A 144,179-nucleotide genomic window follows, 5' to 3' on the forward strand; every position below is an offset into this window, starting at 1 on the left:
TAGAGTGGAAGCAAGGAACGTACAGAGGTAATAAGTTATTAGATGAAGTTAAAAGAATAACTTAGATGGAGGGTTGTGGCATCATGACCCTCTCCTCATGGTTAATTAACACCTCCAAAAACTACCTGGGGAGGGGATCCAAGGAAACTGTGTGGCGGGGCGGGCAGGGATCCAAGGAAACTACAAGAAGAGACTAGAGGAACCTAGAATAAGGAGAAATTGGCATTCGTCCCAGTGAGAGACTTGCTGAAGTAGTAAAGCTCTATGCCCTCTCTGGTCACGGGGGTTCTTTGCCAGAGGAGCAAAGAGCGTTAAGAGCTCTTGGGAGAGTGGACGTGTGTCCCCTCCTGTTTAAGGTACACATGGATATAGGACTGGGGGCTGCTTCTCACCTGGGGAATTCCAATGGCTAGAGCAGCCACAGTGACAGAACAAACTGAAAGCAGCCTTCTCTCATTTGGCATGAAAAGATGTTTGAGTTTCCCAGGGCTTAAGAGGACGCTGTGAAAAGTTGCCGGGGTGAAGCTATCGGACAAGCACTTGGCCTGGGGTTGGCCTGCTGGGGCAAGGGCACGCTCTGGCAATAGGTTGGTTGGGGACAAGGAGAACATTAGGGGTAGGGGATGTCTTAAGTTTTCTAGGGCTGCCAGCACCAAGTGCCACGGATTACATGGCTGAAAACAACAGAAATGCACTCTCACCATTCTAAAGGCTCAAAGTCCAAAGTAAAAGTGTTGGCTGAGCCATGCTCCCTCTGAAGCCTCTAGGGGAGGAGCCTTCCTTGCCTCTTCCAGTTTTGGGGCACACTCAGTGTTCGTTGGCCTGTGTCAGAGTCACCCCAATCTCCACCTCTATCTTCACGTGGCCTTCTTCTCTGTCTCTGGGCCCTTTCCTCTTACAAGGATGCCAGCGATTGGGTTTGGGCCTGCCGTGCTCCAGTATGTGCTCAGCTTAACTTGGTTACATCTGCAAAGACCCCATTCCCATATAAGTCACATTCACAAGCTCTGGGGCTTAGAACTTCAACAACTCTTTTTGGGAGGATGCAATGTAACCTAAACCGTGTGTGGTGGTTTAGAGCTGTATGTACTCCAGAAAAACATGCTCTTAAAATTAATCCATTCCTGTGGTGTGAACCCATTGTAAGTAGGACCTTTTGAGGGGTTACTTCAATTAAGAAGGGGTGGCCCAGCTCAATCAGAATGGATCTTAATCCTATACTTGTGTCCTTTATAAGTGGAGTGAAATTTAGACGGAGAGAGAAAGCCACAGAGTGAGCAGCCAGAAGCTGAACATGAAGGGACCCTGGAGGAGAAGGGAGAGGCATGGAGATGTCGCCACGTGCCCTGCCGTGTGATGAGCTGAAAACCAAGGATCGCCGCCAGCCAGCCCCAGGCCACCAGTCTTCAGGAGGAAAGCATCACCTGGATTTGAACTTTATCCCAGGCCCAAACAGTGAGTGAGTAAATTCCCATTGTTTCACCTGGCCCATTTCATGGTATGTGCTTGAGCAGTCTAGGAAACTAAACCCCAGGGGTAAGGGAGCATTTTAAGAGGTAAAGAAACAATTGGCCACCTTTGTCTGGGAACTGTGTAGAGTTTAGTGCCTGGAAACGTCCTCAAGAAATTTCCCATATGCCTCACGAGAGGGCCAGTTTTTGTTTCTCCACCTGGTGAGGTCACTGATGGCTGGTTCATTAACCAACAGAGAACTCCAAGTGCAGAACAATTTAAACAAAGAAATTGCCCATTCTTGCATCCCCTCTTCCTCACTCCTGACTCTGGAAAAGCTAGAAGAGGGAGCAGAAAGACGGGGAAGAAAGTGGAAATAGCAGTTCTGTCTTTCCTCCTGCATGGCAGCTGGGGTAGTAGGGGAGAAGCTGTAATTGAACATGAGATTGAATTTTCTTTGGACTGGACCCTTTTTTTTCTTCCCCTACATGGAAGTCATAATTCATGAAGTACAGCTTATTCATATGCTTGAGAGAATCTGGAGACTAAGATCAGCCTGAAATAAGGACCGAAAAATAGAATTCCAATACAGCATATTTAAAAGCAGTGATTGGAAAAATGAAGTAATTTCCCACTAAGTTCAGGCTGTTTAATACACTCATTACACGTGGACAGATTATGCAGTAAACTTATGTTGTTGACCATAAAAGTGGCTCTTGGGGGATGTTTTGCCCCAGAGCATGAGGTCAAGGAGTTGGTAGGTTAATTCCCTTAAGAATCAATGTTTGGGGTTTGGATATTGGGACTGACCTACTGCGGATATTAAAATCTGTGTGCTTTTTCTTTTTTTTAAACTCATTATTATCTTCATTTGTTATTTCACTCATGCAAGCATTTATTAATTGCCTTTTTCTTGCTCACGCACACACACACAACTCTAATGGAGGAATAGAGTATGGATTAGAGTGGATTTTCTGATAATTCTATTCTGGAACTATTGTGATTAATAATGGAAGTAAATGTAGCACTGAGATGGAGAAAGTGGCCACGGTAGCTGCTGAGGGTGGGGAGTGGGAAGAAGAGGTGTGATGTGGGGGCATTTTCAGGACTTGGAGTTGTCCTGGGTGGTACTTCAGGGACAGCTACTGGACATTGTATGTCCTCCCATGGCCCACTGGGTGGACTGGGGGAGAGTGTAAACTACAATGTGGACCATTGACCATGTGGTGCAGCAGTGCTCAGAGATGTATTCACCAAGTGCGATGAAGGTCCCATGATGATGGAGGAGGTTGTTGTTATGGGAAGAGTGGGGTGAGGGGGGTGGGGGGTTTATGGGGACCTCATATTTTTTTAATGTAACATTAAAAAAAAAATAAAGACAAAGAAAAGAAAAATAAACAACTCTAAGTCAGGAGTCCCTGATCTCAGGGATAAGAATAAATTAACAGTAATTTATATAGCACTTACTATGTGCTAGGCACTTTTCTAGATGCTTTATGCATATTAACCTACTTAATCCAAGAACCTAGTTACTGTTATCTGAATTTTATAGATAAGGAAACTGAGGCAGTAGAGATTAACTTGTCTAAGGTTAGTTAGTAACGTGCCTAAGGTTACATAATTGAGTTCAGTTGAGGCTGTAATTTAAACCCAAGAAATCTGGCTGTAGAGTTTTTGTCAACTGTTATAGTTCTACTTAAAATATAAGAAATTTCTTCTAATATGGATAAAAATAGAGAATCTAAGTTTAAAGATAAGATTATAGGGATTAACATTGCCTGTAAACATTGGATAAAACTGGTAATCATATCACAAATGGTATATATAAATGTTAATTTCAGACCTGGAATGAAAGGATACATTTGTCTAATTTCAGAGATTCACTCTTTTTAATACCTATTACAATATCTTGTTTGGTCTTATCACTGAGCAAACATAGCCTTTAAAATAAAATATATCATAATTCAGGAGAGACTTTCGGGAAGAGGGAGGATTAGTAAGGCAGAGGGATCACTTCTCATCCAGAAAAAACAGCTAGAGGACAGGTGGAGACTGGCTGGAGGGCTGCTCAGGGCTCAGGACACCAGGGGAGGGTGAGACACCATCCAGGAGAGACAGGGGTGAAGGAAAGGAGTCTTGAATGGCTGAGAAATCAGCGAGTGGAGGTGCAGAAGCAGCAGTGGGTGCTCATCCTCCCCACATACAGAGCAAATAGCCTGCAGACTGCAGCAGCTGTGGACTGCAGTGGCTGTGGACTGAGGGTGGTGCAGGGTCCTTTTCCCCAAGAAAGGGGAGAGGGAGGGACACAGCCGACAGCAAATTCAGATTTTGGCTGGTGAACTTGGTCTGCTGCACTGGAGGGGTCGCACACGTTCAGGCTGGGTGGGGCAGTGACATTGTTGGCACTGAGAGCATGTAGGGACTAAAGATAACTTGTCTTCTCAAACAACCTCCCTACTGCCCCTGTGGTTGCTAAAGAGGAAGAGGGAGGGAGGGTGTGGCAGGCCAAGGGTGGAGAACAGACTCTGAGAGAGTTTGTGAGTGAGGCTTGGCCAGCCCTGAGGACATTGCTTCTGTACCACCCACCCACTGAGGAGTCACACTGAATGCATTCCCAGCTAGCACCTGGGGTCTGAGCTGAGAGGGCTGGCAAAGAGTGCCATCTTCTGGGCAGACCAGAGAAGTGCATGAAAAAGGAAAAATAACAACTAGACAAGCAGGTGCTTTTACTGCAACCCTTTCCAAGGTCTTTGGAATCTGGTCTGTACCCCATTACGGGGTCCTTAGCCTTCATCTGAGCAGTTAAATGGGGCAATCTTAAATATCTAGAAGAAGTTGATTCAAGAGTAAAGAACCATGGTAGAACACAGCTACTAAATGGTAAATCCCTAGGCAAGAGAGGGAAACAATATCAGAGTAAACTGAGCATCAGAATCACATGATGCCTAGATATCAGCAAAAAATTACAAGCCATTCAACCAGAAAGGAAGATATGACTCAGGCAAAGGAAGAAATCAGAGCTCCAAAGGAGATATCGGACTTGAAACAGCTAATTGATGTGGTTCATACAAATGTCCTAAATCAAATCATGGAGTTGAAGGACAACATGGCTAAAGAAATAAAAGACATTATGACACTGAGTGAGCACAAAGAAAAATTTGAAATCTTGGATTAAAAAAAAGAAAACAGAGCTTATGGGAACGAAAGACATAATAAGTGAGATGAAAAATGTAGTAAAGGTAAAGGTACACAACAGCAGACATGAAGTCATGGCAGAAAGAATCAGTGCTGTAGAAGAAAGAACTACTGAAATTGAACAGAAAGAACACAGAGAGAAAAGATTGGGGGAAAAATTGAGTAGGGGCTCTGGGAGTTGAATGATAACTCAAAGTGTATCAACATATGTGCTATTATGGGAGTCCCAGAAGGAAATGAGAAGAGAAAGGGGCAGAAAGAGTACTTCAGGAAATAATGACTGAAAATTTCCCAACTCTCATGAAATACATGAATATACTTGTTCAGGCAGCACAGTGTACTACAATTAAAATAAATCCAAATAGAGCTACCCCAAGGAACAAAGTATGCAGAATGCCAAATGCCAAAAATAAAGAGAAAATTCTGAAAGCAGCAAAGGAAAAGCAAAACATCACATACAAATGATGTCCAGTAAGACTTAGTGTGGATTTTTCTTCAGAAACAATGGCGACACAAAGGCAGTAATATAATTATGGTGCCGAAAGAGAAAAACTCCATCCAAGAATTCTATATCTGGCAAAACTGTCAACAAATAAGATGGTGACTTATAATAATCACAGATAAACAGAAACTAAGAGAGTTCATAAACAAGAGAGTTCATAAACAAGAATCTAACTACTCTGCAGGAAACACTAAAGGGAGTCCTGCAGCCAGAAAAGACAAGTGAAAGGCTGGGAGGAGAGTGTAGAAGTGATGACTATCAGGAAGAATAACTAGAAATGTAAAAAGATGGACAAAAATAAGATATGACATGTGAAAGCCAAAGGATAAAATGGCTGAAGTAAGTAATGCCTTTACAATTATAACACTGAGTGCTAATGGATTAAACTCCCCAATCAAAAGACATAAGCTGGAAAGCAGACTTGGTCCAATGGATAGGGCATCCGCCTACCACATGAGAGGTCTGCGGTTCAAACCCTAGGCCTCCTTTACCCATGTGGAGCTGGCCCATCCACAGTGCTGATGCACGCAAGGAGTACCATGCCACGCAGGGGTGTCTCCTGCATAGGGGAGCCCCACATGCGAGGAGTACACCCCATAAGGAGAGCTGCCCAGCATGAAAAAAGTGCAGCCTGCCCAGGAGTGGTGCCACACACATGGCTAGCTGACACAGCAAGATGATGCAACAAAAAGAAACACAGATTCCTGGTGCTGCTGATAAGGATAGAAGCGGTCACAGAAGAACAGACAGCGAATGGACACAGAGAGCAGACAAGTGGGGTGAGGGGAAGGGGAGAGAAATAAATAAAAAATAAATCTTGAAAAAAAAAGACATAGGCTGACAGAATGGATAAGAAAACGAAAGTCACCTATGTGCTGCCGCAGGAAATTCAGCTTAGACCCAAGGATGCAAGTAGACTGAAAGTGAATGGTTGGAAAAAGATATTTCATGCAAAGAGTAACCATAAAAGAGCAGAAGTGGTTATATTGGTGTCAATCAAAATAAACTTTAAATGCAAAAAAGTGGTAAAAGATGCAGAATGCCATTATATATTAATAAAAGGAACAGTCCACCAGGAATAAGTAACAGTCATAAATATCTACGCACCTAACCAGGGTGCCCCAAAATACATGAGACAAACTCTGGCAAACTGAAAGGAGAAACAGACGTCTCTACAACAAATCTTTGGAGAATACTCACATCAGTAGGTAGAACAGCTAGACAGAAGATCAACAAGGAAAGAGGGAACTTGAACAATATGATAAATGAGCTGGACCTGACAGCATCTACAGAACACTGTACCCCAAATCCGCAGGTTATACATTCTTCTGAGGTCCTCATGCCATGGGCCTTTCTCCAGGACAGACCATGTGTTGGGCTAAAAAACAGCTCTCAATAAACTCAAGAAGCACCTTCTCTGATCATAATGGAATGAAGCTATAAATCATGAATTGGTGGGAAAGGGAAAAATTTGCAGACATATGTAGGCTAAACAGCACACTTTTAAATAATCAGTGGATCAAAGAAAGAATTGCAAGAGAAATTAGTAGATAGCTAGAGAAGAATGAAAATTAGAACACAACATATCAAAATTTACAGGGTACAGTGAATGCAGTGCTGAGAGGGCAATTTATAGCCCTAAATGCCTGAATTAAAAAAGAAGAAAGAGCTAAAATCAAAGACCTAACTGAACAACTGGAGAAACCAGAAAAAACAAAAACAAAAACAAAAAAAAAACAGCAAACCAATCCCAAAGCAGGCAGAATGAAAGAAATAAACTAGAGTGGAAATAAATGAAATGGGTAGTAAAAAATATATATATATATATATATTTTGAGAAAATCTATAAAATCAACACATCCTTAGCAAGACAAACAGAAAAAAGAGAAGATGCAAATGAATAAAATCAGGAATGAAAGGGGGGACATTATGCCTGAGCCCACAGAAATAATAAAGAATCATGAAAGGCTATTGTGAGAAACTGTGTGCTTACAAATTAGACAACCTAGATGAAAGAACAAATTCCTAGAAATGCATAAACAACCTACACTGATGCTACAAGAAATATAGTAACTCAAAAAACCAATCACAAGTAAAGAGATTGAATCAGTCATCAAACAATCTTCCAACAAAGAAAAGTCCAGGACCAGATGGCTTCACAGTTGAATTCTGCCAAACATTTCAAGAAGAACACCAATCCTGTTTAAACTCTTCCAAAAAATTAAAAAGGAGGGAAAATTACCCAACACATTTTATGTGCCAACATCACACTAATACCAAAGCCAGATAAAGATACTATAGGAAAAGAAAATTACAGACCAATCTCTCTAAATAGAGATGCAAAAATTCTCAACAAAACACTTGCAGGTGGAATCCAACAGAATAAAATAAATTATATACCACGATCAAGTGGGCTTTATTCCTAGTATGAAAAAGTGGTTCAGCATAAGAAAATCAGTAACGTACTACATTACATTAACAAATTGAAGGGCAAAAACCACATGACCATCTCGATTGATGAAGAAAAGGCATTTGGCAAAATCTAGCATCCTTTCTTGATAAAAAGGATTCAAAAGATAGGTGTAGAAGGAAAGGTCCTTAATATAATAAAGGGCATATAAGAAAATCACACAGCCAACATTGTACTCAATGGGGACAGGTTGAAAGTGTCCCCTCCAATATCAGGGACAAGAATGCCCACTATCATCAGTTATTCAACATCATACTAGAAGTTCCAGCTAGTGCAATTAGGCAAGAAAAAGAAATAAAAGGAATCCAAATTGGAAAAGAGGAAATAAAACTCTTACTATTCACAGATGACAAGATCCCATATTTAGAAAATCCCAAGATACAACAAAGCTATTTGACGTATTTAATAATAAATGAGTTCAGCAAAGTGGCAGGATACAAGATCAATATGCAAAAATGAGTAGTGTTTCTATACACTAGCAATGAGCAAGATGAAGAGGAAATCAAGAAAAAAGTTCTACTTACAATAGCAACAAAAAGACTGAAATATCTAGGAATTAATTTAACCAGGATTAAATTAGTTTTATCTGGATCTGTATTCAGAAAACTACAAGACACTGCTAAAAGAAATAAAAGAAGATGTAAATAAATGGAAGGACATTCTGTGTTCACGGATAGGAAGACTGAACATCACGAAGATTTCAAGTCTACCCAAAGTGATGTATAGATTCAATGTAGTACCAATCAAAATTCCAGCAACCTATTTTACAGAAATAGAAAGGTCAGTTACCAAATTTGTTTGGAAGGGAAAGGGATCCCAAATAGCCAAAAGCATCCTTAAAATGAAGAGCAAAGTCGGAGGACTCATGCTTACTGACCTTGATATGTCAAAACAGCATGGTATTGGCATAAAGACAGACACATTGATCAATGGAATAAAATTGAGAGTTGAGAAATAGACACTCACGTTTATAATCAACTGATTTTCGATAAACCTACCAAGTTCACTGTTCTGGGACAGAACAGTCTCTTCAATAAATGGTGCTGGGAGAACTGGATATCCATAATCAAAAGAATGAAAGAGGACTCCTATCTCAGTCCCTATACAATAATCAACTCAAAATGGATCAAAGACATAAACACAAAAGCCAGGACCATGAAACTCCTAGAACATAGCATAGGGAAACATCTATAAGACCTTGTAGTAGGTGAGGAGTCTCCTAATCTTACACCCAAAGCATGAGCAACAACAACAAAAAAAGATAAATGAGACCTCCTCAACATTAAACACTTCTGCACCTCAAAGGACTTTGTGAAGAGGTTAAAGGGGCAGCCTACTTAATGGGAGAAAATATTTGGAAATCAAACATTTGACAAGGGTCTAATGTGCATGATGTATAAAGAGATCCTAAAACTCAACAATACAAAGACAAATGACTCAATTAAAAAATAGGCAAAAGACTTGAGTATTTTTCTAAACAAGTAATACCAATGGTGAAAAACATTTAAAATGCTATGCACCACTGGCTAGTAGAGAACTGCAAATCAAAGCTACAATGAGATATCATTTCACACCTCCTAGAATGGCCACTATTAACAAAACAGAAAACTACAAATGTTGGCGAGGCTGTGGAGAGAAAGGAACACCTGTTCACTGTTGGTGGGAATGAAGAATGGTATGGCCACTTTGGAAGTCTGTTTGGCGGTTCCTAAGTAATTAGATACAGATCTACAATGTGACCCCACAAAACCGCCACTAGGTATATACCCAGAAGAACTGAGAGCAGTGATACAAACAGACATCTACACATCGATATTCATAACGACATTATTCACAATAGCCAAAAGATGGAAACAATCCAAATGTCCATCATCTGAGAAATGGATAAACCATCTGTGGTATATACACACAATGGAATAATTATTCAGCTGTAAGAAGAAATGAAGTCATGAAGCATATGACTACATGGATGAACATGGAGGATATTATGTTGAATGAACCAAGCCAGGCCCCAAAGGACAAATAATGTATGACTTCAATATTATGCACTAAATATAACGAGCAAACTCATAGAGTCAATAGCTAGAATATGTCACCAGCGAAAAGAACGTTGTTAGAGAATGAAGAGCTGAGGTTTAATCTGTGCAGAGTTGGCGAAAAGTGGTTTGTAAATATTTGGAAATGAACAGAAATGGTGAAGTCACAACAAAGGTTTTGTAATTAATAGCACTAAAATATGGGTATGGGTATCGTAGTTTTTTTTTTTCTCTCTGAGTAATGAAAATGCCCTAATATTGACTGAAGTGATGAATTCACAAATTGGTGATTATACCAAATGTCACTGATTTTACATGTTAGATAAGCGATATGATTTATAAAAAAAAAAAAAATAGGTGGGCTAGGGAAAAATATACCAAATAGAAGATACAGACTATAGTTATACTTTGACAATGCACTCTCATAATTTGTCACCAATGTTTCACAACAGTGCAAGGTATTTGTGCTGGAGTGATGTGTGGGAACCCTGTATATGATGTTACGCATGTTTGTTTTGTAAGTTCACAACTTTTACTGTGGACTTGCTTATGTATGTTCATGCATGAATGATATACTTCAATAAATTGTTTTTAAAATGAAAACATTTATATATAGAGAGAGAACTTACATATTTCTTTGTTTTTATTTTGGAGCAGGCATTATCATTTTATTTAGGCTTTAAGACTTAAGCGATGTCTCTATTTATATCTCTACATCTATATTTTTGAGGGGTCATTGTGGAGTCGTCTTTGTACCCTGGAACCCCGGAAATCTTCTCCAATGCATTCTAGAAAAAGATGATGGGAAAGTCTTTTGAACGCTTTCATGACCCAACTACCCTTTCATGTACCAAGCTGTTTCTTATGCCAGGAAAGATCTTAGCGATGAAAATTTACACACCCAATAAATGGGGTCAACAAACAGAAAGCTGGTGCTGAATGTTATTTGGAATAGTGTTCTCACAAAAAATTGCAGGGAAGGTGCTGAATGCTGGCTTAATGGCTGGCATGTTTATCTAGATATATTTCAGTTGAAAAAAAAGTAAAAAAAAAAAAAAGAAAGCTTTGTAGACAGAAAACAGCATTCTAGATGCTGGGAACTCAGCATTTCTGAGGTGCTAAGATCAGGTATCCTATCCTGCCAGAAATGGTTTTTGAAAGGAATGTCTAGGCTAGCAGCTTTTTAGGGAAGCAGACAGAGTTTTCAGTTAAAGTTGAGCGGCTCATACATAAAGCACAGAATTGGGAGAGCAGGAGCCCAAATTCTAAACCAACTTCTGATAGTAATTGGCTGTATGCTCCTGGGAAAGGCAATTAGCTTTGCTGGGCCTTTAAATCACTTAAAAAATTAAGGACTCTAAACTATCTAGGACGCTTTGCTGGTCTAACATTTGATATGTTTCCCTATTATTCAAAGTATAACCTAAAGAGGCAATTTTATGATATTCCAATATGGCAGTCTGGGTTTTAGGGTAGATAATGAAATATTTAATAACACTTCTCCCATGAGTACATGTGATAAAAACTGATGTGAAAACCTACAAGTAAGGCAGGAAGTTAATTATTTCTCCTGTTTTGTTCTCTGTTATTACATTTTCTTGTTTTCCAGGTTCCTACGTTTTTGTACCCTTCTTAACCAAGTAACAAACTCTCTTCTACACTGAGACCTTTGCTGAAAATGAGGCACAGAGGTTGGCTTAATGACTGTTTTTATGGAGTTCTATGTTAAGGAGCTCAGTGTCATATTATCAGTTTGTGTCCTAAAGCAGAATAATCTGTAAAACCAAACGAAACCCAGACTGGCAAAATTGGACGTACTTTGTCCTTATGGGAGAAGTGAAGGGAACTGGCTTGCAATTCCACCCAAGTTCTAAAAATCTATTTTCTTTCTTTGTTCCTGAAGGTGCCATCTATTTCCTAACGCTTTCAAGGCAAGGATGACGTCGAGAGCTTCCACTGTGAAATAATCAGCTACTTGTCAAATTGTCAAAACTGGAGTGTTAGGTTTCTGTCTGTGGGTCCAACAATTCACGATCTGCCTATTTTTATCTTTCTTTGACTCAGTAGGGGTGTAGGTTACAGTAAAGGTTCAGAAAAAAATTCTATCACACATACAGCCACTTAAATCCCTACCATCTTTTTCAAAAGTTTCTTTTTGGGTTTTATTTATCCCTAAGGTAAATTCTTAAAATACATTAATAATATCTAGATAATCCTTTTGGAATAATTGGAAATGATAGAAAAACACTCTCTATTTTTTACCACTGAGGAAGACGGGTTTCCGAACCATCAAGCCTCTTCTTTATTCATATTTGACATATTTGTAGATATCAACAATATGCTACACTAGGTATTCCCCAGAGGTAAATAAAATGCATATTCATTATTCTTAACTATCAGTGGACAATGGTATTTCCAAGACATTTTTTGAGTGAAAATGTGTAATTTATGTGTAATGTATTTAGGATCATAAGTAGCATGTTTTTACATGATGGTTTAACATATGTTATCTATTGATAGGGTTTCATTATTGATACAAAGAACTTTCTGGTAAGAGAAGGTGTGGGGAAAAGTGATAAAATAAAAATAGTAGTTGATTTCAACAACTGGCTTTGAAATCTGCAAAATGATGATAATGATTCCTCCTTTACCTCTTGGTATTGTATGACATTATTACTTAATCATAATGTTGATAATGATATTAATTTTCATTATCGCCATATCCCCCAGGAAGACAGAGGAGTTCATATTAACATTGATACCTGTATTTCCTAGCTCTTTAGACTACTTGGGTATAATGGTTCTTATCTGGATAGATACCCCTTCCCCCCCCCCCACCCCAGTGTATCACAGCAGTAGCTCTGGGGAGGCCCCACACATGGGTAGGAACAAAATCAGCTAGTTGCTTCTGCTCCATTTTCATTTTTAAGGCCAGTGCCATGAGGACTCAGCTCTCCACTTCTTTGACAGTCCCACTGCTGACTGTTCCCCTTGTCCCTCCAGGACACATCTGCAGTGTCCTTTCATCCCATAAATGGGAAGAGGTCTTCTCCCTCACATTGTTTATTTGCTTTTGCACCTGAATTTTAAAACCACATATCCAGTGTGTGTCTTCACAATGTTCTTCATAAAGACCACTTCAGCTTTTACTTGTGACCGCTCTTCTTATGAGGGGAGCCCACACCATTCTGTTCTCCATTTCCCATCCTCTTCTGTTCCTTCTCCAGGTCCCTCCTTCCTCTTTCAGAAATCAGACCTATATAAACACAAGCAACAAAAACAAAAACAAAACACCGCTCTCCCAAACCATCAACAACTCACGCAAAAAGATGGATGACACCAACAATCACAGCCGACTCCGTCAAACCCAACAGTGACAGAACACTGGTGCACTGGTGAACACTGGTGAACAACAGTCACCACTGGAATTTTATAACCAGGTCTTTAGTGAGTATTTTACAGCCTGTTCTAGAAAAGTCCTATCAAATAGTTAAGAGATGTCTAATGATGGAATAAGCATCCCTCGGAAGCAGTGAGCTGCCGACAGTAAAGGCATTTGAACAGACATTACGTGATCATCTTGAAGGCAAGGTTGTCATTACTGGCTGGAAGATTCTTGAGGGCAAGAGATCACTTGTCTACTTTGCATTTTGCATAACACTGGATTTTCTAAAGCATTTTCATATATATCAAGATATTTTAATTATTGCAAGAGTACTATGAAATAAAGCAGGGACTATGCTCATTTAATAAATAACAGGCTCAGAAAAATCACAGTTTTTTCTAGGTCACAGGCTGGTAGATGGCAGAATTGGACTCTGATCCCAATTGGTTGGCTGGTAATGACTAATGCTTAGGTGAGTTAAGGAAGGGAACCTAAATGAGATTTCTTGATCATCAAAACTTGCCACAAAATTCCAACATGCCTTGGATCACACACACACGAATCAGAAAACCCTCTTGATTTTATTATCTTTCTTCCCTCTCAGCTGAGCTGAAATATCTTGGCATATCAAATGTGCAAACTAAGTGGCAAAAGGTTCTAAGCAACTTGAGGGCAAGAACTTCCACCTCTGTATTCCCTCCTTATGCTACACAGTGCTGGCTTACTTTTTAAAATTATATAACTGAATGATTGGATGGATGGATGCATGGAGGTGACCCAGCCCAGATGTCTGAGGCTCATGGAGCAGGGACAAGGCACAGTTCCTAAAAATTCCTATTGCAGCTTGTGGTTTATGTCTCCTTAACCTTCTAGCTGCTCTTCAACAGGGACACTGTCTTATTGCTTCCCCGGTGGCCTCTACGGTGTCCATATCCACCAGCTTCTTTGACTTGCTCTTCTCTCAAGTCCAGCTTGATGTTAATTTGCTTTCTAAATTTTCCCGGGGTCTGCTTCAAGACAGGCTGGTAGGCAAGTGGGGCTTCTTTTGGAGACTGCATATTCAAGACCTCAGGATAGCAGTGGAGCTGTTTCGTGATTGATGGCTGGAGGGATACACTCTTGTGCACCATGGGTTGATGATGATAAAGTGGATACCGGTGCTTCTGTGGGTTTCCTGCCATCCCCTTCAATAGCCACCACTCAGGAGCATTTAATCAGGTATAAGGTGGTTAGGGGGTAGGGAAACCTTTTCAGGTTATCACTGCACTGTAGAGCCAATTGTGGCCCTCCTCTTCCAATCTTCTAGACAAGTTCAGTATTTCACATTTACATGCATGATTTTGTCTGTCTGCTCATTCCCCACTTGAGCAGATAAAACCTTCTCAGGCAAGAGAATGAAAATCACTGCCCTCTAGTTTTCCCTGGGCTCCAACTCTGACCACCTAGAGAAGGGAAACCCTTAAGGAAGCACCCACCTTTGCCTTCACTGCCCAGACTAAGTCTGCTACAGAGCAGTAGCCCCTGAGAACCAAGGAGGAAATCCACATTTGCTTTGGAAAAAAATGGGACGTGGAAAACCTAAGAGGGAAAATTCATGATGGCGGGGACACTGACTGTTGAATTCAATGCCTGAATGTTTACACATATTGACACTATTATTATGCTGTGGAGACACAAAGTTCATAAATCTAATGTTTATGGCAGTGGTTCTCAAAATGTGGTCCCTGCCAGCAGTGCCCACGGTGCCTGGGAACTTGTGAGAAATGCTAATTCTCGGGCCTTCATGCCAAGCCTACTGAATCAGAAATGCTCGTGGCAGAGCATTATTTTTTGTAATAATAAACTTTATTTTTAGAGAAGTTCTAGAATTACGGAAAAATCACACTGAAAGCATAGGGAATTCCGATAGACTGCACCCCCCCCCCCCCCCCCCCGCCCCCCAGTTTCCTGTTAACATCTTACATTCTGGGTGCTACGCTTGAACCTGTGCTTTCTGATGTACAGGTGATTCTGCTGCAGCTGATGCTGGGAGGATGTTTCTAAGAATGAGGCTGTTTTAGCTTTGTCTTTTAAAAGACAAATTAAACAATGATGCCGACAAATTAAATCTGTCCCTTTTCTGAACAGCATTGACTCAGAACTGAACAATTATTCATATCTTTTCTCAAGCATGTAACTCAGAAATGTCATCTCTGTCCCCTCATTCAAAAGGGAAAACAAAGATAACATCCTTCCAACATAGGGGTATGCTGGTAAATGAGGGCTCTGATAGAAACACGGAAATGTGTGCAAACAAGTCTTAGTATTAAACTGTTCTAAGAAGGCCAGAAAATATCCACAAGAATCACCCCCTAATACCACTTAGCTGGAGAAGACTGGTAGAAAATGCACAAATAGTGTCAAGGCATTTGGAAAGGAGGAAGCTTGTAATCTATCAAAGAAAACCTGCTTTGTAAAGTACTAAGGAGGGGTTTCTATGCATTTAATGACTCTGGAAGCCAGTGCTTTAAAATTTTATTGTTGTATTTATTGCCTAAAATCCCATCCTTCTGTGGCAGTGCTGGGGTAAGGTATGCTCAAGGCATTACAACATCAGTCCATGATTAATCAATCAGCTGACATTTATTGAGTGCTTAATATGTGCCAATAATTGGGTTAAAACAAGAGAAAACAGAAAATAATGTAACTGCATTTGCACAAGGTTACCATCTATTTGGAGAGAGGGGTCTCGAACTCCTGAAACAGGTAAAACCCAGGGCAGTGTGCTGCATGGTACGTGCTCTGAGTGGTCAGGCTTTAAGAAAGGAGGGCTCCTGGGGCCGGTGGACTTCAAAGCGTGCTTAAGATCCTTGGTGGGCTGTTTGCAGAGGTGGCTGCAATTATTCCCCTCCCTGGGTCCCTCTCCTTGAGGATGCAAGTTTTCAGCGACTCCGGTTGGGAGGGGCATCTACTCCAGCCCTGGAATCTGATCTCGCCTTGTAACTGGTGGCAGGGGCGCCCTGTCAGTTCTGAGCCAGGCCTCAAGAGGGCCTGCATCGTCCAGCTGTTCTCTTGGAACACGTTCAGCTGCCACGACCACCCGAAGGGAGACGAGCTGCCTCGGCTGGGTCCATCCGAGAAGGGCCGGCCGCCTGCAGAGCTGTCCACGAGCCCAATCGCGATTTCAGAAGAGTACTCAGCTGAGCCCAGCACAAATCGCCAACCAGAAAAGTCACGGACCGAACGAAGGCTATGGTTGTAGGCCAACAGATTTTGGAATGGTCTGTCAGACCGCAACAGATCACCGATCCAGGGTCTAAAAGGGGGGAGAGGAAGGAAGTGTTCTAGGCTGAAGCTGCAGCTCCAAAAAGATCAAGAGGCCAGGTAAAAGAAAAGAGAAGAGGCCAACAGGGTTAGATGCCTGAACCACTTTCTTTCAATATATAGTGAGAGCTCCAGGTTCAAAAGAACATGTGTGGGGGGAGGAATGGATGTGGCTCAAGCAGTTGGGTGCCTGCCTCCCACATGGGAAGTCCTGGTTTGGTTCTGGTGCAGAGCACAGGACTGCAAACAACAAGGGGGGGGGGGGTAAATAGAACATATGCTGGAGGTCAGCCCTGTACTACTATTGCTATACTGAGATATTTCCTTGAAGCATTCTATCAAGGTGCAAGAAATAGGAATTTCCTCAGTGAGCATCAGGGCTCCACCCTTGCCCTTCCCCCAACAGCTGAATTTTGAGAAAATGAGAGGTTATTTTCTAGTCAACTATATTAGGCCAAGAAAGAAAGTTCTCTGTGGCTAATAAATCCATTTTTACTTTTTAGATTAAAAAATCTACAGCTTATGTAACATACTTCCAAGAAACTGCGAAAGACAACTTGTAGAATCCCAGAATTAAGGATTTCAATAAAGTTAGAGTGCTTTTAATCTTAAATTCTCACAATATGGATCTACTGCACATTGAAAAACTTTGGCTCAGTTACCTTAGGTCATCAAATAGAATTCATCATAAATAAGAAATATCTACCTTTAAAATTTTAAATACGCCCTTTCTGTTGAATGCTAATTGCTTAAAAAGAAGTACCTTGGAGATGATGGATCCTTGTTTTAGAAGTAGCTCTTAAGTTTGGATGAGGGTGGGTGAAATTCAGATGCAACAGTATTTAACCTGCAGCTTCTATATGGCCGAGGATCCTTTAGATCCAGGAACGGAGGCGATTCTTTCGTTTTACCCAATTTTTTTTTTCCCCACTGATTAGTTGATAAAGTGCCACAAACTTTACACAAAATAGCTGTGTTGAGCAACTGCTTTTTGTTTTTTTGTTTTTTTTTCAAACTATGCCCACATCGGCAGGGCCCTACATGTTCGAAACACGGTGAGCCTGCAATTTCAGTCGTTGAAAACCCAGGGGTCATCAAGACCAATATTCTGCAAGAAATGGATCGAGGGGCGTCGTGCCCGAAACGCACACTGCGTTTGCAGGAGAGCGCGCGTGTTAAAAAGTTGTCTTAATTGCGGCTTGCCTCCTAGGAACAACGCCGCTCCCTTTTGACTCTCCAGCAACCGGTTCACGCAAAAGTTTTCGGGAAGGGGGAACCCGCCTCTCCCGCGCGTCCCCCTGCCTCCTCGGCCCGCCACCCACCGGCCTCGGGCATCCGGCGCCCGCGAACAGGTTCGTGGCTCCCGAGGCGTCACCTCCCGCTGCCCGGGGCAGCCTCCGCAGCCCACTCGGACTGCAGCCTGCTCGCCGCCCGTCCTCCCGTTGCAGCAGGGCGGGCGACGGCGGGGGCGCGCGGGCCAGGGGACAGCCGGCGGCACCGGCTCGGGGACCAGGATGGGCCCGGGCGGCGCGAGGCGCGCTCGCAGCGCAGGTAAACAGGCTGGAGAGGCGCCGGGCGCCGCCGCCGCCACCCCGCGATCTCCAGGCACGCACCCCCGCGCGCAGGGCTCCCCGCCTCGCGCCCTCGCCCTCGGCCCCGGCCGCCGCCGCAGCATCCCTCCACACAAAGGACTGTCACCCGCCGAGCAGCTCTTCCACCGCCGCGTCCTCCTCCGGTGACAGCAGCCCCGACAGCTCGGGCTCCGCGGCGGCGCCCATCGCTCCCCGCACCCGAGGCGGCGGCTGCAGCTCTCCCCGATCTGGCTTTAATTCGCCCTTTTTTTTTTTTTTTTGCGCCCTCAACCTCTACGCCTTTGGGTGGTTCCACCCACCTCTTCCTCCTCCTCCTCCTCTTCCTCCCATAAACAACTCCGACACCCTCCCCCCTCCCCCAAATAAATAAATAAAAGGAGGAGGGTGGGGGGGGGAGGAGTGCTGCGGGGGGGGGGGGGGGGGAGGAGAGAGGAAAAGGGAGGCAGCGCCGGAGAGCCGGGCAGAGTCCGAACCGACAGCCAGCAGCCCGCACGCACCTCGCACCATGAGATGGCGACGCGCCCCGCGCCGCTCCGGGAGTGCGGGTCCCCGGGCCCCCGCCCGCGGCCGCCGCCGCCGCCGCCGCTGCTGCTGCTGCTGCTCCTGGGGCCCGCGGCCCTGGCTCCGGGGGCGGCCGCCGGCGACCAGGCGGCTCCCGCGGGGGCCTCGGTGTGCTACTCGTCCCCGCCCAGCGTGGGCTCGGTGCAAGAGCTGGCTCAGCGCGCCGCGGTGGTGATCGAGGGGAAGGTGCAGCCGCCGCGGCGGCAGCAGGGGGCACTCGAAAGGAAGGCGGTGGGCGCGGCAGGGGCGCGGGGAGGCGAGCCCGCCGAGGCGCCGCTGCCCACCGCCCGCGGGACCGTGCCCCCCGGGCCCACCGGCGCGCCCGGGGCGGAGGCGCCCTACCTGGTGCGGGTGCACCAGGTGTGGGCGGTGAAAGCCGGGGGGCTGAAGAAGGACGCGCTGCTCACCGTGCGCCTGGGCGCCGCGGGCCACCCCGCCTACCCGTCCTGCGGGCGCCTCAAGGAGGACAGCAGGTACATCTTCTTCATGGAGCCCGAGGCCAACAGCAGCGCGCCCGCCGCCTTCCGCGCCTCTTTCCCTCCTCTCGAGACCGGCCGGAACCTCAAGAGGGAGGTCAGCCGGGTGCTGTGCAAGCGGTGCGGTAAGTCCCTCGCCCTGCCCGGGGCGGGCCGGCGCTGCGCGGGCGCGCTGCGGGGGCGCGCGGGCTCCCCCGGGGGGCTTCGACGGCTGCGGGGCGGGGCGCGAGTTCCAGGAGCCCCGGCGAGCCTCGGGCCGGGAGGCTTCGCCCCAGGCTGCACCTTCCCCAGTTGGCAGTGCCCTAGGGCTTTGCCGTGGGTGAAAAGCCCGAGTTTGTTCCTCGGTGGGGGCCGCCGAAAACTTTTTCGCCCTTTGGGGTTTGGTTCGCCGGCTGCTTTCTGGCCTGTGGCTTATCTGGCTTGACTTTGGTTGGAGCTGTTGATCCTGGGCGCCTTGTGGGGTTTTTTTTTTTTTCCCCCTTGAAGGAGGGAGTGTGACGCCGACGGGATTGGAAGACCTTCCTTTTACTTCCAGTCCCGAGCGTGGGGATGAGCTCAGGTTTGTCTGGGGAGAGCCCAGACAGGGAAGTGACAGGGGCTGAGCTTCTCTGGACAGGTGGCAGAGCGTTTGGCGAACGCGCTGTCCAACAGATTGACAGCGGTGTGGACCTTGTGAATATGTGTATGTGAGAAGTACCAAGTGGTTTTGGTTGGGATATATATATATGTTTTTTGGGCGGCGAAGTTGCCTCAAGATTTTTTTGCTTTCACAATATTTGGGATTCGAGTGTGTTTTGGCACTTCAGTGAATCAGAACAGATGAACGTAATTACGGAGCTTTAGCAAGAGGCCCCGAAGACAAATTTCGAAGCGAAGTTTAACAGTCGATTTCCCAGCTCTTTTCCATTTTACCACGGAAAAGTATTCTTCCCAGGGTTCCTTACTGTTGTCAGGTTTGGGAAATTAGGTGAGGATCTAATTATATTTCGAAGGGAGCATTTCATTTTTGCCATTCATAAAATAGTTTCTGGGAGCCGTGTATCTATAATTTCTTGATTACCGTCTAAATCACTAAAACAGCGGGGTTTCTTCTCAAACTATAAATTAACATGATTACGCATCACAAATTCTAATAAGCATGATAACTTTTTCCCTCTGTCTTTGTGTATCCGTCTAAGAGACGGTTGGGTTAATTGAATTTTTACAAAACTCAGCACCATGCCATGTTCAGTCTGCCTGTGCTGCAAAGTGTGTCAGTTCTTTTAAATTTGTTTCTGGCGATGGCTAATTATTTAGATTTCCAGGTGGCACTGAGGTGCTTAGATCTTGGAATTAATTAAGACCCAACCATTTGGTTTTAATGACAGGGAAGAGCGTTGTTCACCCCCCCCCCCCCCCCCCCCCCGTTTCCTGATTTTCACACCGCACTTTGTGCCCCAGAGACCTGTTAAGACTGTACCACTCTGTGGACAGAAGCTGTTCTCGGAGAGAGTGGTGCTGAAGAAAGCTGAGTGACGTTGGGAGTCCCCAGTACTGGCTGGTAGATGTCACTGTAAAACATGGGAGATGCTCTGCTGGGAGCTGCCTTATTAGGGAATGTAAGAGCTTAACACCATTATACTGCAGCGAATATTATTCTGTTATAGACCCTGAAAGAAAATCATTGCAGGCCTTCCATCATCTGCTTTCCACATGTTTTATTCTATGTAATTCAGGAAGGAGTTTGCTTTTACCCCAAACCCTCTGAGTTGTGAATTGTTGACTCGACATGGTGGGAAGCTGATCACAGATCACAGTCATGCCTAGAATTGGGGGGTGCATTACTAGATTCGCATGGTGCTAGTTATGCCTTTTAACTAGAAATAGACTTCAGTGGCAAATTTCTTATTATCATCCAGGGAATGTTGGGGAATGGAAAATGAATGTTGTCTGGAGGAATACGGTTCTATTTTTGTTACTTCTAAGGGGAAAAATCTTCACTGAAGGAAGTATTGCCCTTTTGTTTACCAGGCAAAGGAAATGCATAGTTGTAAGTTGTTGCATGCTAAGCAAAGCAGGTTTTTGAATGAACTGGAACTCTTCCTGCATGTAATTGAGTAGATTAAGAAATCATGAAATTAGTGGCCTGGATTTGTATAATTATTGTGTATGCTTGGTGATTGTAGTGTTACGTACTTTAAAATATTATATCACCTGAAACCTTCAGGGTTTAGCTAAGTACTAAAATAATGCTAAAAGTCTCTCTTGCACTTTTATGAACACAGTAGTTATTGTAATATTGGAGGAAAAAGTAAATATTTTAAACCATGTAAATCCATTCTTGGAACATTGGGTATAAATGTGTGTATGTGTGTATATACTTGTGAATCCACCTAGTTTGGTCTCAATTAATAATGTCATACAGAATCTATGAGGCAAGAGAAAGCAAACAACTGGAAAATTGTTAGGGGCTATTCTGTCCTGGTCGAGCGGCTTCTGTGTGCTTCTAGTGAGGAGATTCCCGGGAGGATGATGAAGAAGGGTCCTTATCAAATGACGTGCTGCCCCTGGGTGCAATGGCTGTGTTTGGGCTTGAGCCACGATCTAGACTGGAGAGGTGAATATAGCAAAGTCATTTTGTGATATTACAGCCAGAGGAACAGTTTCCAGCTCTTATCCTCTCACTTGCAGAGTTGTTTGCTACAAGGTGCTTAGTAATGTAGAACTGCACATTCAACAGATTAGCTTTAGGGTTAAGCTAATAGAAGTCTTCACTGAATTATTATTTTCTCTTTTTTTCTCTCATTTAAGAGAAATTCCTGAGTAGTGCATATGAAAAGACACTCTTTCAAAAATAGACCTTTGAAACAGAAACTGTTTAGTGTATGATAGCAGACAACATGGGGATTCATAGCTTGTTTGCTTTACATTATACTTTGTGTTAGTTATACTTCCTTTACAGTAATTTAACTTGTTCCTACAGTAATTTAACTTTTTCTCTTGCTCACTGAATGACCTAAGAAGTATTTCTAGGTTTTATGTTCATCAGAGTGCAAAATGGTTTGTTGCTCAATTAAATTCCTATTCAAACATATCATTGTTGGCTGTGCTACACATTTAGTTTCAAAGCAGTGCACTTATACTAAGCAGAGACTAGTTTCCAAAAAGGAGTAAAAATACTGATGTTGAAAAACATCTCCAGTTGGGCCATGCAAGATTTGTGCATCAATTTTGTTCTCACATTCCAATCTAAATATTGTATATCATGTGATATTGGAATGAAAATGTATATATATTTTGATTATATAAACATGTTTATCAGATAATATAAACATGTTTATCATGTTTATGATAAATGGCACTTGCTCTTTTTCATGTCCCCAATCACTGCTTAATAAAGTGTACTCATCTTATGATGTTATAAAAATGAAAAAATGCTGCAGGGATTTTCCAGCCAGCATCGAGGAAAATTTTTCTTAATAAAAGCTATATTAAGGAAGTGGCAATAGGAACAGATATAGCCTGACTGCTTGTACTTCATAAATACACATGTAAATTTAATTTCCCAAGTGTTGGTGGCTGCTCTCTTTAAACTGTATCAACCTTGCTGTCAAAAATCTATACTGTATTTGAAAAAAATTTTTTTTCCAGTTAAGCACAGAAGCTGTATATGTGTTTATTTATATTTAGGATAAATAAAAATGAAACCGAGGCAGGTCGTTTGGGGAAGCAACTCCTTAAAATAAAAATATTTAAAAAGTGAATTTAAATAACTGAGTTCAAATAGAATATTTTGCCAGCACTAGGGGATAGTCTTCATCAGTTGTGGGCGAGCTGTAAATCCTCTGAGTCGAGGGAAAGTTTTACCATATGTCCTGATGTGTGAGATTAGACTGGAAAGCTTAAACAACAGTGAGGAGCAAAACAATGAGCTGTGCTTCCACTGGCTTAGATATTTTTAGCAAATGAGAGCAAAAGACAGGATTTGGTAGGTCAATGCCTTTGTCAGCTATAATCTATTCATCGTTCAGGAAATCTCCTTTGCTTTGATGTTTATTTTCTTTGTTATTTTCTTTATTATCAACATACCATATTTTAAAATTTATTTTTAAATTTCAGTGACAATATATGAACTGACAGATATCCAAGGATCTTCAGACTCTCATCTGCCCTTAGTACTCAGCAGTACTTAAGTTTTTGTTTTTGGTATGCTTAAATGATATGAAAAAATTGTCCCTATAAATAGCTCTTAGTGAAGGGGTATTTTGATTAGCTGTATAGAAATAAAAGATAATGCAAAAAGTGTGCAATTAGGATTGCTAGTGATTCAAGCAGTTTGTGACCAGAAATAATAGTGACATGCATTAGGCAAAGTTGTAGGAAAGTAGAAATTCCTTTTTAATGTTTTCATTTTTAAATAATAGAAATGGGCATTGTGCAGTTTTCAGTCCACATATGAGTGCTCTGAACTTGTCCATGTGCTTGTTACACTGTGTCCTTATGATAACATAAAACTTAAGTTAAAACTGAAATCAAAATAACATTATCAAAGAATGTATGACTTCCTTTATACCCCCGTCCCGCCACCTCCACCTGCCCCCACACAAGTATCAGCCACTTCATAATAACACTTGAAAACCTAATTGCTTGGTGACACATCCCATCATACTTTTAAATATAAAGTTAAATTATTTGAGAATTTATAGGATGCCAAATTAAGTCTTACTGAATCGAGGGCTGTACTTGTTAAGATGTTATTTTCATACTGCCTAATTGAGGCAAACCTGTTCCTGAAGGTTTGTGTCTTGGATATTCATCCCCAAATGATTCATACAGGTTGAAGGAGAGAAAATAAAAGAAGTACTGGTGAATTTGAAAGCTAAGAAACTGGTTGACTAATCTCTGCTTGGCTTAGATCCAATTGTTAAAAAAAAAAAAATCCCACAAATACAGACTTGCCACCCAGGCTTCCTAGGGAGAGATGCACAAGGGGTAATTTACCTTAATTTTTTTGGTCTTCCTTAAGAGAAACAAGAAGTTTATCCCATGGAAAATAGTTTGCTAGGAAACTTTCTTAGCCTTATTTCACCCTCTTGGGACCTGGTAAAAATTACACCTTGTTTCTCATATGAAATTTTCAAAAAGGAAACTTAGTTTACCAAGAGCTTGAATGATCCCTGGGAAACAGTCCTACCGCTGCCCAGCTCAGGCCTCATACGTGTTTCCCTTACGATCCCAACACGAGGGCCAGTGGAGGTGGAAGGTGGGCCCGTGAGTGGAGTCTGAGAGCCCCTGAAGTAGAGCATCGTGGGTCGTCATGCAGAGACCAGCCCTCCCTTGACAACTTAGAATTCAGTTGTCTGGGTCCAGGTGTGTAGGAAAACAGGAGTTGTAGATCACAAAGATGCCAAAGGCCCTTCTGTGCCTGGTAGGTCTTTGGCCCGTCCCAGGAGGCCTCCGTTGGTGATGTGCCTCGTCGGTATCTCTAGTTGAGGCCTTGCCCCAAAGCCCAAGGCTCCGGGTGTCGGCCCTGGTGTGCTGGGAACCGTAGGAAAACAGCTCAGAGTGGGGCCTGATTCTGGAGCTGGGAGTCAGCGTACGGAGGTAACCATGGCCCAAGAGAACCCAGAGGAGGGAATTGCTGCTTTCCTTTTTACCCTGCTGTGCCAGCACGTGTGAGCCGAGCCCAGCACCAGGAGATGTGCCTGAGGAAGGAGTGTTGGTCGTGGGTACCCCCAAGTAGAGGGGGCATAGGAAGCACTGGCTGCTTTGCTGAATTGGGAAAGTCCGTATCAGGAATGCGCTCTTCCCAAATGATTGCCTCTACTCTGGGAAGGCAAATGAAGCTAAAAGAATTATTAATAGACACATTGAGGGGCTAGCGAAAGCCACCGCGGGAGTCTTATATCTTTTCTTGCCTCCATGAGAGGTACCTATAGAGCTTGATTTTTTTAATGTGTAAATACTATTATCTAATTAACTAAATGAATAAACGAATGAAGCTCCCCCGTTGGTTGGAGACTGACAGTCACTGTTCTGGGCTAAATTTAGAAAGACCCCCCCCCTTCTCTTTAGATCTCTAATTGGCTGAGACGAGTTCTTGCAGGAAGAAGCATTTAGAGGCAGGACGATTTCCTCCTCTTACCAACCAGAACTTCACCTCTTACTTGATCTTTGGGCTTCAGGGAGAGGTTATTTAATTTCTCTCAGCGTCTTTTTCCTTCATAATTACTGGACAGTATTCATTCTGCATAGTCTATAGCCCCAGGAGGGGGGAAAAGGTATCTGTGTGATAAATACTTGCAAAGGATTAGACTTCAGTGTTTGAAATTCTCTCTTCTCCCCTCACAGGTGTTTTAGCATCTCATTACTAGAAGTTATACCTTATGTTGAAATTCTGTTCTCCTTGTAGGCGAAGATGGAAAAACACTGCTTGTATCTCTGAGAAGTAATCAAAGATCTTAAATGAGTTACATTTCACTTCTTTTTTAAATCATGCCATGTTATCTCTTGGCTAGACTGCAGATGGGACAACACATGTCCATTTGACTTGGGCTCTAAGGAAGAATGAGATCCTTTTCCTTCACTCTCTGTCAGCTTTAGAGGCACCATGGGAGATGATGTGTTATTGGTGCAGCAGCAGATGCAGTGGGGGAATTCTTTTCCAGTGTAGGGTGCATCTGGCTTAGCTCTGCACAGAGGATGGTGGCTCTCTCCAGGGGAGGAAATGAATGGGCATTCCCTTAGTTGGGGTTCTCCAGGGAACCAGAACCATCAGACAGGATATATATATATATATATGTAAATACTATGAGATTTATTACAGGAAATTGGCTCATGCGACCGTGGGTATTGGCAGGCTGGAATTCCACAGGGCAGGCTGCAAACTGGGAACTTGATGAAGGTTTGATGAATTCCCCAGGAGAAGACGGCTGAAGTAGAGATGGAAATTCTTCTTTCTTTCCTGGATTGGTTTTCCCTGAGTTTTTATTTTTCTGTGACCTTTTCTCCAAGGCCTTCAGTAATATGATTTCGGTGTGGCCACAACTTAACTGAAGGATCCTCACCAAAAGGTCCTACTCACAGTGGGTTCCCACCCAAAGGAATAGATTAAGACCACGTTTTTCTGGGCTAAATAACTCCAAGTCTACAGGTGTGTTTGCTTCAAATACGACTTGTGGTTAGGGTTTGCCCTTGGGAGGTGGTTCTGGTGGGTAGGGCTCTTTGGTGGCTGCCAGGATGAAGTGGATGTGCTCAGCGCCCTGTCGTCAGCACAGAAGGGCTGCAGCATTGGAGCTGTCCAGTCTCTGTGCTCCTTTGTAAGCCTGGCCCCCTCTATCGTGCTCCTTTCCTCCATTGCCCCCATTCCTATTTGCCGAGACCAGTCACATCCTTTCCCTAGAAGCACCAGCAAGGGCTCCTGGGAATTGGAATTTTATTTAAAACTCCAGCATTTTGGAATATGGTTGCATTCCATGAGTACTTTTTATGTTGTTTTTTATTCAGAGTTGGTGTCTGTGTTGACACTCTCGTTAATAAGGAACAAAAGTCCTCCAACAGACGTGTTCATCTGTTCAACACTCAAACTACCCAGCACCGAGGCTCCCGAATTTGATGATACCAAATAACAAAATGATAATGGATAACAGCTTAATAAAAGCCCCTGAAAGATTTCAAGGGTAGACCTGGCCTTGAAATCTAAGGAAACAAGTCCTTAAGCAGTCATCACGGGAATCTTCTCTTCTTTCGGTTCCTGATGGGTCTTTTGCCTTCCCAGAGGACTCAGTTGGTAAGAACCTCATACTGCCATCAGCTAATCCAGAAAGGCACTTTATCCTATTTGGATTATCTCATTGATTTTATTTATTTATTAATTTTCCTTTTTTTTTTCCCTCCGATTTCCTTGCCCCTAATCTGTCTACTGTTCCAATCCCCTCCATTAAATACTACTTTGGAGGATGAGTCATTCTAAATTACCACCTTTATTGGGCCTCTTTTCCTACTCAGAAATCTTCAAGGGAAGCACTGTAGTGAACTCTAGAACCCAGCATTCAATGTCCTCTTCATTCTGAACCAAACCTTATCTTTTTCACCTTTATTATATGAACAATTTTATCCAGTCCAACTGTCCCAGGAGCAGGCGATGCTCTTCCCTAACCCTCATGCCTCTCTGTATGCCGTTTCTTCTGCCTCAACCTCCTTCCCTCCAAACTCTGCCTATGGAAATTCTACCTCTGCTCAAACCCCACTGCTTCCATGAAGGTCCCTGCCAGAAACACCCACTCTAGCCTTTGAACACCAAGTGCCTCTTTACAGACCGTGCCATTTGTACAGGAGACTATTTCATATTCCAATTAGGCCTTGCTTTTTTAAACATGGGTCATTTGTTTTCCTGCGTGTGCCTTGCCTTACCCAAGGATCCTTACTCTCCTTGAAGACAAATAACGTGCAGTGTCCTCAGTTATTCTCAAGTGAAAGGTGCCCCAGCCTCAGGGTCGGGAGACCTCCTTTTAACTTCCAGCTTTGTAGTTTAGTAACTGTGTGGTTTGGGGTGAGATCTCTCTGGGTCTCAGTTTTCTGATTTGCAAAATGTAAAGGTAGAGTGAAGATGCTTTTTTTAAGGTCCATCCAAACATTATCTGGTCCTCACTGAGAAATGACCCAAACATACAAGCTGCAGCTGCTCCTGCTGCTTGCTATCTTGTCTCTTCCTCTTCTCCCATTTTGGTGTTCCAAGGATCATAATCATGGAGCCCTTAGGCAATCAGCATGAGAAGTAAAAGAGTTTAATCAGAGGGAAGATTCCCAAGAAAGAATTTCTCCCTCTTCCTCCAAATCCTTTCACCTTCATTGCCTTTTTACCTCACTTTGTTATACTGTAGAAAATATTAAGTTATTTGTACTCATGAGCATAGTCTTTCCAAAAAGCAAATACCATTGTCTCTGCAAGATGTATTCGAAATGATAAAGTATGATTAATAGATTAATCCACAACTGTAAAGTTTTAAAACAAAGTTCAGTTATTTGTTTTGATCAGGTGAAAGAGAAAGATACAAACTGCTTTCCTCTAAAGAATCCTTAGTACTTTTAAAGATATGAATCTGGCACTGTGTTTTGGGTTCCGAAATGGACATGGACAGCCCAGAAAGCAGGGGGATCTTGGTTTTCAGCTAGGTGGCCACCAGCTCTGTGATCGTGGCAGGGAGAGGATTCCTGCAGCGATGTGGAGACCTTCTTTCTTGGCTTATGATTCTTTTGGTTTGGGCAAGGTGTTTTAGTCCCTTTATGAGTAAAATGAGCCATGCAGAAAGAAGATGTCAAACGAAGAAAAATTTAATCTGATCGTTGAAATTACTGCATAAGGAGGCATTGGCAGCACTGCAGAGCCAGGGCAGGCCAGGGCAGGATTCAGCCAAGCTGTGTTCATTTTTGTTTTTTTTTTGGTCCCCTTCTGATTGGCCTCCCTGAGCCCCTGGGAAGTTCATCTACTCCAGCTGATTCAATGCGGCTTAGAAATTGATGGCTCCCTAGCCCAGACCTTTCTTTTGGGCTCCAGATCCTTCTATCAGGGTACTTACCAGATAATCTGCCCAGGTGGCCCACAAACACTTTGTATTAAACATAATTAATAGTGTCTCATCATCTCCCTTGCCAGTCCCTTTGTATGTTAATAATTAAGCTACTAGTATTACTATTACTGGGATTGTTACTCTTACTACCAGTGGCTACCTCGATTAATAGTTTATTCTGTGCCAGAGTAGTAGGTACTAATTCAATGAACCTCATGATAAGGTAGTATAAATGTTTTCTTAGTTACCCCAAGCCAGAAGCCTCTCCTTCTGCCCCACATCGGTTTGGTGTCCAGATCTCATTAATTCTACCTCCTTAACATATCTCGGTTTCTTCCCTTCTACATCATCTCCATTGTTTCTGTCGTAGCTCCAGTTCTAACTGTAGCTGTAATAGCTTCTTATTTTTGCGCATGGATTCCCCCATGCTCAAATCCATTTTCCATGCTGCTGCTAGCGTGATCTTTCTAACACCTAGAAAAGACCACGCTATGCTTTTGCTTAAAGCTCTTCAGCTGCCATCAGGATAGCATTTTTAGACATCAGTAATCCCAACGCCTTGGAATGGCATATAAATCCTTTCAACTATTGCCCTGAGTGTTCTTATCCAGTTCTTTCACCTCCCTGGAATCCTCCTGTCACTGATGGTCGTGCTCCACATATGCAATGCAGTTTTAGAGCTCTGTGCATTTACACATATGTTCCCTTTTCCCAGAATGGCCTGCTTCTCTACCTTTTGCACCTTCTTTCTAGCTTGACTATGTCCTTCAGTGAGCGAATGGTTAAATAAAATGATATAGCTCTGTAATGGATTATTATGTAGTCTTTAAATTGGGAGGAAACTATTATGACTTAGGGATAAGTCCATAGTATATTGTGAAAAAAGTGTATTGTAATAATATATGTGTTTGTTTTTGTTAGCTATCTACCTATCTATGCATTCTATTATCTATCTATCTATCTATCTATCTATCTATCTATCTATCTATATCTGTCTGTCTGTCTGTTTCTCTGTCTATCTATATCTTTCTATCTATCTCTCCATCCACAGAGAAATGAAAGCCTGGAAAACTACAGCAAAATGTTAGTGTTTATCTCTGGGCATAGTGGTTATTGATGTTTAAAATTTTCCTCACTTTATTAGTATTTCCAAACTTTTTATAATGAATGTATATTATTTTTTAAGAAGGAAAAGCAATAAATGCCATTTCTGACACTGGTTTGTAGTAAGGACTATGACTTATTTTTGCACTGCTAGAACTTTATATTCCTTATAGTAGGTATATTAGGCAAGCTGCTGTAACAAATGGTTCCCCAAATTTATATAACAGCTCAAATGCAGTAGTTTACCCATGCCCAGTGAATGAGCAGAACATGAGATGTTCTAGTCTTTTCCTCTGAAAGGAACCTGTGGTAACACCTGAGGCATAACTAAATCTCTCTGCAGACCAAATTGGTTGAAATAGGCAAGGTTCCAAGTCTCAGTGGAATCTGTGATGGTCATTTTATTTTTAATAGCATAGCAATCTTCTGAAAAGAAGACAAATTTGCCTTTTGCCTCATTGCAGTGTAAGAGCCCAATATGTACGTGCAGAGCAGATCATAAAAGCCAAATATGTTTATTGTAAATAAATAGTATATTAACTGCATGCTCTTCCTTGTATTCAACTTACCATTTTATGGGTGAGTTTTGCAATAAATCTTGAAAGTTTAATGCTCACCATGCCTGGTTTCATTTGATTTCACTGAAAATGCAGAGGGTCAGGCCATATCCAATCTATCTTTCACTGGCATGTTAAGATGCCTTTTAGAGCTCCATGTTAAACAAATCATTTTGATATAGAGACTGTGGAGAAATACTCTCAGGCTTTATCACTATTGACTTAATTGGGTTTCACGATGCACATTTCTTCTTAGTATGATAAATTAAAAATGGCTGATAAAACTGCCTGTAAAAGCAAAATTGTTAGGTTAAACCTGCCCAATGTATTAAATGTATTGAGTAATCTTTCTACCATTTTTAATCACTTCTATTAACTTTTCAGCTGTTATATTTCCCGTAACTTGCTAAATAATGGTCATTATGTACTCAGTAATATTTCTCTTTAAAATACTATTGAAAAGTCCATGAATATGATGAAGGTGCTAATATCATCCACCTACTTCCTGTTAGCAAGAATTTCTTGGTGATTTTATGATTATCTGGGCATATGCTTGTACTTCCTTTGTGCAACTTGGGGGAAAGGAAACCAGTTTATAACGGGTGAATAGAAACCATGAATAGTTTTGAAACTGTCTAAAATATTGGTCTTTTGTACTTTGACATCATGCATGTTTATGATTATGCTCCTTAAAAATACTTGTATTAAATATTGAGAAGATAAAAATTAATTATGAAATCTGTGTAAAGTATATTACATTTGTTGTTCATTTTTTCATTTTCATCTTCATCATGGACCATTTAACTTTGTAAGGTCCCTGAGTTCCAAGTGACTAAAGATCAGCTTAAGGCATTGTCTTGCTTGCAGGGGATATATCTGTTCATTAACTAAAATGGATAAGAAATCTGTTGTGAATTTACCTTTCATCTTTTTTTTTTTTAAATCAGTTTGTCTTGCCCCAAAGTCATACTTCTCTCAGATGTAGGTATCCCCACTCTGCAGGGGCCATTCTGAGGACATTGCTTGAATAAATGATGGAAATCATGAAATTCTTGAACAAATGTAGACGACTTATAGAAAAAGAGAAGCAGCGAATCCTCTTTATTAAATAACTAATTCAACTATTCATCTATTATTTGCTGGGCTCTGTACTAATTTCTGTGATCACAGCGGTGAAGACATTAGAACCGGCCATGTCAAAGCTTGTAAGGTAGAAAGACAAAACAATTTCAGGAAGAGTTGTATAATCTATAATTGCAATTGTGTTAAGTTTTATGAGGGAAAAGTACAAGGTGCTGTGAGAACATAGAACAGAAAAATCTATCTTCGTCTGAGAAAGAGACGTTTCTGATACTCTGATAGGGAGAGGAGGAAGAGGGAGAGAGGAGAGGGGGCTAGGAGGGTGCTTTGAGGCAGGGGTGAGGAACTGCAGAGAGGAGGGCCAATGTGCCAGAAAGCAGTGAGCATGAGGTCGGAGAGAGACGGAGAAATCAGACCATGCCGGGCATTGTAAGACACATCTGGAGTTCCGGATTTTATCCTCAAAGCATGAGACTCCACTGGAAAGTGTCTAGGCATGGGTGCGATAGTATCGCATTTTGAAAACATCACAACTGGCTGTTGTGTGGAGGACGAACTCAAGCATATACGGGACCGGAGGTTGGCTTCCATGTGGGCAGGGCATGTGCTTTGACGAGAGTGGGGGCAGCGGAGATGGAGAAGCAAATGAACTGGATATTATTTTGGAAGCATTTTTTCTTCTTGGCTATGGAGTGGGAGTGTTTGCAGAAGGAGGTGCAGGGAATGGCTCCCAGGGTTCCAGCATGAACAATTCTATCCACAGTGGGTACTGAGATGCAGAATATTGTGGGAGACGCATGAGTTTGATGTGTTTTTGATATTTCCAAATGGAAATGCCAAGTAAGCACTTGAATATATGGACCTGGAGGCTCAGAAGAGATGTCTGGGAGTTTGGGCATGGGTATGCCATTTCTAGCTCCTTGAAATAAGAGAATGAGGGTAGAAAGTAGGAAAAGTGAGTACAGAATGAAACCTGAGGAAATCAACCTTTAAAGGTGAGGCAGAGTTGGTGACAGAAACAGAGCAGCCAGAGAAATGAAAGGAAGACCTAAAGAGGATTAAACATAGAAGAAGTGGTCACCTAAGACTAAAGGTCCCTAGACAAATATTTAGGGACGAAAGGGAAAGGGAGAGCATTTCCGGAGTGCTCCTTGCCAACCACTTTTCATAGATTACCTTGTTTGATCCTCGCCACCGGCCTGTGAGGCAGTGAAATCCAGTGAAATGAGGATGAAAAAGTACACATTGCCGTGAGCAACACAGAGTTTACAAAAGCAGATCTGGCCAGGTGCCAGGAGTGGAACACAGATGTGGGCTGAAGTACTGGTGACCAACTTCGGAATTCTTAAGATTGTGTTTTAGCAATATTTTTATTTATTTGCTGCTTTAAACACTCTGAGCCATCTTTAGGGATGGGTTTGGGAGGAATGACTCTGAACTTGAGAGATCTAATGCAGGGGTTCTTAACGAGGGGTCCATGACCTTGAATCGGAATTCAGAAAAACATTCTTGTGGGGACGTGTTGTTGTGGGTGTGATATATTTATTAAATAATACACAGTACAGTGTGGACTTAGTAAGGGGTCTGTGGTTTTCACCTGACTGACAGAGGGGTCCATGGAACAAAAAAGGTTAAAAACCCCTGGTCTAATGGGTAGTTTGTGTAAAGATAGGATGTTTCAGGAAACCCTCAAAATTGATTAATTTATATATAGTGTCACTAAAGTGTTATTGAAGGTTACCCTTCTAGTGTTTTGCTCCTTAGCTAAGAGTTCTTTTCCATGTACCATAGAAGCCACTTTAGTGACAAATTATTGTTCACATTTTTCTTGACACACTGACTTGAACTAACTACTGTCTCTATAGTTAGTACCGGGTCCTATGAGAATTTAATGCATTGTCATATATCTACTTGTAAAGTAATACCTATCAGTCTAATTAAAAAATATTTGAGTCAAAAGGTCCTTGAACCGTGTGTTAGTTTGACCCGGGACCTCCCTTTATCTGAGGCTGTGGCTGGGCATTTCAATGCTGAATGCACTTCTGCCTGCCCATATGCAGCGTTTTTGTTGTCCAGAGGCTGCTGAGCCGATGCATTCACGGCTATTATTTACATAACAAGTTGGAAAATACCATGGGAAGAATGTTTTTGAATTTCCTGTCTTCATTTGTTTACTTTCCCTGCAGTAATAGTGTTTCCACGGGAGGATTTTTCACTTTGGCTTCTCCTAATTTCAACAGTATAAATAAGTGAGGTGTGCTAGTCATGAAAACCACACATTATAAATCAAAGGATGTGGGTCAAGAATGAAAGGGAAATTTCCAAAAGATAGAAAGATAAGCTCTGAAACCGCTGGCTTGCAGCTGCAGGCTCCTCAGTCCAGTTCCCCCAGGAAAACTACAGATGGGTCCCTGGACCTAAGGTTCTGTCTAGGACAGACTCGTGGTTTTCAAAATGATTGCACATGAGAACATGCAGACTCCTGGGCTCGTGTCCTGGAGAGAGTGATTCATTCGGTCCACGGTTTGCCCTGAGAATCTGCATTTTTGAAAAGCTCCCCAGATGATTTTGATGCGCTCTTAGGCTGGGAAACCCTTGGACTCTGTGGTAAGATTTTTTTCAAGCAATGAAGTTAAGTATTTCTTGGAAAATCAGAAGCTGGGTAAAAAAGAGAGACTTAGCGTTTACTGAGTTTCTATTATGTTCTAACTTTCAACCATATTTTGTATCAATTAATCCTTCAAGCAATCTTGCAAAGTGTATCATCTTATTCCAATTTTAACCTGAGGTTCAGCTGGTTTACAGACCTTTACAAGGTTACTCAGCGGCTTAGAGGCAGGTTCTTCATTTGCCTTCAGGTCATTTGGCTTCCTCTGGTGGCATCCTGAAGATGTTCTGAATAAAGCAGTCTCATAGAATTCTGGAGAACTCTTCTCTGTCTTAGTGGGTACCCATTGCTAAAGGTAGACTTTTTTATTTATCTTCAAAGAGTAAATGGGTAGGTAATTGGGTAGGGAGGACTGGATGTGGTTTTCTGTTTTTTTTTTTAAAGATTTATTTATTTATTTCCGCTTCACACCCCCCCCCCCATTGTCTACTCTCTGTTTCCATTCGCTGTGTGTTCTTCTGTGTCCTCTTGCATTCTTGTCAGGGGGCACTGGGAATCTGTCTCCTTTTGTTGCATCATCCACTCCTGGGTGGGCCGCATTTTTCGTGTTGGGCACCTCTCCTTGTGGGGCACACTCCTTGTGTGGGGGGCACCCCTTTGTGGGGCGCACCCCTGCGTGGCACAGCCCTCCTTTGTGGCAGCACTGTGTGCCAGCTCAGCACATGGGCCAGGAGGCCCTGGGTATCGAACCCTGGACCTCCTATATGGTAGGCAGACACTCTATCAGTTGAGCCACATCCGCTTCTCTGGATGTGTTTTGATAGCCAGGCAGTCAGATTCACTTGGACAAAACTGTCTTTCTCAGCCTGCAATGACGTGCTGTATTTACTGTGTCCAGACTGGACATTGCACCTCTAAAAGGTCTCTGCTAACAAGTTTGTTGTCTAAATGAGGAAACATTACATATTGTACATTTTAATATTTCTCCAGGGAGGATATGAGGTGTGATGGGGTCCACTGGGGAAAGTCTGGAGTGGACTGAGCACCCTGTTTAAGGGTGCTAGACTTACCTCTGTCACTCGTGACCTTGGGGGCTTTGCTTGACATTTTTAAGCTTCACTTATAGATTCCTCTTGGTAAAATGAGTATAATATATAATTTTAATAATTTTATCTTATTTTTACTATGTATCTCTTAACAAAGAGGGAGTGTTAGCTGAGAGGATGCATGCACAACACTGAGCCAGACCTGTAGGTCGTCATGAGCGCGTTACCTAGGCTTATTTGAGGGAGGAAAGGGTAGCTACCATGGGAGGTGGTAGTGATAGAGGTAGAAGAGGAACTTCATTTCCTTGATCGCTTAGCTCTCCACCCCCTTCCAGACCAGGGATGCCAGTCAGCCGTATTGTACCATCTGGTGCTCATCAGTGCTAGTCCATGGGTTCCCCCCAGACCGCCTGCTCTCCAGATGCTTCTGGTGCTCACTGAAGTTGAAGAAGCACTGCTTTCACAGGCACAGCCCTCCATGGGACTCGTGTCTTGAGAAGCTGCTTGGTTAGAGAGGAGAGTTTGTCCAGGGTCAGCCTTGCCGACTCTGCAGTGAGTGTTTTCTCCAGTACACTGTTTTTTTTTAAAGATTTATTTATTTATTTATTTCTCTCCCCTCCCCTCCCCCCCCCCAGGTTGTCTGTTCTCTGTGTCTATTTGCTGCATTTTCTTCTTTGTTCGCTTCTGTTGTCAGTGGCATGGGAATCTGTGTTTCTTTTTGTTGTGTCATCTTGTTGTGTTAGCTCTCTGTGTGTGAGGCACCATTCCTGGGCAGGCTGTACTTTCTTTCACGCTGGGCGGCTCTCCTTACAGGGCGCACTCCTTGCGTGTGGGGCTCCCCTACGCGGGGGACACCCCTGCGTGGCACGGCACTCCTTGCGTGCATCAGCACTGCACATGGGCCAGCTCTACCTGGGTCAAGGAGGCCCGGGGTTTCAACCGTGGACCTCCCATGTGGCAGATGGATGCCCTAACCACTTCTTCAGTACACTGTTGATGGCAGGAGCAGCAGCAGGTGCAAAGACTGAGCATGAAAAAAACAGAAAGAAAACGTTACCTAGAATATGATGACATAGGCTTTCCAATGGACTCGGGGACATGGCCCCAAGAATGAAGCATAAGGAAACACCAAGTCAGGATGCTGCTTAGAGGAAAGAGCAGACGGGAACCGTGGAAGAAGGTGCAATGTTGGGAAGGGCGTGAGAGAGCGTGGACAGAGAGGATGGAGGTGGCCACCTCGGAGAACCTGGTGCTGAGCCCTAAGCTGAAGCAGGCACAAGTTGGGGCAGGTGTCCTTGGGGACAGGATGTGAAATGGCCCCATTCCTAGAATGACTTTGGGGGAAACGTCTGGCACACACAGAGAAAAAAACAATCTGTTAGAGGCTGCCTGCCTCACGGGAGTGCAGGGTGGCTGCTCAAACGTTTTGGGCTCAGGGCTTTGGGAAGATTTCCCATCTCGCTGTGTGCTCTGTGGAACCTGGCCGAGAGCAGAATTTTTGCCTTTAGGGGAATTGATGAAAACCAACATATTTCTGGCTACAGAAAGTTGACTTTCTGCTGTTTTCTGTTTTCTCCCTACTAGTGATTTGGGTTTATTCATTATGCTTGCTCTTGGCTAGGCCCTTCCTATCTGTCATCTCACCAAATTGGGATAATAATCCCAAGAGTTTGGTATCATTATATCCATGTTACAGGTGAAAAAACTGTCTCCAGTTGTAGAACTAGCCCAAAGACATGCAGCTTCAGGGCCTGGTGGAACTGGGATTCAGAATCAAGCCAGGCTCGTTCTAAAGTCTCCATATATCCTGCACCGTGGACTCCCTTGAGAAACATGAAATGCAATGTATGTGACAACCGTTTTAAAGAAAATAAGGAGTATAACAGTATTTATTCCTTGCCCTCCTGAATTCAGCAAGTTCCTCTTCCCAGGATGCACTGCGCTTGTTCTGTGCGATAAGAAGTGTGAGGAATTTATAATCCAGCTGCGGAGCAAGGACATGTGCGGGCGCAACCAGAGTGGATCTCAAGTGCCACAGGTGTTCGGACCAAGAAGAAGGTACCTGCTGGGGTACACCAGCGAAATCCATAGGGATATGTGATATTTGAGACCACACTTTGTGGACAGATTGGGCTGTTTTTATGTTTGCAGAGTGTGTCTAAATCATCTGCAGCAGCATGTGGCAAATATTTGTCTTGAGTAGATAAAAAACAATTAGAGCAGGGAGAGTCTTATCAAAGCAAGACATTTTCCTCTTTTTTAGGTTACCTCTGTACTAACAAACTGGCCATACTTGCCATTAGAGATAATCACCCTCTCTCATAAAAGAACCTCACCAGCTAGGGAAAAGTTGTTTCCACTTTCTTTTGGGTGAAAAAACATATATCAACATTGTTGTCTTGGAAGACATGCACTTTCTCTTGAAGTCTTAGAAAATAGAATAACACCCTGACTTAAATTCTGAAATCAGAAGACATACTTTTGTTTTTATCTTGAAGTAAGGTTTTCTTCCTATACTGTGGGGAGCCCACAGTGACAAAGTCATTTTCTACGATATTATTTGGGGTCATTGTTCATTCTTTGAGTTCATGTCTCTGGGCTCATAATTATTTTCGCACATTTTATTACAAACATTTAATAGCAACTGCCCATTAAAAATATTGCAGTAGCCTAAAAAATAGTATAAATTTATCTGACATATTATTGCTCTTGGATTATAAACTGGAAAATAATTAAAATTCTTGTTCCTGTTGTAATGCTAATAGGATGATGATGTAGTATTTCCTTAAACAGTTTATATAATTTGGTCCTTTTCTTCATTTGTATGCTTCTTTATTTGCTAGACAGGCTATTTTAAGAGTTTTATTTAAAAGAAATAAATTCTCCCAGCTGTTGATTTAAGAAATCCTTTTACAATGCCATATTAATCGATTTAGCTTCCAGACATATCTTAGCAGATCAGAGGAATTTCCTGGCCACTCCCAGAGGTCTGACCGGTTTTATCCATCTTAATGAAGGTAATTAAGGTTCCATAGCTTACTCGGATCTGGTCCTGGCCCTAAGCGTTTAGTCTCCACCAGAATCTTGGAAGAGGAGTACAAACCATACTGCATTCATCTCTAAATATTTAGTCTTCTCTTCAGCAGGTGCTGCCTAAGCCAGGTAGTTCCAGTCGTCCAAGGGCAGTCTTAGGTTGGCATACCATAGAGAGGCCAATGTTTTAGGGTAATAGGTGCCTTTGCTTTCAAACCCTGAAGATGATGCAGATTCCTATCACTGATTTCAAGAGGATCTACAACACTTTGTGGACATGTAGGGGTGTGGCAAATGCATCTCATTCACCCAACCAGTCAGCACAGTTCCTGTAGCATTTGATTTCCACTGATAGTTACGTAGCCTATGACTTTATACAAAGTTGTCAATTAAAAATGTGCCCAATGTTTCTAAGCAACAGCCAATAGATGCCCAAAGTTTCAGAACCTCAAAAAAATGTTAGAAGTTAACGAAAAGAAGTCTTCATCATAGCACTGGTGACGATCTCCATGGTCATAGTCATTTAGTAAATGTGCTTTGTGCACTTACTGTGGTCCAGGTATGGTGCTTTGGAGGCAGTGTTCAACGAGAAACTGCCTTAATGATACATATTTGCATTTTCCTTGCTACCTCTGTCATCTCAGCTAGTCTCTCAAAGGCCATCTTACTGAAATTAAAAGTCAAAGGGTCACCTTAGGTTTTAACTTGAGGCCCAGTCTTTGTCTTTTCCTGGCTGCACAATGGGCCTTAGCGAGATGAAGGAGGGAATACTTTGCTTAGAGCAAAACGGCTTTCCATTGCAGAACATAGACTGGCACTTCCAGCAAAAATGAAGCCCCAGAGTTAAGTTGTGCCATTTGGTGAACAGAGACCAGAAGCAAGTTATTTGTGGGCATATGAGAGGCTTGCCAAATTTTCACAGCACTCAGTGACAAGATCTTTAAGTGGCATTCAGGCACTTTGTGCCATAGTTTTTTAAATGAAAAATAAAACACACAGGTTGACAGGGTGCAGCAAACTGAAAATGGCATATCCTTCAGGAAAAACATTTGTCCCCATAAACTAAGACTCTTGATAATGTTAGGAGAAAGCTATAGTGGACTTAATGCAGGGTTTCTACCATTGCTTCAGAAAGACAGGAGAATAAGTGTTGAAGCCTTTGTCTTGTCAGTGCCTCCCAGGTCTGCCTGCTTTCCTGCATTCCTGGGTTCTGCTTTTGTCCACTTCCAGCCCTCATGCAGTCTACCAGTCTGATTGCCTTTGATGTGCCAGGTCCTGTTGATGTGATATAAATAAGTCAAGGTGTCTGTCTTTCAGGCCCTCACCCAGTTCCCTCCTGCCAAGTTTGTACTAGGTGCTGGTGGACTGGCACCTGTGTTTAATCATGTAGGCTACAAGTCTTCTTCAGCTGGACCTCATTCATCAATGGGTTGGAAAAGATTTAGGAATGTCAGAAATACTTTTAGGTCAGTGAAACAAAACCATGAAACACTTGTTGGGATGTGGGAAGAGTAGATAAGGGGAATTTGAACTTCTCTTCCCACCATCCTCCTTACAAGCTTCTCCCCATGATGGGAGAAGTTAAGTCATATGATTGATCCAGGATGTCAGTGATTGGGCCATAGGTCATTTTGGGTTTCATTCCCTATCCATAGCCAATGGCGGAAGGCCTTGCATTCCCAGCAAAGGCTTGCTGCACCCCTTGCCTTCTATTTTTTTTTGTCTTTATTTTTTTAATGTTACATTAAAAAAATATGAGGTCCCCATATACTCCCCACCCCCCTCTCCCCACTCCTCCCCCCATAACAACAACCTCCTCCATCATCATGAGACAGTCATTGCACTTGGTGAATACATCTCTGAGCACTGCTGCACCTCATGGTCAATGGTCCACACCATAGCCTACACTCTCCCACAGTTCACCCAGTAGGCCATGGAAGACATACAGTGTCTGGTAACTGTCCCTGTAGCACCCAGGACAACTCCAACCCCCGAAAATGTCCCCACATCACATCTCTTCCTCCCACTCCCTACCCCCAGCAGCCACCATGGCCACTTTTTCCACACCATTGCCACATTTTCTTCGATTACTAATCACAATAGTTCATGACTAGAATATCAGTAAGTCCACTCTAATCCATACTCTATTCCTCCATCCTGTGGACCTTAGAATGGTTGTGTCCACTCCACATCTATATCAAGAGGGGGCTTAGATTCCACATGGATGCTGGATGCAATTCTCCAGCTTTCAGTTGTAGTCACTCTTGGCTTCTTGGTGTGGTGGTTGACCTTCTTCACCTCCACGTTAGCTGAGCCTTGCCTTCTCTTTGACCCCCATACCTTTGCACAGCAGGCCCTCTGGTTTTCCCTACTCACCATGTGGATGGGACACTTGGGCAATGCTCAAGGGTGTGTGGCCTGTGTCTGTGCTCCATGTGGCTATTTTTGCAAAGGAGCTGTTGGCCTGCCCCCCAGAAGCAGGAGAAATTGGAGTAAGAGGAAAATAGGAAACCTCATATTGACTTTGAGCTAAGCTTTGTATCCAGGTGGCTTTGTTTGCCAAAGGACCGCTGATGCAAAGTACCAGAAATGGGTTGGCTTTTATAGTGGGAATTTCATTAGGGGAAAATGTTACAGTTCTGAGGCAATGACATGTTAAAATCAAGGTGCCATCAGAAATGCTTTCTCACCAAAGTCAGCCACTGGTGATCCTGGGGTCCTGCCAGGTGGTGAAGCGAGATGGCAGGTCATCTGTGCCAAGGGCCTGCCTTCTGCTCCAGGCTCACCATCTCCCAGGGCTCAGCTGCGGGTGAACAGGCTTAGGGCTTGTCTCTTTCTGGGCATCCTCAGTCTCTGCTGTTCCAGTTTCTTCCAGAGTTCAGCTGTGGGTGATGAGGCATATGGCTTGCCTTCTCAGCCTTGGGCTGCTCCGTGGTCCAGCCACTTGGGGGCGTCACGCTTCAGCTTTGGCTGCTAGCGATCCTTGAGTCCTGTCATATGGCTGGATCAAAATGGCAGCTTCCTTTCTCTGTCTGTCTCTGTGTGTCTCTGACTCTTTGTCTCTGTATGTCTCTCTGTCTCTGTCTCTATTTATATAAGAACCAGCAAAAGGGCAGAGATCCAACCCAAGTCACACCTCAATGACATAGTCCAGTCAAAAGGGCCCCACACTCACAGGAATGGATTAGTTCAAGAACATAATCTTTTTCTTTTTGGAATTCATAAAAGAATTTCAAACTCTCATTCCCAGCAAGCACTGTTTACCACAGAAGCTCTGGATTTGGAAGTATTCAAAATGTGTCCAGCCCTTTATAAAAACAATGATGATTGTTCTGTGTTTGTCTCCCTCAGCAGGGAACCCCAAAGAAGAAGGTTGAGATTAGGGTACAGCACCAGTATCACTCCTGGCCCCAGGCCAGCAGCTCTGAGTCAAGTAGAGAGTATTCTTGCCTTAGGATGTATTCGGTGCTCACTGTACTTACAGCTTTGGATGAGGCGTGCATCTGCCTAGTTTACCTGGTTAGGTTATGGTGGGGGAATGGCAGCCATGCTTCTGGGCATTTCTTGCACCACCTAATAGAGGACGCTATCATAAAGCACTAAACTTTTTATTGTTTTCAGATTGGAAAGACTCTTCATAAAGTCTTGTAGAGTTAGGAGCAAGGTTTTAATGTGGCAGAAGGGCAGGTTGTGTTATCTAATACTAGTGGGCAGGTGTAGCAGCTGACACTGCCCTTTTGAGTAGGTGAGGACTCTCCAAACTTCTGCTTCCTCTTGTGGTTAGTTTTCTTCTTCCATTTTTCCATTCTTCTCCATTTTTGGTGTTGGAAATGAGGACAGGAGGGTGATTCAGGCCGAGATGATGGGAAGAAATGGGGAGGAAAGCAAAGAGAACAGATATATGTTGGCAGCTTTGTTTATTTCATTAATACCTCAAGCTCTGATTCATTCATACCTCAAGGTTCTCTGGTTGATTAGTTGAAGGAAAAGAGGGCAGAGAGAATTGCCCTACTCACTTGTTTTATGGCAGACTTTGTCATTTTAAACTGTCTAGCACCTACATTCTCCCTCACTACCACCTTCCTTCTCCAACAGGAGGAGGCAGGCATCAGTAATTCCCTCCACGACTTCACAGTCCTAGAAATTTCCCCAAAGAGAAGGAGCGATCAGTTAGCTAATTAGACTTTTCCTCTCCAATATTTGTTAGGCTTCTTTGAAGAAGGGGGTGATTTGAATGTGTGATGAAGGTATTAACTAGGTCAAGGAAAGAAGAGGTACTCTTGTACCAAGGGGGAGAAAGGTGGAAAATAGGAGAGATTCCTGAGAAGTTGGCAGGGAAGTTATTCAGAGCCAGGTGGAGAAATTGTCCTGCCAGTTCCCTGAGATTTCTTCTTGCAGAAGTCTTCATTATTTGATTCTGTCACTTCTCCTCTTTAATCTTCTAAAAGGGTAACAACTCTATCCTATATTTTAACTCAAGTAGTTTATATAGAAAGAAAAATTAAGAGTCTTTCTAGATTTGTTGCGCTAAGTGGATTCCCAGAAGGAGGGTCTAAATCTGTTGGGAAGGGGGATGGTGGTTGAGCTACAAAGTCACGCGTGGCAATCACTAACCTTATGGAGAGCAAAAAGTAAGCTTCAGTCAACTGAAAAAAAGGCCACATGCTCTGGGCTTGGTTCTGTGGTGGATAAATAGACACATTAGACGTGGTCAGTGACCAGTGAGCTTATGAGTGTCTGAACCTTGGAAAATAACGTTATGACAAGATTATTTTTTGTCAAAATGTCAAATGAACAGGTCATGGATGAAAGATTTAAGTATTCAGAGAAGGTAGAGCTCATACCTGTTGCCAGATTTCCTCTAGGTTCTTGGCTATGTGACATAAAAGAATTTAAGGACATGCCAGTTTAGGTAGGCAAGTCATTTATTAAGGAAATGGGAGAAGAGAATAGAAATAGGAGAAAATAACAGATGCCGGGTCCCAGGTATACTTGCGGACTGGTCCAGGCAGAGCAGGAGAAAAAAGGATTGACTTCTGTGCTTGCTTTTTTAAACCGTTAATTATTCCTCCCACTTGCTGATGTTTGGGGGAGGGGTCCTGATTTTTTGCTCTTTTGATTCATTACCCCACCTGTCAATTCTGGGGTAGGGGGGCAATGATAAGGCCCCTTGAGAATATCTGGGGATTTTCTTGATCCTGGATGATCAAGGAAAATTCCCGCGGGTTCCTCCAGCAGCCTTCTGGTGTGTGTGTGGGGATCTCTTTCTCTTAGGATTTCCAGGTGGGATTCCGAGGCCACGAGGCCACGTGTTTCTCTGCCCTGTGGTTATCTGGTCCCAGATCTTCTTTTTGTTCCCTAAACTAGCCTGCTTCACATCCACCTGGAAGAGTTCCAACACCCTTTATTGAAGGGGGCGGGGCTGCTGAGGTGGAAAGTGCACCCTCAGGGGTGGGTAGGATTTATTTAGCAGGGTGGGGGGTCCTGGGCTGGGTACTTTACATATATACAATGAGTGCCATGGGCCCTCACAACAACGCAAGAAAGCTCTGCAGTCCCTGTTTGATAATAAGGAAACACAGGCTCAGAAGGACTAAATGAGCAACCCAAACTCCCTCAGCCATTAAGAGTCTAAAGTCAGGCCCTTCTGACTCGGGAGCCGGTTTCCCTCCAATGCCAGCTTGCCTTTATGGCATGCTGTACAGAGAGAGATGGTGTGGCAGCATTTTTGCAGTGATGGTGGAAACTATATCATAACATATCATTTTGGTGACAGTGCAGTGTCATTTAGGAAAAAAAATGGGTGACAAGTTTGGTAAGACAGGCTGATTGTACTGGGCAAAAGCAGAGAAAGTATTGCCTACAAAGAAGAAATTCCAGGCCAAGAAGGGAGGCAGACAGGTAGCTCTCAGAAGAAAAGATCTATGGCCAGAAAGATTTCATTGACATGGCAAGAAGGTTTATTTAACTTGTAGCATTTTAAACTTGGTTGCTTTTAGTCTAGACCTGCAGCTGAAAAATCTAGTATATTGCTATAGTCAATCTTTATTAAATCTTTCACGTTATCAGTCAATACAGAGAAAATCATAGATTTCCTTTTCTCCACTTTCTAATTTTTGTTGTTTTGTTTTTTGCTACCTTGCGTTCATCCTGCATGCATTAATGAAGTGGTGTGATATGACCCCGGGCTCCCATCTGTTTAATTTTGCTAATTTGCTCCATTTTCAAATGCGTTTCCTTTGCTGCAGGAGCAGCAGCAGAGCATGAAAGCTGCTGAAAGGAATTTCTGTTACACCGCTGGTGCCCCCTCTGGGGACCTTCAGATAATTTTATCCTCTTTCTGCCGTTTGGGAACACAGCCACGTTGTTTGCAATTGAAATATAGTTTTTAAATGTGCCTCCTACTGTGTTTTTATAGAAAGAGTGCCTCTTCTCCTGGAAAATAAAACACCATTGATTGAACCAAGAGCCCTTCGAAAGGACTTTAATTGCTGCATTAATTGCAAACTTCGGGACAAACCAGGGCCAGTAGTAAGCTATTCAGCCTATCCCTGGGCCCTTTTAAAGAAAATGGGAAGCCTTTTGGTTGTGAGAGGCTGGGATTGAGATAAGGAGGTGGGCCTGTGGGAAGCACTACCTCCCTCCAGGCTATGAGCTTGGCATTTTTTTAATTTAAATTTTTTTTTCATCCCTTCCTGTCTCTGATTTGCATTTCCCGGAAAGTCTCTAATGAGTCTGTGCCTCCAGGCCTCAGCCTTTCCTCCTTGGACCTTGATTAGAAGAAAGAGGAGAGGTCGTTGAAATTTTGTAGTTTAGAATTTCTCTGAAAAATAGGTGGCTGGGAAAATGGAAAGACTCTTGTCGTAGTTCTTTTTATTCTGAAGAAGAAGAAAAGTAATTTCCTTTTCTGGCAGAACCTCCACTTGAAGATTCGTTTCTGAATTCCTTTGTTAGTTGGCTATTGGGCTAACTACCCCAATGTGAGTATAGATTGGGAACTACTGGAAGATTCTATAAGTCAGTTTTATGACATTTACCTTGGTTTCTTTCCCTGGGAAAACCACTAATTAAATACTGAGGCCTCTAGATGGGACTAAATCCCACGCCTCACTGGCTTATTCAGAATGGTGTCTTCCTCTTACCTTCTTTCCATAGGAAATTACTGTAGGTGCCATTTATGGCAGGGCTAGGCGTAGGTTTCAGGTTTTAAAACGACACTGGCAGCCACACAGGTTTTCCTGATTTACAATATTATAATACTTATGTGCCAAGCACTACTGCAAAACTTTAAACATATTACCTCATTTAGTCCTCATAGCAACCTTGTGTGGTATGGATTGTTCTTACCCTCTTCAGCAGCTGAGGAAACTGAGCATTTGAGAGTCCATGGTGGAGAGGTCAGGCTGTTTGGCTCCAGTGTCTGGTTTTGTTTTTTGTTATTTGTTTGTTTGGATGTACTGGGAGTCAGGGACTGAAACTGGGACCTCATATGTGGGAAGCTGGTGCTCAACCATTGAGTCACATCAGCTTCCCTCAGTTGGTTTTTTCATTTGTTTTGCCTGTTGTTTGTTTTTGTTTTTCCAGGAGGCACCAGGAACCGAACTCGGAACCTCCCATGTGGGAGGGGGGATCTCAACCACTTGAGCCACATCCACTCCCATGCATTCTTTTTTTTTTTTTTATGTTTATTTTTATTTTATTTTTAAAGAAGCTTTTGATTACATATCCCATGCGTTCTTAACCATTATGCTAATCTAGTACTCTAGAAGACGTTCATCTCATTTAATACTGTCTTGACTATTCATTGAGGGCTGATGATTGTTCATCTTACCTGCTACCAAAGACTTTGTTTCTCTATCTATCTGATCATCTATCTACCTACCTATCTGTTTAACAAATATTGATTGGACAATATTCTGGGCATAAGTGTATTAGGATGATTCTCTATCCCTACATTTGAGGAGATCCCAATCTAGTATGGAAGAAAGATAAGCAAATAGGGTGCCAGAGGATATGGCCATCTAATGCACACTTGGGAGGCCTCATTCAGTCAATTCATTATTTCAACAAAGTAAAGTACTAGTATGGGCCACCCACTGTGGAAAGTCGAGCTGCTTCCCATCTTCAGTAGACTCAGTCTAGGTGGGGGAATCGAACAAGTAAGCAGCAGATTGCAGTTTGATTGATAATTGCTGCGATTATGCCCAAGTGTAAGGTAGGGGTACTGTATTTATAAACATACAAGGCACAGGTGTAAGAGAGGCATGGCATGTCTAGGGAGCAGCAAGGTTATTTAATGTGGCTGGGGAGGAGAGAGAAGAGGTGAGGCTGGAGAGGTGGGACGGGGCATGGAAGGACAGGGTCTACCATCATCAGGACCCTAGCCTATCTTAAGACAATGGGAAACAGGCCTTCTACCCAGCACTGCAGAACTTTACATCCCTTCCACGCTCTCTGTTAACTTTAATTGAAAAGGAGAACAGCAGAAGTAACTGAAAATTAAACAATGATAGAGGACTGCAATTTTCAAAAGTTTGCATATCATTACTTTTATTTATAGCTTGTAGCTACTTTCTTGTAACAGATTGTGAAGGCGAGGGATCTGTATTTGTGTCTATTTCCGGGATATTGGCTCAGCAATAAAAATGTGGTTAGAAAGGAAAAGAGAAGGATGGGGTTAAAAAAAATCAATGGAGGTAAAATTTCTGATTCTTCTGTTGAGAGTATGATCATATTTCAAGGTCATCATATGGAACAATGAGACTTAGAGAAGTTTCAAATATTCACCCATAAATTATCTATCAGCAAGTAATGAGAATGTTACAAAGCTACCCGATTTTTTTTGTTTTTCCCTACTTTTCCGAATTCAAAGAAATGTAGTGGAATTGGATAATGGCTTGTGGAACCTCTTGTTCTTGGATCATTGGTTTAGATAGATCCCAGACTGGCAGTAACTAAAAGTTATTTCAGTTTTATGTTTGCTCAGCAGCTGAAACGAAGTGGGTTAATAGATGCAGTTTTCCTTTTTTGCGGGGGAATGTTCCAGTCGCAGAAATCCCTAGAGCTAACTGGCTTTCCTTGTATCTCCCCAGATGTTTTTCAAGGATGGGCAGAGGCACCTCTTTGCCGCAGACTTCCTCTTACTGTCTTGGAATGAACCGTGTACCAAAAGTGCTGTTTAGAAGCATGAGTCTGATTTTAGTTTATTGTGAAATTCAGTGGGTCAGAAAGTTCTGTGTCCCCAACCAAAAACAGGGGACGAGAAAATTGCGGACTGGATATTCGGAGCTTCCTAAGGGCCTGGGAAAGGCGTGGGTGGGGCTGGGACCAGCTTTCTGGCAGGTACCCTAGAGCTCTCTTTTAGCTCTTGCCTCAGTGATCTACCTCAGTGGTAAGTATGGACTGTAAGCTATTGTGAAAAGTACAGGCTTTATTCAACTGTATGTTACCAGCCCCTGACCTAATGTGTGGCATAGAGCCGGCATTCAATAATTGTTCCATGAATGAAAGATGTCATCAGTGTTTAAATTTGACATATAACAAAACTATAGAAATGAGGAGTCTTGGCATACACTTGTACGTGATAGGAAGGAAAATTTTAGGTATCGCATAGGTATAGACTTAGAGGAATTTAGGACTAAGACATTTCTATATATCTTGTGCATTTTAATTTTAATTTTCCTACCTCCTTCCTTAGCCCAGCTTTCAGCCTTTTCTCTTAAAGCTCTACAAGGTCATTGAAAGAAATGTCCTGTGTTACTTTTTTAGGACAGTTTGCGAAAAACAATCTAGCATGCCTTGAGTCCTTACTGGGAGAAACCACCACTGCTCTATCCTAATCCTTCTCCTTAGCCTTTGTGTTTGTTCGCTGGTCTCCTCTATAAAATCTGTCCACAACCGCAAGCTCCTGCGATGCAGGCCCTTCTTTTCACTCTTCTTTACACTCCCCTAACCAAACTTGATGCCTTCAATCGAAAATCAGGAACAATCTGAAATCAGGAACATATCAAATGACCATAAATACAGAATGTGATTGTTGAAAGAAATGTGCTGCTGCAAAGGCTGAAGTCACTATTCTTTTTTTATAGATGATGCCTATTTTGGCAGACTTGGCAGATACAGAGCTCCTAAGCCTGGGTTTCATTTGATTATCTATTCAAACCTGTCCCAACTTACTTTTTGTTACTTGGTCTAAGGATAGTATCTCCCAGCCCCTGGAGGACAGTAGTAGCAGTTGGGAACAGTGAGGACAGTGCCACAATAACCTGGAGGACCAGGATCTTAACTTACTTTCATTAGAAATTGAGTTTTAAAAGGTGTTTTCTATTATAAACTTTCCTTTGAACTTCTTATGTCACTTCCTCAGGATAAAATACACTGTGAAAGCTCACTAACCTCTCTTAGAGTAAGAAAAGACAACAGGCTATCAGGGAAAATTTTAGATCAAAACCTTTTTTTTTGTTTTTGCTTGTGCTATATATATATATATATATATATATATATATTTTTTTTTTTTTTTTTGAGTACTTGCTTCCACGTACGTGCGACTGTCCAAAGAAATTAGGTGGGAAAAGCCAACTCTTACAGATCTAGCAATCTGAACAGGGAGAACTGTGTTCATTTTGGCAGCACTTTGTTGACTAGATACATTTGTAAAGGATGAAAATGTATTTTGGTCTTCACTCTGTTTCACAATCATCATAGCTTAAGAAGTGTTTTTGCCCAAGCAGAAACACACCCAAGTCAAGTTTTTGTCCTAACTCATCAACTTAAAATTGAGGTTTTGCTGACTTAAAAAGATTGACGAAAAATTCTTCTAATGCAGTGGTGGCATCATAAAAGGAGCAAAGGGCATAAGAGGCTGATGCCATTTTCGTGGACGAGGAATAAGAATTTCATGAGATGAGGAGTTAGCCTACTCTTCCCCTTACCACATAACACACTGGACTCACTGGGGCAGGGCTATGTACAAGAATATGGCTTCCTGATTTGGGGAACAGTTCTCAATAGCACAAAATAGAGCTGTTCTCAAGACATATGGTAGGTCTCTCACAGTCTATCAGAAATAAACAAAGAGCAGAATAGAGACAAAAGAGAGGAGGAGGGAGAAAAAAGATTGAGATACACTGTCAAGTGTTGCATATAAGAATGTATTGAATGTCACTATTATAAAAGGTTTTACTGTAATTACATTTCCTATCTATTTGGATTAGCTCTTCCTAAATTCTTTTCACTTGTCACTTTGGGAAATGCTTCATGTCTGTGAGGTTTATCCTCCCTGTTAAATATCAGCACAGCATAATTCACCAAAATTGGGTAAGAGAGTACCAAGAATGTTTCCTGCCCCAGCAAACCCAATATATCTTTGATTTTTCGAGGCACATAACTATTTTTTCTTCCCATTTCTACCATTAAAAAGCACCAGATACTAGTTTGGTAGTAGATGGGCCATTAAGTCAATGTTCCAAGAACTGGAGAGTGCTGATATGCACTTGAATTATTTATCCCATTTTTGAAAAATGACAAAATCTTTCAACAAAGATGGAATGCAGGCAATTTCACTGAATCTGTGACTGTGATAAAGGCTATAGACAAAAGAATTCTATGAAGTAACAATCTGGACTGGTTTAAGCATTCATATTTCCAAGGTTCTCTCCCAGAGCTGGAACTGCTAAGGCCATGTTTTAGGGCCATGCACAAGGGAATTGAGGCTGATTAATACAAGAATATGACTTGTAGCGCTGGAGACATGTCTTCAGAGCAAGTGGTGATTTAAGGCTCAGTGATTTGTAAGAATGTTTTTGAATTTATAAGAATGTTTTTGAATTTATGGTTTTGTCAAATAACCTATGCATTTTCTCAAGGAAAGAAGGTATGTGTGTGTGTGTGTGTGTGGATGTATTATAATTAAACTGAACATACCAACAAGGAAAACTAATTTAACTATTATGATGACTCATTTAGTTGGCACCTTTAGGTAATGAGGTGCTCTGGATTAATTTTCCTAAGAGAAGAAACATAGCCCTTTAAATGATTAAGCATTTTATCTTCATCAGTTTTTGAATAAAATATTTCTAAGGTACATTATACATCCCCTGCCTCAGTAAATATGCTTGATAATATACAGGGCTAGAATTATACATTTTTAAAAAGAGAGTTTAGAGAAATAGTGGGAGAGTTTGCAAAATTATTTTTCCCTCTTTGGCCCACAGTGTTGTGATCTACAAAATATGGGGCTTGGATTAGATGATCTTCAAAGTTTCCTTCTATCTCTAAGTCTTTATATTTTAAATTTTAGTGTACATGGAAGTCACATAGGGTATGTGTTGAAAATGCAGATACTCAGGTATCACCCCTGGAAATTCTGATTCAGTAGCTCCGGAGTGAGGCAAGAGAATCTGTACACAAATAAGTGCCTAAGCTTTCCCACCTTGTGTGCCAGCTTTGTGGGTCATTCACAGGGTCCTAGGAAATCTCCTTGCTGCCTTGTCCTCATTGGGGTTGAGTTGTGGGGGCTGGTAAGAGCCCAGGTCGCTGAGCTCGGGTTGTCTTTGTTTCTGATCCCTTCTTCAGTATCATCTGTCTGTTGGTTAATGTTAGGTACTGAGGGAGACCAGACACTCACCCTCATTAAATCAGAAACTGTGTATTTGTACGTATAGTAAGCTAGGAAATGTTAACCTTAGTCCTGGTGGGGAGAGGACTTGCCATTGTTTCCTGCAATGTGGAATACATAAATATTGAAATTGCCATGAGAGTCAAGTTACCTAGGCATCAAGATAAGTGGTGCAGTGCTATAAAACCTCTTAACACTTCTCGGTGAGATTTGTCGATTCATTGTACGTATTTCTTTATTTATAAAATTTTTAACATTTTTTATTTCTTTAAAATTTCAAATAGCTTCTTTAGATGTATAGTCATGTGCCATAAAATTCACCCACTTAAAGTATACAATTCAGGGATTTTAGTAAATTTACAGAGTTGGACAACTATCACCATTGTCTTGTTTTAGGAGGTTTCCATCATCTAAAAAAGAAATCTTGTACACATTTGTAGTCTTTCTTGTTTCCACCACCAGACCCACGCACCTACTACTTGTCTCTCTAGATTTGCCTTTTATGGACATTTCCTATACATGGGATGATACTGTATGCAGTCTTTTTTTTTTTTTTTTAATTTTTATTAGAGAAGGTTTATAGAAAAATCATGCAGAAAATGCAGATTTCCCCCCAACCTCTCTCCCCATTATTAACTCTTTGTTTATTGTGGTACATTTGTTAATTTGTCACAATTGATGAAGCAATATTATAATTATACTATTAGGGCTTATGCTAGGGTTCCCTGTGTTGTACAGTCCTATGGGTTTTAAAAAAAAATTATTCTAGTAACACAACCTAAAATTTCCCAATCACTTGAGCCACCTCTGCTTCCTGTTTGTCTCTCATTGTGTTTCCTTGCTGTGTCTCTTTTTTGTCTCATCTCGCTGCATCATCTTGTTGCATCAGCTCAGCATGCCAGCCCATTGTGTCAGTGTGCTGTCTTACTTGTCATCTTTAGGAAGCACTGGGAACTGAACCTGGACCTCCCATGTGGTAGGCAGGTGCCCAGCTGCTTACGCCACATCTGCTTCCCAGAACTTCATTCACTTTTACCACTCAATAATATTCCATTGTATGTCTATACCACATTTTGTTTATATATTCTCCTGCTGGTGGACACTTGGTTACTTTCATCTTTTGGCACCTGTGAAGAATGCCACTATAAACAGCATTATACAAATACCTGTTCAAGTCCTTGTTTTCAGATCTCTTGGGTATATTCCTAGAAGTGGGATTGCAGGGTCTGTATGGCAATTCTATACTTAATTTTCTGAGGAACTACCAAACTATCTTCTACAGTGGCTGCACCATTTTACCTTCTCATCAACAATAAAATGTTCCTTTTTCTCCACATCCTCTCCAACACTACTTTTTTTTTGATAGTAACCATTCCAGTGGGTGTGAAATGACACTTCTTTGTGATTTTTATTTGAATTTCCCTAATGGCTAATGATGTTGGAAATCTTTTCATGTGTTTTCTGGACATTTGTATATCTTCTTTTAAAAAAAAATTAAAGTTAGACTACTAGTTTATTGGGAAATTGGGGAAAAGAACAGAATTATATATCTAAGGTATAGATGCTAGCGTCTCTAGGCAGAGAGAGTATTTGGGATTATTGGGCTAACTTTATTGAAAAATATGGAGTACTTCATGAATTTATGTGTCACCCTTGTGCAGGGGTCTTGCTAATCTTCTATGTATCCTCTGATTTTAGTCTCTTGTGTCTGGAGTCCTTCCCTTATAATAATGTTTTTGAGGTTTATCCATGTGTTAGCATGTATCATCTTGCCAAATAGAATTCCATTGTATGGATATATACCCCTTTTTATATAGCCATTCACCAGTTGTTGGGCACTTGGATTGTATCCATTTTTTTGGCTATTATGACTAATGTGCTCAAGTCTTTAGGTATGTTTCAGTTTCACTTAGGTAGTAGAAATAGAATTGCTGGGTCATATGGTAAATCTGTGTTCCAAAGTGAATGCACCATATTACATTCCACCAGCCGCGTTGAGGGTTCCAGTTTCTCCTTATCCTCAACAACACTTGTTATTATCTGCTCTTTGAACTATAGCCATTCCAGTGGGTGTGAAGTAGTATCTCATTGTGGTTTTAATTTGCATTTCCCTAATAATTAATGATGTTGAACATCTTTTCATGTGTTTCTTATGGCCGTTCTGTATCTTCTATGGTGAAATGACTATATAAATCTTTTGCCTATTTTTAAAACTGGGATTCTATTTTCTTTTTATTGATTTGTAAGAATTATTTATATATTCTGAACACAAGTCCCTTATTAGATAGATGATTTTCAAATATTTTCCACAGTGGGTAGCTTGTCTTTTCACTTTCTTAGTGGTCTCTTTTGAATTTCAAACATTTTCTTATTTTGATTAAGTCCAATTTATTTTTTTTTCCCCTCCTTCCTTTTGTGCTTTTAGGGTTTTATCTATCGCCTTTTGTGGCTTGTTTAAGGCCTCGTAGGCTTTATTTGGTATGAAATGGCCCCTGGTGCTTAGTGTATAGTGCTTTGCTTAAACAGATACAGGATTAATATTTGTGACCTGAATGTACTCTAATTAAAACCTGGCAGTTATCCTTAAGTCTTGAAGATTACCAAAGCTGTGCTGGGTGCACCCACCCTCATGCAGTGTCCAAGCCCTCCTTGGCATCTTTTCCTCATTTTAGTCCCTGCTATCACCAGAACAAGGACATGGAAGTCTTTAATTTACCTTGTTGTTATATTCCCAGTACATTAAGCTTTCCTTGCATAAGTGTCAATGCCCTGGAGGACCCTAACCTGAGGCTCCACAGCTGTTGGAACACAGCTCTTAAGCTTTCCAGGTTCCAGACTCAGATGTCAGGATAGTCATTCACAACCAGGCAAGGGTCCATTCAAAGGGAAAAAAATACTACCTTTGAATTTTGTTATAAGAACCTGCTGGTTGTAGCCAATGTGTATAAAACTTGGGTCTCAATGAGGGCAGATAGGATTGATCTTTCTTTGAAAGAATGCTGAAAGAATCGTATTCCTTTTAGTTCTAGATTTTCCCCTCGGAGTTCATACTTGGAGAAATGCTATCAAGTCCCAGTTTCAGGACTGCCAGATTTCCACTTGGGACTTCTTTTCTCTGGAGTTTAGAAGGCACCTCTTGTTTATAAATAAGTACTGCGCATCAATATACATCATGAACTTAAATTCAGGACATATCTAGGTACAGCTTGTATAAATCAAACTATTCCTAAGAGCAGTAATAACACCTTACATTTGCAATGGTGAATTAGAGTCAACCACATGCTTCCACAAATATGTTATTCTCCCATCTCTGTGAGGAATTATTATTCCTCTTTCATGGTTGTGTGAAATGAGTTGTCAGAAGTCATTTATTTTCAACATAGGGCTTCTGACATGAATTTGGTACTCTTTCCATAGTGTCATGCTTCCTCTTCAAAGTAATAAAACTGAATTATGTAATTATAAGACATTTAGATATGCCTATATTATTAGACTCACAGCTAATCTATAAGCAATCATTTTCATTTTGAATGAAACCTGTAAACAATATATTCACTTTTTAAGACTTAGTTCCTTTTCTAGCTTTATTTCTGAGTACATTATTAAATGTTTAATAAAAATTTAAAAAATATATTAAATATTAAATGCTATGTTTCCTGTTAAGAGAACTGTAGGCATCAGATTGTAGGTGGGTCAGGTTGGTGGTAGGTGGTTAGGAGGTAGGCTTATCCTTTTTGTTGCTAAATTCCTATTTTTCTCAAAGCTGGTTTAGTTCTAGACCATCTGAGGTACCCAGAGACACTTTGCCACCTGTTTTAGATTCCTAGGTGCTAAAAACAGATACCATATGATATGGGTGAAACAATGGGAGTTTATCATTCCCTGTTTTTGAGGTGAGGAGTTCAAAATTGAGGTGTCAGCAAGGCACAGAAGACTATGGCATTGTGGGACTTGCTGCTGGGGATCCTTGGTTTTTCAGGCACATTACAGTGTGCCTGGTGGCAGCTTCTGCTGTCTCTTCCAGGGTTCGGTTGACTTCCAGACTCAGGTAGCTTCCCCTGGCTTCTCGCTCAGTGACCTTCCCTATAAAACCTTGAGTACTAGGACCAAGACCCTCCTGATGCAGTCTGGCCACACCTTAACGGAAGTCACCTCATCCACAGGCCCTCCTTACAGTGAGTTCACACCCACAGGGCTGGATTTAGATTAAGGACTTGGTTTTCTGGAGTCCAGAGCTCCAAGGCACCTCACCGCTCCAGGGAGGAGAGCAAACCAGAATATTTCCAATGTGGTCATAGATTGGCCTCGTGTAGTGGATACTTCATTCCTATTTTTTTTAACTCCATACCAACTTTCCTGCCCGGGATCCAGAAACCGTTCTTAACTATTGTGTCTTTGTCTTCGGTTGCACCACCTGTGGCATTTTGGCGTCCTCAAGTGTGGTCCCAGACCAGCAGCAGCAGTTTGTCAGGAATGCAAATTTGGGCGCTACCGCAGATCTACTTAAGAAACTTTGGAGGTAGGGCCCAGCAATCTGACCTGTGCTTGGACACACCTCCCAGGGGATTCTGATGCGTGCTTAAGTTTGAGGACCCCTGGAAACTGAGGTCAGCTGCCGGGTTTCACTCACTGCCACCTGCTTACCTACATGATCCCTGGGGAAGTTACTTTCTCTCTCTAAGCTTTAATTTTCTAATTTGTAAGCATGGGGAAGGAAATGGTAATTGCTTCTGTAGGAAGTTGTGAAGATAAACAAGGTAATGCATATAAAGTACCTACCAGGTGTCTGGCACATGGGAGCATCCCTGAAGGGAGCTTTCATGGTTGATGCCGACTCCTTCTGTCGTCATTAATGAGACGATGTTTCCTAATCGTCTACCAGTTTTCCCTGGCAGCTTGGCATTTCACTATTCATTTCTAAACCTGAACGTTTACCATGTACTCCATTTCCAACATTATAAAAATGAGACCAGTTTTCACACTAAGATCCTCTGAACTATTTTTAAAATTTTCATTTATGTCTTCCTTTTGTTTTCTACTACCAAACCAGTTTCCCATTTAGGGCAGAACGTCTTCTGAAAATAATATTTAAAGTCTTTGTTTTAGAAGGTTGTCCAAGACATGTTGAAAGTCTAAATAAACAATATATCCTGCTACAATTTATTACTTAAAAAAACTGAGGCTATCTTATATCTGCCTATGTGTGTCTATATAGAATCTATCGATTCTAATATCTTTGTCTGTTACCATTCTTCTATTAGATTATTCTTGTTTGTGTGAGTTTGTTCTTTTTTTTAGAAATTCCATCCACAAACTCTATACTTCCAACAGATTCATGCTGGTATTCAGATGATTGGATCTTTTCATAGCCTTTAATAGAAGTCAGTCCTTGGACTATTAGAATGACCTTTAATGTAACTTTGTCTACAAAATTTATAGTTGTCCTTAAGATTCTTCAGAACTCTTGGTTGGAATCATTCAGTCCTGGTGATTTATTTTACTTTTATTTGTCAATTAGGCCTGGTACATCCTTGCATTTATCATTCTCAGATTTACCATATTTGGACTGCTCACTTTGGAATAGAATTTGTATCCAAATATCCTCTTCAGTACAATATGTGTCAGAATTTTGATTTATTATTTTTCCTATCTTTTATTCATCCATGTACTCATTTTTGTAAGTTCAGCTGATTCTTTGGCTAGCTTTCTGCCAATGATAAATTAAAATAATAATAAAACTAACAACAACAGCCGGAAGCCCTTTTCATTTGTTTTTTAGTATCCTTTTAAACTCTTCAGACTTTCATATGAATTTCAACTGACTTACCATCATTTAAGTAACCTTTCTCTAAGATCGTTTTGGAGAAAAGTCTGCATACTTACGCATATTTATTTCTATGCCCCTCTGCCTCCCACCCCCTGCCATAGTTTAGTGATTCATTATTCAGAGTAGCATTTTAAAAGACTGAGATGTTCTGAATACCATGCCTCTATTAACTTTATTGACCTATTTTCTGCCAGTAAGTATTAACATCCCATGTACTAATGTTGCATAAAACATCTTTCTGACCTTAGGCTCATTTGTCAATCTTTATATGTTACATGTACTGCTTTTTCCTTTTATTTATTTATTTCCTAACTGGACTTGCTGAATGCTTTTTTTTTCTCTTTTGAATTCTTAACTTTAAAATTTTTGTGCTCTTATTTTGCTTGAACTTTCTGTAACACATTGTGACAGTTTATTCTTTTTTGAAACCCAAAAGATTGTTCTTAAACCCATCTATTCCTGCAGGTGTGGTACCCTTTGATTGCTTTAGATTCTCTTTAGATCTCTTGATTAGATTGCTTTTGCCTGGACTACTTCAGTGAGGTGTGACTCAGGTTGAGTCTCCGCCTTCTTGCTGGGTCTGATATAAATGGAGACAGAGAAACATAGAGAAAGGAAGCTGCCATCTCGACCTGGGCACAGGGGAGAGAGGACTGGAGGATTGCTCACAGCAGAAACCGTTGCACAAAGTCCCCAAGAGGCTGGGCCCGTGGAGTGGCTTAAGGCTGAGGAAAGAGCCCTATGCCTGATCACCCACAGCTAAACCCGGGAAGAAAACAGTCTAGACTGAGAGAAGAGGCCGTAAGAGACTATTACCTTACTCAGAATTTAACTTTGTCTTTTCTAATTTATATCAAAACTTTATAATGCCTTCCAATATTTATCGCATACTGCCTTTGCTCTCACCCTTTCTTCTTCTTGAGGTCTAGTGTCCCAGATTTCCTCATATCTGTTTTCCTCACCTCCGTCAGGTTTCTTTTCAAATGTCATCTCTTCATTGAGACTCTCATCCTTGCTGTTACATTTTAAAATTAGTTCCTCACCCCAGCACTTCCTGTTTCCCGTCTCCTTCATTTTTATCTTCAGCACTTGTCAGTATGTAACATACTATGCATATTTTTTAACCACTGTGCATTTTATTTATGTGCGGTGTTTGCGCTCCCTTAATAGAAGGTAAACTCCATGAGGGCAGGGGCTTTCCTCTGCTGTCTAGGACAGTGTGGCACCTTGTGCATGCTCAATAAATATCGGATTAATGACAAAACATAATAATCTCAATAGGGAAAGAATTTGATGGAATGCACTTTGTATATCTGTTTGTGGTAGAGAATCAGTGAATTATTTTTAGAAGGTATAAACATTAAGGAAAAATCATTTTTAATGGTGAAACTTTGAAAATATTTCTTCTTCGGATCAGAAACAGGAAAAGCACTATAATCAAGGTGAGACAACACTTCTCTTCAACATTATACAAGAAGTTCTAGCTAAAACAGTAAGGGAAGAAAAAGAAATAATTCTTAGCATTGGAGAAAAATAAACAATGTTATCCCTAGTCAGAGAGCACAGTATTGTCTGTATAGAAAACCTAAAAGAATATACAGCTAAATAATTAGAATGAATAAAAGAGGTTAGCAAATATAATGCAAACAAAATTAATATACAAAATTAATTACATTTCTTAACTCTGTTAAGGATATCTAGAAGAATATTTATAGTAGTATCAAAAATATTACCCACTCAGAAGAAAAGGTGTGATTCTACCCAAATAGATTTATAAATGCTATGAAGCTAAAATCAAAATCTCTACCTCTTCCCCCCATGAAATATGAAAGCTGGTTTTTAACTGTAAATGGAAGAGAAAAATGCGGGTCTTCCCCTACCAGATATCAAGACTTAAACGAGTATTAAATGTTAGCATTTAAGACAGTGTGGCACTTAGAAAAAAAGGTGATTGGAAGGGAATAGGGAGTCCAGAAGCAGAGCCACATTTATACAGACTTGGCTCTGAATATAGGTGGGAAAAGGAAAGATTTTTTTAAAGAAATGGTATTGTGATAATTGGTTATCTGAGAAGAAAATGGACCATACCTCAAATCTGCATTAAAAAAATCAATTCAGGATGTATTGAAGACAATGTGTAAGGCAAAGTAAAAAAAATATGTTAGAAGAAAATATATAGGAAAATATTTTCATGACCTCAATAAGGAAGATTTAAAAAATAAGCATAACCCATTAAGGAAAAGAGTTAAATTACTGCCTTAACACTGTCTTCATCAAAACACTCACGTTAAAAAGCATGTCACATCCTGGGAGGAGATAAATATAACTGAAATAGAATGAGTATCCAGAATATAAAACTTCCATGATAAAAAGTCAAATAGCTCCGAACACAATGGCAATGCACTTGAAACGGAACCTCACAAAATAAACAATACCAATGGCCAAAATCTGTGAGAGAAGATCCACTACCTCATTAGTAATTAAGGAAATCTAAATTTAAACCACTGCAACATACATTGGGAGAAGCTAAAGCTGGCAATAATAAAGGCTGGAGAGGCTGTGGAGAAACAGGAATTGTTATATCTTGCTGAGATAAAGTAAGTTGTTATAATCAGTTTGGAAAACACTTTGGTTTTACCTTGTCAAGTTTGGGTAATACGCTGGAGAAACTCGTATCGATGACTATAGTGTTCACAGAATTATTGTTTTTAGTTGGTGAAAATCAGTACTTAGAGGGAATTACTCATATGTTCATTGGCAGAATGATGTAAAAAGTTGAGGGTTGTATCGTAAAATGGCATAAACCTAATCACACACATTGTACCAAAGTCAATTTCCTGATTTTGGTACTGTCCTGTGGTTATATAAGAGGGGGAAACTGGGTAAAGGGCACAGGCGACCACTCTTGTATGATTTTTGCATCTTTCTTTGAATAATTTTTTCATAATATAAGTTAAACAATTTTTGGGAGTTGTTATTAAAGTCATTAAAGTGATGAACTACTGCTGCAAACAACAGGATACACCTGAAAAACATCAGATCAAGTAAAAAAACCCAATTTCATGAAATTGATGTAGCATAAAGCTCACCATGTAAACTAAGTAATATCTAGTTGTATCTAGAGCTACGTAATGATAAAACTATCAAGAAAAGCAAGTGAATGATAAAAACAAAATTAAAGATAATATTTAGGGAAGGGTTTGTGAATAAGGAAAGAGATTCAGGAGTCTTCAAAGGTGACTGTATTGTTTTTCCTTAGGTTTTTATTTTTAGTCACTATTTTAGAAGAGCTCTTTTAAGAAGTCTTACAATTACAAACCTGAGTGAATGTTATGTGGAGTTCAGCAAATAATAAACATCCAAGGGCAGATTTGGTTCTAGTTTAAGTTCTGGTCCCACTCTGACTTTGGGCTAGTTGGCTTTGGTCAGTGATCCTGAAGGCTGGTCCATGGACCAGCAGTGACAGTATCCTCAGGAAAATTGTTAGAAATGCAGATTGTCAGCTTTTTCCCTAGACATACTGAATCAGAAAGTCTGGGAGAGGAGTCAGCAGTCAGTTTAAACATAAGCCTTCCAGGTGATTCTGATGTATGTGAACTTTTGAAAATCACTAGTAAATTGAACTTTCTTGTTTATAAAATCAGTGGATAAAACGAGATAATTTTTTTTCTCCCAGAGTGTGGTGCATAAGCTGCTCATCTTAGGCAAGATACTTTTACATATTTGAGTATTTTTAATTTCACTAAATAGGTATTTTTTAATATTAGAAAAATATAAATAGCTAACCAAGCCTCATATATAGAGAAGTTTAAAAATAAAGAGAAAGAATCAATTTAAACTTCATGTAAATAAAAGAGTAAGCCAAAATAGAGCTAGGAGGCTATCACAAAAATCATGGGGTTTGTTCTCAAATATTGAAACTTCAGAAACCCTGAACTGGATGAATCTATAAAAGATTTTCCATTCTCAATTGAGACCTTATACACCCGTTTCTCTCATAGATTTTCCTCCTTAATTTTACTTTAAAAAATTTAAGCTAATGTATTAAAATTTTATTCCATTATGCTTGGGCAGGGAGGGCAAATCATCTGTCCGTGTGCTTCTGTATTGGAGGATACTTATCTGAGATTCCAAATTTAACCATGGCTAAAGAACATTCAAATCATCAAAATTAAATGTATTAAGGAGAAATCTGTTTTGGAAACTCCATTTAATTTTAGAAGCATTCTTTTTCTTTCTCTACTTGTAGTATTTATAGTGGAATACGCAGATGTTTTTATATAAGAAATGAAATGAGATGTGGAGGAACAGTCACCAAAGTTTTGATAATTAGGGATTTACACTTTGCAAAAGCTACACAAAAGCCTACACAAGTTACATCATCACTTACCATGGGCTTTTTTTAAGCAGCTTTAAGCATAGTTCCCATGTCATACAATTTACCCATTTGAAGTACACAATTCAATGGTTTTTAGTATAGTCATACGATTGTGCAGCCATAACCACAAACAATTTTAGAGTATATTCATTATCCCATAAGGAAATCCCATATCCATTAGCAGTCTTTTCCCTTTCCTCCACCATGCCCCAAGCAACCACAAATCTACTTTTTGTTCCTATGGATTTGCCTATTCTGAAGATTTCACATAAATGTATTCATACAGTCTGTAGTCTTTTGTAACTGGCTTCTTTGACTTAGTATGGTTTTAAGGTTCACTCATGTTGTAGCACGTATCAGTATTTCATTCCTTTTTCTTGCTGAATAATATATTCCATTGTATTGAGAATACCATATTTTGTTTATCCATTCATCCATTGACGTGCATTAGGGTTGTTTCCATTTTTTGATTATATGATAATGCTGAAACTGTTAGGAACATTTAGGTACAAAGTTTACATGGACATATGTTTTTTTTTTTCTCTTGGCTATCCACCTAGGAGTGGAATTGCTGGGTCATATGGTAACTCAATTTAACATTTTGAGGAACTGACTTGATCTAAAAAGGATTCTGTCAGTCAAAGTAAAATTATGACTTTATTTATTGCTAAATATATTTCTATTCTAACTTTTTTCATTTTAAATCAATTTTGATACATATTCATAAAGCCTACAATCCATCCAATGTGAACAATCAATAATATTTGGTATAATCACATCACTTCAGTTATTATTAGAGCATTTTCATTATTCCACAATCTATTCTAATTTTTTAAAAGGTACCTATTTAGTTTGTCAAGGGTTTTGCATAAAATACCTCTGCAAATGGTGTTTGGCAAAAGTCATCACTAAAATGCATGTTTTTGAAAACAGCAGCTTACAAACTGCTATTCTACATCACAATTTATCATCGTTTATCAAAATTGTCACATCCTTCTGTGACACGTTTCTTTCTATGCATATTTTATTGCTGCCTGTGTCATTTAGCTTTTAGGAAAAAAATGGCATGGAATCTGCTTCCTGAATTGATGAAATTCATTTTTTGTTTTGTTGGTTGACTTTTACAAATAAATTATAAGTTGTTAAGAAACTGATGGTAGTTTTCTTTTAAAAATCTCATTTCAACAACACTAAAAACATGGTTCTAAAATGAAAACATAACATTTTGAAGTCTAGCTACTTCTGGAACTTTCTATTCTGTTGTGTTCTCCTCATTAATATTTTCAACTTTTAGGGTCAGATACTTTCTTGTTAATGATATTTTATATTTAGTAAACTGTTACTGTTTGACTTTGTCTTTATCATAACGCTTTCTTAAAGCTTTTGTGCCAAGTTGGCTGTCTTTAAATTCCTTTTTAGGATAGGTCTATAGGATGTTGTCTTTTTATGTCTACTTATGAAATTAGGTTTTAGCATCATGTGGTAAAAAAGAGATATTCTGGAGGGCGGTGGGCTGCGGAATATACTAACTTAAACTAAATGCAGCCAATAACTGGGATAATAGAAAGACAACTAACAGTTTAGGGGAAAAAAATGTCCCCATGAGAGGAGAAAGAAAAAATTTCAGTTAGACTTGAAAGGAGTATATTTATTTATTGACAAAGTGTGGCCTTTCATTGCCACACCAAAGAAAAACCAAAGGAATAGGCAACATGAGGAATCAGTGTCCTTGTAAATAAGCAATACATGTCCTTTGTCTCTGAATGCAGAACTGTATGATTCTACAGGGAGAGCAGTTGACAGGTTCATCCTTGGTCCTACATAGGGATAACCTAGCCTAGACACAGCATAACGTCCAACGGCGTTTATACTGAAGACCCGAAGCTTCACAGTATGGGTCATCTGGGAAGTAGACCCCGATATAAAGTCTAGTGTTCAGGATGCTTGTTAGGGAATGCTTTCGAGTATAAAACTGGGGAAAGGAGGTGACGGACTCAGGATTAGGCAGAAGGAAAGTCAAGGTGTTCCTTCAGCCAACCCCATAGGGAGCGTTAGAGCTGAAATGACCCTTCAGAGTAGTTGTATGTTGGGCCAAAATGACCAACCTCTTTATACCATGTCTATCAGTCTTTGGGTGGGCATGCTCCCCTCTCCTCAAAGTGCGTGATGTTGGGTGAGGCAGTTCTGTGCAGCTGGAGCACTTCCTAAAGGGGTCACAAGTGGGGCTGCACTCTTGACAACACTCCCAGCAGCTGAAGCCAGAAGTTCTTCCTTGGAGAATGGTCCCAGTGATGCTTCTCCACGTCCACCCCACTGTGTCAGCCACCATCTTCTTAACCTTTCCAAAAGCCCCTTAAATACACATGTTTAAAAAAACACAACAGGTTTTTCTGATTATAAAAGTAGTACAATTAGAAACAACCTAAATATTCTTTCAATGTGGGAATGGTTAAGTACATTATTTCACAGCTTTATAATTAAAGACAAAGTAGCATTAAAAATGATGTTATGTTTACGTATATTGACAAGAAAATATGTCCTTAATATTATAGGATGAAAATACCAGGTTGTAGAACTACACATACATTTATGCTATGACCCTATTTTTATTTATAAAAAGCTATACACGTGCATCCAATACACAGACACACATGCAGTCACTAAATCTTTAACCCTCTGAAGATAGGATTGAGGTGACCAAGAAGAGAGCGATGGTGTCTTTTACTTTGTATTTTTATTTTTCTGAATTGTTTCAAAATTTAATGGATGTGGTGTGCTTATGTGCTAAGTAAAGGTATTGGTTTCCTATTACTGCTATAACAAATTACTGTATATTCAGTACCAATTAACAACACAATTTATCTTATTGTCAGAAGTCCAGTTTTGGAGGGTGAAAATCGAGGTGCTGGCAGGGCACCTTCATTTCTGGATGCTCTAGGGCAGAACTCGTTTTCTTGCCTTTCCCAGCCTCTGGGAGCCGTGCCTGCATTCCCTGGACTTGTGACTTCTTTGCCCCTCTCCAGAGCCAGCAATGGCCAAGGGCAGGATAGATCCAGGGGAGACACTATGTGGCCTGGACCAGGGTAATAGCAGTGGAAGTGCTGAGACGTTCTCAGCTTCTGGCTCTGCTGTACTTTGAAGACAGGGCCAGTAAGGTTTGTTGACAGTTTGGATGTGGAATATGTCAAGGATCATTTCAAAGTTTTTGGCCTTAACTGGAAGGATGAAGTTGCCCTCAACCGAGGTAGAGTAGACTGTGGGACGAGCATGTTTGGTGGGCAAGATCTGGAGTTACTTTTGGGCATGTTAAAAATTTGAGATTCCAGTAGACTTCCAAAGGCAGATGATGAGTAGACAATTCCATATATGAATCTGGGGTTCAGGAGAGAAGTCTAATAAGTATAAATGTAGAAGCCATCATCATATAAGTGCTGTTTAAATCAGGAGTCTAAATAAGAACAAGTGAGCAGCTGAGGACTGACTTGAGAAGACAGAGGACTGAGTTCTAGGACATTCCAGTACTTACAGATGGTGGCAGGAGGTGGAACCAGGGACAAGGTCTGAGATGGGACATACCCAGCACACTGCTTGACAGCAGCAGATGATAAATGTTTATTTAGTGCATAAATGAACAAAAAAGAGGTCACATAGCAAAGGAAAATGACAATGATTATTTCTATATAGAGAAGAAATTAAAAGATGAAAAATAGGGTCAATAGTATCTATTCCATCAGTGAATGAATGGGGAGTGAGTATGGGAATTAGTGTAAAAATAGATTAGTTTCTATTTCATAAATACATCAAATAGAAGAAAAATAACCATTCATTTGTATAAGTTAAAGTGTTTTGTTTTTTTTTTTAAATGCAATTACCTTATTTTAATCTTCAAAGTGCTTAATGTACTGGTGTGGCTCATTCTTGGAGAAAATATGTACAAGTGTTCCTTCTGTGTAGAGATAATTCTTTAGATTGATTATTCCTTTTGCTTTCTGAGTATTCTTTAGAGTAGCAATACTAAGTAGTTGAAATTCATTTTAGAAACTATCCCATATAGGTATCCGTATTCTTCATATGGAATTATAGAAGAATTTCTAAAATCATTGATGATTTTCTTTCATGGGATTTTGTTTCCATGTCTTTGAAAATTTATAGAATTTTCAACATTCATCATGGTCATAATTGGTATTCAGGGTAATTTGGAAATTGTCTTGAGCATGTGTCTTGCTAGGGTATAGAGGACACCAACCTTGTCTTCAAACATTTTCTAGCTATACACTCAAAATTATGTAAATGTACATATAGTTTAGTAGGAGAAACATAAAATGATGCAATTGCAGCTCTTACTTCCCTCTTACTACCTTTGTTGGGAGGGGGTTTATTGAAGAATAGACTTATGAAAGTTGCAGAATCTATAAGCTGGAGAATAGAAGAAAAATAGAAAATTAAATTCAGAAACTTGGCAACCTTGATATGAAGTTTCAAGGAATAGGATACATACTATAGCTGAGTAGTAAGTAGTTTGCTGATCTTTTAAAATGAGTTAAGTTTTGGATATATTGGGCCTACCCTCTCAATGAGAAGGAAGTAATTGGTTCATTGTGGGGATGTGGGTAAGTTTCTTCAGGACAGAAGAAGGCCTGAGGTGACCTAAGTAAAAAGAGAAGCATTCATCACGTGTTGCCATGCGAATAGGAAACATCATTTTGACAATGCTTTTCTGTAACAGCCTTTTCTTAAACCAGAAGTCTCAGTTGTCTATGAGTGTTTTAAAATTTCCTGAAGGTATAACCTGGGTTGGACAGTCACGCATGATCTATTATATATTTAGCCTCAGAGACATTACAGGAAGTGTGTCCTTGTTTTTGTCTGGTTTGGGTACAGGCTTCCAGGCAGCCTGCCTCCAGCCTTCGCTGATGTCTAGGTCAGAGCCTGTGGTTGTGACTGCTCCATGTGGCATCTCCATCCCTGTGTGTTTCTTCGCTCCGTTCCGGGACTTTGTTGTCCACCTATTCTCCTACTCCAGTGCTCCTGGAAGATAGGAAGTTTCTCATCCTCTGCTGTGAGCCGGAGGTCCCTGATTTATGATACACGAATTTTATAACCTTTGAGCCTTGGACGGAGATGGGAAGTACAAAAATCGTCCGTGGTAATGAATTTGTCCCAGACCATCTCGAGAAAGCACAAAAGGCATAAAAATTTGCATTTTCAATTAAAGCGTAGGGAAACCATTTACAACAAGGGTACAGAAGTTGATGTTGTTTATTGTGTTCTGTGCTGGTTATAGACCCTCATTTTACAGTTCTGTCTCTGAAATGCAGTAAAAAAGGAATGCCTAGCACCATAGCAACCCCCATGAAATGAGGCATATGCTGTTTCTAAGACTCACAATATGTTTTTCTGATACTGTGTTTGCTCATAAACATGTTTATTGTAGGTGCTGTGTGTGGCAGGGGCTGTTTCCCTATAGAAATCCTCCCTTGAACATACAAGTTTCTGGCTCCCCTTGATGGAGAATGAGGGTCTTATTGGTTATCTTGGAGAATTCATGTTTTTAGGCATGATCAGTAGCTGATACATGTCTTATGACCATCCTATCATAAAGGGACCCATTTTCATGGAACATTACTCTGTATTTTGAGGTATGTGTGGGGTGAGGTGTAGTGAAATAGATATTCCGTGTACTGTGGTGATAGCTCAATTATAAAAAACCTTTCTCTCTCTCCTAAAGTTATTGTCTATACCAGAAGCATCACTGAATGTGAAGTCAGACTAGGCTCCAGATTCCTGTTTTGTCACCAAAAGCTTTAAGAGTTTGGTTGCAACACCTCTCTGAGCCCTGAGAGATGTTAAATTGCTAAATTAAACCAAATCTAGGAGATCTTTTTGATGTCACAGAATATAGTATCTGCTGAGTGCCCAAATAGCTATACATTCCTTTAGCAGAGAAGAGCTCTTGATAAAGGAGAGCCTGGTTTTGGAGAGGGGATGAGCAAGAGTGGATGGTAAATTTGGGAGTATATATTCTAAGGAAAGCCTATGAGGAGTGCAGTCATTCTGTAAAACCTGAATTTGTGACCTAGCAAAGCCTTTTTTTGTTGTTATTACAGGAGGTCAGTGTGGCGCATTTACAAATGGGTTGTAAAAAATAATGACTTGGAACCAATGGAGCCTGGTGACACTTGCTGCATCATACCCTAGTCTTTTCCTCTTAGGGTTCCAGGCCAGGGGGCTGCCATTATCTTCTGAAAGATACTAGGCATGATTATCTCGATGCTCTTAAAGCAAAATAGTGCAAGTTTTGTTGTAGGGAAATGATTGCCTCCATATTTTTGACACTACTCTTGTTTGTTCATTTAGCTCTTTATTTTGGGGAAAGTGTATGAAAATTCAGGCTGCTGAAATTGCTTGAGAGAATTTAAGAATAAGCAAATTTAGATAGTTTCTGTGTATATGTGAGAATGAAGTTTTCTTAGAAATGGACCATTCTATTTTTTAAGTTCAAATATATTATTTTCCTTAAAGATAGGAGAGAAGAAAGTAGCGGTTTGAAGATCTTAGTATTATTAAATGTCAATACACACTAAATGTGAGTAAGACATATTATTTAGGAAGAGTTATATGAAAGATAAACTTTTGAAAGCTATGACAATCTTGGACAATCTTGAGATTGTGGGGTTAGAGGGGATCGACCACTTGATTTTATAAATACTATTTATCTTATTATTCAGTTCCCTTAACTATAAAATGATAAAAATATTACTTGATCCACAGAGTTATTACAAGGATGAGAAAATAATTTATCTTTCCACAAATATTTATCAAAATTGATTGATTCTTACTGTGTGCCAAACTCTGTGTTTGTTCAGAAGAGATGACTGTATACTAGAAAGAAGAAGAGATAGATCTTAATGGATTTTACAGTGTAGGAGGGAAGATGGCAAGTGGGACGAGTATACCCAAAACCCTCGCTGCTGTGGGGTGTCAGACCTCACAGAGCACCGGATGCTCGGGTGGAATTGCAGTGGAACTGTGTGCTTCAGGTGCCTGTTACCACTCTTTATGCAGAGCACCTTGCAATATTTCATTTAAATCCAGTCACAACCCTAATACGCGAGGTCTAAGTTTTCCCCTTTTACAACTGCTCAGTTATATTCTTATTGGTCTCTGTTCAAATAATCTTTATTAGGTAAACCCAGAGCAGTCATGGTGTTTGACCAGGGTGTCCTCAGCAAGGTAGTGGCAGAGCTGGGACTGGAACTGCTCCCCAAGTCTAGCTCAGGCCTCCTTCCATGGACCACAGGTCCTCAGTGAGCACTTAGGCATGTATATGCGTGGGGGAGAGGAAAGCAGCACAGTTTCATATATTCCACCCTCACCAATGTGAAAATCATTTCGCGTAATACAAATCATCTAGTAATAGTGTAGACTGTGCTCCTAGGGTAATCGATTTTAATTCCTGTCACTAGTTATAGGTAATGTTTAATTATCCAGATAGGTTGACTTTGAGTTGTGAATTTAAGGCATTAAGTAACAGAATCCAACAATGTGACGTTTCCTCTGGCAAACTATTGGCTGTGAAGCAAATTCAAGCCAAAATTCAAGGACATTTATCCAAAAGTTAAGGTGTTCTGAAATAGAAGGTCATCTTGTTTAATGTGTGGATTGTGTGGAGATTTTTCTTTGCAAATTAAGCCATTGGAGACCAGTGCTCCTATAATTGCATTTGAAATCCTGCAGCAGGTGAACCTTTGGTAGTTTCAATGTCCTTCTCAAAGAAAACATCTGTTACAGGTATTTGTAGTCTAGTTGTGTGTTGGGTTACTTATCTTAATTAGTAAAGCTATAATGACTATCTTGTGATTTTGCAGACACTGTAGTAATAACTAAAAGTGAATTATTTCCGATCCTTCTAGTCATCCCATAATCAGTTCCAAATCAGTTTCTTGCCTGCACTATCTATTCACCAACTATTAACTGTTGTGAAAAAATATATGTATATATTTTTAAAAATTGGGAATTGCTCTGAGTGAAAGGGCCTCTTTTGATTGGAAAGGAAGCTGGGTCAGGAAAGGAGAGGCATTTGTTTTGGGGAGCTCTTCTGTGCTTCAGCTATTTGCAGTTCTTTGCAATGTTTTGAAATTGAAATGAGACTCCCCAAGTCTTCCTGGGTTTTCAGGAGGCACTTGAGGTGAGCACTAATTAATAGTACCTAGGTCCCTTCTGAAATTTTACTGGACTCTGAAAATTGATGTGATGTATCTAGTAGAGAAAACCAAGGTATGTTGTGCCTGTATTTTTTTTTTAAAGTCAACCTGAAGCCCATTTCTTTCCAATCTGCAATGGTCTACCCCATAGTTAGGGTTTTAAGACTTTCTGGTGCAGAAAATGGATGTACCCCAAAGCAATATATATATAATATGCAGTACTATGCTAGTGCTTTGGGTTTATGTTTTCATCAGATATAGATAAACCTCTTGAATGGTGCTCAGGAAGCGCAATCTTACCTTGTCTTCCAGTCGGGCTCTACTGATATAGAATGGTATAATGTGTTTATAATTGTCATTCCCCAGTATTTCCTTGACTCTCTATAGCACTATTTCTTTCCCAAACACTTAAATGTAGACTGTTTGATTTTACCCTTGCAGCTGTATTATAAGGCAGACAAGCTCAAGCTGATACACAGTTTCTCTCATGACAAGGACCAATTGTGATTTATGACCATTTGCAGGATTCTAGTGATGTGGGGGAGGGGCCACTTTAGCTAACAAGGTTAGATCCTTTCGCTTGGCCGTAAAGAACATGGTAAAATTCTGGTTCAGGGTCAAAAGGAGGATCCAACATTGCACTTTTTTTCCTTTTCCCTTCTTGCAGTGAAGAGCCCTTAGGCTAACTTTCTGTAATGTTCAGCTAATGTGTTTATATGTTCGAATCACTTTAGAAAATATTTATTGAGTGCTTGCCTCTTGAAGGTATTGTGCTGGGTGTTGTGAAAATTTTCATGAGAATCCTGATGGATAGGGAAGTAACAAAAATAAAATATGGTGTGTTGGTATGGATCTCTGTTTTAGTCTAATAGAAACTGTTATGAAGCAATGCACTGTTTTCACCAAAAATTTGGTAAATAGCATATGCAAAGAATGTACAGAAACATTTATTCACCTTTAATATTAACATAAATGCCCAATTTTCACCAGACATCCTAAAATCCTTGATTGTTAATATATCACAGCAAAGTCCTAGGTTTCACTTGTAGGACCAGGAATAAAAGGTTTGTGGGCATAATAGATTCTGTGAACTAAATCCTGAATGCCCTATAGTCATCCCAACAACTGTCTTTAATTTGGAAGGACCAGTCTTCTCTTTGGTTAGGATCTAGTGACCCCATCCTTGTAACTCTGCAATAGAAACTGTAGAGTATGGGGCTTTAGTTTCCTAGCTGCTAAAACAATTACCATACACTGGGTTGACTGAACAACAGGAGGTTATTAGTTCATGTTTTCAAAGGGTAGACAGCTTGCTTCCTCATGGGGTACATCTCTTTGAGGTTTCTTGGCTTTTCCTCACATGGTAATGTACATGGTGATGTCCTCTTTCTCCAGGTTTCATTGGCTTCTGGCTGCTCCCCATGGTCTCTCTCTGCTTTCACTGCTTTTAAAGGGCTCCAGTAATAGGATTAAGGCCCATCATGATGGAGGTGGGTCACACCTTAACTGAAGTAGCCTCAATACCCTACTTAAAATGGGTTCAGACCCATAGGAATGGATTAAGATGAAGAACTTGTTTTTCTGGTGTACATATCTGCAAGGGACCACAACTGGTGAGAAACTGTTTATTATTATTGACAAGATTATTTCTCATTTTTTGCATTTGCGAAAAACTGGCATTGATAATTGACTGGAAGGGAGTGCAGAGTTAATACAACTTCTTTTTCTATTACCAGAGTTCTCAGAATAAGTCAAGGTCTAATCAAACATCTTCCTTTAAGTTGGACCTCTTTACAGAGCCTTTTTTGAAGTTCTTGTATCATTTAATCTTATAAATATTTGGCCAAAGTACGGTCAGATGACTATACCTGCATGCAAGGAAACTGGGAAATGTAGGTTTTTAGGCTGGCACTTGAATTCAATTCAGGGTTCTGATATTAAGAAAAAGGCTACACTTGGCTGCCCAAGTTTTGTTGTTTTCTTCTTTTTTTTCCTTTTTCCTCCCTGTTTCTTCCCAATACTTAAAATCTCTGGCTATTTTCTTTTTCTTGACTTCTGTAGAGCGTAATGTTTACATTTTGTGCCTACCGTTTCTTCTGGAGAAGAGGATCTTTCAAAGTTTTTTGCAGCTTTCAAGATCATTAGCACTGTAGGGGTATCTTTGAAGAAAAATACGAAAAGGGTATTTCATGCTTCTCTTTTCTTTCATTTTTTTTTTCTTGATTTCAGATTTTAATTACCAATTTTAATTCAATTTTAATTATCTGTACAAATTGGTCTATATGGAAACATAAAATTCTCAAAGGAAAAAGAACCGTGGAACTCAAGACTTGGGTCCATTAGCTGAGGCAGATGTGATTCCCAAATAGATATTGTGGCTCTTGCCAGAAGGAGGTGTATGCAGATGTGGATGCTGGCAAAGCAAATGACAGGTATCCATTTCTGAAAGATTTCTGTGACTATTTTATTTATTTTTTATTATTATTGTATTTGTTGAAGATATATAGATCACAAAAAATCTTTGACTCTTTAGAAATAAACAAAACATTTCCTCTAGTTTCCTGTTCCTATTCTTCTTTTAAACACATATATTGTAAGCATCCAACATAGTTGACATAGGCAGTTCTTTTCATAGAAATGCCCTGAATTCTTCATTTATCAAAGAATGAGGCCCAGGCAGGTACTCTCACAGATGTTTATAATGAAATGACCAAGGTTTTTTCCAAAAAGAGAGCTTCTGATTTGCCCCTAAGAAAAATTCTCCAGAATGTGGAGGGAATGAGAGTGAGTAAGGCCCCTCACTTGCCATGTGGGTTACAGACTTGTTGGAGGCAGCTTCAGTCCTCTGGATTGTATACTAATCCCTGATAACCTATGGATGGAGATCCTGATTTCAGTGTCTGGGTTGTATTTGGGAAGGACTTTTGGTTGGATACGTTAGGATGGATGTGCACATGAATAAGCCGTGCCACATTTCCCTAATGTCTGGGCACCCCAGAGTACTTAGGTCTGACCTGGATTTTGGACGTTCATGTGGAACTTCTGGAACTGCAGCTCTTTGGCCCTGCCAAGATTGCTGCTTCCCCTTTGCTGCCCATCAGCTATTTCTTTGGCTTTCCAAAAGCATGGATACCCCTTATGCTCAGACACTGAGATATGTAAACATTCATTTTGAAAGAAATGACATGAAGGAGGCCAAGTGAATTGCTTCCAGGCAAAAAAATCAGTGTTAGAACTTTGGTTCAGTGCTGTGCATTCAGTATTCCTTTCCAGTGTCCTAAATTTCTCAGAAAAAAATGAGACTAAGCATGGTCTCATTCTATGTCTTCCATCTTTGTTCCTGGTACTCTGAAGACTTGAAATCTGCTCATTTATGCATCAAGTTTAGGTTGCATAAAAGCAGCATTGACTATGGAGATAATTGGGGAGGATGGCATCTGTGTAGCAGGTGCAGACAAGTAAGGCAAGGGGAAAAGGGTAATTGTGGTGGGATGGGGTAAATTTGATAGTTCAAAACACATTTCTGCAGTTTGTGGTTGAATTTGGGACTCTTCTTTTTTCTCTATGGCTTATTAATAGACAAGCCCTGCAGGGGCTGCTGAACCTACAGTAGTGCTCCTCAGCAAGTAGAAAGTATTCGTCATGTGAACTGAGACATATTCCCATTGCTAAAGGCTTGATGTATTCACAGCTTCCATTTCATCATTATGGAGAGACTCCTCACATATAGTGATAATATATTTAGTTTCTTGTGTGACTCTCTTGGGAGTAAACTTGGTCTAGTCCAAATAATTACATACAACATGAAGTTACATACAACACAATCCATGAGCGGCCATCTTCCCTTCCCTTCCCTTCCTTCTGAGACCTAGGTTGACCCTACAATGCTAGTATTCTTATTTCCATGTTTTAGAATCCCAATCAATCCAAAATAAAGGATTATTTTTTCTGATTTGTGAATTTATTTATATGAAATTTTTATAAGCATATAACTCAAAATTAATTATTTACTATTGATATAATTTTTTGGGAAAGGAGCAAATTCTATGAATCTAGATTTTTCCAGGAAATTCAGGGCCTGGAGACATCAAATACAAGTGGAACCTGTGCTTCTTTGTGAGCTCTAGATGAATATGAGGATGAAATAAGGATGGAGGGTTCGATAAGGGAAGGAGAGAGAGAGATACTGCATTGAGGAAATCAGAAGGTGGCCAGAAAGGTTTGTTTTATGGCAAAGAGTATAATTTTAATATTTTGTTTCTTTTGAAGATGTCTTCCCTCTTTTTCCCAACTCCCTATGCCTGTCACAGAATAAGAGGTAGGTAAAAGCTCCATTTGCTTATTCCCTAGTTCAATGCATCTCAAACTTTATTGTGCATGTGAATCACCTGGGGATACTATAAAATGTATATTCTGATTCCATGGTGATGGAGCAGTGGTTCTCAAAGTGTGATCCTCATAGCAGCAGCATTGGCATCAACTGTGAACTTACTAGAAATTCATGGTCCACCTTACTGAAATAGAATCTGAGGCATTGGGGCACATAAAGTATTAAAATAAGCTCACCCCCTGATTCTTATGCACTGTAAAGTTTAAGAATTACTGCCATAGAAGATATTTTTTTGTTTTGCCTTTTCCCCCCAGAACCCCTTGCTAATGTGTGCCTGGATCTTGCATTATTCAACTGATATTTAGTAATTCAAATTTAGTAATTATTTGGGGAGAAGTCTTGGTTTAGGCTTCTTATTTGCTTTTAGTGTCCAGCAAGTTAACTGGCTCTTTTAAAATATCCCTATTATAAGCCTGACATCTTCTAAAGCAAAAATGCCATCTGCTAGACTTATCATTACTATTTATGCATTGGCATTTGTGAACATGTCAGAAGTAAAAAGTAGAGTTACATACCAAGAAATACAACAGTACTGGCTCCCTCTACCTAGAGGGGCCTGCACCAAATCTTGGTGTGTATTTCTGTCTTTCACATTTCTCAGCAAGCAACTGTTCTTTCCCTCATTTCCCAAATAAATGCTTTTTACTGGCCTAACTGAAAAAAAAAATGGCTCTGGCGTTATAGTTACCTATATGGTTACTTTTACCAGAGATCTTTCTTTTTGCTTCTATCCTTTGTGTAGTATATTTTCCCTTAAGTCTGAAAAACTTATTTTAGCATTGCCTGTTGGGCAGGTCTAGTGTGACAAACTCCTTCAGCATTTGTTTATCTGAGAATGTTTTAATCTCTCCCTAATTTTTTAAAGTCTTGCTGAATATAAAATAATTGATTAGTAATGTTTTCCATATTTCATACTACTACCTACTTGCCTTCGTGGTTTCTGAAGAGAAATCAGCACTTAATCCTATTGAGACTCCCTTGTACATAATGTATTACTTTTCTCCTGCAGCTTTCAGAACTTTCCTTATCCTTTGCCTTATACAGTTTGTCTACAATATGCCTGGTTATATTTCTCCTCAAGTTAATTCCATTTAGTATTTGTTGTGCTTCTTGGATGTGTATATTCACATCTTTTGCTAAGTTTGGGAAGTTTTCTGTCATTATTTCTTTGACTATTCCTTCTGCTTCATTCTCTTTTCTGCTTCTGGGGCTCCCATAATGTATATACTGGTATGCTTGATGTTGTCGCACAGGTATCTTAGGCTATTTTTGCTTTTTCTAATTCTTCTTTTTGTTTCTCAGCCTGACTCATTTCAATTGTCTTGTCTTTAAGATCACTGACTCTTTCTTAGGCCAGCTCCAATCTTCTGTTGAAACCCTCCAGTGAAATTTTCATTTCAGTTATTATGGTCTTAAATTTCAATAGTTCTGTTTGGTTCCTTTTTAATATTTCTTTTATTGAGATTCTCATATTGTTCATCCATTGTTTTCATTAATCCTGTAGTTCTTTCTCTGTATTTTCCCTCAGCTCCTTGAGCTTATTCAGGATCTGTTTTTAAAGAATTTGTCCAATATGCCTACACTCTGGGCTGCTTTGTTGATGTTTTAGAATTTTTATCCTTTTCCTCTGAATGGTTCATCAAGACCTGTTTGCTTGTCTTGTAATCTTTTGTTACATGCTGTATATTTTAATATTTTAAAGTATTAACCTGGGAATTAGCCCCTGAGCTGTCTGTTCTCTTGATTTTGAATCCAGCAGGTGTTATAATGGAGATTTTCTTGAATGCCAGGAACTAACAAAACCAAACAAGTTGATGTAAAAGACACCTTTCACAGTCTTTGCTTTGGCCAGTGCTTTCCTTCAGAATTCAGCCCTCCTATCAATAAACTTAGCCAGAGGGTAATGCAAAGTGCAGGGTTGTCTCTGACTTTCCTGAGCCTGTGTCTTGTCCTAGGCTTGTGCTTGCTAGTGGCAATAGGAGTTCCACTGTTTGCAGGAATGTGAATGTCCCCTCTACTTCTTAGGAAGTAGACTTTCTCCCTCTTCTGGGTGTTCTGTTGTAGGGCTTAAGGCAGGGAAGACTTGCCCCTGCCTATATGACTTAATTGTTTCTTAAACTACTTTAGCTGTCCCCACCTCCTTTTGGCTGGAGGGCAAATTCTGGGGGAGGGCAAGTAAGGGGAGCCCAGGAGGAGTTCCCTAGACTATACACTAAAAGCTCAAGTAACTGGAGTTGTCCTGAGTGTGCTGCAGGGACAACTGCCGGACATTGTATGTCCTCCCATGGCCCACTGGATGGAACGTGGGAGAGTGTGGGCTATGGTGTGGACCATAGGCCATGGGGTGCAGCGATGCCCAGAGATGTACTCACCAGATGCAATGGATGTGTCATGATGATGGGGGAGAGTGTTACTGTGGGGGGAGTGGTAGGGTGGGGTTGGTGGGGGTGAATGGGGACCTCATATTTTTTGAATGTAATATTTTTTCAAAAAATAAATAAATTGAGTAGAATTTGAAAAAAAAAAAAGCTTAAGTAACAAAAGAAAACACAGATCAATGGGACCGCATCAGAATTAAACAGTTTTGTACACCAAAGGACTTCAATATGAAAGTAAAAAGGCAGCCTTCAAAATTGAAGGAAATATTTGGAAACCACATATCTGATAAGGGTTTAATAACCAGAATTTATGAAGACATTCTACAACTTAACAATAAAAGCTCAACCTAATTAAAAAAAAAATGGGCAAAGTACTCGAATAGACATTTCTCTAAAGAAGATATACAAATGGCCAAAAGGCACATGAAAGGGTTGTCAACATCACTAGCCATTAGGGAAATGCAAATCAAAATCACAATGAGACACCATTTCACAGGTACAAAAATGGCTGTTAAAAAAAAAAAGGAAAATTAGTGCTGGAGAGGATATGGAGAAATAGGAACACTCCCTCATTGCTGGTGGTAATATAAAATGGTAGAGCTGCTGTGGAAGACAATTTGGTGGTTCCTCAAAAAGTTCCGTGTAACTTAATAATAATAAAAAAATAAAAAATAAAAACATTAAAATAATGCCATTTCCTGCAATCATAAAACATCACCAAAAACACAGATAGCTTTACATGGCAATTAGGTAATAATTTAAAAGATACAATGAAGAAGAAACAAACTAAATAAAATGCCCCATAGCAAAATATGCTTGCAGATTTCTGGGGGGTATGGGTATTATCTCAGTTTTACATCAGCTTCTTCCCAAATCATAGATATTTTCCGTCATTATTGGTTAATGATCTTTGCTACTCACATCCTATGACTGCATGATTCTGATTAATACAAATACATATAATAGTAACTTTATAAATGTTGCTGTTAAAGTTAAAAAAAGTTTATAAGATGGATAAGAGTCTTTAAGAATTTGTTTTTCTGAAGGTACATACAAAAGATCAATATCACCCCTTATGATGACTCAAAAATGTAACTTTTAATCTCTGAAAGTTTTGTTGATCTCCTCCAAAGGGTCTCACTGGAGAAATGCTCATTGCGTATTCTTATTATCTGTCAAGTTGTTTAGAAGCCCACAAATATGGATGGGCCAAGGCTGTATTTATGCTTTTCCAGCAGGAGGTTGTGATCTTGTAGAAAGGGTTCATTTCGTTTGTGGATTTCAGTAAACCAATGGGAATATTTTAAAATTCATAGTTGTACTCAATAAGCATATTTAGGTGCTAATGTATTGGTTTTTTCCCCCCATAAATACATAGTTTAATTATAAATCTTAACTAAGGTTCTCATATATATATTTAAGAGGAATGCTTATCATACTATACAATCTCTCTCACAGATTTCACATGGGTCTGCTGCAATTCTGTAACCCTTCCAGAAGCAATACAGTGTGTCTTCAGCCCTCATTTACAATGTATAGAAATCTACCATTTTTATGTAGAAAATTGCAAAGAAGCAGATGTTTATTCCTAAGCTAGAATTTTGAAGGCCAACAATTAAAATAAACATGTCTCTGCCAAAAGTTGAGCTAAATATAAAAATTTAGCATATAAATTAAAGCTTCTTAAAACTAAATTTATCAAGGAACTACATTTGTTTTGCGTTACTGGTTTCAATTATTCTGAAAAGGCTTTTATTTTTATGGAACACTGAAGATTTTAAAAAGATTTCAAACAATTTATTAGACAATAGCCCCATTCAAAATGAGTTATGACTGTCTTGCTTAAATGTATGAACTATTAGCACATAGTTGATGAGCTTATAGGGAAATATTGAAGCAACCATTATCCTCTAGTTAATGTCTATATTTCCAGAGGATTACAACAAATTGGTCTCTAAACCTAAAATAGATTAAGTAGTGGGCTAAGGATATATGTAGCAATCTTTTCTCTCTGATTCATTTGTTCTTTTTGTTGGGTATTGGACTTTGAGATAGATATCATCAGTGGATTTTTCACAGTCAGATATTTGCATTCTTTATTGCCATAGATCTAAGGAAAAGGACAGATGATTTCTTTGTTTTAGTATTTGTCTGCTCTAGTCCAATACACACAATGTAGACTAATTAATTTTTCTTAAATACCCCCGACCCCCTCACTCACACAGAATTTTCATTTTTACTCAAATCTTCATTGACTCCTGCTTGCTGTATTAGGACTCAAGGGCTTCAATTTACTGTTCCTACCTTAGTTAAATTAATCGCCAAGTCTTCCTAATTATCACTTCTCTGCTTCAGCCAGTCCAATGACTTTTTCTCCAATACACGTCAAGTTCATGCAAACTGGTTTCTTGACCTAAGTTGCCCTTTCTTACTAAACAGGTCCAGCCGGATGGTCATATCTGTCTTCATACTTATTGGTAAGCAGACCTGTCTGAAAATTATTTTAGGCATCCTGTGTCCTCAAAGTTTTAAGTGAAAAAACAAACTTAACCAATTTATTGAATTTTCTCTCTGAGCTATACCACATACTTCTTAAGCAGAATATGCTGACCACAATTTAGTCTTTTCTAAATAATTTATGGTGACCTTATGTATAATAAGAATAAGTTGTAATGCAGTGATTTCTACTGTAGAGGGAAGATATTAAGAGCTGTTTTCCCATATTAAATGGACCCAGACTTTGCCTTTTGAGATTTTGTTATACCCTTATTTTTTGATGTTTATAAAATACGTATGTCGTCTGCATGACTATTGGCGTCTGTCCTTACTGCTGTGTCCGTCTTTAACGCAGAACCCTTTCTTTTCTAATATAATCTTTCAATAGGTTGTAAGGTGGTAAAAGTTCCACAACATTTTCAATTTCAGTAAAAATAGACTTTGAATAAGGTCTAGGGAATGCTGATATGAATGGTGTGCTGTTTTTGCCTGCTCGGATTCCTTTTTTATTTGCTTACTCCTGAATTCTTCCTGTGGTCTGGATAGTTCAGAATGTTATTAAATAACCTCCAGATAAGTGGGACGTTTCTGGTGTTTGAATGGTGAGGGTGTGCAAAGTTGTGTGGTGCTATCTTTTCCAGTGATTCCTTCTCAAATGTTGACTCATTGGCCTTTGAACCAAAGTCCCCATCAAGTCTCCAAAGTGTGTTGTTAACAATCGTGAATCGTTTTGTTGTTCTTTCGTTTTGTAAATTTCCTGATGTAAATTTCCTGAATGGTTTTGATCTGTTAGATAAATTAAGACGATTCTGTCTTTCACATAAAATCCTGGTTACTTTTCCCTGGCTAACCATAAGTAGGTAGATACATTCCTGGTTCATTGGTTTAGGATAAAGCCTTAGAGTAATTTAAAGTAATAGTCTATACTTCTTTCATGGAACATGTACACATAAGAGAAGTGCAATTTTTAAAAGACTGTCTCAACTTTGAAAATCTTGTCTTTCTAGTTCTCTTTCATCCTACTTCTCCCCTCCACCCCATACTACATACCCCATTATACCACTGTAGGACAAAGGATGTGATGAAAGTTGGAAAACAGTAATTTATGGAGAAAGCTTGTGTTCCATGCTTTATGCAACCAAATTATAGAAAATTAATGTTGTGACAAGATGATTCTATTTTGATGAATAAAATCATTGAAAAGCTATCAAGCCCCACTGTTTCTTAGCTGAGAGAGAATTTTTTTTCCCCTAGACTGCATTTGAATTCTTGGCTTTCTTCCCAATTAGTCTTTACCAAGGAACGATAATTAGGGAGATAGGATTTTGACCTACCTTGTGTACAATAAAAATACTCACCACCCTCTTCCACTTGCTAATTCTATGTGTATTAATACTCTGTCCCTTCAGAATAAAAAACTCACCTTTCAGTGATTTCTACTTAATAAAGGAAGTAATCTAATGACAAAATAAAAAACACTTTCAAAACATCTTATGAGCTCAAAATACAATGTCCACAAGAAGAGGAATTGCTTGCTTCATGTCTGATGACCAAGTTCAAGTACATCTTATATGTTAAATTTTATTTATAATTTCTTAATCCTTTCATGTTTCTTAGAATGAGAACAGTAAATTAAAATTATATAAAATTTCACCACTAAATTTATTGAGTGATTTTGCATGGGTAGTTCATTCACGTGGTTCAAAGATCTAAAAGAATAAATGAGTATACAGCAAAAACTTTCTCTCAAAAACTTGGAGGCTGGAGGCTGGAATCAGCAGAGCACAAAGTCATGAAAAAGGCCTGCAAGAGGCTGAAGAGAGGAGGAAAGATGACAGAAGGGCTGGGCCCTGCTGTGTGCTTGAGCGTCCACAGCTGAGCTCCAGAAAGTATCTGCACATGTCGCCATATGCCTGGACTCCCACAGCCCCACAGCTCCAAGTTGGTGAGAAAGCATCTTTTGATGATGCCTTGGTTTGGACCCTTTCTTGGCCTCAGAACTGTAAACTTTTAACCCAATAAATCCCCATTATAAAAGCCAACACATGTCTGGTATATTGCGTTGGCAGGCTGTAGAAAGTAAAATGGCATCTTTTCATGTATTCTTTAACTGTAAACTAGTCATATCTCTTCCCCCTTGTTTTATTGTTAGTCTTTTTTTTTTAAATTGGTTTTTAAAACCTATACATGTCACATTTTTCTGTGATTTAAGTTGAAAATGTGTTTCTGAGTTATACCATTAGCCTTTTGACTAACGGGGGTTTTTTTGGTTTGTTTGTTTGTTATTGCCATGCAGAATTGGTTGATTTCCTGTAGTTTAAGAAATCTCTTTTCCTTTATGGCTTCCGGATTTTGTATCATCATTAGAAAGGGCTTCCCCACTCTCAGATTATAAAGGAATTCTTCTCTATTTTTCTAGTACTTCTATGTTAGCTTTTGTATCACTTAAGCCTTTTATTTTTTATTGTTTTGGTACTAATAAGTCTTTATTTATTCATTGTATTTTCCCAGGGAAGAGATTGGAAGGGAAAAGGGTGGAATGTATTACGAAATGATAGAAGGGAAAGAGAATAACCAGTCCAACCATATCAACCACCAAATAATACACCCTAATGATGGAATCACCACACCTAAGGGCACTCAAGCTCTTGCAGTTCAGGAATGAGGGGAAGGGATCAGGGAAAAACCAAAGCTTTTCCTACCTTTTTCATAAATTCAAGATTTCAACAAAGCTTTGATTTCTAGCAGTAAACATGGAGTTACATTCTTCTGTCTCCTATTAAACCATCTTGTGACCACTTTGACATATGTTTCTTGCTCTTGCCTAAAAGTTCCTGGGTAACTTGGATTTTTATTTATCTGTCCTTTTGGTCTCCCACCCCCACTTTCTACATAGAAGCCCCTTGTCTCATTGCTTCTCTGTCCCCTAGGATTGGAGATTAAGCGGGGTGGTTCACTAAATAGTATTTGGTATGACATGTCAAGGAATGGTCTTTGGCAGAGGAGGTGTGGGAATGATGGATGGAGTGTTCCTCCAGGATTTTTGCACAAACCATTCAAGAGTTGTAGAGACACCCTGAGAATTAAGTGTGTATGGGAGGCTGAGGAGGGGGAGCTGAGGAATGGGTAGAGTAGGAGTCAAGTTTTTAAGATGAAAGACCTAGTGCAAAGTAGGAGTTAGGGGAAGGACAGTGCAAAAGAATGGATGGTTCAAGATTCCCACTTCAGAAAGTGGGGTCCCCAAAGGTATATTTCAGATCCTTTTGCCTGGTGCAGAATCTTCTGTCAAGGATACTGTAGCTATTTTTCTTTCAATAAAAAAATTGGTTAACAAAAAAAAAAAACCACCCAATGGAACATGGAGAAAGGCCAATATGTTACATTGACACAAACTAGGCCACCTAGCAGTCATCTAGTCAGCGACTTGTGAAGGTCCACAAAACCCTGACAAATAAAATAACTGGGGAGAGGGGGGACAGCCTTTGGGGGAGAAAAGAACCCAGGATCAGACACACATCACTTAGTGCATCCTACTGCATTCAGCACAGTGAGGTAGGTTTGCAGTGATTGCACAGAATGTAAATGGCGCCCTCATTCTCTATCCACTACCCCGACGCTGTATTGTCTAATCACGCCTGGGCAGGATGCCGACTCTGGGCACCACAAGGAGGCCTTCCTTGTGCTCTCTGGAAGCCAAGCAGCAGAAGCCTGGAATTTTGAAAGGTTAAGGATTTTGTTTCTTGCTTCATATCTCCATCCCTGGGCACACACACACACACACACACTCTCTCCACCTGGTAGGCCAAGTCGAATCCCGTGAGGGGTGGAGGGTATGTGAAGCAAGTCCCTGGTCTTGGGATTTGGAGGTTTGGAAAACGAATCATTTATTATGTCTGTAGAGAGCTCTCCACTAACCTTGACCTGGCCCAGCCTCCCCTAACCTTTCTACATCATCTTCCTGTTTAGACTAAGTTGCAATCTTCTGGTAGGAGATCAAGTCATCGGATGACCCAATTAAATTTAGTCTCCCATGAAACTCTTTCAAGGTGGAGGGATATCAAGAAGATGCTGTGGTGGCAAAGCCACCTTTCATTGGGAAAAATGAGGTCGTTCAAAGGGCTAAACACTGCAAATAGTTGTTCTTTGAGGTGCTGAAGCAACAACCACCAAAAACATATTCCTCCTCTGCAGACCTGGAGTTGCTGCCGACTTACCCCTGAGATTGCTTATGTACCTGAGAACACAGTGCAGGAACGAGGGCCTTAGATTAAAATGTAAATGGAATACAAAATCAGGAAATATTTACCAAAAAACTTAAAATGCACAAGATACGTCATTCGCACATGGCAAGTGCAGTTGGCACCCTGGAAAAAGTGGGACCCAAGATGTAGTTATCTAAGGGGGCAAATAAATAAAATGATATTGGCCCAGAATGGGCTGAGAGTGAATTGTGGAGCAGGGACTCTGTACCTGGTCCACCATCCACAGTCACGTTGCATTGCTTTGTCCCAAGAGGGGTTGTTATGAAACAAGACATGGGAAAGCCCTGCCCTACCCCTGAGGGATTCCCTCCCACAGGATGTAGCAGCTCCCAAGATGGGTTCATCAATTTGTTCTTAGACTTTATCTCCTGCCAGAGTGAACAGATTTTATTATATAACTTGCTTTAAAAGGAAAACAACTTCCCCTTTCAGGCCCCTTTCAAAAAGCTGGAGAGTCTGGGGGTGGCATCTCAGATGAGGCATGCACATTCTAGGGGTGTTCCACCAGAAAGCCTTCACTTAAATTTTTAAAAAATGATGATGATTATTATTTTTTTAATTGTCTTTTTAAAAAAGATACATAGATCATCAAAAAATGTTACATTAAAAAATATGAGGTTCCCATATAACCCCCCCCCCCCACATCTCCCTTGTCAACAACCTCTTTCATCATTGTGGCACATTCATTGTGCCAAAATGCATTGGGTAAATGCATTTTGGAGCACTGCTGCACCACATGGATTATAGTTTACATTGTAGTTTGCACTCTCTCCCAGTACATTATGGATTATGGCAGGATATATAATGTCCAGCATCTGTCCCTGCAATATCATTTAGGACAACTCCAAGTTCTGAAAATGCCCCCACATCACACCTCTTCTTCCCTTTCCCTGCCCTCATCAACTCCCATGGCCACTGCCACCACATCAATGATACAGTTTCTTCCATTGCTAGAGTCACAATAGTTCTGTAGTAGAATACCAGTAAGTCCACTCTAATCCATATTTTATTCCTCTATCCTGTGGACCTTGGGATGGTGGTGTCTACTCCACCTCTATATCGAGAGGGGGCTTTGATCCCACATGGCTGATGGGTGTGATTCTCCTGTTTGCAGTTGTAGGCACTCTCAGTTCCCTGGTGTGGTGGTTGACCATCTTCACCTCCCTGTTAGCTGACCTGGGTAAGTCCAACGAACTGAAGAGTAGGTGTTGCAAGTCTGCTGAGGCTCAAGGCCCCACTGGCACATGGCCAGTCCAGAGATTCCAGTCTCCTGAGTATACACGAACCCCAGCACCAGTGACAGTTTCTGTAAAAGTGTCAGGAGAGGCATGTGTAGAAAGGTCACATCTGAGTCCAGCTCCATCACACTCAGGAGCACAAATTCCAAAGTAAGGCCCACTGATGAGGCATTGAACTCCAGAGCCATATACCATGATTGTAGAACCTGTGTATCTCTGTAGCCCTCAGGAGCACCAGTACCTTGGGTTGTATCTACTTTGGATATCTCTGGGATCCTGCTAAGACGTGCATAAATGCTACCCCTCTGATGACCTGACTAATTTTGAAGTCTCTTAGCCATATAAACTCATTTGTCTTTACCATTTCCCCCTTTTATTCAACGTCTTTTTCTAATTGCATCACCAGCTGGTGATTGGTAGCAATCCCTCAGCGCCAGGGAGGCTCATATCTGGGAGTCATGTCCCACACTGGGGGAAGGTAATGCATTTACATGCTGGGTTTTATCTTACAGAGTGGCCACATTTAAGCAACATGGAGGCTCTCAGGAGGTACTCTTAGGCACCCTGCAGCTCTAGGCCTAGTTGAAATTTCAAGCATGCGGGTTCATAAGCATAGTCATATCAAGGTCTCATCATTGGATCATCCTTCCTCACTGGTCTTTGTCTTTGCACTTAGGGGATTGTTGCTGTTCCACTGGGGAATGTGACAGAACTCCCCTGGCTAGGAACTCAGCACTCTCTCAGTTGTCTTTTGTAACTCTGCCTACTATGACAATACCCAACCAATATCTGAACATTTTTATATACCCTATATACATGCCCTAGAGAGCTCCCTCCCAACCATGTGTCCCCCATCAATAATACCCCACACCAGTGTTCCTCCCCTGCCATAGTTGAACCCTTCTGTGATCCAAAACTTCTTAAAAAATGAAGCCTAATATATTTCCAAACTCTTTTAGTAGGAGAGTGAAATAATAATGATAGGTTTAAAAATTAGAAACAGAATACACACTAATTTAGAAAAACTAAAAGTAAAAAATAAATTGGGGTATTAAAAAATGAAAAATATCATAAAACTTTTTGACATTTTGCCTTTCATCACTGTAATAGGTGTTGCCCTGTATTGCAAGGCAATCGCTTTTATTCCTTCCTCAGTGTCTACATCCTTTTTAAAAATTTTTTTTAAATTTTGTCTTCAAGAAAGTTTTAGATCACAGAACCTCACTTGTGTTTGGATTGAGGAAGAAGGGGCGATGCCGTGGACCCTGAGCTATGTGACAGTGCCAGCTGTCTCCTTCCCTTTCTCCACTCTCTGGATCGGTGCCTGCTTCTTGAAACTTCCAGAGAGTGGGAGGCTTGCCCTGCCCACTCTGTGAGCAGGGCAGGACTGTGGCTCCCTTCCTCCTCCTCCTGAAAGTGGGCTAGACCTCCATGTGAGCCAGGGGCCACCCAGACCTTCAGTGGACATGGGGTCACCAAGTGGCAGCTGCCCTGGCTGAGGTGGTAGCTTGGTTTCCTTACATGACCTCCACCATTGGAGCACCCATTTCCTTTTCAACTGTGCTGCATGGTCTTTTCCCTCTGGCCTCTCACTCTCAATACAGAATGTCCCACCAGGTCCAGTGGCCTTATCCAGGCCCTTGAGGGACTTCTTAAAGGTGACTTCTATTGTCTCACCTTCCTTCAGGCTCAGGAGTACTCCAGGTGCAGCTTGCACTGATGGACGAAGACTTGCAGCAGCTGAGGCTCCAGTGCTGCCTGGGTCATGTCCTGCAGGACCACCTTCACCATCTGGGCACTGGTGCCTGCAAACTGCTGATTGGACAGTGGCTTAAATCTCTGACTTATTTGTAATTGTCTGATAACATGAAGTTAGGAATGGCTTCCTAATGATTGAATGGGTCACCTTTTTTTCCCACTTGTATGAGATTTCTCTCTTATTATAAATTCAATTCCTCTGTGCATTGCAGCACATTTTTGTATTTTCCATTCCATGTCATTGGTTCAGTCTATGTATGTGCCCATATTCTCTGATGCTTACTGAGGCTTTGTAATATTTTTAATATCTAAAATCTTGAACTGGTTTTTGTATCTAAAATGGTTAAACTACCTGCTCTTCCATTTCAGAGTCTTTCTAGTATTCTTATTTCCTTATTTTTTCTTTATAAACTTCCAGAATGATGGATTTCATTCAAGCAGTTGCTATTTATATTGGGATTGCTATCTTTATGATGAGATTTGTTAAGACTTGATATGTTCAAGTTTTCTTAAGTGTCCTCCAAAAGTGCTTTAAATCTTTTCTCATATGTCTTGCACATTTCTTTATTCCTTGGTGTTATATCTTTTTTGGCTACCACTGTTATTGGATTTTCAAAAATTGGTTTTTATGTGTTCATTCCTAATCCTATTATTTTACTGAGGTCTTTTATTTTGTATATTCATTTTTTTAATTAATTGTCTTGTGTTTTCAAATTATATCACAATTGTAGCAACAAGTATTCTTTTATTTCTCCCTCTCTGGTTTTATATACCTCTAATTTTGTTATACTTGTCCAGTTGCGTTGTGTTGTACCTAGAGCATGGTCTTAAACAAGGTCAGTGGTTGTTGGCACCTTTGTCTTGTTTCTGGCTTTGTGGAAATGTTTCTAGTCCTTTACCTTAAAACATCACAATGGCTTTTAGTCTGAGTTGGATATATTTTATTATGTTAAGGTGTATTTCTTTCTGGGGCAATAGGCTTGTACCTGGGCATGTGGCCATGCGTTTTTAGGACAAGCATTTCTCAGCCCCCTTGTTTTCAAGCATGGCCATGGAATTAATATGTGGCCGTGTTCTCTCCAGGGTAATATAGGTGATAGTGACATGTGCCACTTCTTCCACACCCTTTCTTTTCCCTTCTTGCCGGCAGAAACCCAGACGTGGTGGAAACCCAGCCTCAACTATGTGGATGACAAGAAGGATCCAAGGGATGTCAACCCCATGAGATGGAATGATTCCAGGCCACAGAACGACTGTGTGAAACTGGCTACCTAGAACACCCACTGCTGAGGTGGAACACCCACTGCAGAGGGGGAAAAACACATCTTTGTTCTTTAAGCCATTTTATTGTTGGGTATTGTTGGGTCTCTTGTTATACCATTTAAGCCTTTATTCCTCTGAATTCATGTTTAGTCCTATCTTTTGAGTGAGTTTATTTTAATTTTTTGTCAAAGGCCTTTTTTCAACTATGGAGATTATTATGTGGTTTGTCTCCCCAGACAAATAAATATGTTTTAGGAATGGTTATAAAATATTTGGCCTCCCTTGTGTTTCCTGGAATAAGTCACACTTAATCTTAATGTATTATTCCTTTAGAGTACTTCTGGGAGTATGATATTCATATATAAGATTTTTCAGTCGTTTTTGTTTTGTGTGAATCTTTATGAGGATTTTTATGTAAGTATTACACTTGCCTTATAGAATGAATGAAAGTTTTTCTTTTTTTCTATATTCCAGGATTATTTTAAAACTTTGGGGTTTACTGTTCTTTAAAGGTGTGGTAGAATTCCCCCGCAAAACTCCAGGGCCTGGGGACTTTGCAATGTTAGATAAAATTGACACTTTTTGCTATTTCATCTATACAAATCAGATTATTTAGTTTTATATCCCCACTGGGATCAGATATGGTAAATTATATTTCTGCAAAAATTATTTATTTCATCCAGATCTTCAATTTTCTTGCATAGAGTAATACAGTCCTTTCTGTTTCTTTTAATTTTTTCTGTTTTAAAGGTTATTTTACCCTTATTAATTCATATTTGTGTTTTGTTCATTATTCCTTTCATTAGGTTAGTGGTGCTTTACACATTGCATGTTTTTTTCAAACAGCAGATTTAAAAAAAAAAATTCTACTCTTTTTTTCTTAGCTCTTTATATTTATTACCTGCTCCTTTTTTCCATTGATTTTGTTTATTTTTATAAAATTGATTCAGCTGCTCAATCAACTTATTTTATTTTTTAAAGATTTACTTATTTTTCTCCCCTTCCCCCCCCACCCCCAGTTGTCTGCTCTCTGTGTCCATTCGCTGTGTGTTCTTCTGTGACCACTTCTTATCAGTGGCACCATGAATCTGTGTTTCTTTTTGTTGCGTCATCTTGTTGTGTCAGCTCTCCGTGTGGGTGGCTCCATTCCTGGGCAGGTTGCCCTTTCGCACTGGGCGGCTCTCCTTAGGGGGTGTACTCCTTGTGCATGGGGCTCCCCTACATGTGGGACATCCCTGCATGGCAGGGCATTCCTTGCGCGCATCAGCACTGCGCATGGGCCAGCTCCACACGGGTCAAGGAGGCCCAGGGTTTGAACCATGGACCTCCCATGTGGTAGACGGACGCCCTAACCACTGGGCCAAGTCTGCTTCCCACAATCAACTTATTTTAATGCTTATATTTTATTAACCTAAATATTAAATGCTAAAACTTTTCCTTTACGCAGTGTTTTAGTAATATTGTATGCATTCTATGTGATATTTCCACTAATATTAATTTTCAAGAAATTCAGAAATATCAATTTGTGTATCTTTGAATAAGAAGTTGTTTTAGAGGAAGTTTTAAAATTTCCAAGGGAGGATTTTTATTATTTTGCAATGTTATTAATTGTTAGGTTTAGTGTATTATGTTCAGAGTGTATTTTCTATGTTAATTCTAGAATTTGGATTTTTTTGAGAGTTTTATTATAACCTAACATTATTGGTTCTCATAAACATTCCATGGATAGCTGACAAGAGATGTATTTTTTATTTTTAAGGGAAAGCGAGTGTAATATAGCAACATATAAAACTTTGGAAGGATGTTATTTAGGTCTCCTACATACTTATTATGTCTATCTCTATTCTCATATCTTGAGAGAAGAGTATTAGTGTCCTAAGTAGCATATTCCTGTAACTTCAGCTCTATGAATTCTGCGCTATGCTATAGATTTTTATAACTGTTTAATCTTTATTGTTAATTGCACACTTTAAGAGACATTATACAGTGTTCTTTTGCATCATTTTGGGACCTCCTTTCCACTTTGTCTGATATGTAGCTCAAGACTCTCTACTTTTTCTTTTCTTTTGGCCAGTATACTTTTGCCCATTTTTGTAATTTTAATTTTTGTGAATCCTTGTTTTAGGTGTTCTTTTAAACATCATAGAGTTAGATTTTACTTGGAGTCAATCTTAAAATCTTTTAACAACTAAGTTAAGCCTCTTGACATAATAATAGTAGATAAATTTGGTCTGACTTATATATTTATTAATTTTGGGGGGGTTCATGTTTGCTTTATTTTATTTGTTTTTCATTATGTTTTCTGGGTACTTTGTTTTACATATATACTTTTCTGATATTTAAGATGGCTTTATATTTATTCTAATGGTTATCTTTGTAATTATGCCTGTATATTATACTCTTACTCTCTCCTTCTTTAGTGTATATCTGTTATCTACAAAGAACCATGATAAATATGAATATTTAACTCTTTTCCTATTTTTCTGAGAACTGTCACTGTTAGGCTAATTAACCTCACTCTTCACTTTATTTTCTCTTCAGTTTCTGTCTTCTAGCTTCTGTTAGATCTCTGTCAAAACAACAGCTTAGCATACAGAAAACATAGGTTTAGCTCTTCAGGGTATCCCTCAGGTTGAGAAATTATTTTTTGCTGATTTTTAAAAAGAAATCTGCCATCTGACTATTTTCTGAGTTTCTTTACAATGATTTCTCCTAAGATTGCTGCCCAACCTCAGCTGCTTTTTGGGAGCCTATGCCAGTTTTTGAAATATGCCTATTATATCCTTTTTGCATTTACTGAAAATGGAGTTTTTTCCCTTTGCATCCTGATGCTTTTGTATACTATCCTCGGGGAGAAGTGGAAGATCCTCTCTTTTGCTGCTATGTTTATTCTAGACAATGAAAACTGACATTTTATTAGTTGATTTTGTTTCTGTTTTTGTTTTTGTTTTTTTGGTATCAATGGCCATGGCTGAAGTCCCAAATGAGAAGTACCTTGTGCTATGTAACATTAGCCAGGATTTAGAATAGTAGGGCAGAAAACTATATTTGTTTCCCCCCTTTCTTTCCTTCATATTCTGATGATGGTTGTCTATTTCCCGTTTTCTGTAAATTTTCTTAATTCTTAGACTGTTTTGCCATGGCGTTATTATATATAATGCTTGAGTTCTGTGTGAAAAAATTGACCCTTGCTCTGCTATCATTATCATTGTTAATAAACATGTCAGGTACCATAGTTAAGAATTAACAAGCATTTCCCATCCTGAGATAAGTGTGTTCTCTTTCTCTCTCTCTCTCTCTCTCTCTCTGTCTCTGTATCTCTATCTCTATCTATAATCTCTAATCTCTATCATCTCCCTTGCCTAGAACCAGTTTTCCAAATTAAGGAAGCCTTGAAGTCTTTCTTATAAATTGCTAACCCCCTACAGGAAACAATTTATTTCTTGAAGTTTGCAAAACTAACATCTGCAGTTGGATGATGATTCTTGCAAACGTGATGAGGAAATGAGGAGACCTCTGGTTCCACCATGAACAGATTAGTTATAACCTTATTAACCTTGTGGGATTTTTTTCCCCTCTGAATACTTGCTGTGTCCCTTTTTCAAGGATCCTTTTAAACATCTGAAATAAAGTTGCTTCTTAAAAATGTTTGTCTCTGCATTTTCTTTTGACATGTGATTTTTCACTTCTGGCAAAAATAACCAAAATAAAAATTCCTGTTTATGTGAAAATTAATAAGTAAGAATTGAGATTCATTTATTAATAACAAGTATCTTAGGGATTAGAATCATGATAAAGTCTTGAACTGAAAGTATATGTTATATTAATTATGATCAAATTACAGCATAAAGGCCTGTAGAATAAGAAGGTGGGACACCTTGTACAAAAGGCACTGGCCTACTTGAGAATTGAGAAGGGAAAAAGGAAGCAGATAAAGTTGCTAAAGTATAGTATATAAAAAGATGTACCAAGCTTTATAGTTATTTCTCAAAAAAACTGGAACATATCCCAGTGTTAGGGAGCTACTTTTGAGAACCATCTACTAATTCCTGTGGTTTTACTTTTTAGGTGTTTTTTTTTCATTTTGCTAAATTTGTAGTAATTTTTTTTTCTTTCCGAATGTTAGCCAAGAAAAAAGAATTATAAATTGCTAACCCCCTACAGGAAACAACTTATTTCTTGAAGTTTGCAAAACTAACATCTGCAGTTGGATGATGATTCTGAGTTATAAACATCTAGACCAGAAATGGCAGGTGCTAAAAAAGTGAATCAATTGAATAAATGATTCGTTTTAGGTTAAGAGAGTCTGGCTTTTCAATTCAGAATTCACTGAAAGGAATTGAATTCTTAATGCTTTAGAGTTACAAAATTTTTGTAGAAGTACAGGGCAGCTTCTTAACAGAGGCATGGGTAATGACGAGCTTATATAAATCTCTGAAACTATTTTAATTTAGCTGTATCAATGAAATAATGAAAGTGTCTTAATACTTTTCTATTTGAATTCCTTCTTAGTACAATTTGTTTACTTTTGTTTTATGAATTGAATTCATTTTTATTAAGACTTAAAAAAATCGTTGTAACCAAAAACAAAAGAAAACTTGCTAAACCATTTGGGATGAAAAGTGAGAGAATTAGAGGATAGTAAGCTATGCAACAGGTGAAGCTGTTCTGTATGAGAAAATGGGAAGTATCAATTTTTTAGAATGGAGGGATTTTAGAATAAGGAAGAAAGGAGAAGAGGTGTGTGGAGGTATATATGAAGAGGATCACAGAGGAAGTAGGATTGAGAGTAGCTGGGGAGATGTGAGGCTGAGGATAATGAAATTTGAAAGTCCCATGAATTTAGGGAATCAAAAGATATTTTAAGATATTGGATACCAAGCAATGTATTTGCAATTATGTTCCTGCCATGTCAACCCTTCTTTGATCCTCTCCCGAATCTTCAACGAAATCTTCTCAGAGTGTTATCTGCGAGAGGGTTTGTTTGGTAACGCTGTGGTTCTCTGTCCCTCTGGAAAAAAGGAAGTTGCTGATTTTCCCAACTAAATGATCGTGCTGTAAAATGGCAGCAGCACTCTGAGGGAGATTGAACGTGAGCTCGCAGCCCTTTAAATCTTGGAATGCTTTAAAATGTTGGGATGGTATTTGAGCTACTATAAGGCATTGGGAATCCAGGTAGAAGGCAGTCTTTTCCAGGTCTCAGAGGACAGGGAGGTTTACAGCTCATGCCTTGGTTTTCATTTTATATAATAGAGTTTCAAAGTCTCACATATTTAGAATTTTAAATAAAAGATACACTTTTAAGAGAGTGATACAAATTTTCTCAGGAATTATGTGTCTCTTTATGTCTCCCAAGCTACTGGAAACTTCCAAACTATTCAGTGACCTAATGACAGCAGCACAGATGAAATCTGCACTAATACTTTCATATTTTCGTAGGATGACAGTTAAATTCATAATAGCAAATACATACAGAGTCAGAGGGGGAGTTTACCACATCTGTAGTTTCAGGTGAGATCATCCTCAGGGAATTCCAGTGTTAGAGAGCTACTTTTGAGAACCACCCACCATGCCCTGTGACTTTACTTTTTAAGTTATTTTTAAAATTTTAATTTGTAGTTTGTTTTTTTTTTGTTTTTTACTTGCAGAATGCTAACCGAGTTATGGTCAGGTATCACATATCTTCATTTCTACATTGCTCTAATTTTCCTTTCTTTCATCTTTCTCAAATTATGGAAACAAAATGTGATAGTTTTACCTCAGAAATACAGTTTGATTTTTATAGGACTAGGTGTTAAGCAATTATGTGCTTAAGGGCAATGACTTGAGTTCTGAGGATTTCAAAGTTACTTTTTCACATTGCCTCAGTAGCCTTCAAACATTCCTTTGCAGAGAATGCTATTTGACAACAACCACAGCTTTATAGTTGTTCTTCCAAAAATGTGACTTATAATGTTTGAAAATTCAGAACAGTGAATTTGATTTTTAATGATGCCCTTTTGTCATTTTAATGCCCCCACCTTCAAAGTGTTGTAAACAGCATAATGAAAATCAAGTGGTATTTTTTATGTCGATGGCATTTTCATAGCATTTCTTGAGATAGCTGGGAATGCCCCAAATTGTTGAAAAACTGTGGTTGGGAATTACCACCCTGGAAACAGATTGCCATGGTTACTGTGCTTAATGCTTCTTTGAGTCTGTGTGTGTGTGGTTCTAGACATGTATTCTTTTTATATTCTAGTTTGGTTAGATCTTTTCCTATCAGGGAAATAAAAATATCTCCAATGTCTTAAAAGTGAGATTGTTTACATTTTTCAATCTAATAGTTATTTCCAGCACAGAATCATTTTCAGTAAGGAATGAAATACTCAGAAAATTAAACTGGATATAAAAGATAACTGCTACTTCTACACTTCTTGTCTAAAGCTATGTTTACATTTCCTTTTATCATTCCGGATGGAAAGAATAATTCATAAATTTTGAATATGAAAGTCTGTATCCTCTGTGTTTCCTTAGAAGCTGCTTCAGATAGTGTGTGAGGCTAGACTAGGTGGTTTATACATGGTATGTGGAATGCAGTTTCATTTGCCAGGCACGCTTTTTATACTAACCCTTTATTGCACTCATAGCCACCCAAAAAGGCCTAAGCTGCTCCATGTTTTGCAGCAGAAAATATTCATGCCCACAAATACTGTGCACTCCCATGTAGACCTAACATGTTTGCAGCAGGATTTTTATACCATCCCCAGCTCTCTTTTTCTGGGATAACATCTGTGTACACAATAATTTGATTGTTTTTATCTCTTGATACAAATAATGCCAGTGTGGAAATAAACCTAAGAAGTATCAAACTGGAACCACCGTATAGACAGTCATAAAACTTCTAGCATGGAAATCATTTCTAAAAAGGAGATATTAATTTAGAATACTCTTATGTAGTTAGTGTAGGTCAAGAAAAAAAGTCAATGAGAATCAGCAAAAGCAAAAACATCTTTTTTTTTTTTTTTTTAGTTTTCCTTATTTTATTTTTATTTTTATTTTTATTTTTTTAATTAATTTTTTTTTATTGACTTTGTAATAATGTTACATTAAAAATATATATGTGAGGTCCCATTCATCCCCAACCCCCCCACCCCCCCTCTCCCCCCCCAACAACACTCGTTTCCATCATCATGACACATCCATTGCATTTGGTTAGTACATCTTTGGGCACCTCTGCACCTTATAGACAATGGTCCACATCATGGCCCCCACTCTCCTCCATTCCATCCAGTGGGCCCTATGAGGATTTACAATGTCCGGTGATTACCTCTGAGGCACCATCCAGGGCAGCTCCATGTCCCAAAGACGCCTCCATCTCTCATCTCCTCCTGCCCTTCCCCATACCCATCGTCCACCATGTCCACTTTTCCCAATTCCATGCCACCTCTTCTATGTGGACATTGGATTGGTTGTGTCCATTGCACCTCTATGTCAAGAGGAGGCTCAGATTCCACATGGATGCTGGCTGCCATCCTCCCATTTTCAGTTGTAATCACTCTAGGCTCCACGGTGTGGTGATTGTCCTTCTTCAACTCCATCTTAGCTGAGTGTGGTAAGTCCAATAAATCAGATTGTAGGTGCTGGAGTCTGTTGAGGCTCAGGACCTGGCTATCACATTGTCGGTCCAGAGATTCAAATCCCCTAAATATATCTTAAACCCCAACGTTAACTGCACCTCCGGCACATTAGCATGAAAGACTTATGAAGGGAGATCCCATCTGAGTCCAGATTCATCACACATACACACCATTTCCAAAGAGGGGCCATCTGCCCTGATAGTTAACCCCATTGGCCATGACCATAACTCTCATGGGTCTCTTTAGCCTTCAAAGGAACCATTATCTGGGGGTTGTATCTGCTTTATCTGTCTCTCTGACTCTGCACAGTTGTGCATGAGGGCAATCCTTCTGCCAGCCTCCAGACTCTTTTTTTCAAATGAGATTTTCTTAGATATATGTGATTGTTGAATTGTTTTTATTGTAGGTTCTTGTTGCATCTGTTAGTAAGTTTAGAAAATGCTAGTTCTTAGGGAAAAGTGCTGTGTGTGCATACACACAGCATTTGGTTATTTCAGTCACTAGTACCTAATTCCCTTGGCTAACACATGGTTGTCCTAAGGGAATGAACATGTATGTGAATGTGATCTTTCTAAAACATCTGTCAGCTCCATCCACCTGCCCCATGGGATCTAAGCCTCTTCTCAGTTAGAAGCAGGGTGGGCATCACCATTCCTAAATCCTCAAGACTGGGAAATGAACAATGAAACAAAGTAGACTTACTATTATTCTACTATAGACTTATTACTATTCTAGCAATGGAAAAACGCTCATCACTGATGTAACAGCAGTGGCCACCAGAGGTTCTGAGGGATGGCTGGGTCAGCTTGCCATGCCTTCCCATCATGTCAGCTGTCTTCTTCAGGGGGCACCAGGAACCTCCTCTCTCTGCTTTGTTGTGTCTCTCATCATGTTTTTTCCTCCTTTGTCTCTTGTTGTGTCATCTTATTGCATCATCTGGTTGCTTCAGCTTGCCATGCCTTTCCATTGCATCAACTCGCTGTCTTTTTTAGGAGGCAGTGGGAACCTCTGCTCCCTGCTTTGTTGTGTCTCTCATTATATTTTTTTCTTTTTGTGTCTCTTGTGTCGGCTTGCCACACCTGCCCATCACACCAGCTTGCTGTCTTCTGTAGGAAGCACCAGGAAACGAACCAGTGACCTCCCGTGTGGTAGGCAGGAGCTCAGTTGTCTGAGCCACATCTGCTTCCTATCATTAGTTTTTAATACAGCTTTATTGTTGTTACTCAGGTACTGAATTTGTCATGATTTAGTAAAAAAAAAGTGGAACTTAGTATAAACTTGTCCTTTCTTAAATCCCATGCAAAATTGTACATTGTGAGAGGGTAGACTATGTTATGGAAAGGCCATTTGAAATGTCTTTGTTTCTATATGAGTGTGATGGAAGAAAGGGCTTTTATAAAAGCAAAAATTGTTTGATAAATGACCAACATTTCTAGTTTCTTCCTTTTGCTTTTTAAAATACCTTGTTCATATCTCTATTACAGCATCTATCTAATTGTGTTTTAAGATTTAACTGTCTATCCATATTAGATGCCCTTACTAGTTGTAGACTATGCCTTGTTTGTATTTTTTATTCCTAGAGATTGGTATAGTGCCTTACACGTAATAGATGTAGTTAAATGTTGAGTGGCTATGTGGATGATTATTTTGATAATCTCCTGGAAATCTTTCTTTTTTCAAAAAAGAATATATGCTTATGAAATAGTGGTCTCAGCCCTAATTCAAGAAAGGAAAGCAGAGCTTATGGAAGTTAGATGAGGATGCTTCTTTCCTCATTATCTTTGTTTTAGCCTGTGTTTGCTTGATAATTCGTTAATTGAATTATTCCTTTAGCAATACTTTGCAAAGGGGTAGAGGAATGCTTCATGGGTTAAAAGACGCAGTACACCTGGGGCTAAACCTTCTGGACGAATATGTTTATTTTGATGCCTGGAACTATGGAATGCAAAACTGATAGAGGGAAGCCAGGGGGGCGATATCTCTGCTCCCCCAAGTCACATATGACTAAAAATCTAAACCAGACAGCAGCCTGCGAAGCAGGCGATAGGAGCTGCGCCGTCTGGTGCCTGCTGGGGATGTCTGGCACCCAAACGTACCAGATTTGGTGCAAGTGGGACTTCTGTTTAGGAAACTTTGCCAATGTTTTTTTCCTTGAAAAGTGGATTCTGGCTTTGTTTCTGCATACTTGCCTGGGAGTAAAAAAAAAAAAAAAAAGAGTCCCATAATTACAAACTTATTTACTATACGCAAAAGCATTGGCTCTAATGTTGGAAGGCTGAGTATGAACATTTGCTGCAGCTTTTACACAGCAAAGTCATGCTAATATATTTACATTGTAAGATTTTAAAATTATAAGTCTAGGCATAATTTCTAAATTATCTTCCCCTTCTACAGACATGTTTATGTAGTCACATGTGGGGAGTTTCTGTATTTCCTAATATTATCATCTTCTGTCTCTTTTATTCAAAGAAATGTTTTCTTCTTTGAGAGCACCATCTCTTTTCAAATCATCCTGTTTCCTTGACCCTTTCTCTCTGACAAATTTCATGTCTGTCTTTCTTCCCAGGAAGATATTATACCTTTCTTTACCCTTTTTCATTTGATCTGAACATGGAAACTCAAACATTGAATTTTCCTTTCTATATTTTCCTACTTTTGCCTGAATCCATGATGTCATTTATTCTGCTTGTGAAGTGTTTATCTCTGTCTCATCTTTCTTGGTCTTTTCTGTGTTTAACTGTCTAGTGTCCTTGCTGTACAGAACTTCTTTTGAAAGTTAATTTCAAAATATTTCCTGTAAATGAAATTCTTTCTATGTATTAAATAAATGTCACAAATGAAAATGTGATTTCTAGTGTATCTTCTGTGCTCCTGCTCAAATGAATAATATCACAATCCATGCAATGATCCAAGTCATAAATTGGGGAGTTCTGGATCCCTGCTTGCTTACCCTCCAGTTCTGATTAACCATTGGATCTTACTAAAGAAGTTTTTGTTGCCTCGCTATCCCTCTCACCAGGAATCTTGGTACATGTTCCTGCTATTTTCTATGTTACTGTAGTAGACACCTAAATTGTCCATCTGCCCCTTGCTCTACCCCTGTATCTTTCCAAACTTTTCTTTACATCTTTCTTAATCTCAGATCTGATTAGTCATTCTCATGCTAAAAATCCTTTACTGGGTTCCCAGAGCTTTCAGGGTGGAGTTTCAGCTCATCAGCATGGCTTAAGAGGCTCTTTATGACCTGGCATCTCATCTCTGGACCGTTCCCCAAAATACTGTACCCTCATACCTGACTAGTTTTAGTCTCCTCTACTGTGCTTTCCTATGTGCCTTTACTCTACCTGGGAAGTTCTTTTTCATCGTTTTACCTTTACACAACTGATTTCCTCCTGGCTCTTCAACTTTGAGCATCAGTGTTGCCTCCCTGGTGTCTAGTTTGAGTGCCTCTTCTCTGTTTTCCCATAGGCTTGGAGATATCTCCTTCCTTGCCCTTACCGTCCTCTGCTAATACTGTTAGTTCAGTATCCTTAGGTAGTGAGCACAGAGTCTCCAGGGTTTAATGTAGTCTTGCTTGCAAATGCCCACTACGAATGAATGGATAAATGAGCCTAAGAAATGTCCTAATTATCCTTAAGTGCTCTCTATGTTTTAATTGACTCTCAATCAAGCCATGGCCTCTTTGAATTATATTTATCTTAAAATCCTGATGAGGGCACCAAATTTAAGCAATTGTAGCCTTAAATGTTGAATCTTAGAACATTACCAAGATTCGTATTGTTGATCCTACATTCAGACAAATAACCAAACACGCTGAGTAAAAGATTCTAAGCCATCCAACTACACACTTGAATGGAAAGAAATTAGACAAGAACCAAGGAGTTCTTGGCTCAAATATCAGGCGCCTCTGCCATATATCCCCATTTCTTTTTTATACTTGGTTAAGAAATATTAACATTTTAAAGGTTAATGTGACGGTGCTAAACCCTCTCTGAGGTGTGATTGATCACTTTTAAGACAAACTAAATGATTGCGCAATCTCATACTGATGACCTTTGAGGTTATACATATTGGTCTCTTGAGCTCATTTTAGTGAAACTGCTTAGAAACATCTTGAGTTTATAAAATAAGAAGTAATATAAAAAGGTATTTTATATCTGATGCTATCAAGGGAGATTCCTAGTTGGGATATATTTCACTATGAAAAGTGGCTGTAGATATAGAATGCCTATGTCATTATACTGAGTTTTGAAGGACCACAGTTCATTCTCATGGTCTGTGTTAGCCAGTAAAGAGAACAGAGGAACCTAGAAAGGGCTCCGATCTTTTCTGCCTCATGTTACCAGGTTAAGAATAGCCCTGTGTACCAAGAGAACGTTTGTAATGACTTTGTGCAACTTTAAAAAACAAGAAACATCATTACCACTTTTCGTGTGTGTATTAGTCAGTCAAAGGGGTGCTGATGCAAATACCAGAAATTGGTTGGTTTTTATAAAGGGTATTTATTGGGGTAGGAGCTTATAGATATCAGGCCATAAAGCATAAGTTACTTCCCTCACTAAAGTCTATTTGGAGCAAGATGGCTGCTGACGTCTGAGAGGGTTCAGGTTTCCTGGGTTCCTACGTTCCTGGGGCTTGCTTTTCTCTGGGTTCAAGGTTCCTCTCTTCCTGGGACTGCCTTCTCTTTCCTCTGTGACCTTACTTCCCAGGGCTCGAGCTTAAGTCTTCGGCATCAAAATCCAACATCAAAACTCCAACATCAGAAACCCTCAGCTCTGTTCTTTGCCATGCCTTTTATCTGTGAGTTCCCACCTCCCAAGGGGTGGGGACTCAGCGCCCTAATCATATACCCAAGTACAGATGAGATTACAAACATAATCTAATATTTCTTTTTGGAATTCATTAATAATATTAAGCTGCTACAATGTGATTCTTCTTGATTTTTAGCCCTTTAGCTGTTTGTGTCCTGGTTATCATCAGCGAATCTGCACACTGTCATCATCTTTGGAACACCATGTGCCAAATACTATGAAGGTATTTCTCACTTTCATTAGCCATGCTTGTGGTAGATATTATCTTTATTTTAGAGATGAGGAAACCAAGACTTAATTGTATAAATAAGCATTCAGCAAATATTCAGAAGTATAGATAATTTTAAACTTGAATGGCCCCTAGAGGTCACATAGCCTTTCTTGTCATATGAGGTGAGAAAACAGACCTTGAGAGACTTGAGGACTTTCCCAAAGTCACATATTTTATTGGACAAGCAGGGGCTAAATCTCATTCTTACTGGATTTTTCTTCAGTATTTGCTTGGTCATTATTCTTAGCTCAACTTTATCTACTTGAGGCATTTGTAAAGTACTTAGTAAAAACAAATTGCTGATGATTCTATGTATTAGGGGAAAGGTAGAAAAGTTTAATATATAAATTCTGTTGCTACTCAGGAGCAAAATGTGGAGAGAGAAACCTAGTGGAAAAGATGAAACACTGTTTTCTTTCCTGGAATAGTATCTTCAGGCCAGAACCTAAAACATGTTCAGAGAAACTGTACAAAATTGCTTTAAGAACTCAATTTCAGAAGAGTTTGACCTTGTCAGAATGATCTGCTCTATCTGCATGAGAAATATTAAGGATCCAAGAGAAAATGTCTTTCGAAGTCCCATCTACTGTATCGGAATATCTGAGGAGCAGAAGGGAGAAATTTATGTTTCTCTTTTGAATGGCTAGTCTGTTTGTTAATATTGTTAGGGAGAAAATGCTTTCCAAGAGTTTGATCCTTGGCCCATCCATCCAAAATACTCTTAGGTGTCTGGTTTTAAGCTGTTACCTTTTTATTATGGTGCCAGTATTTCTACAAACTAAGTTCTAATTAGCATTATTGAAGATTATACCACTTATTTGTAGAGAAGCTCTTTGATAAAGTGAAAGAATAAATACAGCCCTGTTTTATACTTATGATATGACCTTGGAAACTGTATTTCCATCTTTTTTTTTTCTGTAGAATAGGCATACCTCCTTCACTGGATTAAATGAGGTCATATCAAGCGGCCTTGTCAATTGGGATGTTCTAGGTTAGGAGTTAGCAAACTTTTTCTGTAAACGGCTAAAGATGAAAAATTTAGGCTTTGCAGGATAAGGTCTGTGCTGCAACTATATATCTCTGCAGTTTTAGCATTAAAGCAGCCATAGACAGTATATAAACAAATATGGCTGTGTTCCAGTAAAACTACTTATGGACGTAGAGATTTGAATTTCAGGTAGTACTCACCTGTCATGAGATGTTAGTCTTCTTTTGATTTTTTTCAACCACGAAAACATATACAAAACACTCTTAGCTCACAGGCTATACAACAACAAGTGGGCAAACACGTTTGTCCTGTGGTTTGCAGTTTGCCAGCCTTGCTCTAGGCGATTGCCCAGGTATAAAACCATCCTAAATTTGGAGGCATTGGTGGGGTTGCAGTGCTGGAGGGGGTGTTTTCTGAGCTAGTTAGATGATTGACTCCAAGCTCTTCCCTTGATGCTGAGAATGTCTTTGCATGTTTTCTGTGTTATTTGCCTGCCTCAGAGTTGGGCAGAATGTCAATAAGTGGTGTCAGCATTTCTGTTCAAAAACAAATCTTTCAAAATGTTGAGGTCTCAGCACTTTTCCAGGCACAGCAGACTGAATCTTGGCATGCAGACTTCCAGGCTCAATATAAAATGCTCATCTTTCTTTCTATTTTTGCTAGTTCTAATCCAGAGGTGGCAATCTCTATGTTAAAGAAAGGGATGGAAAATGGAAAACTCATTGAACTCTGAGCAGCCAAAGCAAATAGTGTGCTCATTTCAGTTTTGTTTTTTGCAACCATTGGCCAAACAGGTTTATTTTTAAAAGAATTTTTACAATTTTAAAGTGTTTGCCTCTGGACTTTGGATAATGGTATTGGTTTTACACAGTTGTTATGGTTGGAACAAATTGCTCTCTATCACAGAGATGGTTTTGGAAAATGTCTTATCGTGTAAGCAATAAGTATGGTCACCATTTATTTCTAAAACATGTACCAAAAGTCTCCTGTGTGCCAGGTACCAGAGATATAGACGGAAAGATGATTTTCCCGCATTCAAGGGCTCTACTCTCTGGTGGGAGACAGACAGGTATAGAACCTATGAAAACATAATTGCCAAATTAGGGTATGTGCATGTTTCAAGATTTTTAAAGAGCTTTAGTTCATAACAAAGTTGTATTCATTCTGCTTAGCTTTCATAGATAGCTTCAAAATCTAAGATTCTCTTCATTTAAATTTTTTCCCTTTCTCAGACATTTTCATATCTTGCTTTTTTTTTTTTTTTTCCCACCATCCTGTGATGAGAAAACAAGGATCTTTAAAAAACCAATTCTGGCTATTCTATCCAAAGTATATAATCAGTGGCTTTTAGTATAATCACAAAGCTGTACATTCATCATCTTAAAAATTCTAGAACAATTTCATTACTTCAAAAAGAAAGACTCCTCACTCCTTAAGCATTCCTTAAAATAGCCAGAAACAGCAGCTATGTACAGTGGTGGAAACTTAGAGAGATTGAGAGGTGAGGAATTTTCTTGTTTCTTTGTTTTTTTAAATTATTATTAATATTGAAATAATGAAAATGCTCTAATAATGATTGAAGTGATATGTGATTATAGCAAATACCATTGATTGTACACCTCGGGAGTAATTGTATAGTTTATTAATATGTATCAATAAAATTGATTAAAAAAACAAAAAAAGTTCTCTGCTCTCCCAATATTAAATATTCATGAAAATGGAACCAAACCTAAGTATGAAGTGGAGAATAGAATGACCCCTAGACATGTACAATGGATAGATCCTCACACCCTTAGTTGTCAAATGAATGATTAATTTCTCTATATATTTTCCTTTATAAAATATGGCAAAGTATAACCAAATTTATTGTGATGAGTCACTACAATAAAATCAACCAGCTCAAATATGGTAGTTCCTCATTCTTTTGCCTTTTCCTATAAGCATAGAGACTGGAAGTAAAAATAGTTTCAGCACTTCCTTACCCTTATAATTTTTATGGTCTAAAGCATTTTCTTACCAAAGACAAAACAAAACACCAGTGCCCTATTCTTTATTTTATTTTTTTAGCTCCCTATTCTTGATAATAAGGGAAGGGTGAGGCAGCTAGAGAGCAAATCAGCACCGGAGCCTTTTCTTACTTCTTTCCAGGACAAATTGCTGTGGGTTGTCTCTGGTTCACTGAGTGCATGTTCATAGCCAGTGCTGTTGTGAGGGGGCAGTGCTCTTGCCACACCAATCATACCCTATACCCTTGCTTCTATCTTTGTTCATAAAAACTGTGGCTTGTGTTATATTCTAGTCACTGAAATTTAATCACATTGGTAAAGGCAAATAAACAAGTTGGTGTCTTAAAAGTGTGCCCCCAGCTTCAGCCTCTGAGATCTTTGCTCAAATATGCCATCTTTTAAGAGGCACTGTTATGCATTGACTCATGTCTCCCACAAAGACATGTTCAAGTCCTAACCTGCAATCCCGTGCATGTGAACTCATTTGTAAATAGGATTTTCCAAGATTTTCTTAAGTTAACATGAGGCCAAACTGAATCAGTGTGGACCTTTGACCAGTACGACCTGGATACTTATAAGCAGAGGAAGTGTGGGCACAGTGAGAAGGATGCCGATGGCTGTGTGATGGAGGTAAAAATTGAGTTATTGATTGTCGGCAGGCACTGCTGGTTTATTAGAGGCTTTGGAGTAAAGAGGATCCAGTCGATACCTTCATTTTGGACTTCTAGCCTCCTACATTGAGGAAATGAATTCATGATGTTTAAGCCATCCAGACTATGGTGTTTGTTACAGCAGCTGTGGCAAACTAAGACACACTTCGAATTCTGGAAGTTCATACAAATGGGGAATGGTGCATCAGTTACCTCATGTTATACTTGGCATTGCAGCCCATTTCCAAGTGTGAACCTACCTGACGCCAGTGTCAGCTTTCCAAACAATGACAGCTTCTCTAAAAGAGAGTGGTCAGCTTTGGCAGATGCAGATTTTCCTTTTATACAGATGTCCCTGCAGAGGATAGAAAATGTTTGGGTCATGAGACTTGAGCTAGATGATCTTCAAGACCCTCTTACGCAAGGTTCTAACATTTTCTCTTTCTCCAGCCTTTTCCCAATCCCTGTCCATGCCATGTGTTTGGCTGACCATCATTTTAAATAGAGAACAGACTATATTTGGCAACGATGAATCAAAATTTTCCCTTCTCTTTGTCATTCTGAGGTAAAATAATGGCACTATTTACTGTAATTCTTGTACACTTTTACAATGATATGACCCCCATATAGGAAATAATAAAGGTATTATATTCATAGGTTATTATTTTCTAAAGGATTTGATTACCAGAATAGCTAGATATTAGAGGTCATTTCTTTAAAAAAAAAAGGAAAACTTTAAAATCAACTGCATTATCAATCTTAGAAATTGGTATAGATTCTTCTTTTACCTTAAACTTCAATACATGCTGAAATAATGATTGCATATTCAAAATACTATTTCTCTGAAGGTTATTGCAAAAATTTACTCTCCTTTTGATCACAGAGGCCAGTCAATGTGTCCATTCACAGCTGCTGCTGCTGCACCAGGACTGACTTTGTGGAGTAGAAGAAAGTCCTGCCTTACCCTGCACACCTCCTCTCCTTGCCCTCTAAGCCTCCCTGTCTCTTTTGGGTTTTTCATTTCTTTATATTGTCCTCCTTCCTTCCTGCTTCCATCCAGTCTCCTTATTGCTTTGCAGTAATACCTGAGGAATGATTGGTTAGTGTCTGCAATGCTGACAGAGGCTGAGAGGTCTCCTCGGCATGTATGCAGGGCTGTCATAGGCTGAAGGCTTGGGGATCAACTTGGGAAGGGTCCTCTGTAGGCAGTGCACTGATCCTGTATCAGCAGACTCAAAGGGCAAGCTTTGGGGCCAGCTTCTAGGGACTGAGAGTGCTATGCAGGAGTAAGAGAGTTTAGATATACTTTAAATTCACACTGGATAATAAGCCCTGTCCACTCCCACCCTCTACACACTGCTTACTCTAAAAACAAATTTTCCTGAGCTCAAAGAGGTTTATGACAAATTGTATGCTTGTAGGTTTGAAGCTGAAAGAGCGGTTGATTTATTTAAGGGGCGTATTTAGTGCTGGTGAAAGCTACACTTACCATGTTAATTGAAGTTTAAATTAAAGCTTTACCTTTATAACAAAAAAAAAACCAAACCAAACAGACTTCCCTTGATATTAAATGGTCAGAATTTGAAGTAGTGTACATTCCTATTTTTGTTTCTGGACAATATGATTACACATGTGAACAGTTAACAATAAAACTTTCTGCTTGTAAATGGGACCCCCCTGTGCTATTGTGTAGCATACTGAAAAAACACACTCTCTAGTTAGGCTATATGATTTGTTTCTATTGATTGTTTTTGCTTATTTGGTTATTTTTGGTATAATCTGTAGTTAAGATTAAATGATGTAAATCTGTATATTTTTTAAACATTCCTAATTGTTTTCTAAACTTCTCTATACACAACTTTATAGGTTGTGTTAATTAGATAGAATAGTTACATAGATAGAAAAGTAGGCAAATTCTATTATTTCTCCATGATACCCTACTTTTCTAAGGGAAAGTGAGTATTTGCTCCATGATTACTTACTGGGAATTCTGTAAGTACTGTTTGAAATATTTTGAAGAAATGACCCTTGGTCAAGGAAATAAAATCCCTACAACATTGTGGTAAATGTATATTACTTTAAGAATAAGTAAAATATCATAGAGAATGGATAGTTGGTAATTTAAATTTTGCCTTCTATTATTTCTAATCTCTATAGGAACATCCTTCTGCAGGTTTCCTATCACCTGCATTCTCGATATTTTCTTTCAGAATCATTCCATGATTAAACCAGCATGCTGCCATGGCTCTCACGTTAACAAAAATATCTCTTGACTCTTCATGTACCTCAACCTAACACCCCAGTTTTCTTCTTTATTTTTAAAAATACTCTAAAAACTTAGCTATACATCATGTCTCTGCTTTTTCTCCTCTCAATCTCTTTTTTTTTTTTATTTTTTATTTTTTATTGACTTTGTAATAATATTACATTAAAAATATATATGTGAGGTCCCATTCAACCCCACCCCCCCACCCCCCCTCTCCCCCCCCCCAATAACACTCGTTCCCATCATCATGACACATCCATTGGATTTGGTAAGTACATCTTTGGGCACCTCTGCACCTCATATACATTGGTTCACATCATGGCCCATACTCTCCTCTATTCCATCATGTAGGCCCTGTGAGGATTTACAATGTCCGGTGATTACCTCTGAAGCACCATCCAGGGCAGCTCCATGTCCCGAAGACGCCTCCACCTCTCATCTCTTCCTGCCTTTCCCCATACCCTTTGTCCATTATGTCCACTTTTCCCAATCCAATGCCACCTCTTCTATGTGGACACTGGATTGGTTGTGTCCATTGCACCTTTATGTCAAGAGGAGGCTCAGATTCCACCTGGATGCTGGATGCAATCCTCCCATTTTCAGTTGTAATCACTCTAGGCTCCATGGTGTGGTGGTTGTCCTTCTTCACCTCCATCTTAGCTGAGTGTGGTAAGTCCAATAAATCAGATTGTAGGTGCTGGAGTCTGTTGAGGCTCAGGATCTGGCTATCACATTGTCAGTCCAGAGATTCATATCCCCTAAATATATCTTAAACCCCAACATTAACTGCACCTCCAGCACATTAGCATGAAAGTCTTATGAAGGGAGATCCCATCTGAGTCCAGATTCATCACACATAAACACCATTTCCAAAGAGGGGCCATCTGCCCTGGTAGTTAACCCCATCGGCCATGACCATAACTCCCATGGGTCTCTTTAGCCCTCAAAGGAACCAATATCTGGGGGTTGTATCTGCTTTATCTGTCTCTCTGACTCTGCTCAGTTGTGCATGAGGGCAAACCTTCTGCCAGCCTCCAGACTCTTTTTTAGAAACTCGTAGCCATATAAACTCATTTCTCCTTTCCATTTCCCCCTTACTTTAGGTCAAACAGCATTTTAAAGTCATGGTATTTTATGTAGACATGGATATTCTGCTGATCCGCATTGAACCTTCCGTATAAGGTCATTTTCCAGTTGCATCATCAGTTGGTAGTTGATAGTGGTCCCTCGTTGCCAGGGAGGCTCATCCCCGGGTGTCATGTCCCACGCTGGGGGGAAGGCATTGCATTTACATGCTGAGTTTGGCTTCGAGACTGGCCACATTTGAGTAACATGAAGGCTGACAGAAGGAAATTCCCAGGCACAAAGTTGCTCTAGGCCTTGTTATTATTTTGGGTTTATCAGCTCACAAGCATAGTCATTAGTATCAGGGGCTCACTGTTGAACCCTCACTCCCTCCCGGTCCCCACCACTGTACCTGGGAGACTGTCGCTGCTCCCCTAGGGACCATGACAGAGCACCACTGGCCAGGAACCCAGTACCCCCCCTACTGTGGTTTTTAATTGTTGCCACTATGAGTATATCCAAACATTACCATGCACCCTGGACATATGTTCTGTACAGCTCCCTGTCAGTCATATATCACCTGTCATTGGTATCCCATACCAGTATCCCTCCATTGCCATTGTTGAAACACTCTGTGATCCAGAACTCCCCGAAATTTGAAGCCCAATATAATGTCATGGTCCCTTACTAGGGAATGGCATATAGCGATGAGTTTAAAGGATAGATAAAGAACTTGGATAAAGTTAGATAAAGAACTTAGATAAAGAATGTTGACTTGAAAAAATTCCACATCCTATTTTTTTCTTTTCTTTTTTTTTTTTTTTTCCCCCCCCCCCCCCCTAATTATTCAGCTTTTCTTCACAGGAGTCCTAGACCACAGCAATGTATATATATAATATACAGCACTCCCACACATCCACCAGAAAACCTTTTCCCTTCCACAGTGATACTCTTATGCCCTATTCATATCATATTTACTTAAAGTGATGTACAGAGTCTGAGACATTAGCTTTCTAACAAGGTGACATCTGTGTTTACATTATGGTGCATACTTTAGGATACACAGTTCTTTACATTTTTAGTTATCCTATGTTTTACATTATGGTTTACATTATCAGTCTGTCATCTCCTATATGTTATGGTGTAATATTACATGTTTTATATCCATCCTTGTGTACTCTCAAGAAACTCCTCTCTTACCCCCCATTTACTTTGGTTCCACACATTTAACGTCCATTTTCCCTTCCACCTTGGTGCCCTCAGTGATAGCCAACCTCCGTTTCCTGAGGAGCCACTTCCAGAGATAGATGGAATAGTGTTCAGGGCCTAACTTGCTCAACTGCCCCAATGCCCTGGGAGCCACCCTTTCTCTCGAGGGATACAGTTCCCTCTATTGGATGGCATTAGTCCTCCCCAGGATGTGGGTCCACCCCCACTCTCACTACTTGGGTTTCTACCCCATGGTGTCACCCACTCTGGCAGAATGAGCATTTAGACATTCCCCAGGAGCCCGTCCTGCATCAGACCCTCCCCTCCGAGCATTCTAAACAGGTAACCCTCTTTATTATATTTTGATATGATTTTCTCGGCATTTTACTCTCCACCAACACCTGACCCTCTCCTGGTTCGTATGCTACCCCTCCCTCCCCCCACTTTTGGGCAACGTTACCCACCCGTCCCTCCCCAGCCACCCTCAAATCCGCAAAGCCCCAAGCAAAGGCAACCCCTTGCCCCCCTTTTATCTCTTCTTTGTGTTCATACTTACCACCATCTCGTCTTAAATTCCACCCCTGCAGACATCGGCTCATATCCTTCCTCCACCCTCCGATTTCCTGCAAGCCTATCGTTCAGTCTCTTGCTATCTAGGGCAGCTTGTTTATTTCATATCATTGAGGTCATGTAGTATTTGTCCTTCAATGTCTGGGTTGCTTCACTCAACATAAGGTTCTCAAGATTCATCCATGTTATCACATGTGTTTGTAGTGTGTTTGTTCTTACAGCCGAGTAGTATTCCATTGTGTGTATATACCACATTTTATTGATCCACTCGTCTGTTGATGGGCATTTGGGTTGATTCCAACTTTTGGCAATGGTGAACAATGCTGCTATGAACATTGGTGTACATATATTAGTTTGTGTTCTTGTTTTCAGTTCTGCTGGGTATATTCCCAGCAGTGGTATTGCTGGGTCATATGGCAAATCTATGGCTAGTTTTTTAAGAAACCGCCATACTGTTCTCCAGAATGGTTGGATCCTTCTGCATTCCCACCAGCAGTGGATGAGTGTTCCCCTTCCTTCACATCCTCTCCAGCACTTGTATTCTTCTGTTTTTTTCATAGCTGCCAATCTTATGGGTGTAAGATGGTATCTCATTGTGGTTTTGATTTGCATTTCCCTGATAGCTAGAGATTTGGAACATTTTTTCATGTGCTTTCTTGCCATTTGTATTTCTTCTTCGGAGAAGTGTCTGTTTAAGTCTTTTTCCCATTTTTTAAATGGATTGTTTATCTTTTTATTTTCAAGATGTAGGAGTTCTTTATATATGCAAGTTATAAGTTTCTTATCAGATATATGATTGCCAAATATTTTCTCCCACTGTGTGGGCTCCCTTTTTACTTTCTTGACAAACTCCTTTGAGGTGCAGAAGGCTTTAATTTCTCTCAATCTCTTTTGAGCCCAGTGCAACTGGGCTTTATCCCATCACTCCAGTAAAACTGTTTGTGTTGTCAATAATGACCACCATGTTGCCGAATCCAGTGTCTTCTCTCAGTCTAGAGTCTTCATCATACCCAACCTATCATCAGATTTGACACAGCTGACCTCTTCCTCCTCCTTGAAATACTTTTTGTCCCCTAATTGTACTTAAGGACACTGCTCTCCCTTGGTTCTTCTCCTTCACTAGTCAGTTTCTTTCTTTTTTTTTTTTTTAAGATTTTTAATTTATTTCTCCTCCCCTCCTCCCCTAGTTGTCTGCTCTCTGTGTCCATTCACTGTGTGTTCTTCTGTGACTTCTTCTATCCTTATCAGTGGCACCAGGAATCTGTGTTTCTTTTTGTTGCATCATCTTGTTGTATCAGCTCTTCGTGTGTTCGGGACCATTCTTGGGTAGGCTGCACTTTCTTTCACTCTGGGTGGCTCTCCTTATGGGTTGCACTCCTTGCACATGGGGCTCCCTTATGTGGGGGACATGTGTAGTGCATGGCACTCCTTGTGCACATCAGCACTGCACATGGGCCAGCTGCACACGAGTCAAGGAGGCCCGGGGTTTGAACCGGGGACCTCCCATGTGGTAGGCAGACGCCCTATCCATTGGGCCAAGTCCACTTCCCACTAGTCAGTTTCTTACCAGTCTATGTTGGTTCCTCCTCATTTTCTTGACTTTAAAATATTAGAGTGCTCCAAGGCTCAGTCTATAGAACTCATCTCTATAGAGATCACCCAGTCTCAAAGCTTTAAATTCTACCTATTCACATATGACTTCCAAATTTAAGTCTCTCCTCTGAGCTCAAGATTTATATGTAAATATCAAAATGCTACTTAGATCGCTAATAAGTCTCCTAAACCCAACTCTTGCTTTTCAACTTCTTCAAACTGACTCCCTGCCTGTTTCCCCTGAATCCAGAAAACATTACCTCCAAATTTCCATTAGATCAGCCTCAAAACTTTGAAGTCATTTCTGTTCTTCTCTTTCTTATGCCATGCCCATTAGCAATAACTGGATATATTCAGACTATGGTCATTCCTTGCCACCTTAATTGCTCCCACCTACCACATCTTGCCTTTCAAAACCTCGTAATTTTCTGACCCTGCTCTCCTACTCTTTATTAGCCAGAGGGAGCCTTTTAAAACTGCAGTCAAATCATATAACGCCTCTAGTCAAACACTATAATGGCTCTACTCAGCAAAATTACCAAGGTTCTTACCATGACCTACGATGCCCCTTATCATCTGGTCCTTTGTTTCCCTCCAGCTTCATTTTGTCAGGTCACTACTCCACTCCATACACAGAAGTCTCCTTGCTGTATTCAGTAGTACCTCAAGACCCTTGCAGTTTTTCCTGTACCAGGAATGAACTTCCTTTGAATACTGGCATGGCTAACCACCTTAATTTCTTCATGTCTTTGCTCAGATGCCACCTCCTCAGTGAGGCCTTTCCTGATCATCTCTCATGAGCCAGAATCCACTCTACTTCTGGAAGTCCCTACTCTCTTATCCTACTTACCCCTATAAGCTACATGATAGTAGATATGATGTCTGTTTTGACTCCTAATACCTGGAGCAGTGATTGACACAGAGCAGCTGATTCATGATAATTTTTTGAATGAGTGCAACTTTGATTTTCCTTCAGTGGGTAGTAGACCAAACCTTCAACAGGCAGCCAAAAAACCCTCATTCCCATTTATACCTGCCTCTAACTAGATTTCCTTATGCAAGTGCTTAAGTTTTCTGAGTCTTCAGTTCCTGAAGAATGACAACAGGATAGATTGAATTAGATAATCTCCAAGGCTCCTTTTGCTCTAATAGGAAATAGTAAAATAGAATAGTTTACTTCTCCATGAAGTAAACTCATCCTCCCACCCATGTTTGCTCTACATTTTCTATGGCAGTGCCATTGCTTATTCACTCATGACCCATGCAGATGGCCAGCAGTCACTCCTCCTCCCACAATAACACTCTAACACACAATGCCCAGTCCTAACTTCTGTTATTTCCTTATCTTTTATCTCCATGTGAATAACTTCTGGAACACTTAGAGCACTTTTTACCAAATGCGTAGTTTTGGATCTGCCACTCCCTCATGACAGACATTACTAATTGATTAGAGAACTCTTCCCCTCTAAGCCAAGCCTGGGCCAAAGAATCTTTCTCAACAGGGTCCTAGGAAAAGTAACAATTTATCAGTTAACTGGAGGTGAAACCTATTTTTCACCATATTGTTAGGGTTATCTGTGGACTTAGAAGTGGGTTGAGACAAAGGAGACTCTCCCCAGTCTTTTTTAAAATTTATTTTAATTTTTTAAGTTAGGTCTGTGAAAATAATTTCTTGGGAAATGGGGGAAAAGAACAGAGCTTGCTGAGCAAAGGGAGAGAAGGAAGGGAATATGCGCTGAGATTTGGGGTGGGCTCCTCTAAACACAGAGCGTGGGCTTTGGCTTGTGTGGTCACCTTTTTAGCTATTCATTATTCCTCCCTTTGCTAATACTAAGGGGAGGGGCTCTAGATGGTGGGGGCCAATGGTGAGGCCTTTTGTTTGGGGTTATCCAGGACCAATGGGGAGGCCTGTCTGGAATTATCCAGGGCACCTGAAAGAATCCCAATTGGGACCTCAAGATCAAGGTCGAGGTCAAGGTCTTGGCAGGGTCTGGTGGCCACGCTGTCTGGCAGCCACGCTCTGGCTTACCTTCTTCTCACTTCCCTGTACTAACCTGCCTCAATTCCCCCCTCAGAGAGTTGATACCCTTATTCTTAAAGAGGTGCTAAGGGGCAATAGTCTTTCTTCTATAGTGACTTCCTGCTGGTTAGGGCAATAGTCCCTGCCTGACAGGGTGTAAACCTCTCTGGCTATTCTATTGAGGTCGGGGAAAAAAGGATCTGATGCTATGGCTAAATGCCCTTTCTTTTTCTTGGATCCCCCCTACTCATCCTTCAGATCTCAGTGTAGCTCCCATTTCATAAAGTATCTTTTCCTCCAATGCACCTATGCTGTGTTAGGTGCCCATTTGTTTGTGATTGCACAGGACCCTGCTTTTCCCAATTATGGTGCTTATACTGTCTTGTAATTTATTTTTATTAAATTTATTTGAACACCCCACCTGACTGTGCTTCCTAGAGGTTCAGACCATGTCTCTCTCATTCTCCATTGCATATCTAGAATCTAGAGCTGGGTCTGGCACATTTTAGGTGTACACAATAAATATTTACCGAATGAATGAATGAATGACTCCCAGGAGATAATCACTGGCATTTCTGGCCTACCAAATATGCCTCTCTAGGGTAAAATTATCTTCTTTTTCTCTTGGTTAAAGCACTTATTAGGAAACCTATGTGAGAAATTTTGGGTCGAAACACTGTTCTAGAATAATGCCAATATTTTGCGTGTGATTTAGAACAATGCCATTAATTTTTTCCTCACACCTTGGGACAATATTCCCTTAAGTCTGTTCTATAGAACAGACAAGATTTGACTAAAAAAAGATTTCATGATTCAAAGCATTTGGAAAACACTGCCCACTGGACCTTCCCCCTTGGAATTTTGCCATGTGCATTGGCATTTTAGGCACTCTGAGTCATTCAAAGAAATCTTTTTAATTAAAGTTAGAGTTTGTTAAACGTTTTGACCTCAGAATGTTATTTAACGTTCCATATATTATCTTAACTGAACTAGTGTTCCATGGAAAAAGGTTGAGGAAATGCAGCTGTATGCAAATAGGGGCCATTAAAAAGCTTTAAATTAGACAGTAGCCATCATGTGACAGTGAGCAGAATAGATTCGCAAGGGGTAAAACCTGTAGAGAGGCTATTGAAGAAATCAGAATGGATGATGATGCTCTCTTGTGGCAGTGGAGAAGTGAGCATGTTCTACGAGAACCTGATCTCCTTACTGAATGGCTTCATATTTGTAAGGGAGCAACTGAAGTACTTAGGGAATTTGGGTTTGCAACACTTTACTTCTTTGTAGTTCAAAGGCAAGAGCTTGACTTCATTTTCAAGCCAGAGCGTTATTATTCAACAAATGGTGTCTCTCACTCTTTAAGCTGTGTATAATGTCCTGCTGTATTTTATTCACTTTTCAAATCAAGTTATTTACAGCCCAAGTATAATTCATTATTCCCAAAGCACTGAGTAATTTTTTTCTAGTTTTTTTTTTTTTTTTGAAACTGTGTATGGTAATATACAAATGCCTAATACCTGGCCTCTCCTTCCAGGTCATTCTCTGGTAAGTTTGTGTGTGCATGTAAGATATGCAAACCTATATGCAAAGATGCTTCTCTTCCTCTTTTTACTAGCAGTTTTATTCTGGCATCCACTTCCATGAAATTTCCTTGACCCTTTTTCTAAAAAAGATGGACAAAGCCAGGAATGATAAAGCTTTAGAATTCTCATTTCTGCTCTTCTTCATGCTGCAAACCAATCAGTTGGAGACCCAGGCTTTCTCATCCAGCCAGGTGCAGTCACGGGATGTTGTCTCGCATTGGGTTTGCACGGCAACGTAACGTTAAAGGGTTTTTTGGACGAATGTGGTCTTTCTGCTCTAGCGTTTCTTTTCTCTTTTATACTTCACTTTGATCCCTACACTGTTTCCCTGGCTAAATAGATTTTCTTCTGGGTTCCTTCTCTAAGTGTCCTGAGCTCATTTTACTACCTCTGTGATGATGGGGAGGCTAGGCTGGGTGGCCTGTCTGACAGCCAAACTATACTGATTTCTCCAAGTTCATGAATATTAATAAGGTGCTACTGTGCTTCTGTGTGCTATAACATTGTTGTGGAGATTGTACGAGAAAGGTATTTAATAATTTCATGCAGATCTGGAGCAGCAAGAAAAAGGGGTGATGACATTTGGGGGAGCATGATATCTAAATGTTAATAATGTGCCCTGCTTACTAAGAATGAGAATTTTTCTTCTTCTGATGCTGCTGTTGTCAGCTGCATGAGAGAGTTTTCTAGTTCAATTTGTTCTTTACTCCTTATAGCTGTTTTGTTCTTTATAAAACAGCTCTACAAGAAAAGAAGCCAGCTAGTGTTTTTGAATAAAAGAGTGAGGTTTGTATAAGGCAGAGTTGTTACTCAGCTTTCTTCAACCTTTTGATGAAAATTCCAAATAAGACGATGTGGATGCTTTCTTTCTAAGAGACCCCTGTGTGACCAAGCTATCATTCTTGAGAAATGGATTGAACCTTCTTCGTAGCATCTCATAAAAAATTTAGTTAGCTATAAATATTTAAGGCTGTTGCAGCTGAAATCATTTGCCTTGTGGAAAAAAAAATGGGGCCTTTTCATGTTAAGTGTTTTGTTTTCCTTCTCTCTATTCTTTTATATATTAAGCAATGCAAACCCTGTTAACTAACAATGCTGCCAAAGTATTTTGATGAGCAGATCAAAACCCAGACACAGGACTGCAGAGAGAAAGGGAGTGAGAAATTATTTGAGATGCCTGTTTTTAGGTGTTACTTTATTTTACATATTTTAGTCTATTTTGGAATACTAATTTTATTTCATCTGTAGCAGACAATGTCCTGCTTTTGTATTTGAAAGGGTTTCCTCAAGTACAAGAGAATTTAGAGAAATCTCTTATTTGATCCTCAGGGCAAGGCTAAAAATAGAGTTCAGTAATGTTTTCTTTAATTCTTACTATTTTTGAATAGGAAAAAAAAAAGGCAAGAAAGAAAAGACAATGATTAAGCAAACTGCCAGGAACTTGTAATTTCTAGTACCTGTGAGAGAATTTAAGGGTTTCTTCTATTACTAACAAAAAAACTGCCAAGTTTGACAACTTGTAAATGACTCTCCCTTCTATATAAGGGTAAGTTGGTGTTTGGGGGTTTGTGTGGGGGGTGTATGTGAGAGAGAGAGGGGGAGGAAGGGAAGAGGGAGAGAGGGAGAAGGAGAAGAAGGGATGGACAAAAGGAAAGGGAGATGAGAGTGCCCAGAGCAAAGGCCCTGAGGCTGTTGGGTTACAGTGCAAGGGGAGCTTAGTGAGGGAAAATACTACTAATACTTTACCAGTAGATCTGGTAGGATCTTGAGGTCAAGGTTAAGAGGTCTGTGTGTGGATGGAACATGGGAGAGTGTGGGCTATGGTGTGGACCACTGGCCATGGGGTGCAGCGATGCCCAGAGATGTACTCACCAGATGCAGTGGATGTGTCATGATGATGGGGGAGAGTGTTACTGTGGGGGGAGTGGTGGGGTGGGGGAGGTGGGGGTGAATGGGGACCTCATATTTTCGTATGTAATATTTAAAAAAAAAAGAATAAAGTTAAAAAAAAAACAAAACAGTAATAATGTACCATTTATGCATCTATGCCTAGGATGTACTGTTTAGATAATGGGGAAGCATGGAAAAAGTGTGCCAAATGTAAGCTATGGACCTGGTAATAATCTGATGATATCATCACATAATCTGTAACCAATGTGCCACCACAGTGTGGTGTATTGATAGAGGGGTGTTATATGGGAATTCTGCACATGTGTATGATTGTTTTGTAAGTTTACAACTTTGTCATAAAAAAATTTTTAAAAAGTAATAATAGGGTATGTTGGAGGAATAACATACCAAATGAAAGATAAGGACTGTAGTTAGTAGTGAGATTTTGACAATATTCTTTCATAATTTGAACAAATGTCTCATAACAATGCAAGGTGTTGGTGTTGGGTTAATGTATGGGACCCCTGTATGATGTTATGCGTGTTTGCTTTGTACATTCACAACTTTTACTATATACATTGTTTATGTCTGTAAATGTATAAATCATATAAAAAATAATAAAGTGGGTTGGGGGAAAAATACACCAAATGTAAGATACTTTGGTTAGTAGTAATATTTTGATGATGCTCTTTAATCATTAGTTATAAATGATTCACAACAATGCTAGGCATTGGTGACAGAGTGAAGTATGAGAGCCCCGTATGATGTTATATATGTTTGTTTTGCAAGTTCACAACTATTACTATACACTTATTGTTTATATATTTTTTGTATAAGTGATATACGTCAATAAATTTAAAAAAAAGAAAAAAAAAAAAAGAGCTCTGTGTGTTACCCTGAGTAAGATAGGAAGTATTTTGAACAATAACCTATAATTTTAAAACATCTGAGGTGGTTGTGGAGAAAAATAGGGAAATGGAGGGTAGGGAAGGAAGAAGAGAAATAGGGAGGCCAGTTCGGAGGTTTCTGCAGCCGTTCCAGTTGCCCGAAATTGGCTGGACTAAGGTGATGGCAGTGGAGGGGCTGAAAAGTGTTCATGTTCCCATTGGCTGTGGGATGTTAGGTGGAGAGAAGTGTCAAGGATGACCTCAAGGTTTTTGGCGTGTGGGAAACAGACCTTGCTTCTCTAGAGTTGGTGAAGCCTGGCAGAGGACTGAGCTTGCGGGCTTCCGATAACTTTCTCTGGCTTGCTTCCTACAACCACGCTGTGTTCCCTGCTCTTTCAAGAACACAGTAGGCATGCTCCTACCGCAGGGCCTTTGCATTTGTTCTTCTTTATGCCTGGCAGGGTCTTGCCTCAGATATCCGCCTGGGTCCCTTTTCCAATTCCATCATGACTCTGCTCAGAGAGGACATTCCTTCCCCTGCTGGAATCCTCCTCCCAATGCTACTACCTTCCACTGATGCTCACGGTCCCCTTTCCTTGCCTTTTTTCATTTTTAGTCTGTAGGTTGCCTCTCTCTGTATACAAATCACATGCTTTACTTAGTATTATTTACATCCTCCTATCAGAGTTTTTTGGTCTATTTTATTTGTAGCTATATCTCCAACACACAGAATGTTGTAAAGATCTTTCTGAAATCAGGGTAAAGGATGAGTTCATAAACAAGCTGTAAAAAGTGTAAAGTACAGGAAGTGGCTGTGGCTCACTCAGTTGGGCTCCTGTCTACCATATGGGAGGCCCTGGGTTCGCATCCTGGGCCTCCTTGTGAAGGCAAGCTGTGAGAGCTGACAGCCCGAGTGCTGCGGAGAGCTGACATAGCAAGATGAGGGAGACAAGCAGACACAGAAAAAAAACACACAGTGAATGGTCACAGAGAATAAACAGCCAAAAAAAAAAAAAATAATAAATAAATCTTTTTTAAAAAAAGTGTCAAGTGTAAAGGGAAAGGTGGATTCATTTGAATACATAAAATATATTAACATTAAAAAAAAATAAAAGACCCAATAAGGAAACTGAGTGGAAAGACCACAAAAAGGGAGGAGAAATGTGTAATATATTTAACTTACAAAGGATTACTATCCAGAATAAAGAGGGAACTCCTAAAAATCACTAATAAAATAACAAATGACCTAAAAAAAAATGCAAAACAGACTTCAACAGGCACTTTTCAGAAAATATATCCCAATGACCAATAATCATAGGAAAAAATGCTTACCATTAGTAATCAGGGAAATGACAAATGAAACCTCGCTGAGATATCATTTCTCACACAATATTAGCAAAAATCTAAAAATTCTGACAGTATTAAGTTTGGAGCAGGATGAGTAAAACACTGCTTTTGTGAGTGATCCTATCACTTTGGAAATAATTTGGTATTACCTATAGAATTTGAAGATGTGTGTCTTCACAGACTTGCAACTCCAATCCCATGTTTATACTGAAGAGGACCTTCTGCACATGAATGTAAGACACATGTACAAGAATGTTCCTAGAATGATTGTAATGGCAAAACCCTGAAAAAACAAATGTCCACCAACATTAGGATAAGTAGATGGATAGTTCGAGATAGAGAGATGAGTGTTCTACAGCTTAAAATAAATGAAGTACAGGAATACTCATCAGCATAGATGAATCTTGAAAATAAAAGGTTGGCAAAAGAAAAAAAGAGCTAGAAGAAGTACCCATGTAAATTATGCCATTAATATAAGGCAAACCCAGCAATAGATTGTGTTGAAATGCATTCAGATATGGTAAAACTATAAAGACTATCAGGAGAATGATAAAAACAAACTCAGGGGAAGCAGATGTGGCTCAACTGATAGAGCTTCTACCTATCATATAGGAGGTCCAGGATTCGATACCCAGGATCTCCTTGCCTGTGTGATGAGCTGGCCCACATGGAGTGCTATTGTGTGCAAGGAGTGTAACCCCACACGGGGTGTACCCCACACAAGCAATGCAGCCTGCCCAGGAGTGCTACCGCCCACATGGAGAGCTGACACAGCAAAAAAAAGACACAGAGAAGAAACAATATGAGCCACAGTGAACTAGGGAGCTGAGCTGGAGCAAGAGAATGATCACCTCTCTTCCACTCTGGAAGGTCCCAAGATGGGTTCCCAGAGCCGCCTAGTGAGAATACAACAGACACAGAACAACACACAGCGAATGGACACAGAGAACAGACAACAGAGATGGGGTGAGTGGGGAGAAATAAGAAACAAACAAACAAACAAACTCAGGAGGAGTGGATATGGCTCAAGTAGTTGTGTGCCCGCCTCCTACATGGGAGTTCCCAGTTTGGTTCCTGGTGCTTCCTAAAGAAGATGAGCAAGACAGTGAGCTGACATGACAAGATGATGCAACAAGATGACACAACAAGGAAAACATAATGAGAGACTCAACAAGCAGGGAGCAGAGGTGGCTCACATGATTAGGTGCCTCCCTCCCATGTGGGAGGTCTGGTTTTAGTTCCCAGTGCCTTCTGAAAAAAAATGAAAACAAACAATAAGGAAAACAATCAAAAAACCAACTCAGTGGTCAACTGCTGGCTGTCCACATATGAGGTCCTGGGTTCAATCCCTGGCCCCTGGTACCTAAAAAAAAAAAAAAAAGTACTCAAAATAAATTGTCACCTCTGCAGGGAATGGAAGGAGGAATATGGCTGAGGAAGATAAAACTGGATATCTTCAAATATACTTATATTTTCTCATTTCTTAGTCTGAGTGGTGATAGAACATTATTTGAATTTGCAATTGTTCTTTAAATTTTGCATATATTTTAGTATATTATTTTGTAATAATGATTTGTATTAACATTTTTTAAAGAAATCTAAAGAGGAAAAGGGGACTGATGTATATATCCAGAGAATATAGATAGCTCTAGAGGAATTTTGCTGTAAAAGATATTACCTTCTATGGGAAATGTTATTTGGCCTATTAATGTTGGGTTAGGCACCCCTCCTCTTCTTAAACTAAGAACCTTCCCTATCCTACCTTAGATTAGTAAAGGTGATAGATGTTTATTCTCTTTCAAGTAAAGGATGAGATGAGGTTATCTGTAGGCAGCAGATCTTCACGTGGTAATTCAGGTACCCAGGATCCTTGCATCTGCTGGCTCTACCTGCTTCAACAGGTGGCTTCCAAGGTCTCTGTGAGAAGGGAAAGCACACGTAGGATGGCTCATGTGAGAGATTTTCACGGACCAGGCCTGGGAGTGGCACATCAGTCCATCTATGTACCATTGGCTGGAATTCATTGACAGGCACCCTTCTAATTGCAGTTAGGCTGGGAAGTGTTGCCGGGCTGTGTGTGCAAAAGGAAAGGAGCTTCTTGAATAGCTAGCCAGGCTCTGCTGCATTTTATCCATCTGGTTACCAAATATCCACATTTAATTCTTCCCCCTCTACATAGCTTGCCCAAGAGAGACAACCCAAAATCCTATCAGTGAATTGAGCACAAAGAAGAGTATCTTCAGGTAATACGTGATGCCCTCTATCAAGTTTGGATGTGGCTTCTTGCAGTCTTTCAATGTCTGAATTAAAAAGACAAGTTGCTGGACATTGTATGTCCTGCCATGGCCCACTGGGTCTACAGTCTACACAATGTAAACCACTATCCATGTGGTGCAGCAGTGCTCCAAAATGTATTCACCAAATGCAATGAATGCGCCACAATGATGAAAGAGATTGATGTGGGAGGAGTAGGGTGAGGGGTGGGGGTAATGGGGACCTCATATTTTTTTAATGTAACATTTAAAAAAAATAAGGAAACAAACAAAAAAGACAGTTGTCTCTTTCCCACCTCCAATATACAATATGGAAAGAGGGGAAGGATGACTGCAATAAAAATGCCTATTTGGAAAAGGGAAAAATGGGAGACACATGCCAGTTACTGATTCATGCATAATGATATCTTCCTGGAGGGCAGTTGGGCTCCTTTATCGTTTTTCTTTTTGGCTCCATCTTCTGTGTCTTTAGTGTATGACATCATGCCTTTTGAATGACTGCAGGGTGTCATAGGGCCAAATGAGTGTATGCTGTGCACTGCACAGAGTGAGAGCTATGTAAAAGGTAGCTGCTGCTATTATTTCCTAATTATTATCAAAGTAAACTTAAAAACCAGCTTTCTTTGGATTTAGCTGAAGTTATGTTAAAACTAGTTATTATGGTGACCAAGAACGATCAGTGGTGGTTTTTTCCTATCTATATCTATTTACTCTTTGATACAGATCTATATATATATATATTTATTTATTTATATACATACATATATGTGTGGTTTTGTGTATGTGCATATGTGTATCAAAGTTTAGATAGATAGAAATAGATATATCTATGTATGTGTGTACATGTATTATACATATGTATATATATCCAGGGAATATTACTTAAATAATATACATATTTTATTGTAGGCAACAATTTATAGAGTAAATATGGAAAACATTTAAGGGGTGTGTGGCTTGAACGTGTTGGGAAATCCAGACTTAAACCTCCAGCACACACTTTGGGTACCTGTAGCACAAAATTTCTAGTGTTTCATTTGCCCATGTAATAAAACTGTTAGCCAAAGCACTGAGAATTATTCTATATATAATTTATAAACCTCCAGTTTCCATAGGAACAGTGTGGTTTCTCTAAAATTTGGTGCTTTGCTTTGAAAATAAAGACTTTGTTTCAGAGCTGAGAAAAGTAAAGAAAGACTTCTGCTTTCATACCATTAAGCTCTGATGACCTCACTGTGTGAACATGCAAAATTAAGAGAAGGGATGGACCATGCTTTGGAAATTAAAAGCTTTTGTTGAGCATCCTTTGGTCTATGGTCATTTCCTATTAGCCAACCCCAGGTCAGAGTTGACAGACCCGATTCAGGGATTCAACGTGAGGAATAATACAGCTGTGCAGGTGTCATGGAAGCAGCTCAACGACTTTCTCAGCCTCTGCTCTGAGCACCCTCAAGGTCTGAAGAAGGAAGGCGCAGCCAGCTGTATGCTGCTTGACCCTATCCAGCTCTGGGATAAATGGAGAGAGGCCCTCTATATTCCAAAGGCTATCGGGAGAGGCAAGGAGTAATTGAGCAGCCTTGCCGTGGGAAACACTGTGCCTGCACTGCCTTTTCCTGATCTCCTGGCTTCCCCTGCTCTCTCTATCTTCACTAAGGTCCTGGATCCCAAGGGCAGAGCTCTGCCCTGCCCCAGCCAGAAGGCAGGGTGTTTCCTTGCAGCCGAATCTCTGCTCACTTTCCTGAGGACTCATCCCTATTCCTGTTGTCCCCACGCATATTGGGACGGTGTCATTGCTTTTCCTAGCGATGTTATTCCACACTTATCTATCAGTCATTTTTAGTATTTTCCTTGGCCTTTCTCTTGAAAAAAGCCAACACAAAACCAAACAAAAATAAAACAACACCCAAAAACTTGAGCCCCTATTCATCGCCAGTGTTCTAAATCAGGTTGGCTTTCTGGTGGTGTGATATCATGGCTTAGCAAATATTCTTTGGAATCTTCTAAGTTCCAATAAAAAGGAAACCAAAACAACCTATTATCTGAAATACAAGTTTGAGGCTTTACAGTGGGAGTGAAAAAGGAGGGACAGATTATGGCATAACTAATGATTAATTTTTAATGCTTTGGACAAACATTAATGAAGAAAGAGTATTTATCAGACACTTCCAGGAACGAGGGGTAAAAGATGAAGAAAACGTTACCTATAAAACGTTTATAATTAATTGACAATGGCAGTAACTACACAGCCACCGTTTTGTGTGTTGGCTATTAGGATAGAGATGCGTGAAAGCTGCTGAGGGAGCAGAGAAGAGCGTTTAACTTTGTTTATTGGGAGCTGCCAGGACTGCCTCACAGAGCAGCTGGAGCTTGAGCAGGGCTTGAGGGATTAACAGAAGAATGGGCTTGCTTGTTCCCCAAACAGAGAAACAGCCTTTGCAAGCACATTTGATTTGAGGAAATCTGATGAGTTCAAAGTGCTTTAAGTGGCTGGCATGCTGAAGGGCAGCCTGTGTGTGTTTGGGGTGGCAGGGCTTGAGACCCCGTAGCTTGGATGTGGGTGGGATGATTTGTGAGTATAATTACAAAGCTCTATAAACTATGATGTTGAGCAAGTTTAGGTGATGTGAGGACTTAGTGGCCACATCCCTGGATTTCCTCTGTTGAGCCTGAGGTGATGATAAAACAGACTGCTTTGTCGAAAAAAGAAAAGTGAGACTGTTCTACATGAACTGAGTCTGGCACGTGAAACAAATCTAAGCTGGCATCTGAAACTGAGATCCTTTGCAGAATTAATGTCAATAAGATTATACGTATATATGAGATGAGACTGGGTGATGATGCCTACCTGTCAAGCTTGCTGTGTGCATGAATGGGATCATATATTTAAGAGACCCATTAGTGGGCCCCATTAAGAGCTCATACCTAGCATGAAATAGGTGCTTAATAGATGGTAACTTCATGATTATTATTGTTATTTCTGTTATGACCAGATAAAGGGAAAGGCGTCAGAAGAAGAGAGAGGCGCAGGAAACCATCATGGGAGCTGGTGGTTATTTAAACTATGAATTCTACCAATTGACATAGCATTGGGAAGATTCCTGCAACCAGAGAGCATGGGGAGAGGACCACAGAAGGATGCTCTGTACTGCCTTTCTTGACAATGGCCACTGTGGTCAAAAGTCTGTATTGTTTACATTTTCAAATCCGTAAACTTTGTTAAATCCTACAGGAGATTTTTTTTCCCTCTGAACTATTATCTGTTGGCATAATAGCTAAATGTACAGAGGAAAGAAGGAGAAGGAAGAATGCATTTTTGGTTTGGAGAGCATAAAGCCGTGCCCTAGGATAATGGTTAAATGCATGACCACCCCAAAGAACTATTAATGCAGACTTTTCATGGAAAACACTGAAAGTGGTGAAAGCCTAAAAATAACTGCTTTGTACCTCTAGGTGTTTGCTTTCCCCTGAGAATGCATAAGCAACTCAATTTTCTTAGTTTATTAAAAATGAATATATGGGATGGAGATGGCCAAGCCAGAAAAGAGTTTAAAATTAGAGGGAATGTTCAGTTGTTCATTCATTCATTTATTCATTCATTCATTCATTCATTCATTCATTCTGTAGTGTCTAGTACATGCAGGACATGCTAGATGCTGAAAGTGATGCCAAGAAGTTAAAGACACAGTTCCTACCATCATTTTATCAGAAAAAATAAATTACAAACACTTCCTCTTGCACTGATGAAAATAAGAGTATTGTGGGTGAAGTGCTCTCTTATACTAGGCTTAAGAGATACGGAGAGAAACACGAAGTCTTGTGTGTCATTACAGATTTGGAAATGGAAATTCTTTTCTTATAACTTAATTTTCCAAGAAAGAGCATCTCCTTCCCCTCAAAAGCCAACAATTACTGAGGGCACCTGTTATATACAATGTCTAAGCATCCTGTCTTCCTCTCTCTCTTTGCCTATCACTCCCATTAATTTTTGTCCCTAAAGTTTAGGCACTTCTTCCAGATAGAGATATCTAAGTAGGCATAGAAATAGGTTACCTTCTTCCCCCATGTTTTTTTTGGTCACCTTGACCATGTTAGTAGGGTTTCATAAACTGGGTTTCCCGTAGGCTTCACGGGAGAACCTTGTTTTGTTTAAGATGAACCTCATAACAGGACTTCGTTCAGATACATGTGTAATCTTGAAACGGAGTTGTCTGGACCTTTAGCGTTGAAATGTGCCTTAGGTCTCTCAGCTGCTTACATATTTACTGTTGCAACTGCAAATAACTTAGTCTGAAGCTAAATAACCTCTTGGGAAAAAAGATGAAGATTACCCAGTCTTTTTTGTTGAATTTTTTGTCGTGACATTGATCCCACATACCAGCAATACTTTGCCCCCGCTTCTGTTTTTTGTTGTTTTTCAAGATCTTGCATGAAATAATGCACTCTTTGACCATATATAGCACTCTCATAATTAATTAAATTGCTTTCCCACTATGCTGGTTCATTCTCCGTCAATGTTCTTTTCATATTGAAAAGTTTGGTCTCAGCTTACAAATGAGATCTTTTACAAACTTCATTTAAAACAATAATTTTGTGGTCTGTGCCAGGCACTCTCCTAAACGCTGCATACCATTAGCTCACTTAATTCTCACAACCTTCTGGGTACTATTAATTTCATAGATGAGGAAATTGGGGCATGAAGTTAAGTATTTTGCTTTAGGCCACACAGTAAGTGGTGGATCCAAAGTATGAACCAATGTAATCCCTCTCTGGTATCTGTTACTTTAATCATTTCACTTGTTTACTATCCAAGTTAGCGTTTAGGTCAATGTTATGATTTTGAAATACTCAAAGCCATACATGCAAACACAGATTTTATATTCTTATTTTTTAAATATATTTTTATTAGAGAAGTTGTACGCTTACAAAACAATCATGCATAAGGTGCGGCATTCCCATACATCAACCCTCTACCACATCTTTCATTGTTGTGGAACATTTGTTACGGATTATGAAAGAACGTCATGGTCATAGCTTGTATTGGGTATATTTTTCATACCCCTCTATTATTAACACCAGTTGTTAGTGGTGTACATTTGTTATAGTTCATGAGAGAACACCCTATTTGTACTAATAACCACAGTGCGGCATCCACCACATGGTTCACTGTACTACACAGTCCAGTGCCTTGTACCGTCTATCCAAAGTACACTCAGTAGCTCTTAGTTTCACCATAGAGTTGTGCAGTCATTGCCTCAGTAAAGTTTTGAACATTTTCCTTAGTCCTATTGAAAAAATCACATACTCCTCTTTTGTTGGCCTTTAGCATTGTTATAGTATCTTCTTTGACAATGCAAGAATATCACAATACTGCTATTAACGATAGTCCATCCATTATAGTAATTGTATTTTCCCATGTACCACCATATTCTTACCACACTGTAATAGTCTTGCTATTTGTTCTAGTTCATAGAAGAACATTCTTGTATTTATGCTATTAACCATAATACTCATCTACTACCAGGTTCACTATATTATACGGTCCATAGATGTTCTCTGGTTTTCCTTCAATTGACCTTTACGTCCCTAGACTATCCTTTTCAGGCATTATCCCATTTGTAAACCAGCTATGCAAGTTATACTCACTATAATGTGTTACTATCAACTCTATTCATTTCCACACTTTAAAGTCAAGCTAATTAAAAATTCTACTTACATTAAACATCAGTACCCATTCTCAGCCCCCATCCAATCTCCTAGTAAACTATATATACTTCTTTCTAATTCATTAAAAAAAATTTTTAAAAGATACTTAGATTATACAAATGTCACATGAAAAATATAGGGTATTCCCATATGCCCTGTTTCTCATACCTCCCACATTTTCCCATATTAACAACATCCTTCGTTAGGATATTAACAACATCTTTCATTCATTGCAGCTGATGAACATATTTTGGAGCATTGCCACTAAGTGTGGATTAAAGTTTACATTGTAGTTTACACTCTCTCTCACCCAATTCTGTAGGTCATGGCAAGATTTATAATGGCCTGTATCTGTCATTGCAATGTCATTCATGACAATTCCCAAGTCCCCAAAATGCCCCATATTATACCTGTTTTCCCTTTTCCCTATTCTCACAAACTCCAGTGGCCTATAGTTTATATTTTAACTCCATGTATTTATTCTTAATATTTAGTTCATATTAGTGAGACCATACAATATTTGTCTTTTTGGATCTGGTTTATTAACTCAGCATAATATCCTTAAGGTTCATCCATGTTGTCATATATATCCCAATTTCATTTCTTCTTAGAGTAACATAGTATTTCATCGTGTGTGTGTGTGTGTATTTTCCACATTTTGTTTGTCTTTTCATCATTTGATGGGCATTTGGGTTTTTTCCATGTTTTGACAATTGTGAATAATGCCACTGTGTATATTGGTGTGCAAATGTCTATTAGCATCCCTGTTTTCTGTTCCTCTGGATATATTCCTAGTAGAGGAATTGCTGGACCATGTAGCAGTTCTATATTTAGCTTCTTGAGGATCACCAAAGCTGTCTTCCACAGAGCCTGCACTATTTTACATTCCCACCAACAATGAAGAAGTGTTCCTGTTTCTCCACATCTTCTCTAGCATTTGTTGTTTTCTATTGTTTTAAATGGCCATTCTATGAGGTGTGCACTATCTCGTAGTTTTGATTTGCAGTTCCCTAATAGCTGGTGGTATTGAACATTTTTCTATGTTCTTTTTTTCCCATTTGTATTTTCTTTTTGGAAAAATGTTTATTTAAATCTTTTGTCTATTTTTTAGTTGGATTGCTTGCCTGTTTATCATTGAGTTGTATGACTACATAGCTTGTAAATCAAACCCTTATCGGATATGTGTTTCCAGATATTTTCTCCCAATGAGCAAGCTGCCTTTTCACCTTCTTGGCAAAGTCCTTTGAAGCACAAAAGTGTTTAATTTTGAGGAGGTCCCATTTTTCCATTTTTTCTTTCATTGCTCATGCTTTGGGTGTAGGGCTTAAGAAACCACCTACCACCAGGTCTTGCAGATGTTTCCCTACATTTTCTTCCAAGAGTTTTATGGTTTTAGCTTTTATATTTAGGTCTGTGATCCATTTTGAATTAATTTTTTGTTTAAGTATGAAATAGGGGTCGACTTTCTTTCTTTTGGATATGGATATCAAGTTCTCCCAGCACCTTTGCTGAATAGACTGCTCTGTCCCAGCTGGGTGGGCTTGACCATAGATGTGTCTGTTTCCAAACAATTAATTCAGTTCCATTGGTTTTATTTTATTTATTTATTTATTTTTAAAGATTTATTTCTTTCTCTCCCCTTCTCTCCCCCCCCCCCCCCAGTTGTCTGTTCTCTGTGTCAATTTGCTGTGTGTTCTTCTGTGTTCACTTGTACTCTTGTCAGCAGCACTGGGAATCTGTGTCTCTTTTTGTTACATCATCTTTCTGTGTCAGCTCTCCAGGTGTATGACCCCTGGGCAGGCTGTACTTTTTTCATGTGAGGCAGCTCTCCTTACGGGGCACATTCCTTGCGCGTGGGGCTCCCTTACACCCCTGCATGGCAGGGCACTCCTTGTGCGCATCAGCACTGCGCATGGGCCAGCTTCACCACACAGGTCAGGAGGCCCTGGGTTTGAACCCTGGACCTCCCATGTGGTAGGTGGATGCTCTATCCATTGAGCCAAATTGGCTTCCCCATTGGTTTTAAATGTCTGTCTTTATGCCAGTACCATGCCATTTTTACCACTGTTGCTAGGTAATATGATTCAAAGTCTGGATGTGAGAGTTCTCTAAATTCATTCTTTCTTTTTAAGATGTTTCTAGCTGCTTGGACTCCCTTTCCCTTATGAAAAAAACTGATAATTGGCTTTTCCATTTCTTTAAAAAGGTTATGGGAATTTTTATTGTCATTTCATTGATCTGTAATTCAATTTATGTAGGAGTGACACAACTTAATGATATTTAGTCTTCCAATCCATGAACGTGGAAAGTCCTTCCTTTTATTCAGGTGTTTTTTAATTTCTTTAAGCAATGCACTGTCATTTTCTGAATACAGGTCCCTTATGCTCTTGGTTAAGTTTTTTCCCAGTTATTTGATTCTTTTAGTTACTATTTTAAATGGAATTTTTTCCTGACTTCCTCAGATTGCTCATTATTAATGTATAGAAATCAATAGTGCTGAGTTTTGCATATTAATCTTGTATACTGCCATTCTGTTGAACTAATTTATTAGCTCTAGTAGCTTTGTTGAGGATTTTTCAGGACTTCCTAGGTAAAGATCATTATCATCTGCGAATAGTGTTTGGATGACTTTTATTTATTTCTCTTGCCTGATTGCTCTAACAATAACCTCTAACACTTTTTGAATAACAGTGGTGGCAGTGGATATTCTTGTCCTGTTCCTGAACTCTATGGAAAACCTTTCAGTTTTTTACCATTGAGTACAATGTTAGTTGTGAGTTTTTCATATATGCCCTTTATCATGTTGAGAAAGTTTCCTTCAATTCCTATCTTTCAGAATGTTTGGTAGCATTTCCTCTGGTTCAATTTTCATTTTTTAAAGATTTTCTTTTTTATTTATTTCTCCCCCTTCCCTCCATTTGTCTGTTCTCTGTGTCTATTCACTGTGTGTTCTTCTGTGTCTGCTTGTATTCTCATTAGGCAGCTCTGGGAACTGATCCTAGGACCTTCTGTAGTGGGAGAAAGGTGATCATTCTCTTGCACCACCTCAGCTCCCTGGCCTGTTGCATCTCTTATTGTCTCTCCTCTGTGTCTCTTTTTGTTGCATCATCTTGCTGCATCAGCTCTCTCTGTGGGCCAGTGCTCCTGTGTGGGGCAGCACCCCACACAGGCCAGCTTGCCTTCACCAGGAGGCCCTGGGTGTCGAACCCTGGACCTCCTATGTGGTAGATGGGAGCCCAATTGCTTGAGCCGCATTCACTTCCCTGGTTCAATTTTTTGGAAGAGTTTGAGTAAGATTAATATTAAATCGTCTTAGAATGCTTAGTAGAATTCACCTGTGAAGCATCTGGTCCAAGGATTTCTTTTCATTTTAGGGAGGTTTTGATGACTGTTACAAACTCTTTACTTGTAATTGGTTTGTTGAGGTCATCTCTTTTTTGTAAGGCTATTGTAGGTTATTTGTACATTTCTAGAAATTCGTCCATTTCATTTACATTGTCAAGTTTGTTGATGTACATTTCTTCATACTATCTTCTTATGATCTCTTTTATTTCTGTGGGGTCAGTAGTAATGTTCCTCCCTCTCATTTCTGAATTTATTATTTACATCTTCTCTCTTTTTTTTCTTTGTTGATCTAGGTAAGGGTTTGTCAATTTTGTTGGTATTCTCAAAGAACAGTCTTATGGTTTTGTTAATTCTCTCTTGTATTTTGTTCTCAATTTCATTTATTTCTGCTCTGATCATTATTTTGTTCCTTCTGCTTGGTCTTCATCTGCTGTTTCATGTGTTCACTCTCAGAGGCCTTATCTTCCAGCTCACGGATCCTCTTCAAATCTGCTATTATATGCCTCCAGTGTATTTTTAATTTCATTTATTGTGTTTTTCATTCCCACAAATTCTGCTCTTTTTTTTTAAGGTATGCTTTCAAATTCTTAATGTCCTTTACTTCCTTAGGCATCTCATTGAATTTATTAAGATTTGTTTGAGCATCTGTGATTAGTTGTTTCAAATCCTTTATGTCCTCTTCAGGTTTAGTTTATTCTTTTGACTGGGCCATATCTTCCTGTTTCTTAGTTTGACGTGTAATTTTTTGTTGCTGTCTCAGCATCTGATTTCCTTGATGTGTGAATTCTGGACTCAGCTTCTCTCTTTAGTCCAGGGCTTTTTTATTTCATTGGCTTTGTGCTACTACAACCCCTCTTTGATACTTGGTTCACCTTATTTTGGAACTTTATACTGGCTCGTGTTTAGCCAATCTGAATTTTTTTCAGCTCTTTTTCATCTGTTTCTTGCCCTTTCTCCCTTGCTGGGGGTGGAGTAGGAACTGAGGTTGCAGTTGGTTCTGTAAGCCCTGGAAGCTGAAGCTGCCTACTTTGCCCCAGGAACCAATGATGCTTCTTCCACCTTTCTCCCCTGGCAGGGGTGGGAACAGACCTGCAGCTTTGTGCAGGGATCCAAGCTGTGCAGGGCAAGACTATCAGTAGTTACCCAGAAAGACTGTTGAAGGTCCACACACCTTCCTCCCCTGCCCAGGGCAGGGATGGAGCTGCAGATGTGGGCAGTAAACTAAGTCAGACAGGTTGAAACTGACCACAATTGTCCAGGTAAACTGATGAAGCACCGGACACCTCCTTCCCTTCCAGGAGCAGGGATGGAGAGATAGATATGCACAACCATCTAGTCCATGTGGGCTGAAAGTGACTGCAGATACCTGGAGAGGCTGAGGGAGCACCGCCTCCCCTCCCGACCTACAGGGGGACGTGGGGATGGAGCCACAGGTGTGTACAACAAAAGAGTCTGTGCAGGTAGAAAGTGAATGCAGTTGCCTGGAGAGGCTTGTGCAGGTTCCCCAGCTTCTTCTTGCCGGAGGTGGGTCTGGAGCCTAGGCTAGACCTGCAATCTGATCTGGGCTGGAAGAAGCCCATCCCTAGTCCCTACTTGCTCTGTGATTTTCAGTCAGCCCTCCTCCCCTCATGCTGGGGGAGGAGTTAAAATGGCAGCTGCCAGCCTCTGTCTGACTTGGGCAGTTTCAAACTTTAGCTGTCCTTAGGATGATACTTTAGTTAGTTGAATTTACCAGTCAATAGCTGAAGTTGATGCCCAACTGTGTCTTCCTCCCCCATTTTTGGGAAATGGAGTTTCCCCCTCCAGCCTGGAAATAGTTCCTGAGGTCTCCTGCCCTGCCGGCAGGGGATGGGCACTGGCCTTCACAGTGTGGAGTGCTCTACTCAGGAATCCTCAACACAGATGGGCAGTCTCCTTCTTCTGTTCTTCCAAAGATGTCGCAGGATGCTCTTCTGGTCTCCTGAGCCCCTGAAACAAGGGGATTAGATAAGTCTGGCTGATTATACCGACTGTACAGTGAGACAAGCTGACCCTTGGACCCCTCTTCTCTGCTGCTATCTTGCCAAACTTTTATTTTTTAACTTGTAATAATATAGCTGACCTAGAACAATAACATTTTTAGCCCAAGATTGAGATCCTGGAAACAGGAGATCATGTGTAAAGTAAATAGAATAAAGGCTTTTCCTTAGGCAGAACCAGCCTAAGACAAAATGTTATAAGAGATGAAGTATATTCTTGGCATCTTTTCATCTCCCTCCTTCCTTCCTTCCCTCCCTCTCTGCCTCCCTCCCATCCTTTCTTTCTTCTTCTGCTCTTCAATGTTATGTTTTTGTTCCACTTCTGTTCCCTCCAGCCTGTCCAATCCCTGAAAGTGTCCCGGGGCACTTCAGATACATGTTAAGTAGAATGTATTTTACCTTCCCTCTGGCTCTGTAATTCCTCTTCTCAGAAACCATCCTAGAGGAAGTATTCTGAAATGCTGACAAATATTTTTTGCATAAATATGTCAATCACAGCTTCCTTTCAATAACAGACATTGGAAATTACCTAAATATATAAAATTAAAGGAATGATTCCATAAATTATGATAAATATATACAATGCAGTTTTAGGCAACCATTAAAAGCTATCTGTATATGAAAACGTAATGGCAGGAAAATGCATATGCTTAAATGGAAAGGAGAAAGTTCAAGTTAAAAGTAGTGTGAAGTCATCCCTTGGATAAAAAATATTAAAAAAGGAAAGAAAAAGTCCAAAATATTAAGTGTCTGTAAATTGGGGCGGTGGGATTATAAAGTGATTATATAGTTTCCTCTGTTTACTAATGTGCTGGTTATATTAACCAGAAAAGAAGTAAATGCTCAACTATGGATAAAACTCTCATTTAAAATAAATTGCCTGATTTTCTGTTAATCCTCTTAGATGTATTGTCATTTTAAAAAATGATACTTGTCAATCCCAATATATCTTAGCTAGTATGATTCCATGCAGGATAAGAAAATGAAGCAAAGTTGAGAAAGTATTGAGGGGGTAGTTTGAAATACAGCAACTGCAATTAAATTCCTGAAGATAGCTCTTTAAGCACAACTTCTATCCTTTTTATTTTTTTAATGTTTGATCTATTTTTAAGTTTATGTTTTGCTTTCTTCCTTTTTGTTGTTGTTGTTGTTTTTTCTACCCTGGAAACAAAGACTCTAGAAAATGGAAAAGGGGAGAAGAGAAGATACAGGTCAAAGATAAAGCTGTACATGATATAAAAGTGCATTGGCGTTGGGGATTATAAATAGATAAATTCAGTGTGATTTGGTGTTTGCAAAATTAGGAGTGGCTTATACTCTTTTGCTAGCAGCATTTGTTAATCTGTTTATTTCTTTTTGTAGGTCAGACCAGCAGTTATATGAATTTCAGGCCTCTGCATAATAAACAGATGAGTTTTCAGTGGAATTATTAGCCTACTCCTTGACACATTAAACTTCTTCACTTCACTTCGGCTTCTCTGTTCCTAGAAGATAGGTTGACTGATTCCATTCTGTCACTGCTGCCTTCCACCAGGTGACACCTCTTTATTACCGAAGGACAACCTACAGTCAGAGAGTAGAGAGGGGCCTGGCCTTTGAATTCAGTTAGAGTTTCCCAGAAAATGAAATTCCCTCTCCTAAACATGAACTGATTTCAGGAAAGGAGGGAAAAAAAGTGGTTAGTAGAGTTTAGGATCCATGTTCCCACATCCCCAGGATGCAACTCTGTTAATTTCCCCAGCAGGGGCTGGGCTGCAAGAGGGCTCTGTGAAGGCAAGATGTTTTCCTTGGCCCAGGGTACTATACATGCACATGAATGTTGTTCCAGTACAGATGTGCAAATGAAAACTTGAATGGCTAAATCTTGGGTCAAGCGCTCTTGTGTCTGTCCACCTCCAGTCTTTACCGTTCTGTCTTGGATGATGATATTTAAAAAGGGGGCAATGTAGGAACTTTATGATTAGAAAGTAGATTATAAAACTCAAATGTGCTTAAAAGTGGTAGTGGCTGGTGAGAGAGCGAAGACCCTTAGGGTTCTGACACTGCTGTCATCATGTGTAAGTAAACCTAGAACTGTGTTTCATCTTAAGAATGAACTGCTGTATAGATCAAGCCTTATCTTAGGAAACCAAAAGTGACTAGCAAAATTCTTTGGCTCAAATGAATGTTACTGTATTAAATGAGCATTGCCTAATGTTGTGCATTTTGTCTTGCTCAGGCAGTGAGATTTGCTGTTAGGGGATTTGACCTCTCCTAGCTTTCTTCAAATTTAGTGAATATTTCTTATTCTCTCTCTCCCTTGTTCCCTGAGAGTTTTATACAACTTGACAATCTCTTTTGGAGCAATTTAAAAATATGAACCTTAGGTCATTAGAATTTGTGTGTTCTAATAGAAACTGGCATAATAATTCAGAAGTGGAATTCATTAAAGGCCTATGGTCTCCCAAATGCTAGTCAAATTATTTTACAATAGAGTCAAGAAGATATGGCTATTCCCTTTTTATTTCAGTTCCCAAAGTTTAGTCTATAGCAGCGCTGCTCTAAGTCTTATGCAATCGTGGTGGAGGCATTGCAGCAGATGAAGAAATAATATTTGCTGAATGTTTACCATTGGCATGGCATTGCACAAAGAATTGAACTTAAACTGAAACACTGAGTCATCTGATTCCATATGTAATTTTTACATGTGAAAAACCTGAAATTCATAAAAGCTTAAGTAATTTGACCCAACCCTCAGTTGGGAACTATGGAAGGAGTCAAGGAAGATTACATTGAAGAAATGGCCACTGAGCTAATAATAAAAAGATGAATATGAGTTCCTTGAGTAAAGAGGGGAGAAAACAGTGTTCCTAATAGAAGGAACAGTAGCTGAAAAAAAATTCAGTGGGAGAGAACTTAAGAATAAGACAAGTATGACTAAAAGAGAGTGGAAAAGTACCTCCTAAAATGATGGTGGGAATGTGGATAGGGGTTAGGCCAGGAAGTGCTTTGCAGACCTTTATAAGGAATTTTGGTTTATCCTAAAAGCAATGGGAAGCCACTGAGAAGCTTGAATGAAGGGCTTTAACATGAACAGATTTGTGGTTTGAATACATCATTATAGTTGTATTGTGGAGAACCATTTGATACAGACTGTCAGTTCAGTAATCTGGGTGAAACTCCTGGCAATTTAGAGTGGCTTTGATAGACATGGAGAGAGAGAGATATTATGGGAATGAGAGGCAGAAGTAATAGAATTTAATGATGGATTAAATATAGGGAGGCGAGGACAACTTCAAAAGCTCTATAAAATCATGAAGGTAAAAGTTCTTACTGAACATTATGTAAACTTCAGATGTTACCAGGCTTGACTTCAGGAAAAGCCAGTGGCTTTTGATACAAATTATCTACAAAATGATGTGGTTTAAATGGTATTTGAATTTTACAGTAATGTGAGTGCAATTTGCACATTATATTTCATGGGTATCAATTTGCTAAAGTTCATTTCCACTCACACAATTCTGCTGTTGGAGCCTGGGTCTTCTTAAAGACTCTAGCCGCTTTGCTTCGAGCCCTTGCTCTCTTGACAGCATTGTCTGACCAGCACTGAGAGAGAGAGAGACTGAGCTACAGCAAGCAACTGGGGGAGTTCAGTCAGTCGTGGACAAGTTCTCTGGGTCTTTCTTGGGCGTTTCCACGAAGTCATTTTCAATGGCCATGGTTATTTCATTGACTAAGCTGTAATCTAGGAATCTCAAAAGCATTAGATAAATGCAAAATTTATTCAGTACAGAAGGCAACACTGCTGAGAGAAGTTTTCATGTACTCCTCCATATTTGGTGGAATTACCTGTGGTTGTAAGTGAATCTGGCAGTCTTGCAGAAGGAATGATCTTCCCTCTGAAGAAATAAAATCATTTATGTTGCAGGGGAATTTAAGGTGATAGAGCTCTGCCTGGCATACATAATAAGATGGATGGTGGTACCATTTATGGAGATAAGGGGTACTCAAAGAGAACCTGACTGGTAAAATTTGGTCATTTCTTTTGTGTTAGTGCTGGATTAAAGGCATGGAACATGTGTTTGGTTTTGGATATGTATTTGCTGCATTTGTGAAACTTAAAATAAATGTGAAAGGCGATTGGATATATGAATCTGGATTCCAGAAGTCTATCTAGGCTTACATATTTACGAATCATCTGATTACAGGTATAACTGAAGGATGGGTATAGGTGAAGTCTCAAGGGTGGAGTACACCAACAATCAGTGCCCACTTTGAGGACAATGATCCTGCAGAGAGAAACAGAAGAACCAGATATTTAGGACAAAAACAACAATATTATTGGTTTGGGGAAGGAAAAGAAAATGATGTTTCATAGGGAGGGGCAGATAGTGTGAAATGCTATGATAGACTAACTGAGATAAGAAATAACATAAACATTTGTATTGGTTTTTAGTAACATTGACGATCCTGGCAAGAGCCATGTGAGGGGGATGGAAGCCAGATTTGAAAGGGTTGAAGAATAAGAGTGGGATGAGACTATAGAGATGTACAGACAACTCTCTTTAGCTGTAAATGGAAGGAAAGATAGAGGGTGTGGGGAAGAGAGTTTAATTAAGGTGGTCAGTGCAGACAGAAAGCTCCATGAAGTAAGGAAATAATGTCCAGGGAAGAGAGGACCAAGCACTTACCTGCTTGGGATGACTGAGGATGAGCAAGAAGATCTGAGGGACTGGAGCTGAGTGGGAAAGGCTATTGGGGTTCACATTTTATTCTAAATGTAAAAGTAATGTATTGGGAACTTTTGAGCAAAGAAGTGACAATATCCATTTCCATTAATTTACTCAGACTCCTTTGCAGAGAGTAGATTGTAAAGAACGAAGAAAGGATAAACCCAACTTGGAGACTGCTAATTCAATATTCAGTCAGCATTTATTGGATGTCAACTATATGCCAAGCATCTGAGTCTAGGCTGAAGCAATTGGTCACTTGGACTTGAACAAGGGAAAAGTGGTCAGGTTTGAGGTTTATTTTGAAGGTAGGACTGATGGGATTTGCTGTGTATTGGATGCTGGCATTAGAGAAAGTCAAGGATGCTTTGAAGGGTTTTGACTTGAGTAACTGGGTGAACGGTGGTGCTTCTCCTAGGACTGGGAGCTATAGCAAGGAACAGATTTGAAGGGCAGAGCAGCTAGAGCTTTCTTATGGCCTTGTTAAGAGAATGACAATTTTTATTTATAGGACTATTATGCAGATTAAATAAAATAATGTATATTAAGGGCTTTGTATAGAACAGTAAGCATTTGGCATCTGATTATTGCCTTTATTATTGTTCTTGTAGTTATTATTATTAGAGTGGATAATAATGAAAAATGGCATCTGATTTGGGAGGCACACAAACTGGGTCTTAATTGTGGCCTTATCATTAACTTAGTTTTTAATTGTGTTCTGCGACTTTGAGCAATTTATTTTTCCTTTGTATATCTCAGTCTTTACATCTCTGAAATTTTCCAAGGTGAGTGTCAGATGAGGAATTGGACCAGAAGATCCCAAATAGTTATGACTTCCTACAATTCTATGAAATGATTCCTGGTTAGAAATATCCCAATACCTTTTTACATTGTTAATATTTTCTTGTTATGAGTCAGTCACTTTCAAGAGTTTAGCAATCAATGTGAATCATCTTATTTCATACTCTAGGAGGGCATTAACTGAGTTAATTTAAATTTAATTAAATTGAGAAAAATTTTTTAAAAATTCTCTTCATAAATTCATTCATGATAAAATAACCTTTGTCTAGGCAAGGAAGTATAGCATCAAATATTCCCCAGCAACATGCATTCAGCTTTTAAAAATTTAAATCTTTGGCCCTTATTGTGGGATTTTAGAAAATAAGACACAACCTTGGAGGACTGTAGAGAGGGGAGCCTAGGGATTTTGATATTTAATTACTTTTTTGTAGAAGTAAACTTTAGTCTATTAAGGAGCAATAGTTTCTCTTCTATTAGGAAATTGAATCATGCAATAAAATATCAGTGGAGACTGCAGTGCTCACTTAGACAGGCAATGCTCTTTCAATTATTTATAGGGCAAAATCTGTGCAAACAACCATTATCTTTTAATAGAGGTAAAGAAAACCCCCAAACTGTTCATTCTCTACTTTCCCGTACATAAAGGCATGGTTTATTCCTGTGTTTGCTTCTGTGGCATCACTATGTCTCAAGGCTCCATCCGTAAGGCATTGCAGCAATGTCGGTGCCTGTTAGTTTTCTTACAATCTAAAGTATCATCAGCACGTTGACTGGTTCTGAGTGACCAGGGAAAAACACTGTGGTGAGTTGGGGATGATTTCTTCCCAAGAGTTGTTGATCTAAGACATATCCCTTTGGCTAGTTATCTGTTTTGTTTCTAACAACTTCAAGATGTTAAATTCATAATATGTCATTAACATCCTGCTTCATTACAAGTAGCAGAGGCAGCATTCCTAGTCTGAAAATATGTAGTTCAGAGGGCTTAAAATTTTCTTGAGTGATGTTAATCTTCTACTGCTAATGACCTACCTTTTAGCTAGTGCCAGAGAGGAGGGAATCTTATGGTATCACCTTCAGATGTTATGCATGTGTGGATATGCACTCATTCCTTATATCTGAGAAGAAAACCTATTCTGGTGCATTCCTTCTAAGTGGCTGAAGCCACTCCATAAATAGAATCTCAGTGGCTTCTTGTAACAATAAGTATTAGGATGGCAGGCAAAGAGTGCAGCTGTCCTGTATATTCAAATGGAAAAATCAAGGCACACTGGAGTTATAACATTTAGCCCTTTTGGTGCAGTTTCTTGAAAATGATTCTAATTATCTTTACTGATTGATGGCGAGTGGGCAGGCACCGGCGCTGGTCCTGCTTTGGTTTGCCTTTATCTTAGACATAGGTATTTAAGCAGCAGGTGAAGCTCCTTCCTGGTAACCCAGTGATCGTGTTCTGTTCCTGTGATCACACTCTGTCTTGCTTTCCTCTTTAATTGTAACTACTTCCCCAGCTCCTGCCCTGGACAGGTCTGTGCTGCTCTGGGCAGTCTGCCAATGAATGACTAGTCATTAGCTCACTTCCTCCAGATCAGCAGGGAAGACTGGACCATGTGGCCCTATCTGTACCCTAGATTTTCTTTCTTGCATCCAGCTGTAACCTTGATTTTCATAAATGATGTCTATACCTGAGACCTCAGACTTATCCCAACATGTGACTTCTTGCTACTTAACCCTGTAAGAAGGTGTTTTACACTTGAGAAACTTGACACTAGGTCACATAGCTGGGTGCTTGAGCATGAATTCAGGTACACATTGTTTACTAGACCACGCCGCATCCATTCCCTCATGCATTACTCATTCTTGACTCTAGCCGCTCACCATCTCTTGTTTGAATAACTACCAACTGCTCACATTTATTCACGTTTTATACCCCTAGAGCTAATGAAAGAAATGTGTCTTGAACCGTACTCTTTTTAGGTAGTGCCTTATTGAACCTTGCCCAGGGCTGAATGAATGCTTGCTGTGCTTCCTAGTGAGCTGGTACACCTGACTGGATATGTGATTATACATTAGAAAGGTTGGTCCTGGGGCATGGGCACTGCAGTGCATCAGCGAGTGAGAATTCACTTCTCCCAGAAGTGTCTACTATGTGAGGGAATTCCTACTTGCAGCCCCAGCTACTGCCAAATCTAGTACTCCAGTGGGAAGAGGCAACACAACTGTCTCCTCAATTCCTGAAGCATTTGTTCCCAAGTGTTCATCTCAGTTACTTGTTTGTCTCTGAAAGCCTTTTCCCTTAGGCTCGAGGCTGTACATGGTGGTAAAGAAGGGCAAAATGGGAAGAGCCATTTGGACAAAGCGAGTATAAATTGATTCCACCACATCATTTGTACATAGCCCTTTCTTTGGATAGCTAAGAATCTAAATCCATGCGAACCATTGCTTCTATAGAAGAATCTGCAAGATCTTTGAAGGCATAATTACCTTCATCCACCCTCTAGCTTTACAATACTGAGAGGAGGCACCTGAAGCCACAGTTTGCATTTGGCAATTTGTGAAAGGCTTCAGTCTGAGATCATTCATTCATTATAAAAATACTATGGATTGTCCTCAAAAAATGCAAGTATCCCTGGATGAGATACACATAACATCTTTTTAAATTATTATTATTATATTTTTGAAGATTTATTTATTTATTTCTCTCTCCTTCCCCCCACCGTGCCCCAGTTGTCTGTTTTATGTGTCTATTTGCTGCGTCTTCTTTGTCCGCTTCTGTTGTTGTCAGTGGCACTGGAATCTGTGTTTCTTTTTGTTGCGTCATCTTGCTGTGTCAGCTCTCCGTGTGTGCAGCGTCATTCTTGGGCAGGCTGCACTTTCTTTCGTGCTGGGTGGCTCTCCTTATGGAGTGCACTCCTTGCTCATGGGGCTCCCCTACGCGGGGGACCCCCTAGCATGGCACGGCACTCCTTGCGCGCATCAGCACTGCGCATGGGCCAGCTCCACACGGGTCAAGGAGGCCTGGGGTTTGAACCAGGGACCTCCCATGTGGTAGACGGACGCCCTAACCACTGGGCCAAGTCCGCTTCCCCATATAACATCTTATCAGTTATTTATACCTTTTTGTGAAACTGATTATGAGATTTTTTTCCAGGCAACTGTAGAAAGCAAGCTTGATAATGGTGAGGGAGAAGGAGGAGGTATCGAGGGCAGTATATGAGTGCTGAAAGAGGAGGACAGAAATCATTGAGTATAACCTCCTGTGCAAGCAGTTTTTCCTGGCCCTGCTGACCGAGAAGTGCTGAGCAATGGAAACTTGCTGTCGGCCTTGAGTAACAGAGAGCTACATGTGTGGGCGGCTGTAGTAAACCCTGAAACACAGCCATGCTTCCTTCCAACCTTCAACGACAGAATACTAATGTTTATTGTCCTTACAGCATGCATGCATCTGGGCCCCTCACGCTTAATTTTATGGTCTGTTTTTTTTTATTTATTATTTTATTTTATTTATTTATTTTTAAGATTTTTTAAAATTTATTTCTCTCCCCTTCCCCACCACCGCAGTTGTCTGCTCTCTGTGTCCATTCACTGTGTGTTCTTCTGTGACTGCTTCTATCCTTATCAGCGGCACGGGAATCTGTGTTTCTTTTTGTTGTGTCATCTTGTTGTGTCAGCTCTCCGTGTCTGTGGCGCCATTCCTGGGCAGGCTGCACTTTCTTTCGCGCTGGGCGGCTCTCCTTATGGGGCGTACTCCTTACACATGGGGCTTCCCTACGTGGGGGACACCCCTGCGTGGCACGACACTCCTTGCGCACATCAGCACTGCGTGTGGGCCAGCTCCACGTGGGTGAAGGAGGCCCGGGGTTTGAACCACGGACCACCCATGTGGTAGATGGACACCCTATCCATTGGGCCAAGTCAGCTTTCCTAATTTTATTTTTCTTTTACAAATATCAATTTATTTTCCATGTTCATGACAAACATGAGGGAAAAGCCAACAAATTATAAACAGTACAGAGCATAGGAAAAGGGCTGGATGCAAGAGTATGTGGCCTGAAGAAACTCTTACTACCTGGGGCATTCAGGGAAGGCTTGTCAGAAGGGAAATCCTTCAATTGGCCCCTTCAGGAAGATATAGCTGTGCAGTCCTCCCCGGAGAGGAGGAGGGACTGACCATTCTGGAAGTGCAAAGCCTTTGAGGCAACTTCACACAGGGGAGATATTGATAAGGAGACTCTTGGGGATCCATGGGAGAATGTGAGGGCTCTGAGAATTATGTGGGGGATGCAAGTGGGAAGCATTAATTTCAAATTGCTCGATTAATCCATCTTTAGACTGTTGCATAGTTTGGTCTGATTTGGGGCTGTTTACCAAATTGCCTTTTTTTTGTTTCTACACCAACCTGACACTTTTTAAATTCTTTTTCTTATTTATTTTTCTTTAAAATATCTCAATATCTAATGATATATGTCCCACATATTATTTATTAATTTAAAAGTTTTGAGGGTTTTCCTGGACTTAGCATTTTCAATGTAGTTATAAGAAAAATTATAAAGTTTATTAATGTGCTGACTGGTATTTATCAAATACACCTATTAATAAATTAAGAAATCATTACTGTCACTGTTTATATTGTCATTCTATCCACCAATATGGTCTTGCTTATTGTTGTATGATTGATTATGGTCTGTTTTATTTCCCCTTTGCATCTATTGGAAACAAATATTTGAGAGGATTAATCAAAAACATTATTGCTTCAAAAAGCAGCAAACATGTTGCCTGACTGGCTTGTGCCCACGTAGAGTCTCAGAAGGAAAAATTGTCACTCTTAATAGATTTGAGGAGTCCACTGAGTCTGCCTGCTTTCTTTTTGCCTGCATTGCAAATTTATTTCCATTTTGGCATCTTAGCAGTCATCTTTAAGCAAACAGTGAGGTTTCAGTTGGCAGGGCCAGGGAATTAGCAATGAATTTGTTGAGCCATTGAAGACATGGAAGGTAAGGCATATTCTAAAGTATGGTCACCATTAGATATTTTAGTTGCTGAGGGCAGAGAGTGGGAAGAAGAGATGTGGTGTGGGGACATTTTTGGGACTTGGAGTTGTCCTAAATGATATTGCAGGGACAGACGCTGGACATTAGATATTCTGCCATAACCCACTGAACGGACTAGGGGAGTGTATAAACTACAATGTAAAGTATTATCCATGCAGTGCAGCAGTGCTCCAAAATGTATTCACCAAATGCAATGAGTGTTCCATAATGATGAAAGAGGTTGTTGATGTGGGAACCTCTCACATTTTTTAATGTAACGTTTTCTGTGATCTATGTATCTTCAAAAAAAATACAATAAAAAATGATGGGTGTGGGGGGGTGGGGAGTGGGGTATATGGGAACCTCTTATGTTTTTTAATGTAACGTTTTGTGTGATCTATTAACTTTAAAAAAAGATAATTAAAAAAAAGTGATAAGGCATCATTTGGGTTTTTCCAGCAATTTTTTATGAGTCAAAGGGTGATATAAAGCTATGTCTCTGGAACAGGCTTTGAGATGTTTTACTTGGTAATGTTTTAAGGCTGTCTCAATACTGGAAATTTCTTCTGTCTTTTCTTACCTGCTTTCTGCTGATTTTACTGCTCTCTTCCAATAGGTGAATATGAGTAGACTAACAACAACACACACACACAAACTTTGTCACTTAAGCTCCTCAATGCCAGTTCTGTTTTAGATCTGGTATACAAGGAGGTTGAAATTTATTTGTATCATTCAGTTTGGAGTTACACTTCGTTTCACAAAATTTAGTCCTTCTCTTATTGTTTCAGAAAATTTACATTGGCTAAAAAACAACTCCAATAAATCAAGACATTTGTTTTATATTCCACGCTGGTACCTTCTAAAATAAAATGGTCATTTGGACTGAGGATGATTTTAGGAAAGTGAATAAGTAATGTACAGTTCTCCTGGTTTTCTTATGGGCAGCCAAGAAACTGCCACAGCAAGACTGAAGAAGTTAAATACTGAATTCTGCCTGAGGTGAGATTTTAAAGACATCCTATTTTTACTCATGCTCTCCTCAGTGTTGTGTCCTATTGGAGGACCCAATGATGAGGGAATCAGGGAGAAGAGGAGGGGAATAAAGTGATAGTGTCATGGCATCAACACATCATATTGAAAAATATTTAATTGGGATATAATTAATATAAAGTAAAATGTAGAGTTAAATTATTCAGTTCAGTAAGTGTTGATGGATGTATACACTTTTGAACCCTCCCATATAAGAACAATCCTACTATATCCAGAAAGTTCTTTTGCTCCTTTGCCATCCCAGCTCTTCCTTTACATGGCCCTCCACCCCCACCCCCACCCAAATGCCAACCACTGATTTCTGTCAAGCATCACTTGGTGTTGCCTGTTCTTGAACTTCATATAAATGGAAACTTACAGTAGGTTCTCTTGTGCCTGGATTGTTTAGCTCAACACAGTGCTTTTTGAGATTTGTCCACATTGTTGCATGCATGAGTAGTTCATGTCTTTTTGTTGCTGAGTAGTACTCTGTGGTATGGATGTACCACATGGTAGATATTTGGGTTGCGTGCAGTTGTAGAATATTATGAACGAAGGTGCTATGACCATTCATACACAATTTTTTTGTATCAACTTTACGTTTTAATTTCTCTTGGGTGAGTAGTAGTTCAAGGAATAGATTTGCTGGATCGTAAGCCAGATGTGTCGGGTCATTGCATTTTATACTCTACCTACCCTAATGAATGATAGTTCCAGGTGTTCTACATCTGAGTCATTGATTGGATTTTTTAAAAAGATTTATTTATTTATTTTATTTTATTTCTCTCCCTTTCCCCCTCCCACCCCAGTTGTCTGTTCTTTGTGTCTATTTGCTGCGTGTTCTTCTTTGTCTGCTTCTGTTGTTGTCAGCGGCATGGGAATCTGTGTTTCTTTTTGTTGCATCATCTGGTTGTGTCAGCTCTCCATGTGTGCGGCGTCATTCCTGGGCAGGCTGCACTTTCTTTCGCGCTGGGGGGCTCTCCTTACGAGGTGCACTCCTTGCGCATGGGGCTCCCCTATGTGGGGACACCCCTGCATGGCACGACACTCCTTGTGCACATTGGCACTGCATGTGGGCCAGCTCCACACGGGTCAAGGAGGCCCGGGGTTTGAACCGCGGACCTCCCATGTGGTAAACAGATGCCCCAACCACTGGGCCAAGTCCCCTTCCCTGATTGGATATTATTAGGCTTTAAAATTTGTCACCATTTTAGGTGTGTTGTACTAACTGGTGGTTTTAATTGCGTTTTGCGGATGAATAATGATTTTAAATATCTTTTCATGTGTTTATTGGCTACTTACAGATCCTTCTTGTGTGTGAAATGTCCAAGTAGTTCACTAATTGTTCATTTTTTATTAATTTGTTCTCTTATTGGCTTGTACAAGTTCTTTACAGTTACAGATATGAATCTAGTTGTATGTATTGTATTTGTATTCACAAGTTTATTTATATTGTGAATAATTTCTCTGAGAATGTGGCTTGTGTTTTCACTTTCTTAAAGGTTATCTTTTGAAGAGTAGAAGGTTTAAATTTTTTGGAGTCCATTTTATCAAGACTTTCTCTTAGACAGTCTAAGAAATCTTTACCTACTTCAAGTGAATGAGCATAATCTATGTTTTCATCTAGGAGCTTTAGAGTTTTAGCTTGTACATTTAGTTCTGCAATCATCTTGAGTTCCTTTTCATGTATATTGTGAAGAATAGGTCAAGGTTAATTTTTTTTCAGTTAGATAGTGATTATTCT

At 39.9% G+C, this 144,179-nt stretch overlaps 1 protein-coding gene and 1 pseudogene across 1 annotated transcript; one reads left to right on the top strand and one right to left on the bottom strand.

Annotated features, from left to right (window-relative positions):
• Positions 1 to 18,440: 18,440 nt before the first annotated feature.
• Positions 18,441 to 87,013, top strand: LOC139437839 (pro-neuregulin-2, membrane-bound isoform-like). Its single transcript, XM_071212642.1, is given in 3 exon segments — positions 18,441 to 18,489; positions 18,492 to 19,097; positions 86,646 to 87,013. Coding segments are annotated over 3 exon segments (780 nt in total). The 3' UTR covers positions 86,771 to 87,013.
• On the bottom strand, positions 52,181 to 52,280 carry LOC111759604 (U6 spliceosomal RNA; annotated as a pseudogene).
• Positions 87,014 to 144,179: the final 57,166 nt, after the last annotated feature.

This window comes from Dasypus novemcinctus, chromosome 29 (assembly GCF_030445035.2).
Source record: "Dasypus novemcinctus isolate mDasNov1 chromosome 29, mDasNov1.1.hap2, whole genome shotgun sequence".
NCBI lineage: Eukaryota > Metazoa > Chordata > Mammalia > Cingulata > Dasypodidae > Dasypus > Dasypus novemcinctus.